The sequence below is a fragment of the Nomascus leucogenys genome, chromosome 11 (genome assembly GCF_006542625.1).
Source record: "Nomascus leucogenys isolate Asia chromosome 11, Asia_NLE_v1, whole genome shotgun sequence".
NCBI classification, from domain to species: domain Eukaryota; kingdom Metazoa; phylum Chordata; class Mammalia; order Primates; family Hylobatidae; genus Nomascus; species Nomascus leucogenys.
Genome location: NC_044391.1, coordinates 86,174,344 through 86,318,522, shown reverse-complemented (window position 1 = coordinate 86,318,522; position 144,179 = coordinate 86,174,344). Strand labels below are relative to the sequence as shown.

At 31.7% G+C, this 144,179-nt stretch overlaps 1 protein-coding gene across 1 annotated transcript; it reads left to right on the top strand.

The window, feature by feature from the left end:
• Positions 1 to 31,165: 31,165 nt before the first annotated feature.
• SI (sucrase-isomaltase) lies at positions 31,166 to 133,981 on the top strand. Its single transcript, XM_003256396.2, has 48 exons — positions 31,166 to 31,228; positions 33,640 to 33,757; positions 34,974 to 35,107; positions 40,403 to 40,520; positions 40,767 to 40,876; positions 42,091 to 42,242; positions 44,317 to 44,488; positions 46,202 to 46,301; positions 47,259 to 47,371; positions 50,597 to 50,722; positions 51,312 to 51,443; positions 51,533 to 51,652; positions 55,311 to 55,424; positions 60,778 to 60,862; positions 61,402 to 61,519; positions 63,870 to 64,041; positions 67,679 to 67,795; positions 69,758 to 69,912; positions 70,885 to 70,969; positions 71,719 to 71,775; positions 72,846 to 72,970; positions 74,404 to 74,492; positions 77,759 to 77,808; positions 78,516 to 78,686; positions 80,300 to 80,455; positions 87,406 to 87,609; positions 89,764 to 89,918; positions 91,372 to 91,540; positions 93,050 to 93,146; positions 93,242 to 93,354; positions 93,442 to 93,567; positions 95,042 to 95,170; positions 95,880 to 95,990; positions 98,159 to 98,221; positions 104,332 to 104,448; positions 105,733 to 105,820; positions 106,756 to 106,894; positions 115,115 to 115,248; positions 117,005 to 117,039; positions 117,126 to 117,242; positions 119,378 to 119,526; positions 121,378 to 121,462; positions 121,542 to 121,598; positions 122,320 to 122,444; positions 125,619 to 125,707; positions 129,790 to 129,839; positions 130,432 to 130,599; positions 133,442 to 133,981. Exons 2-48 carry the CDS (start codon positions 33,640 to 33,642, stop codon positions 133,508 to 133,510), a joined length of 5,478 nt encoding a protein of 1,825 aa, XP_003256444.1. The 5' UTR covers positions 31,166 to 31,228; the 3' UTR covers positions 133,511 to 133,981.
• Positions 133,982 to 144,179: the final 10,198 nt, after the last annotated feature.

Sequence of the window (144,179 nt, the reverse complement as noted above, 5' to 3'; positions counted from 1 at the left end):
AAATTTTGGAATTGCCACCTTCCATCATCACATGAGCCACTCTCATGGATCTCTCTCTGTATATTTTCTAGTTATTTTGTTTCTATGGAAAACTCTGAATGATACAGAATCTAAAGCCAAACAAAAACAAACAAGCAACAAACTCCTGGAACAAATCAGTGAATTTATCAAGGATACAGCATACAGGGTTAACAGACAAAAATTCAATACAAATTACAATAACTTTAAGAAATGAAATACTAAGGCACAGCTCTAAGAAAACATGTAAAACATATATTTGTATAAACTATGAAATAATAATGAAATGAAAGAAACCTAAATGCTTGGAGAGACATACTGTGTGCATGGACTGGATTTTTCATGTACTCAACTTAGTATTTATGACAAATCTCCCCAAAAGGACATAGAGATTTAGTGAAATTACAATTAACATCCCAGCAGTATTTCTGTTATTATAAACAAACTAATTCTAAAATTTTTATGAATAAGCAAAGGAACATTTCTAGTGGGAATGCTAAATGTTAAAGCCATTTTGGAAAATAGTTTGACAATTTCTTCTAAATTGAAACATACATTTACCATAAAACCCAGGAGTTCCACTCCCATATATTTATCTTAGATACATGAGAACTTAACATTAGCCCAAAAAACTTGAGCACAAATATTAATAGAAATTCTGTTTATAATTGCCAAAACCTGATTCAACAGGTGAATGGATAAACTGTGGTACATTATTTACAATGGAATATTACTTAGCAATACAAACGAATAGAGTATTGGTATACGCAGCAATTTGAATAAATCTCAAAGTTATTATATGCTGGGTAAAAGATGCTAGTTTTATTTTTTTAATTTTTTGAGACAGGGTTTCAGTGACACCCAGGCTGGAGTGTAGCAGTGCTATCACGACTGTCTGACTGCAGCCTCTACCTCCAGGACTCAGGTGATCATCCCACCTTGTCCTCCCAAAGTGTTAGGATTACAGGTGTAAGCCACCATGCCCTGCCAAAAATGGCAGTGTTAAAGGCTGCCTAGTGAATGATTTAATTTAAATGGCATTCTTGAAAATACAACACTATAAAGATTGAAAACAGGTCGTCATTGGTCAAGGTTTAGGGCTAGGGAGAGACTTAATGACAAAGGAGCAGCACAAAAGAGTTTTTTGAGGTTGATGGAATTGTTCTTATCTTCATTGCAGTTGTGGTTACAGAAATCTATACCTGTGCTAAATAAACTCAGAAAAGCATACACAAATAAAAGGCAATTTTCGTGTGTGTTAATTTTAAAAATATGAAATGTTGTAATAATGCTATCCCCTGGCACATGCAATCACCTTCTTACTCATTTCTCTACATAGCTCTTCCTGTGTTCTAACACAGTATATAATATACTTATTTAATAGGTTAATTATTGGTTGTCTATTACTTTCCCATTAGAATCTAGGCTCCAAGTATAAGGACAGACCTATTTTTGTCCTTATACTTTTTTCTTCCTACTGATTTAGACCTAGTAGCTGCAAAGGGCATTGCAAATAGCAGGATCTCAATAAAGAGCTGAATGAGTAAATGAAGTCATTTTAGAACACATTTAAAGAATGTTAAAATATTTGTATTTTAATTTAAAAAACGTATGCTTCAAAATTCATTGAAAACTGGACTTTGTGTTCAAATATTTTCATCAAATGTAATTGCAATAAAACAGATAATTTATTGGAGGAAAAGTTATTATTGTACCTTGATCCTCTTATCACAGTGAACTTTGCGTTGTAAGCCAATTTGTATTCTATCTTTCCTTCTTAGTAGGAAGTTAGTTACAAAAATTACAAATGTCTTTTCAAAATGTTATATTGTACTAAAATGCATGAACTTAAAATATTTAGTTGTAATATAGTGTACCAACAGTCATAGCAGGACAATTACGCTTTTTTCTCTTAGGCATATATAATTTTCTGAATTATAATGGTCAATATTTGTTTTTCATATACAATCAAATAAACAAGGTTGAAGACACATTACCTTATTAAAATATTTCATTCTTATAAACAATATGCTGCTAATTATAATTAAATAAGTGTAGGTAGGTTAGACTTTAGGTTTTAGGCTTAATGCAATAATTTTCTTTAGAGTTTCCATTCCTTTATTATTGAAGAACAGAAAAGGAAGTAACTTCCTTCTTCCTATCTAAAGCATGGTCCACGTTCATTACTTACTCTACAATCAGTGAAAAGTTTTGCCAAATCTGTTGGTTACTATGAGAAAGGCATTGTTTACTAACTAGCATCATACTTCACTTTTTAACAGCTTGGTGTGATACAGAAATTTCTCTCATCACAATAAGATAACTTAGAAATATTTTACTAACTAGTATGAAAACTTTGAAAACTTCACTAATAAGCTTATTTTCTTAACATTAAGCTCTCCAGCATCAGTTTGCAAACCTACCTCTGATTCTACCAGGCAATTTTGGTTATTCAGCTATAATTTATTCTTTCTAACTTTCTGGAGAGCATTTCTTAATATTTTTAAACAGATTCAGTTCTATTTAATCCTTGCCACCTAGCATCACGCTTTGTACATAGCAGCTGTTTGCCAAATGAAAGAAGAAATGCAATATATACATTCATCATTCAATAGCTTCCTTTTGCTCTCTTCCTAAAACCATGTTTTGTGATCATACTAGGTTACAGGGTAAGAATACTATACTACTACTAATAATAAAATGTTATGAAAAATAACTGCTTTTATTAACAGATTGCAATTTGTGAAGAATTGTCAAAATTTTGTTTAACTTATTATCTCTTACATGTTCATAAAAATTTTATGGTATTTTTTAAATGTCTGTTTATAACTGTGGAATAAATTAGAATTATCTGTAACAGGTTGATGCACCCAGGTGTATCCTAGATTACTTCTGATGCCCTAGCACAGTGGTTCTTCAAGTGTGGTTGAGGGATTTCTAGGGTCTCAAGAACTAATCAGGAACTCCTCAGTTCAAAACTGTTTTCATAATAATACAAAGATATTATTTGCTTTTTTGTTCTCAATTTTTCATAAGTGTATACAATGTGTAATGTAATAAATTAATAACATGAATAAATATGAGAAGCCAGCTATTGTTTAGTAAGCCAAATATTAAAGAGATTTGCCAAAATGCAAAGCAATAAAATTTTCCTCATTTTTAAATTTTTTTGAAAGCATTTTTCCAGGAAATATTTATTTTAATGTGTGATGGGCTATTACCAATGCTTTTAAATGACATAATATTTTAAATTCTCATTTTAATGTCAAATATGGTAAATATTGATTTATAATATCCACATAAATAAAACCTCTTTAGGTACTTCACTACCTTTTAAGAGCATAGTGAAGTCCTGAAAGTAAGATATTTGAGGACTGCTGATCCAGCTAATACAGGAAGCAAGCATAGGAGATCAGGGTAATACATATATAAAAAAAATACCTAACTTCTTAATATCTGTAATATAAACTTGGTCTCTGTAATCTGGAGACAACAATAGAGCCTAAACCCGGAGGATGTTGTGAAACTTTCATTAAATGATTCATGTTAAGTCTTTAACAAATGGTCTAAAACAAAGTAGGCGCTCAGTAAATATTCCTAAAAATGAACTTCCTAAAAGTTCTGGATTTCAGTTTATACTTGAATTCTCAAGTAATTTCTTGGAAATATAATCATCTATCTTGTTTGTTATAAATAAAACACTACATGTGTTAATGAAGTGGAGCACATTTAAAAATTAAGAGATATCCTACCTGAGGAGTATTCTACTTCTGCACAGAAGAGGATTTAGTGATTTCTGTCCATTTAGTTGAACTATGACACCACCACAATGCTCCAATAATTGTAATCATATTGAGTAAGATAGTAGAATTCTGCATTTTAAAGTAGTAAAAAAATGGTTTTGAATCAGAATTTGTATGCATTTGTATTTATTTCATTTCAAATATAAATTACCCCTTGAAAATATTTTATTGCTATTTAATTTTTGCAAAGAGAAGGTAGGAGCAAAATATTTTCTCAAGTAGTTGAATGCATTGACATTGGAAGATCCATATCAAATGCAAATTATTTTATTTCAATACAGTGTTAAGTTAAACTTTCTGACAATAATAAACTGATTTTTATCTGCAATTCAAAGTTATCAGATGAAAAGAATGCTGTAACAGGCGAACATGTGCCTTGTTCATACCATATCTGTATCATTTTACTTAAACCTATGGAAAATTAAAGGAAGTCTTAGATAACACATATGGTAACTTAAAGGAAGGTTTAGAATATGTATCTGTTATTTCTCATTCAGCATTATACTTTGATCTATGTTGTTTTGTGTTCTGAGTTTAGTAATATTACAGGCTTTGAAGAAATATTAACATTCCCCAAATTTCTACCTATGTAATAGAGCGTGGCTGTGGAAACACCAGAAAATCTCAGTGTTACACTTTGGTATCATTTTACCAGCTTAAAGATTTGTTTAAATGGGATTATATTGATTTTTCTGGTTAATTCAGAAAGAATCAATATCTTTATAACATCGAATCTTTTGATGTAGAAACAAAGTATAATTTTTGCATTAGAATATCATATTCACTTATTCATATTTGCTAGAATTGTGATTTTTGAGAATCTGATATCAAGGGACTCAATGATATCTATGTTACTTGGTTCTCCAGGTTCACCCTGACAACTCTACTATGAAATTAAAATTTGATTGTGCTTCCTTAATATTGCCATGGTAGCCACTTATTTTTCTCCTCTGTTTGTTTTCTAATTTTAAAAATTCCAACTTTTGTTTTAGTTGCAAGGGGTACATGTGCAGGTTTGTTACATGGGAATATTGCATAATTTTGAGGTTTAGGGAAGAGATCCCATCACACAGGTAGTGAGCATAGTACCTAATAGGTAGTTTTTTAGACCCACATCTCTCTCCCTCCTTCCCCCTTCTAGGAGACTGCAGTGTCTATTGTTCCCATGTTTATGTCTATGTGTGTTCAATATTTAGCTCCACTTTTAAGTGAGAACATGTGCTATTTGGTTTTCTGTTCCTGTGTTAATCACTCCCAGTTACGGGGCCTTCTTGAAGGCCAGAACCTAAGTCCTAGTAGGACCTTTTGTGTTTCTCCGAATCTGCCTCCAGCTTGGCAAGATTTACAAACAGGATTATCAACTATTCACTAGTTTTCCAACTCTTGAGAGTGTCTTTAATCATGGGATAAAATATATGAGAGCCCAGGACTTCCCAGAACTTTGGAAGCCTAGAAACAGATGCATTTGATCATGACACAGACGACTATCTAATGGCCTACAGTAGCCAGGAAAACAAATATTAAGTGAACACTCCATATTCCTTATCTTCACCTATTTGTTTTAGTTTTATGTTGTTTATGTTTTGTTGAGCAGTTTTAGTTTCCTTCGGCTTAGCGTTGTTTAACATAATAAAAACATAAGTATGCTATAAAATTTACACAATGTACAATATTGTCTAACATTACATTTTGTTATATTTTTTAATGTGAATAAAATATTGCATCATATATGCATTGTAAATATTTTTTATTTTTATCTAGTTTTTTATGTTATTTAACTTGTGCCTTTACACTTTTGTAAGATGTATATACTGGAATAAAAATTAGACTAGAGTATTCCAAACTCACCACACACACACACACACACACACACACACACACAAAACAAAACACAAAACATATACTCCTGGATGAGGAGGGAATATAATTCTGAGAGAGTTCTGGGCACCCCATTCTTACTAGCAGTTTCAAGTTCTCTGGAATCTGGATTTAGCACAGGTAAATTTGACAGACAAAGCGAATTGGGTCAATCTTTGAGCAAAAGTGGTTTGACAGCTGAAGAGGTGTTCCAAAGAGCAGATTGGTATTTGGATGCAGACCTAGAAAAGAAAATGGGACCAGGTGGTGAGTGGAAACAGCTGTTTTGTGATATGGAGAATAAATGGTTAAATCGTATTTTTAGGACATTTTGTGTGTGTTGAGGAAAATAATTCTCTCATTAATCTCTCAATCTTCAAAAGTTCTGAAGTTGGAATTCTCAGTGTGTGTATGTGTAATTTTGTGTGTGTTTATATATATATGATTGTGTGTATGATGATGTGAGTATGTATGTGTGTGTGTATTAAATACAACTCTATGCTGCTGCCAGCACCAAGGTAGCTTAGCTTATTCAGGTTATATAGTATATATTAAAGATATATATTTAATAAAATTTGCCACCAAAAAATACTATCATATTCATGTTTTCTTATATGTCTTTGAGAATAGTACTAAAGTTTTCTTAAGTCAGGTCCTACAAGCTACTTCACTTTATTTTGAATTTGGTTTTATAATGAAGAATCTTTTCTAAATATTTGTAGGAATTTATATTCCCATTATATTTTCTTAAATTACTATTAATATTTTATTAGCATTGTATTCAACTATCACTATTATTTTTTTTGTTTCTATATGTTTTCCTTGATTTCCTTGTATTTTTCATGTATATATTCATTTTATCTACAGTTAACATCTCAGTAGAATCTTTTCCCATGCTAATAACTTTGTTTTCTTTCTTCTATCTAAGTGCTTACATTAGCAGGCCTAATTATCAGTGTTTAACTGTGGTGATAATGTCCTGGATAATTTTTATTTTCATTTTTTGTAACAACATGTTGAAAGTCTCAAATTTCCCATGGATTTGCAATTTAGAGGGCTGGCTTTTATTACTGTTTCTTCTTTTTATTTTACTTTTAGCAGACTTATGTAGATATAACTTGCATGTAACAGATAATATATTTATTATACAATTTAATAAGTTTTGATGTATACATATACCCATGAATATATCACCACAACCAAAAAAAGAATACTCCTATCACCCCAAAACTTCCTTATATACTTCTATAATCTTTCACACTTTATCCTACCCTTCTCCTTAGCACCCTTTGCTCTAGCAAAAAATGATCTACTTTCTGTCACTAAAGATTAGTTTTCATTTTCTAGTATTTTATATAAATTGAACCATACTGTATATATTCATTTTTGTTTAATCCATGCTGTGAATGTATTGGGAAGGAAAAATTCTGTTCTCTCTATTCATTTTTAAGTTCTTCACTGGGGGCCCTGTAAATTTGATTAAGAAAGGGCAGATTGACAGGAGAAAAACAAAAAAAATATTAACATGCATTATGGTAGCATTAAAAGATAAGTAATTGAAAGGATTGGCTGGAACTTGGCCTTACATACTAACTTAACAAAAGAATGGTAAGTTTTTAGAGAAAAGGAAGTTTATGATTTCAAGGGCAATAAACTGTGGGATGGTAAATAGTAATATATGGGGAGATGGAATGGAAACTAATTAGATTATCTGTTAAATTCCATACGGCACTGACTTTCTGCTGTATGGCCATAGAACTTCCCTGAGATAAGATATTTATGGCAGTCCTCATTTTTCAGAAGTTTCTAATTTTAGTCAGATAAGAGAAGCTCTGAGAAAACTGTTTTCTGTATCTGCTGATTCTCATTTGCTTCCAGCTTAAAATAATTGTTATGCCAACATGGCATATTTTAGCATGGTGTATTTTGATCCTTACAAGTCAATTCAGAGTTCATTCAGTTTTTTCTTCTTTTTTCATTAAGATGTATTCCATTGTATGGATATAACACAGTGTGTTATCAATTCACTTGTTGATGGATATTTAGGTTGTTTCTAGTATTTAGCCACTACAAACAAAACTGGTACAAACATTTATTTACAAGTATTTATAGAGATCTGTGCTTTCATTTCCTTTGGGTAAATATCTAGGAGTAGAATGGCTTGGTAAAACGGTACTTGTATGTTTAAATTTTAAAAAAATTCTAAACTATTTCCCCAAGTGATTGTACAGAGTTCAATTCTTCCACGTCCTTACTATCACCAGTTATGGTGAGTTTTTTTTCATTTTACACATTCTAAAAGGTTTGTGTTAGTATCTTATGGTAGCTTTAATTTGCAGCTTTTTAATGACCACTGATGTCAAGCATCTTTTCATGTGCTTATTTGCTGTAGTAAATCTTGGAAAAATAATTTCAGTATCAGGGGAAATGGAGAGGAGTCAGCTTACAAGATCAGAGAGACCAGTTATGAGCCTGTAAGAATGCAGGTAGGAACTGATGCATATCTGGGCGAAACAAAAAGGATAAAAGGGCTTTAGTGCAAAAAGCAGAATAGATACAGAAGATATTATCAAATTTTATTACACTTTCTGTCTGAAGTACACAATTCTTATTTGGATCATTTTATATAAAATGTATTTATGAAATCACAATTTCATGTGATTAATAAATTTCGTTATAGTACCTTTCAGGCTGGCGTGAGCTTAGAAACTCACTCACTTTAAGTATAGCTCTTCTAATGGTTATGGAATCCCTAATTTTATTGTCACATATTATACCTTTCATATTGCCCATAAAATTATCGCCAGATACATTTTTAATTGCTTATATGTGGATACTTGAATTCTTTCTGATTCTCTCACTCAACCCACTTAAAAACATTGTTTAAAAGGAATTGATGTTATTCATAAATGGCTTGATGAATCCAACAAAGATACTTTTCTGACATCAAATTATCACAAATTATTTTAATATTCTCAAAATAATATATTCCAGATTTTTTCCTCATTAAATCAGTTTGAACAAAGAATCACTGAAATGCTCCTAAACAGTTAAAAAATTTTAAGCTGGATCAATATGCAAAGTCAATAGTATTTGATTCATAGACTCAGTTTTAGTTCTTTCTTTGAAAGAAGAAATATTTACTCATTTTGATAGCTCCATCTCTTTATCTTTCTACAATGAGAAATTAGCATTTTTTTCTATAATTTTGAAGTAATCTGAGGTACAGCTAATCCAGAACATGAGATTTAATCCCATACTATAGAAGCCAGACACTCTTGTGTATCTTCAGCTATCTTGAGATTTATTCTTCCACTGTACTATTTTAGTGAGAAAGTTATTTTATTTACCAAAGAAGATAATCCCCTACAAAAGGAATAAAGTACTGTCTGTCATATAATATTACGTATAATATTATTTTACCATTTGTCAAAAAGAACAATACTTTATTCATTTTTCAGTCCCAATGTAGTTTATGGGTCTCAGTAATTTTCACAAACTTCTAATTTAGAACATTATGAGTCCGCATAGTTATCTTAAAAACTCATGTGACTCATCTATGTGTTTTTGTTTTTACCCTTTATTTCTATCATTTAAATATGCACTTTGTAAACTTTAAGTTCAGTGAGACTTGTCCTTGCAATCACTCTTTTTATCTTCTCATTTTCTTCTTCATTAATAGCTTTTGATTTCTATGTAAAAATTATGTTTATGAGAAATTCCCAATAATATTGAATCATATTCTCTGAAATATCCTACATGGAATCAATGAGTTAATGACATAAAAGACTATATAGTCATTCATTAATCTTACTCCTCTTGTAAGATGATAATTACAGCTGATCAAAATCAGATGCTTGCTTTTCAAGCAAAGTAAGAATGTTTTCAGAAGAAAGTTGTAGTAGGTAATTGAATACAATTTCAGTCAATTAATTATCTGCAATTGGAGAGCAATAGAGAGCTTCATACTTTAAATATGAAGAATATTATCCCTTAAGGATTTGGGGGAGAGATAGATAATTATTTGAATATTTCATTGGTTTAAATAATTTGATGGGAGCATCATTTAATTAGATAAGAAGACACATCTAAATATATTGTCTATTTTTCTTCATTTTCTTTCCTTTCTTTCTCCTTCCTTTTGTTTGTTTTGCTTTTTCTCTTTTGTCCTACCTTTTTATTTTTTCTCATTTAGCAAGACTGAAACAGAAAATTGTTTTAATTTTCAGGAATGAAATAAAACTACTGAATAATAGTTCAAAATCAAGTGAGGTATAACAAATAGTAGACCATTATTCCTTCTATTATGTACATGGAGTCGCAGACTTCTCAAAATATCATTATCGTACCAATAAAGCAGAATGAAAAAGTTGTTTTCGTAGGCTGACAAAATTAACATAAAAAGACATTTTCAAAAATTTTTTGATTTTAGATTTTGTTTTCCTTTATATCTAAAGAAAAAGTTCAGTTGAATTTTCACATTAAACACTTTCAAATTTGCACGTTTATGAATGTGATAGTCCTGTTGAATAAGAATTTCATCAATTTAAAAATGTTTATATAATGATCTCGGTTATTGAGGAGTAGCACAGATACTAAGCTACACACACACATGGCCCATGCTCACATATAGATCCTAACTGATTAAAAATTAGGTAAATAAACAACTAGATTGTAATTGCGGATACAACCAAATAAACTGATCATTATTTCACAGTGTCATAATTGTTAGCATGCTGTTATCTTACATTTTAATTATTATATTTCTTCAACTTCAACTTAATTATGGAATGTTAGGAAATACAATTCTTATCAGTAGACTCAGTTTTAAAGTTGCATGATTTTAGCATTCTTCCTTTAATTGCTTATGAAGTACAGGCACTTTAGAACCACAAAGATAATTAGGTCACATTAGTCTATAGTTCTTCTCAAATAAAACTGTGATGCAGCTCCAGAGACAAACTTTTAAATTTCTGTCTATATTCCAAGGTTAAGGAAAATAAGCTTTATATCAAAATTTTTTTTTAAATAAACACCTTGACTAACAAGTAGAAGTGGAAAAAATGAAGTAAGGCAGGGGATTAAGAAGCAGACTGAAGGGACATGGCAATAATGTGAAATGAGCTGTTTATGGAACTGCTAATCCCCCTGAACTGCTGATTGATACAGGTGTATAGAATTTCTTATTTGTAAGCTTCCTCCTCAATGGAGGTATATTTGTGTTCACTGATGCTGCTTTGAGTTTCTGATGAACTGGGAGGTTAAAAGCTAAACCTTTTCATGCCCCTTCATCTGGATTGTGGCTTAATTGCTCTAAGTGAGCTATTAGACACCATGGTTGCCGAGGTGACTGGAGGCCGTCACTGGAAATTGCCAAGGACAGAATGTTCTGTTTAACTACATGTTGTGTAAAGGACTGTTTCTCTATGTGGATATCACTAATTTAAAATAAATACATATTGTTACATGATAAACAAATTGCGTGACATTTTAAAATTCTAAGGAGACTCAGAAATTGGAGTGTGTTCTGAACATCATTATGTGAACTGAATAATTTTTCATTCTGCAGTATTTTGAGGAGATGTTCTAGTAATTCTTTGTTTCCTTCATTGTTTATGTTCAGGAGATATGGATGCTCACTGAGATCATAAACCTAATTTTTGCATGGCTTTTTTTTTTTTAACCAGGGACCAGACTTCATCTCTTAGTATCAACAAAACATTCAGAAAATGGGTAGAAACAAAAGGATGCTAGGTAGTGCCAGACACAGCTATGACAATGCCCTGAGAATGATCTTCTTAGGAGTCTATCAGCACTGCTGGACCCACAACTTCGCTGCTTCCCAGTGAATTATCTCTGGCAGTTAATGTTGCTGCTGAGAGCAAGGAAAAAGACTCTATGCTCCCTTTTATCATGAGAGACAGTTCTTGTTTCCCATGTCTGGGATCTTTCCATTAATAGGAAAGATTTTTGAGATTTTATAACTATGATTTTCATTTAGCCAATCTCTATTGAAGATAAAAGAGAATATCTTGAACAAACTTCAGTGTTTTCTGAGCTTGATGCTTCACTACAATAACGACATTAACTAGTAATAATATACAAGAGGCATTATACAAAATTTAAAACTAATCAAAGATGTCCTTTTTAACACTTTAAATATTTTGTCTTATCTTTTCTTATGGTGACATTTGGCAGTCAGCCTTTTGATTTTATGTTTTATTACTTTGTGTTTATTGTCTATGATTCAGTGGGTTTTAATTGTGTCTATAAATAACCTAGAATATATTCCAATATAGACAATGATTTTATTATTCCCTCAGAATGGTGTTGCTTTATTTATCATCAAATAGAATAGTTTCAAGGGTCAGGCATGGTGGCTCATACCTGTAATCCTAGCACTTTGGGAGACAGAAGCGGGTGGACTGTTTGCGGTCAGGAGTTTGAGACCAGCCTGGCCAACATGGAGAAACCTCATCTCTAGTAAAAATACAAATATTAGCTGGGTGTGGTGGCGGGCACCTGTAATCCCAGCTACTCGGGAGGGTGAGGAGAATCACTTGCACCCGGGAGGCAGAGGTTGCAGTGAGCTGATATCGCACCACTGCACTCCAGCCTGGGTGATAGAGCAACACTCTGTCTCAAACAGCAACAACAACAAAACAAAACAAACAACAACAGCAATAAAAAGGAATAGCTTATTTTTTACAAGACTGATTTTCTTTACTAATCTACCAACAGCCATTCATTATCTGCTTTATTTTCAGAGTTGGGTACGGTTTAAGGAAAAATAAAACATTCCATGATATATTAGGAGAAAATATGATTATAGAAAATTTTACAAATTATACATCAGAGTAGAATTAAACCAAAGTTCTGTGTAACTTTGAAATAGGCATATTATTATTCTCAATCTCATCAAACTGTCTATAAAATGGGAATTATGGGTTATACTTAACAATTTTGTTAAGATTAAAAGTTATTTAGGTAAGACATTTAGCACATAGTATTCATAGCTAAGTCCACACACATAAAACCATTAGGGAACAAAACCAAATTACCTAGTATTAAATGTATTTTTAAAATTCTATAGAAATTCTGAGAAGGGGAGAAACTTAAGAACTGAGATGATCAGATCTGGCATGAATTCGCCTATCTAATAAAAGATGTTAGATAGCTATTGAGGATGGTTACTTTAGAGATAGTGGCACCAAAAAGGTCTTGAAACATTTTAGGAGCAAGTTGAGAAAAAGAATACTGAATTTGGTTTCAGAACTGTCGACTTTGAAACATAGAAGCACATTCAAGTAAAAATGTGTGGCATTTTGTTAAGCATATTGTAGTTTAGGTAAGAAGATGATACTAGACAAAAAAGTACAATAGAAAGTTTGGGACATAGTAGTTTTGATAAGAAGAAAAATTAGAAAAACAAATTTAGTAGTTTTCAGCATGCATACAACAATTAAAGAAAAAATTCTCTGAGGGGTAGGATTTTAAGAAAATACAGAGGTCTAAAGTAATTTTAAATTCAATAAACCGTGTTATTTTTGCTGTTCTTTTAAGACATGCTCAATATTCCCTTCATAATTATGATAAAAGACTCCACTTTTAAAAGGCAAATGTTGTTTCCATGAAATCCTATCTGAAAAACACAAATATAAATCTAATTTCATTTTAGCTAATATACTGGTAAAAAGAAATGCTTCATTTATGAATCAGCTGGCTACATCTTTCCTAATGGAATTTTTCTTTCCCAAATACTTTATCCATTTGGTATAACCAATCCTTGAGAAGCAGTAAAGTATCTTTATTTTCTGGTAATGTACACTTTCTAAAAATATCCTGGGTGAAGTAAAAAAATATAAAGTAAAAAACAAAAGTAAAGATAAATTGTAGATAAAAGAAAATGTAATGTTTTTCATCACCTTAAGTTATAACTGAAAATATATTTATAGGCCGGGTGCGGTGGCTCATGCCTGTAATCCTAGCACTTTGGGAGGCAGAGGCGGGCGGATCACGAGGTCAGGAGATCGAGACCATCCTGGTTAACACGGTGAAACCCCGTCTCTACTAAAAATATAAAAAATTAACCGCGCTTGGTGGCGGGCGCCTGTAGTCCCAGCTACTCAGGAGACTGAGGCAGGAGAATGGCGTGAACCCAGGAGGCGGAACAAGCTGAGATCACACCACTGCACTCCATCCTGGGCGACAGAGTGTGACTCCATCTCAAAAATAAAAAAAAAGAAAGACAAGAAAAAGAAAATATATTTATAAATTTTTTATTGCCAGTTCATGACAGAAAGTTTTATCTGATGCAAATGATTTCATTTTCTTACAGATTATTAATCGGCAATCGATTATGATTAGAGATAGTCATATCAGATGCTTTCTCTTTAAGACAAGTTATGCATTCAAGATGTAAATATTATAAGGATCGATATAATCAAATGCTTTATTCACTAGTAATTTTTGCTCTAAAATTGCACAAATAATTTTACGTTTATGCTGTACACCTAAATATATTTTAAACCACCTAAAAGCTAGGATGGACTTATCATTTATTATTATTATTTTAGTTATACCATGGCTCTTAATATCTTTAACTACTTTCAAGTGTAATCCAAATTCTCAATATTACTTTTTCTGATATTGAAGATACTTGTCTTAATATGTTATTTTAATAATTTTCCTCATCTCATAAACTTAATATATACATTCTCATAAATTTCTTTTCTAGTATTCTTTTTTCTGTTTTTCAAAAATACCTTTTTTAAGGAAAGAGAAAATAAGACTAAAAGGGTAATGGATAATATTTACATTTATATCTCAAGTACTTGCGCACATGCATGCGCGCGCGCACACACACACACACACACACTGAACCTCCTTGGGTATACAGTTGAATTGTTGCTACTCAAATTTATTCATCTTTCACTTTGGAGACCAGAGAGCAACAAACACAATGTAGTCCTGATAGTGAATAATACAGTTAGTCTTCTTGATTAAACCTTTTATGTTTCCAGAGATATAAAACATATTAAATGATCCCAAATTGTATCTTTCTTTTTTAATACCATAACATGTATTTCTGGGATTTCATGCATATTTTTTTCACATTTCAAATCACTATTAGTTTACTTAAATTCATTGAGCCTTAGATTGAGGAAAATTTTTTCAGCTTTAATCACATCTAAGGATATCTTTTTTTTTTCCAAATAGTCCTAATTGGACTATCCCAATTAAATGTCCTAACTATATGAAACCTCTACTTTGTGATCACTGATATTAAAACTTGCGCTTTATTTTCCATTTTAAAAGTATGAGAAAAATTCAAGAAAATATTCAAATATAGTAGTTTCACAAGGATTACTCCACAGTTGTTAGGTAGCATTGAGTTGCTCAATTTGTAATTGCTTAGAATATTTTTTCATCTGCTGATGTCTAGAAGTCTAGATTGGAATATGAAGGTAGTTTGTGGTGCCAGTATACAGGAGAACGTGTAGGAGAATAAAAAATTGAAAACGGGAAGGTTAAGCATTCTACTCTCTATACTTGGATTAAGCAAGATAAGCAGAAATTTAATTATAAAATGCCATGGTTTTGACCATAAAATTGATTATACTGAACTACCTCCCTGAATAGACCCTTTATTAGTCTGTCCTCACACTGCTAACAGAGACATACCCTGAGACACAGTAATTTATAAAGGTAAGAGGTTTAATGGCTCACAGTTCCACATGGCTGGGGAGGCAGCACAATCATGGCAGAAGGCAAATGAGGAGCATAGTCATGTCTTATGTGGTGACAGAAAGAGAGCTTGTGCAGGGGAAATTCCATTTATCAAACCATCAGATCTCATGAGACTTATTCACTACCATGAGAACAGTATGGTAGAAACCACCTCCATGATTCAATTATCTCCACCAGGCCCTGACCTTGATACATGGGCATTATCATAATTCAATGTGGGGTTTGGGTGGGGACACAGCCAACCATATCTGAGCCATTTTTGTTTGGGCCTATATTGAGAGGACAAATGGATGAAACTTACTACCTTAGACACTGTAACAAGGTGAGGTGATATCCTTTACTTTCCTGTACCCTATACACCAAGACCCAGGAGATAAATATATTAACACTCTCAGTATAAGAAACTGATGTGAGCTTTGTGGACAACTGGTTTGATTTTATTTATGAACACTGGAAATTACGTAACTACGTCTGACTCATTTGGCAGAGACTACTAGAGAGCATAAAACAAAATTTGTTATGATCTGTTTGAATATTGAGGAAATTACATCATCAATATTTGTGTTATCATCAATTCTGGTTTCTTCTAATCATATTTCATGTTTTCTATCATCTTTCTTCTTTTCTCTCTCTCCTGCTTTTCTCATACACTCATTTCAAATGTTAATCTATTTTATGATGTTGTTTATATTTAAGCAAACTATAAGTTCTTTTTTGTTATTCACTGAAGTAATCATATGTAAACAAGAAGGATTACTTGCTAACACATTGAGTGATGTTTGGAACACTGAAAGAGTGTTATTAAGATGGTTGGCAAATATACACAAATATTTATAAAACAGGAAAAGGGAGATAAGAGGAGTCTAATGTACCATCATGGGGTTTCAGAGATAAAATTGCTGTTAGCTAGGGTAAATCAAGTGGGGTGGAGGAGTTAAAAAAAGTCTTCATTATAGTGAGGGCATTAGACTTGATCTTTAAGGAGTTCAGACTTTAAATATCAGTGCTGTGCTGTATGAAATATAATTCCTGTAAATCTATTGAAGTTTCAAGTGAAATTACTTCTAAAATTTTAAATTTACATTTCTTATAATAGCAGCCTGTCCAAATATTTTAAGCTAAGTAAGAGAAATAAATTTCCCCTCACTGATTTGATAGGGTAACCTTCCTAACATCAGCAGATTTTAGGAAGGTTTGTTTTGTTCAGGTTTACTAAGTAACTCTGTCTAACATTTACCACCTTACATGTGTCAGGCATGTCATTCACTATGAGAAATGAAAACATGATAAAAAATTAAAGACATAAAAAATCATATAGTGAATTACAGGCTATTTCATGTTTATTATCTTAAAGAAATACTTCAATTACAATAACTTAAGTGAATAAAATATGAACTTATAGAAAAAAAAAACAAACACAGGCAAAACTTCAAACACAAAACCCCGTGATCTTATTCTGTTACAATTATTGTGCAAGTATAAAATAAGGAGAAAATAAGAAGCATCCGTTTTTTCTTACTTATTCGTACAGAGCATCAGATCTCAGAAATTAAGAGGATAAAGTATCAAAATAAAAAAATCAATGCAAAAATCCATAACCATCTGCAAAAGCAAAGACTTTCATTCTGGAAAGCACTGTGACTACCTGTGATAATCAGACCCAATCTTATTTGATCTTAAAGCACTTTACTTTTTAAAATACGTTATCAAATGTGTTATATTTAAATACATTATCAAATGTATCAAAAGACAAGAAAACATAATCTCAGATAGGAAGAACTGAATTTGTGGTTTAAACTCAATGAACTATTTACACAAAGATAAAATTTAAATAAACATACAATATTTATGTTGATTTATTTTTAGTATTAGAAATGAGGATGTAATAAACATACATATACATGTGTCTTTATGGTAGGATGATTTATAATCCTTTGGGTATATACCCAGTAATGAGATTGCTGGGTCAAATTGAAGCACTATTCACAATAGCAAAGACTTGGAACCAACCCAAATGTTCAACAATGATAGACTGGATAAAGAAAATGTGGCACATATACACCATAAAATACTATGCAGCCATAAAAAAGGATGAGTTCATGTCCTTTGCAGGGACATGGATGAAGCTGGAAACCATCATTCTCAGCAAACTAACACAAGAATAGAAAACCAAACACCACTTGTTCTCACTCATAAGTGGGAGTTGAACAATGAGAACACATGGACACAGGGAGGGGAGCATGACACACCAGGGCCTGTTGGGGGGTAAGGGGCTAGGGGAGGGATAGCATTAGTAGAAATACCTAATGTAGGTGACAGGTTGATGGGTTCAGCAAACCACCATGGCACGTGTATACCTATGTAACAAAATGGCACATTCTGCACGAATACCCCAGAACTTAAAGTATAAATAAAAGGGATCCCAGAAAAGAAAAAAAAAAGAAATGAGGATGCAAGCTCTTTTGGTTTCTGACAAATTCCTTCGTACTTATTAAAGGCTGTAACCAAAAACAAAATAAAATGAAAATAACATAAACAAAGCACAGTGAGAGGTGGAAAGAATTGGATTTGAGATGTTTATGTACTAAGTCTTTGGGATATTAGAGTTAAATATTACTGTATTTTATCCACTCTTTGTCTCACTGTCTTCTGCACTTAATTGTGTAAAGCAAAGTATTGTCATTTTTGCTATTTATCCTTTGTGCCTAAAACAATGTCTGATAAAAAGTTGCTAAATATTGATGAATAAATACATTTAAAGTACAAAATCTATCTCATAGCAATTAGCTTTCAGAACTGAAGGTCTCTTGAAAATCATAATGTATTTGTGACAAAAATTGCACTTACTCTATAAAGTATTTGAAAACTAAAAAAAAAATTTGATTTTCTTTCTCACTTCAATTTACTTAATTAAATATTTATTCTAATTTAGAGAAATAAGGGATGCATTTAAGATATAGTTGCCGGTTTTGAGGGGCTTTGTGGTGCCATTAATATGACAAATATGTGACAAATTGTAAAGAAAGAAAAGTGTGATTTAAAAAAGAATTTCTAGAAGTTGCCTCTCTACTTATTTTATGACTCTTTATAAAATCAGACTCCAGGGCTGAAATCAAGGTGCTTCTGTTTTATCTTGAAGCAAAACTGATCTACCAAAATATTTTAACTGCATTGATAGTGGTATTATTAACCTACTCTATTTACCTGAACTGAATTACCTGCCTAGTATTTATTTGGCTTTTCCTTTTTTTAACAGAAAATATTTAACTTATGGTTAACCTTTTTTACGTTTTACATTTTAGGTACCTTTCACCCCACAATAAATGGTAGTTGCCCAGGAAAAAGCAAAGCTATGTAAATTTACATCCATAAAATTGAATATATATATATATATAAAATAAAGCAATAATTTTGATTTTGAATAACTTTCATTTATGTGGAAAATTAAAAATTAATGTTTTTTTCATAGTCTTATTAAATATTTTTTCAGTATCTCTATGCATAATTTAATTAACTTATGCGGTTTTACTTTAAATTGTGATGATCAATTTACTTAATCAAACACTTGGTAAATTTGTTACTACTACTCTAGTTGCTCAGATGTGAATGCAGTCTTTAATGAGTCTAAACCATATTGATGAAAAAAAAATTCCACTCAGAATTTAGTGAATTCAAATTTCTTCTCTTTTACATTATATTGGATGATGACGTCTGATCTTACGTTCTAAATAAGCTACTAGACTATAATATCTATGAAAAAATAATTTATAGATAAATATATAGCTGAAAAGAAGCCCCCATGATCAGATTATTTCACTGATAAATTCTAACAAACATTTAAGAAAGAAATAATGCCAATGCTTTATAAATACTGAAGAGGAGGAAGATTATAGAAGAGGAGGAAACACTTCCTTGTTTATTGTATGAGGTCGGCTTTACACAGATATCAAACCAGACTACGTAATTAGAGACCAGTATCCTCATGAACAGAGACACATGAAAGCCCAAGAAAATACTAGAAAATAAAACCAACCATATGTATTATAATAATACATACGAACCACGTATAATAATACATATAATTATGATAAATATATAATAATACATGTAATACATATGATCATGTAGAATTTATTCTATAAATGCAAGACTTTTTCTAACATTATAAACTAATCAAGGAAATTCACCAGTTTAACAGAAAGAAAAGCAATTTGATCATCTTAATACAAGCTGAAAAGCTTTAAGTAAAAATTAGCATCCATTTAGGCAAACAAGAAAGGTAACTTTTTCAACCTGATCAAGAGTATCTACAAAGAAAAACCCTATAAATAACATTATTTAAAATAGTGAATGATTGTAGGATTCCTCTGTGATCAGGAACAAGGCAAAAATGATTAGTCACATCACCCCTATTTAACATTGTTTTTGAGGTCTCAGTGCAATGAAACAAGGAAAAGAAATAAAAGACGCAAGCATTTTTAAAGAAGAAATAAAACTTACTCTATAAGCAGACAACGTGGTCATTGTTGTAAAAGTCTCAATGATATCAACAATGGTTCAAGAACTCCGTGAGTTTAGCAAAATTGCAAGATACAAGATCAACATACAAAAATCATTCATATTTCTATAATTAACGCTTAAAATTTAATACAAGAAATTTTTTACACTAGCACCATAAAGCATAGAAACATTAAGGTGTAACTTTAAAAAAAATATAAACAAGATCTGCATGCTGAAAACTTCTAAATGAAGAAATCAGAGAGCCTAAATATATGGGAAGCTATGCCATGTTGATGGATTGAAAGACTCAATACCGTTATGATGTAATATCTCGAAACTGATATATAAATTCAAGGCTATCACAAGTAAAGTCTCAGCAGAAATTTTTGGTAGAAATGTCCAAACTGATTCTAAAATGTGTATATATATATATATATATAGAATTCAAATAAGTAAAGCAATTTTGAAAAAGAACAAAGCTAGAGGATGAACTCTACAAGTTTTCAAGAATTACTCTAAAACAGTAAATAGTGTAGTATTTGAGAAATGCTAGACATAGATCTTTGGAACAGAATAGAGTCTAGAAGTGGACCCACACTTATATAGACAATATATTTTAAATATAGGTGTGAAAGTTATTCAATCGAGAAAGAATAGATTGGTTTCTAATGAATGGCACTGGAAAAACTGTACATCCATATGCAAAAAATAAATCTTCCCAGATTTTACACAGTTAATAAAAATTAAGTCGCCATGGGTTAGTCAAAGACTTTGTAAATATGACACTGAGGCAATGAACCAACAACTACAAAAAAAGTTAAACTTTAAAAAATTAAGAAAATTAAAACTATGTTACATGAAGTGAAAATTTCACATGGTCTTTGCAAATTAAATATATAATAAATATACAAAATTTTATATAATTATGTATACATTATATAATCACATTATATATTTTATATAAGCTGTATAATCACATTGATAGTATATATAATCAAAATATAGTCAGCTATGTAAATCTGTTTTAAATGCATAAATTTATTTATATAACTACATACATGAGTATATTAGTTACATATATATTTTAAATTATATAACTGATTACATATAACACATATGATTATTATAATTATTACATATATTCTGTATTATACAATAACATTACATTGAATGTATATGTCACATATGTAATTATGTATACTTATATGTACGTTTTTCTTTGTGGCCTCATTATAAGTGTACATCAGTGGTTGAAAAGTTCCTTTCATTTAAGTTTAAAATTTTTACATATAAAACAATATATATGTATATTTTTGTAAACAACACAATTTTGTTTCTCACAGTTCTAGAGGCTGGAAGTTAGAGATCACGGTGGCAGCACGGTCAGGCTCTGGTGAGGACTGTCTTCTGAGTTGCAGACCGCAGACTTCAGATTGTATGCTCACTGGCAGAGACGGTGGTGGGAGGGTTCTCTCTATCTCTCTCTCTTTTTTTTTTTAAATAAACGCAGTAATTCTAATTATAAAGGCTCTACCCTCAGGTCCTAATTAACTCCCATCTCCTAATACCATTACATTGAAGGTTAAAATTCCTCAATCTCTGTGTTTGTCTCTGTCTCTCTCTCTTGTTTCTCTCCGTGCCTCTCTGTTGTATTTTTCAAACTGAGGACGTGAGCTCCAATGTTATAAGGTGCCCTGTGTAGATGCTTACATGCCAGAGAACGGAGAGAGTGCCTAGGCCAACAGACAGGGAGGAACTCAGGCAGAGAGTAATTCAGTCCACACTGAATCCTGGAATACCCACATGAACTGAAGCTCGTCCAATCCAGGTTCATTTGAGACCACAGTCCCAGCCTCATCAGAGACCCTGAGGAAAGGCACCCAGCTAAGCGGTGCTCAGATTCCGGTCCATACAAATTGTGAAATATTAAGTAATTGTTTAAAATGCTAAGCTTTGGGGTGATGTTGTCAAAGAAGAGCAGATCGCTAACCTCATCTCCCAGGGCCCAGGATCCTTCCTCTCTCTGCTCCTGCTCCCCACCCTCAGAATCTCTACAGCCACACTGGCCCCTTATTCACTTCTGGCAGATTCACTTCCAGTTGTGAGTGTCTGCAACAGGGGTGGCTTCTCTTTGACACTGTTTCCAGAATTGTATAGGGTTGGCTCTCTAAAGTCATTCTGGTCATAACATAAATGTCACCTCAGTGAGGCATTTGGGTCGTGACTTCTTAACCCTCTCTCCCAACATCTTTATTTTTACTTATAAACCAATAGTTTAATCTCTCCTGTTTCTATTTAATATTTGCTCTCTCGTTAGTTTTATATCTTTATCACCTCCTTCTGAATTCTAGAAGGACATCTCTGTTTTTCTTTTGTATCTCCTGATTTAAATTTGCCAGTATGAAAACTAAAGACAGCCATAACAGTATTCTTCAAAGAACATGAATATACCAATTTAATTAAAAAAAAAAAGAAAAGGCCGTAAAAAGTTAAAACCAAGACAGCAAATTTGGGAGGTAAAAAAGCTCATTTGAATGTGGGTCAAAGGTCTCATTTCTAAGTTGATGGTCAAAAATATTGTTTTTAGCTTGATAATGTTAGCTAAAATTTAATTCTCAAAACAATATTGATATTATAGTAAATAGCAATACAACCTGAATCCCAATCATAGTTAAAGTTTAGTTCTTAGTATTCATGTATAGGAATATTTGTCCATTTTCTTAATATATTTTTCTAAATAATTCAGTCAAAAATTGGTAGACCATGTTAAAAAGTTTAAAAAACCATTTAAAATGTTTATATTCAGTTCAGGTTTTAAATTCTGAATTTTAATGCTACCAGCAATTTGACCCATGTTGTTTTATTTTTTAAATGTATTTATTATTTATTTATTTATTTATTTATTTATTTATTGAGACAGAGTCTTCATTCTGTTGCCCAGGCTGGAGTGCGGTGGCACAATCTCGGCTCACTGCAACCTCCGCCTCCCAGGTTCAAGCAGTTCTCCTGCCTCAGCCTCCTGAGTACCTGGGACTACAGGAGTACACCACCACGCCTAGCTAATTTTTGTGTTTTTAGTAGAGACGGGGTTTCACCATATTAGCCAGGCTGGTCTCCAACTCCTTACCTCGTGATCCGTCCTCCTCGGCCTCCTAAAGTGCTGGGATTCCAGGTGTGAGCCACCACATCTGGCCTATTTATTTATTTTTTGAGATGGAGTTTTGCTCTTGTCACCCAGGCTGGAGGGCAGTGGCATGATCTGGGCTCACTGCAACCTTAGCCTCCTGAGTTCAATGGATTCTTCTGCCTCAGCTTCCAGAGTAGCTGGGATTACAGGCATGTGCCACCACGCCCAACTAATTTTTGTATTTTTAGTAGAGACAAGGTTTTGCCATATTCTCCAGGGGAGTCTTGAACTCCTGACCTCAGGTGATCCACCTTCCTCAGCCTTCCAAAGTGCTGGGATTGCAGGTGTGAGCCACTGTTCCTGGCCCTTTATTTTTTATTTTAATTTTACATGCATATGAGTTTTTTATTGTCTTAAGTAAAAATAGTTTGCATGAAGAATTGTAATTCTTACATATATACATAAATAAGCATGGATTAGCATTTATCCTGTAGTATACCTTCTGGCATTAAAACTTCATAGAATGTACGTATCTCATTGCATCACCAAAAATTTGCCTCAGTACATTTTAATCAGCTAATGTGCCATCACTATTTTGTTTACTGAATAAGGTAAATAAAGGAGGATACTATACCATCCATGTTTTTATGGGCACACATTATTTAGCATGGTTGGATAATTAATATAAATCTGATAGTAAAATTAAACTGGGATGTCTTTTGTAGGACAGTGGAGCCTGAGGTAAATAGTATAATACTTACGCCTGGAAATGGTTACATTTTTGCCTTTGCTAGGCCTTTATAGTGGAATGTTGTGTCAATCTAGTTAGGAGCTAAACTGGGTTTGGATATTGTTGTTGCTATGAGTACCCTAATTGAACTATAAGGTTCAAATATCTATGGAATCCCCTTAAGATTGAAGCAGGGGTGGTTGTAAGGATGGTTGGCTTGCAGAGTGTGTTTTTCTCGATATCTGCTGACCCTTGGCTTTAGGTCATATATTTTCCTCTGTGCCTCAGAGAATATCTCTTTCCATGCTCTTGACCATTCCCTTAACAGTAGACTACTGTTCCCTGTTTCTCAATGCTCTTTATCTGGTTTGATAGGGGTGTCATTCTCTGTTCTAGTTTGGCCTCCATTATAGCAGGTGCTGTGACCCTGGGTCTCAAGTGCGTGGCGGGGAGACCCTCCTAGTGGTCCAGGTCCAAAACATGTTTCTACCCATTCTCCAAGACAGTTTTTTGGTTTTGTTTTTTTTTTGTGTGTATTTGTTTGTTTTTTTCTATTTCATTCCCCTAGCTTCAGGTCTTCACCTGTGTCCTAAGGACACCAGATTTGTTACCTTTTCCCAGCATCCTAAGGCCTTTGCTCTGTGGGGGAGCACGTGGGATATTGTACTTTTCTTGCCACAGCAGTCATATATTTCCACTGAAACTGTCTCATAAGGGAGGGATTCACAAAACTCTCCAGCCAGTCTGCAGTTCTATGCATGAGAACTTGTGAGTGGGTGCAAATTCCCCTGTGCCTTTGGCTGCCGGAGTTTCCACACTCTCATGATTGCCCACACTCAGCTTTAGCAATTCATTACAGATTCAGTGGCATTCTCCTTACTCGCTTGCATGGCATTAATGCCCATCTGCTTCAAGAACACAAGAGCTAATATCCTGTAACTCTTTGAGTTCTTCTGGATTTATTTAGATTTTGAGTTAATAGTTTTACTGTAACTCCAACTGCCAAATAGGTTCAAGAAAAGTTGTATTTTGAAGAGTATTCAAATAAATGTGGTGGCCTTATGACCTTTCCAGCTTTCTAAATTCTGTGCAGAAGGCAGAATCTAGACATTTTGAAGCATAAATAAACTACTTTTTGAAAAATCCTCTTGCCAAATTAACCTAACAAAAAAGTAGAAAGTCCTAACAATTCTGTATTTGTGAAAGATGCTGACATATTATTCTCATTAAAGCATGTCTTGATGTGGTGTTTTCAGTTTTGTGCCAGCAACCTAGTTCCTATCCAAAGCACAGCATTAGATGTTTCTAGGATCTTTTGTTGGGTAAGAGTGAAACAATTCATTAGGTTCATGTATTATGGGTGACATGTAACATGGATTTTTTTCTCAATTATGATTTGTTTTTTTTTGAGATGGAGTCTCGCTTTGTTGCCCCAGGCTGGAGTGCAGTGGTACAATCTCAGCTCACTGCAACCTCTGCTTCCTGGGTTCAAGCAATTCTCCTGCCTCAGCCTCCCAAGTAGCTGGGATTACAGGTATGCACCACCATGCCCTGCTAATTTCTGTACTTTTAGTAGAGACATGGTTTCACCATGTTGACTCGGCTGGTCTCGAACTCCTGAACTCAAGTGATCCTCCCACCTCGGCCTCCTAATGTGCTGGGATTACAGGGGTGAATCACCAAGCCTGGCCAGGATTTCTTTTAATATAATTTGAGTACTACAGGGTAAACCTAAAATGAACCCCAATTATTAGTCTGATGTCATAATGTAGCAATAGAACTTTGAATATTCTGGAGAAAATAATTACAATGCTAGTATTGTAACATTTGTCTTATATATTCTGACAACATCAAAGAAGATTTTTAACAACATAAAATGTCTTCATTATGGCTTATTCTCTCATTTTAATTGAACAGTTTTCCAATTTTTTCATAAAGAGTTTAATAAATTGAAACTTTTGCACCCACTAGAAGTGCACACACTGTTTATGAGGCAGTGATTGTCGAAAGGGAATATTATTCTTTCATTTATTCTCCCTAACACAGATAATGGCATTACATAACATACTGATAGGTTAGAATGGTCATAAAAATCTCACCATGTGGTAAATGTGAATATTAGAGCTGAATAGCATTTTTTGATTATGTTGGTGGCCATTGGCTTAGAAAACATTTGAGTCAAATGAGCAATTGAACTCATATTTTGTGCCCAAAAACTTATGTTTCTAGAAATAATTGATTATATGGATGAATACAAAAAGGAGTTTTGGAAGATGATTGCTGTAATCTTGATTGAAGAGTTAGAAAGGTCCACGTCTTGGAGATGCTTATTCATAGAGACTGCTTCATTACTTTCAAAAAATTTATACTTGAATTGATTTCAAATGTACTCTTAGTAACTGCTAGTTAATTAACAAATATTATTCCAATTAGGGTTTATGTGTGAAGAAAAGAGAAAGTAAATGTTTAACCCCTGTTTCATCAATAACTTACTATCATTGTTAAAACCTTCATTAAATTAAAATTAGTTTTTAAAAATTAAAAATCAGTTTGAGAGAGTCTGGTGAACACCCAGGTCTATGAAGATTTACCAATTAACTTTAATAGTATAGCAATAACCTTAGAGAAATTTGAAGAAAAAACAAGTTTCTAAGCTGGTTTTAGGATTCTCAATTTATTTGCCAAAGAAATATGGCCATAAGTTTCTGTCAAATATTTAATTAAAAGTAGGTAAGCCTCACAGTGCTCTAAGGAGAGCGGATTAATTTTAGAGTTGCCTCACTTTATTTTTACTTATGTTTACTGTTATTTGTGAAACCTCTATTTCAGGAATGTATAAGTTAATAACCATTACAGAGAAATCATGTCCTGTTTAAATTTCTTGTCCCTAGTCTTTTTAGAATAGCTGTTTCCAATATGTGAACAAATATTTCATATTCCAAAAGTGATATTTTCTGTAATAAATTTCCTAGAATAAAATATGGAAGTAGGAAAAAGAAAATTATTAACAAGTTGAATATTTTAGGACTGGAATATTTCAGGAAAGAAATGTATTTTCAATTATATTTATAATATTTATAGTGATAATTATAAATATTCTCAGACATTCATTTTTATTAGTTGTTAATTTTTGTGTATTTCATAGCATGGATAATATTATACAGAAAAATTTTTTTTGCATATCAAATGACTGAAATTTACTAGGTAGCAATTTGTTTTGTCAATTTGCTTCAGTGAAGATTAAAGAACGGTTTTTAAATATAACTCGAAGGAAGTTCTCCAAGAACTTATATTTGAAATGAACCAGCTCTTCTCCATCTATCTTAGTCTGTCTGGGTTTCTGTAACAAAATACCATAAACTTGATGGTTTGTAAACAATAGAAATTTAATTCCCGCAATTATGGGTATTGAGAAATCCAAGATCAATATGCTGCCAGATTTGATGTCTGGTAAGGACCCATTTCCTTGGTTTATAGATGGTGTGTTCATGTTGTGACTTCACAAGGTGGAAGGGGCATAGGTTCTTTTTGGGGCCTTTTTATAGAAAAGCACTATTTTCATTCAGAAGAGCTCCATCTCAATGACCTAATCACCTCCCCAAAGCCCCAATTCCTAATAGCATCATCTTTAGGGTTGGAATTTCAGCATATGAATTTGGAGGGGAGGTAAACCTTCAGACCATAGCACCATCCAAGTCCACAGTTCACATTTCAAAAATGCAGATTTGACAACACAAATAAAACTTTTGTCATCAAACAGCAAAGCATGAGTGAAACTCCTTTTCATTTTACAATTATCTATAATGATATTATAATCCTTTTAAGGTTTTTGGTTTTTATTATTTCTTCTTAGTCTTACATGTTTATGCAGTGTATCTACGCAAATAGATTCCTGATTCATAAAAATACCTGGCAAGTTACAAAATGGAAGGCCAAAGAAGGCAATAGATAATGGACATAATCCAACTAAGAACCTCTAGATCCATAGTAGAGGTACTTAACATTTTATTGTTAGAATTCATAATTCAATGGCCAATATCTTGTCATATGTTATTAGATGAGTGTGAAACAAGCTAGTCTAATGAAAAGATTCAATGTTCACTGGGTAAAAGAAGATAGATTATTTCTTTTTCATTTACTATTCAGACGAAGGTGAACGATCTAGGGTAGACAGGTAGCTATGTTCCACAAAGTTGTCATGGAATCTTATGAGCCTTCTAACTTTTTACTCCACTATCTCCTAGGAAATACATGGTCAAAGCTGACTTACAGAAATACGTATGTGTTTGGTTCATAGAATGAAGTAAAGGATGAGGGAGAGAAAGCTGTTTCTTCTTTTAAAAAAATGTACTATGGAAGTCACATGCATGAAATCAGGTTTCATCCCATTGACTAGAATTTATATGCATACACAAAATTAGCAGCATGAAGGGTTTTATAGCACACTCTGGACAGCCACATACCCGATTACATTTAGGTGGTTCTATCACTAAAAGAAAGAAAAGAGAGAAAATGAAAAATTAGCTCTGTTAATGGTCAGATTAAAATAAACCATGTTTTTATCAAGGCCATATTGTAGCTGCAAAAATTGACTTTTCAGTATGTTGCTGTTTTATTACCAATGATATATCCCTAGCATGATTTTGTTCCTCCAATGTCCTGAACAAAGATTATGATACCTGGCAACTATGTTACTGAATTGCTCTTACTTCTGGACATTATTCGATTCAAAGCTAGCCTTCCTTTCCCTAGCCTCTATAGCCATACAACACAAGTCTAAATCCTATAATAAGCCTCTTCCAACTTCCTGTTACTAAGACACCCTGCTCTTCCTTGTTTGACCACATTTGTGTTCTGGATAGACTTTGACTGGTGAGCTTTGATAAGGGAGAATTGATATGGATATACAAATGGCAGTCACTGCTATATTCTACTCCATATAAAACATGCTGAAAAGCATTTTGAATTAAGTAAAGGCAAGGAAAGCATTGTCCTGGCTCTCTCTGCACTTCCAGTCTCACATGACCAATTGAAGCAATTATGGATAGCTTTAATATGATACCAGCTAAGACAGCACTATACTACAAGCGTGAAACACATTGTTATGAAGGGAAAAGCAGGGGAGATGAAATGGCAAATATGAAAGGTATAGGGTTTCAAATATAAGGTTAAGAAATTTGGTTCTCCACTAGGCATTAAGTATCATTGGACTACTGCACTGGGAATATAATGAGTTGAATTATTTTATGATGAGAGGTGGGTGGATTTATTTTAGAGAAAAGAGAAAAGTTGAATAACTGGAGTTTGGGAGACCAGTTAGGAAACAATTACAGTAATGTAATTGTTATACCAGTAGCAGTAAGTAAATAGAATTACGTATGAAACATTGAGGAAGAGCACTTGCAGAATTAAGTGTCAATGTATAACGCTTAACAAAAAGGAATTAAAAGTCTTGAGCTCACATTGCTTGGGGAGATGTAGAGATATCAATTGAGATAGAGCTAGATAAAGAATGGTCTTGATGGAACTGATAAAGAGTTCTACTTTAGACTGTTGAAGATATCTGGAAATGTGGGTATGAAGCTTCTAAGAATTGTTACATCTACAGATATATCTATAAAGTGATCTGTGCTATTTATTAGCAAATGTGTGCTATTATTTATTTATCTATGCATCTGTGTGTAAGACTGGAATACCAGCACTTGTATATGTCCTATTTTCTGGAAGCTCTTCATGTAGCTCTCCATCTTTTGGTCTTTCTGATGGTTCTGGTGTCTTGCCCCTGACTTTGTCTTCTCCTTCTTCTTCTAAAATCTTTTGTATCCAATATTTTTTATGACCCAGGCAGGAACCTTGGCTTCCCTTTTTATATTTGTGTTCTATTGCACCTGCTTCTGTCTTCTAGGAGAAAGAACTCAAACAAATTCAACACCTCCTGGAGCCTTCTCCCATTCCTTCTTCTCTTGTCATGTGGCTGTTTTCTTTCTAGTTTTTTCACAAGCCTCTAAAAGAAGCAGAACATTTTTTATTATTTAATATTTTGAAGTATCTCTGCATTATCACTGTGAAAATTCGAGTTTTGTCTTCTTGTTGCATCCTCGTGGCAAGTAACATATGAAACTAGTATATTAAACCATGTAACTTTTAACCTAAAGTGCATATTTGACGTCCATGATTTAACTACTTTAGACGTCCATGATTTAACTACCATATGTTTGAAATTCTGACATGCACGTTTCAGAGACAAAGTACATAATACTCCATAAAGAGAGTAGTTGAACATTAATCTGTTCTAATCACACTAGGTGTCAATCACCAGTTATGATTCACTTTTGGTGTTCACAGCTTATCCTGCCTACTGACTATCCAACTCAATTTGGGGATCATTTTGCTTATGCATAATTTTTTAAAATTTTCTTTTTAGACTCATATTTAGTTTGCTTCAAAAACTAATTGCTCTACTTTATGCAAACGCATTATTTTAATATATATTTTGTTGAAATGGTAGTGTCCAGATGGTATGCAAGGCTTAGACTCTGACAATTTCAGAGCCAAATTGGGGTCAATAATAATTAAGCAATATTAGCTCATATAATTGTCTTAGTGATTTTATAGGTAGTATTTTGCCCACAATTTCTCAGGTAAGCATAGTACAGCCAGCATTTATATCCAAATTTATTATATCAAATCCATTGCTTTTAAACATTATGCTAGCTTAAACCAGTAGTGTAATTAATTGTATACATTTTACTACATGAAATGAGAAGTTTTACAATATGATTTTTTATAATTCAATGAGTGCTATCTATGGTAAATAAATAGATAAAAATGTTGATTTCATCTCTAAATTAGTGATCTGTACACGTCTACTTTATGTTTTATACTTAAGGATTTGGTCTCTTTTTCAACCTTAAGATCGAAGACAAGATACAGGGAATAATTTTTATTTAATCATTGCTTTTTATGAAATATTATCTTCTAATTGTTATATCCTGAAAATTTTTTACAGATTCTGTCTTTCAAATATGTTTCTACTTTCCAGTGAGGATCTAAATTGCACACGAGACAAAATAGTTATTATAACAAAATCCAAATATAAAATAAATATAATTTTGAAAAGAGAAAAAAACAGAAAGAACTACTTTTATGTTCTTAAGATATTAATAGTTCACAGCTTTGAGAAATCAAAGACTATCTGACAGTACAATTACTAATTAACTTAGATTCCCAGAGAGAAACATTTATGTAAACTACTTTCAGGGTTAAGGCTTTTAACAATTGCATGTTGAGCAGAAGATTATTAAATACTGATAGGCTGGTGAGGGTGCAATAAAACTTTATGAGTAGGTCAATATATACCTAAGCAACTTTCCTTGATCGTTATTTTGGCAGCCTTATCCAAGTCTGGTACAACATAGCAAACAGAACAGGCTATGAAATAAGGTAAGTCTATGGCTCATATGTTTTTTGTTATTTTTATGTTTTCAACTAATTATATTTTTTCTTAATTTGTGTTAGCAGTATTCCCGTCTATCTGCACTGGGTTTAAACAGCAATATCATATATTTTAAGTTGTCATTTAAAATATGTAGTACCTTGTATTAAACAGGAAAAAATATTTCTAATTTTTTTTAATACAGGATTTTTTTTGGCCCAACTCTTCATTATAACTTTTGTAAGACTTAGGTGGAATCATAGCAAGTTTTGTTTAATGACTCTATATGAAAGAAAATAAGTATTGATTAAGATTTTGAAAAATAGATGAATACTCTAATAAAATATGCTTAAATATATTTTAAGAAAATCTATATAGAATAGAATGCTACATTTATAAAACATTACTGTTTCTTAGCTGACCTTTTAAAGATCATTCATCAAGTTGTTATACAATAAAGTATTATTCATCTTCATAATAAATATGCAGAGAAAGGGTATCAATATATATTTTCCAAGAAGAGTTGCTTAAAATTACTGTAATCCAAAATTACAGGGATCATATTTTTTATCACGGTAATTTTAAGCAATTGTTTTAAATTTTATTTTAATTTTTCTAGACAAAGGAGAGTTTGTTTCATGGCAAAAATGCATTTTTTAAGACTTCCCTTATCAAAAAGGAAAGCACAGTTCTCATTATTGACTTCTTGGTAGCAAAGTAGGTTATCACTTCAAATGAGATTTACACTTATTTAAAGTTGAATACTAAATGTAACTTTGTCATTTCTCAACATAACATCACGCAACTGGGCTTCATTTTTCGAACAGCTTTGTATGTTACCTGTTGCTCTGTTTAGATTACATTCATTTTGTTTGAAGATTGCTGATGCAATAAACAGCTTACGTATCTGTAACAGAAAATTATATACTAAGAATAAATCCTAATCTGCAGATATTCATTTATAAGCTATACTAAAAAATTAAGTTTTTACTTACTTAATATTAGTCTCTGACTACTTTTATAATTTTTGCTAACAAGAATGTAACGATCTAATTGAGGAAATTGACATATACATAAATAATTGCAATGGACATTTAATATGCTGTGGTAAACGAAGAAAGGCTAGATTAACTGTGCCTCAGAGTAGTAAGGAACTCACCATGGCATTTGAATTGAGCAGAATTTAGAATTCACCTAGAAGAGTGGAAGGGGAGGGATTGAAACTGAACAGCAGGTACGAAGGCAATGCGTTATCTAAAAATTATGCTGTGGTGCTGGGGAGAAAATGGAGGCATAATTCTAAAAATACTTTGAAGATAAAGTCAAATGGATTTATTGAATGATTGAATGTTGTAAAACATATGCAAGAAGGGAAAAAAGGTGATTAGGTTGGGACAACTTGGTACGTGAGTTGACATAGTTACAGAACAGGGACCATTGTGATACCAAAAAAAAAAAAAAAAAAAAAAAAGATTTTAAACCCAGTAATTCATTAAAGCATTTACTGTAGAAATTCTAAGTTCTACTTTGGTATATGTCTTTGAATTAAGATTTATACTAAAATCATAGAATACAGATAATCCATGGAAACTTGAGAACTAAGAAAAATGAGATATATGTGGTCAAAATTAAACAAATATGCTTTCAGATAATTATTGGAGATGTGTTCTTTCCAGTGTACATTTGGGTATCTTCTATATGCTACCTCAAAAGTATAATGTCATCTAATAATAAATATGTATTTTTGATATGAGAGTTTTGTATCTCATTTGCTGCTGTTTGATGGAGGAGCTTGGTGAAAATTCAAAAGATTTTTAAACAGAGTAGCAACTCCCAAATATATACTATTCTATCAAATATATGTATTTGTGTTCTTTTTGACAATATTGTTGTGGAAAGCAGTGTTGGAATTAGGGAGATGAGAGTTCAAGAAAAAAACTGAAGTTTTAACTTTGAAATATAACTTATTCTCTCTTAAGCTTAAAGTTCCTAATTAGTAAAATGTGAATAACTATTTCCTTCATAGAACTGTTGTGAGAATTGAGAAACAGTGCAAGTAGAAGCCTTTGCCTTGCAAAATGCTCTAAATGAGAAGGCAAGACACACCTACTTGAAGATATTTTTTTCCATCTGTATTTTCATGTTAGTGTACTACTACTGTAATGTGCATCAGTAATTCATTCCTTTTACTTTAAATTGCATGTGTTGCTTACATTTTATATCAGTATAAGTTTCAGGTTACTAAGTATATGCTTAATATATTATTAAGTGCTTAATTTAGGATATTATGTAAGTGCTGTCTGCAACTCTGCATTGTACCTAGTAAAAAAAAGAATGTATGTAATTTCACGAGAATTGTTGGTGGTTTATTATATTTATATATTTTACATTTTAAATATATATTCTTTTCTGTTTTTAGATGGCAAGAAAGAAATTTAGTGGATTAGAAATCTCTCTGATTTTCCTCTTTGTCATAGTTGCTATAATAGCTATCGCCTTAGTTGTTGTTTTAGCAACTAAGACACCTGCCGTTGATGGTAAGTAGTACATTAAAAGCATGTCTACGTTATCGTGAAGTTAGGAGGAAGTTACTCCACAATAGTTATAGGTTTTAAAAAATAATCTGTGTAAGATGAAACACTCATAGAAAAATCCAGGGTAAGTTACACAATTACTTCAACTTTTTCTATGCATTATATTCCATTTATTTCAATGATGAGCTATTGTAATTAAGGAATCCATGTGCTTTGACATTAATTGCCTTCCCTAGCTACTTGACAAAGAGCAAAGAGGCAAAGGGATCAAATCGTTAATGTAAGGTGGAATAATCGCCTACTGGCGTGAGCATCATCTCATTAGTGTGAAAACCTGGGTTTTTGCTCCAGCCTTCACACACTTGCAAAGGAAATAAGGATTTTAGCAAATATTCTTTGTTCTGGTTAGATTTTATTTTATGGAGAGAGAGAGGTTGTATGAGAAAGGCAGGTAGAGGAAAGTTGAAAAAAGACTTGGATAGTTTAATTATCTTTTTCTGAATATTTTAATTCTAATTTAGAGTTGGTACATATGGAATGCTGAATCTCTTTCTTCATTATTCTCTCTTGAGCAAATCAGCATTGCAAAGGATGCTACACATTATCTTCTATAGTTAGCATTTCCTATTCCTATTAATCTTTTGTTTTACCTACTTCCAGAAACTGAGAGCTTACTGTATTATGAAGCAATATATTTTAATGATATCTCATTGCTGGAATGTTATTTATATGGAGTTGGTATACACCATTCTTTGCTATTCTAGCTTTCTCTACTTTACCTATCAAATTATTTGCTTGCAAGTATTTAATTTCACCTACTTTCCTCTTCTCTAATTTCTTCTCACCTTCTCAATAAGTTTTTCATAACTCATATTGCTCCATCTTTTTTCTTCAGCTATAAAATACAAATTGTAAATACAGTATGAATGTATATTTTGTTACCTTTTGAATCTACACCAAGTCCTTTTGTAAATATATTTTGTATTTCTAAAGAAACAGTGAATAGGATTCTACACTGTCAATTTTAAAAGTATGATTGGATCTTTTCCTTTTGATGACTAGTGCTTGAATTTGTGGGTCTTTTTAAATGCAACATTTATTTGAAAATTTTCATTTGATATGAATTCATGCATTCTTTCAAACGTACTTATTACTTGAAAAATCTGAGAAAATTAATTTAATGTCATGTTTTATTTTATTGAGTTTTTTCCTCCCCCAGAAATTAGTGATTCTACTTCAACTCCAGCTACTACTGGTGTGACTACAAATCCTGATTCAGGAAAATGTCCAAATGTGTTAAATGATCCTGTCAATGTGAGAATAAACTGCATTCCAGAACAATTCCCAACAGAGGTCTGCAGCAAAAGTCTTTAATATTTTTAATGAATATATACATTATTATATTAAGATAATTGCTGAATATTGGATCAATCTTATTTAATAAAGATCTAGGCATAAATTAGGCTGCATTTATCATTTTATTATAGCTCCCTATTAAAAATGATAGATAACAGAAGTTACTGAGCTTGCTTTCCTTTATCTCTGCTCAATTTAAATCAACAAGTTAATATTCATCCATATTTAACAAGTTATCATTAATTTTATAAATCTTCATGAAATTCTGTCATCTCAAATCTACTTCTTGAAGAAAGTATACCTTTGATAATATAGAACATTTAAGAGAGAGTATGTATGTTCCACTAGAGTATTTGTAATGATAGCATTAAGAAGTAACTGTGGAAAATAAAATGATACTCATTTTATGAAAATTATCAATTGTTTTTAATTTAGCAGTTAGAAGTGAGGAAGAGAAAATGGAGAAAATTAGGAGTAACCAATTGGATTCATGTAACCCAAGTTCACTCTTCCTTTTTTTTTCCCACAAACCTGTGCGGTAATAAAGGTCAATGTGTGTGGGTGTATATGTACAGTCCTTCATGGGTATCCTCGGGGAATTGGTTTCAGGACTTCTGAGGATACCAACATCTGCAGATGTTGAAATCTCTTATATAAAATGGCAGTATTTGCATATAACTTATGCACATTTTCCTGTATACTTTAAATCATCTGTAGAGTATTTATAACTCTGATACCATGTAAATGCTATACAAATAATTGTTGTAATGTATTGTTTTTTATTTACATTATTTTTATTACCATGTTGATATTTTTTGTTCCTTGAAATATTTTTGATCCACAGTTTGCTGTATCCACAGATGCAGAGGGCTGACTCTATATATTGACGTTTTGCAAATATTTGTATTTGCAAATATGATATGCAATTACAAATTTCACCTTCTCCACTCCACCTTACCACACACAAATTAACTGAATAAACTATAAAATTTATTTTGTCCCTATTCTGTCTTCCCTACATCACAGTAAGCATATAATTTTCTAATTAATTTGAAAAAAATTTGAAAGAGATGAGATTTTCCTTTGAGTAACATTACAAATAATAGGTCCTATAGCTTACCTACTGATAGAAGAGCTAAATAACATAGTATTTACTGAGATACACTGAGGAAAGTGGCCAGACATTCTCTTTACTTAATCTTCTTAGGCTGAGCTTGCAGTGGGCCGAGATCATGTCACTGTACTCCAGCCTGGGTGACAGAGCGAGACTCCATCTCGAAAGAGAGAGAGAGAGAGGGAAAGAGAAAGAGAGAGAGAGAGAAAGAGAGAGAGAAATGATTGAAGCTGAACATTGAATTCTATTAGGAACAATATGGGTTTTGAAGATCTTATAGGGAAACAACATTTGAAAGTCAGTGGTTTACAGTTTTCTTGCCTAATATTAGTCTTTAGTGTCAACCTAAACTGTTAGATTGCTGAAGAATGTTTTCAGTGTGAAATAAACTATATTTGTGAAGTAAGCAAGTTAAACTTCAGCCAATATATTTATGCTTGTTATTTATAAAAAGACAACTTACAGTTTTAAAAGTTTAACTTAGTATATCTCAAATGAATTTGAGTGTTTTCTTGACATTTTTAACTAGGAAAAGTGCAACTTAACAAAATGATTTTAAAGAGATTATCATTTAAATGGTATCTTATTCATAAAGTTTTGGATTTATATGGAAGCTTAGACTGTTTTTCAAGGCTAAATTAATATTCCAGTGTCACTTTGCTAGTTTACAGGCAAAACTGGAATTGGAACAGTGGTATGCAAATTTCAATGTGAGCTCATGTTTCACAAACTCGGTAGTCACTGTTCTTTAACTAGCATGTCATAATTTTCTAAGTAGATGAATTTTCAAGGTAGCATTTTTCTGTTATAGGAAATGGATTTAAAAAATAAATAATAAAGGAATGAAAAATGAAATCTACCTGAAATTAGAAAACGGGCCTAAATATTTGCCTTTTTCTGCTTTAGGAGATGTTGCAATTTTCAAATATGATTTTTATTCAAACTGTCACTCAGGGTTTTATTTTGTTGTTGTTTTTATTTATAGTTATGCATCTTTAATAATACTTTTCATTAAATACCTTAAAGATTCTTTAAAATACTTCAAATGTTAATTTTCCACCATCTTAATGGATCAACTAAAGCAATTATTTATCGTCTTAAATATATACACTTACTCTTTTAAATACGAGAAGCATTCCATCTGACTACATATTATTTGTTCCAAATGCAGTGGTAGAGATTGAAGTTGGTTAAAGTCATGGTTTTCTAAAAATTTCCTTAATTAAAAAAAAGATTTATCTTAGGTTTTCATATACATGAGGATAGATCATGATTGTTAAATATTGGAAAATTGGTTATATTAAGCTTACTGTATAAATTATTGTATACTAGAAATGGCATGTTTATTGTATATTAGAAAGGGCATGTTTACTTATTGCACAATGATGACAAAATACAGAATAATCAAATGGTTACCTAGGAAACAGCCATAATTCCATGCAAAGTGCATTAGCTCAGGCTGCCATAACAAAATTCCACAGAATGGGTAGCTTAAACAATATCAATTATTCTCTCACAGTCTTGGAGGCTAGACGTCCAAGATCAAGGTGTCATCAAGGTTGGTTTCTAATGAGACCTCTCTTTCTCGCTTGTAGACAGCTGCCTTCTCATTTTGTCCTCACATAGTATTTCTTCTTCGTGCACAGAGAGAAAGAGATCTTTGCTGTCTTTTCCTCTTCTTATAAGGACAGCAGTCCTAATGAATTAGGGCCCCACCCTTATATCCTTATTTAAACTTAATTAACCCCTGAAAGGACCTATCTCCAAAAACCTTCACATTGGGGGTTAGAGCTTCAACATATGAATTTTGGGGGCATAATACAGTGAATATACATATCTATATATTGAATACACATTATATATTATTACATATGAAATTATTACATTTAATATATATAATCACTTCTAATTGTATATACATATATGATAAAATATGTTAAAATATGATATATTTATTATACTTTTATTTGCTAGAGTTTGTGTCAAATGAAGGCAAAAGGAAAACAATTAGATGAGAAATTAAAAATAATGAGGAAAATGCCTAAAACCCTGAAAAATAGGAAGAACAACTAAACATAAATAACAAGCATCAAAATCTTCACAAGATAAACTAAAATTACTAATATTTTGAAAGCAACAACAGGGATATACATTTTTAATTAATATATTGGTGTGTATATGTAGTAGGTTAAATAATGTTTTCCAAAAATTCGTGTCTACTTGGAGTCGCAGAATATGACCTCATCTGGGAATATAGTTTTCCAGAAGCAATTAGTTAAGATGTAGTCGTAGTGAATTAAGTTGGGCCCTGTGTCGAATGACTAATGTCCTTATAAGAGGAAGGAACCACACACAGAGACAGACAGGGAAGAAAGCCATGTGAAATGGAAGCAGAAATTGGAAAAATGCACCTATAAGCCAAGGAACGCCAAGGATTGCCAGGAACCACTAGAAGCTAGAGAGAGACAAGGGAGAATTATTTTGTGAAGCCTTTGGAGGCAGCATGGCTCTGCTGACACCTTGAGTTAGGACTTATAACCTTCAGTACGGTGAGAGAGTAAATTTCTGTTGCTTTAAGTCACCTTTTCCATGGTTGTTATGAAAGACATAGGAAACTAATATGGCATATTTTCAGGAAATTAACGTTAAGCCTATTTTACTATATATTTTTTAATTATTTAAATTGTGATTATAGTGTGCTTATTTCTTTCATTTTATTTTTTAAACTTAGCACCTTTATGTGTTTATAGAAGTATTTATATAAATGTATTTAGACTTTTATGTACAAATCTTTCATAGAGACTGCTGTAAATAATATTTTTTTGTAGAATTGTCTCTTTGTATTGCTAGGAGTATTTCTATAGTTTAGATAACTGGAGATAAAATTGCCAGATCAAAAGTTGCACACACTTTAGGCTCTAATAGTTTATTAGATCCAATTGTACCCCAGTTTGCAATGTATATGTGTGTATGTGTGTTTGGGTATAAATATATAAATGTATACCCAAACACACACACATATATATATATATGGTGTTTAGAGATATTTTGTATATATAATAAATAAATATATTATATACAATTATATATGTATATAATCCTATATGTATATTTATTATACATAAAAATAAAGATATGTGCATTTTTTATATAATATATATTTTATATATAATATATACTTTAATATATAAATAAATATATAAAATATGTTTTATATATAATAAATATACATATATCACATATGTGGTACTTATCTATTTAAATATTATATAAAATATATAAATATATAGTACATATACTATATATATTATCTACTTGTGCGTGTGTATCTGATACCATTTTAATTTGAGGATAAAATAGGAGAAAGGTTAGTGCACACTTTCAGCTGATTAAAATGGAGGCTTTTAAAAACTTATTTTCATGGAAAGTAAACAAAGGGGAAAATCCTACAGTTTTTTAAATTATGAAAATGTGTCACACTATTACATTTACATAGATTTATAATTATACTGCTGTTCATGCATAGCATCACTATTTTGCTAAACTATTTATAAATAAACATTTATAATTTTTCTTTCACTTCACATAGTATTTCCATATGGTTAATAAAATTACTGAGAATTCAGTATTTTGCTTTATTAATTGAATGCAATTGCAGCAACTACTTGTGATACCTGGCACATAAACTAGTAAAAATCGTTTAAATAATTAAATATTGAACTAGTAAGTAGGTAGAATTAAATCCCTTACACATTTTAAGTGGGTTTAAATTCAGGGCCATATTTTCATCCTCCTACTCTAAGTTTCAGCTTGATACATAATTAGTATAAAATAAATATTTCAGTTCTTCCATGTCAATACCATGACAACAGAATAAATTACAATTATTTAGAGATCAGGTTCCTTTAAAATACATGAGCTTACAAAAATTTGTATAGATACGTGATTTTAATAATCACATCTCAGGTCATAAATTTCTGACACAGTGTAATTAATTCAATTTATTAAATACTTGTATTTCTTCCAGGTAAAAGAAACAAAAGAGCAAATGCTATTTTGGCATATTATACATTTGAAAAAATTAGATTATTTAAAAATATTCATTCACTGGAAAAATAAAGACTGGGACATCTCATAATAGTACTAATGACATAATTCCTTTAAAAATATTTTATCAGGGAATTTGTGCACAGAGAGGCTGCTGCTGGAGCCCATGGAATGACTCTCTTATTCCTTGGTGCTTCTTCGTTGATAATCATGGTTATAATGTTCAAGGAATAACAACAACAAGTATTGGTAAGAAGTCCTCTGTCATAATGATTCAATATGATATATTCTAACTGGAGCGAAAACGTGGAAAAATACCTTAAATAGAATCAAATAAGAAATATGTTCCTGAGAATGTTCAAATTCCTTATTTTTGCATGATTGTAACAAATTTAAAAAGTACTCATTTGTGGTAAATACAATAACATAAATATATTTAATAATTGTTAACATTATAAATCAAGTCACTCATGGCAGCTTTTTTTATTCTTTAAGGAGTTGAAGCCAGATTAAACAGGATACCTTCACCTACACTATTTGGAAATGACATCAACAGTGTTCTCTTCACAACTCAAAATCAGACACCCAATCGTTTCCGGTTCAAGGTTCGGTTTTTAAGGTTTCCGAAGATTTAATACCAAAAGACATTTGATGGGCTGGGCGCGATGGCTCACGCCTGTAATCCCAGCACTTTGGGAAGCCGAAGTGGTCGGATCACGAGGTCAGGAGATGGAGACCATCCTGGCTAACAGGGTGAAACTCCGTCTCTATTAAAAATACGAAAAATTAGCCAGGCGTGGTGGCGGGCGCCTGTAATCCCAACTACTCGGGAGGCTGAGGCAGGAGAATGGCAAGAACCTGGGAGTTGGGGCTTTCAGTGAGACATTTGATGAACACACTTTTCATCCTACAAATACATTTTCTCTCTTGAGAAATATTTATTCCAAGGCAAAGGATTAATTACACTACACTTCTCTCAGATTGTTTATGCAAATATAACATACGAATAATAATAGTGTGCTCTGCACTTATTTTTGGAGGCTTTAAATAATATCGTTCATGTAAAATATTTAGCTCAATGCCTTGAAGAAAATAAACATTCTCAAGAAACATTTGAAAATTTTTATTATTTAAACTACAGGCTACGATAGAAGATTAATGTAAAATTTAATTTGAGAAAAGTGTTAGTATTGTATACATGCAACATAATACTTTCACTGATTATAAACTTCATTCGTGATTTTAAAAACTATGATTCTTCTTTTTTTTTAGCATGTAGTTTACTAGTATAAATATTTTGGATTTGGAAGTAAAAACAGCACCAAATTCTTTGTATATCACCTTTTTACCAATAATTTCACTGGAACTAAATTTTTCTTTTTCCCAGTGATTCAGCTTTATTTCAGTGCTTCTTTTTAGTTTCTCCAAAATTTTTTAAACAAAATTTCTTATCTTTATGGATAAGATTCTTATCTTTATATAGTTATATAAGGACCCAAACACTGAAAAGCATTGAGATTGATTAAATTCACAGAAGTCTAATATTCCGTAATCAATATTTGGTAATACTGTCATTTTTATATCAGCCAATAAGTATCTGTACTTAATTTTATACATAATACTTCATAACCAACTAATTCTATGCATTTCTTTAAAATTTATACACTTTATCTGTGCATAGCCATTCAAAAATGTTAAAATTAAGGTTATGAATTGATTAATACTCTTCTGTGAAACTAATCACCACGTTATTTTTTATTTGGAACTTGCATTTAATAGTTTAGAATCAAGTAATGCTACCTTGCTTAAATCTTCACAGATTACTGATCCAAATAATAGAAGATATGAAGTTCCTCATCAGTATGTAAAAGAGTTTACTGGACCCACAGTTTCTGATACATTGTATGATGTGACGGTTACCCAAAACCCATTTAGCATCCAAGTTATTAGGAAAAGCAATGGTAAAACTTTGTAAGTATATTATTTTACAATTATATAAGTTTATTCTATTATTATAGAATTGGAAAGTCTTAATTTCATGACATTTTCAGTAGAAATAAATTTCCTCCCAAAAGAGGGTAGGTGGATAGGTTTATAAAAATTATGGTGATAAAGGAGTTTGGTTTCTTGTGGCTGAAATATACTGGAACATAAATTAGAATCTACAAATAAAGGTTGAACAAAGATGAAGGTGGAGAGCTTCATTAATGCAACGCTAGCCTTCCATATATTTGTACATACCTAGAATAGCTCTTGTGTCTTTCCCCTTCATATTTATCGTATTTTGTTGACAATTTGTAGAATCAGACAGTTACTATTCAAAGACCAAAGAGGAGTTATTTCCCATATTAATATTAAAATAATTTATATATATGTAGAATCCAATATAGACTGAACACCTTCATTATGATTGTATGAGGGGTGCAGGTGCAAGAGATTTGGTAATTTCCTATGAATGGTTTCAAGATAAATGCTCTTGTATCCCCAAGAATTGTTAATAAAGCAATTGTCAAGATTAAATCTCAGCAATTACTCTTATTAAATGTATTTTAGTACTTTTGTTAATGACTTTGTGTTAAATCATAAAAATATTAAGTGCCATGTGAAATAAGCCAGGCACAAAAAGACAAATACTGTATGATCTCCCTTATATGTTGAATCTAAAACATGTTGAAATCATAGAAGCAGAAAGTAGAACTATGGTTTCCAGAGGCTGGGAGTGGAGGAGAATGGGGGAGATGTTGGTCAAAGGATTATACAGAAACAACATGTTTTTGAGACCAATCAACATGATGACTATAGTTAATAATAAAATAATAATTTAATGTATATCGCAAAAGTACTAAGAGACTACTATAAATTCTACACGTTTGTGGTAAAAAGTGTGTGATGTGGTGGATATGTTAATTAGTTTTATCATCAAATAATGTACATCAAAACATCATATTGTATCCAATTAATACAGACCTCCCTCAGTATCCATGGGAGACTGCTTTCAGGATAACCCCTGCTCCCCCGCTGAGTATACCAAAATCCATGGAAGGTCAAGTTCTTTATATAAAAGTGTGTAGTATTTGCATATAAACTATGCACATCCTCTTATATACTTAATTTTTAGATTACTTATAATAATGAATACAATGTAAATTATGTGTAAAGAGTTGTTATACTATATTGTTTAGTGCAGAATGACAAGAAAAATAAGTCTTTATATGTTCAGTATAGATGCACCATTCTTTTCTTTCCCCTCAAATAGTTTCCATCCCTGGTCGGTTGAATCCATGAATTCAGAACTCACAGATATGGAAGGCTGACTGTATATACAATGACTGATTGTCAATAAAAATAAAAGCATACAAATCATAAACATCATTTAGCATTTCTTGTAGTACATATTTCATCTGCATAAAGCGTAAAACTTTTTGGGGGAAAAATGCTTTCAAACTTAATTTTTAAGTGTGGAAGCCAGTAAAATACTGTATTTTAAAATCTAGTACCTAGAGCAAGCAGAATTGGGTTTGAAACTTGGCTCTCCTGCCTACCAGTTTGTGACCCCTAAAAACATCAATTAATTATCCCAGTTTGTGTCATCTTTGAAATGTGATTGATAATGGTAATTATGCTTTGAACTTGTGATGAAAAGTAAAGGAAGAAATGGATATGAAAGATATTGGCAAAAATTGTGTTGATGCAGTGAACAAATTTCTTTTATGGAGTAATTTGTGTGTTTCTAAGAAGTGACCAAAGCTAACCACTGGCATGTTTAAAATGAAATATTCTGGATGACGTTAACATATTCTGGTAGAACATTTTATATATATATACATGTATATATATATATGTATATACATGTATATATATGTATATATGTATATATGTATATATGTATATATGTATATATGTGTATATGTGTATATGTGTATATATGTGTATATGTATATACGTATACATATGTATATATGTATATATGTATATATATGTGTGTATATGTGTATATATATATGTATATATATTAGATTATTTCTTTATTTCTTTTATGGTGCAGGTTTGACACCAGCATTGGTCCCTTAGTGTACTCTGACCAGTACTTACAGATCTCAACCCGTCTTCCAAGTGATTATATTTATGGTATTGGAGAACAGGTTCATAAGAGATTTCGTCATGATTTATCCTGGAAAACATGGCCAATTTTTACTCGAGACCAACTTCCTGGTGATGTAAGAAATTATTTTTCTTGTTATAAATAAAATCATTATATTGCAGCAGATGATAATCTTAGCATATTTGAAAACAGCATTTATTGTAACTGGTCAACTACACTGTTTGAATGTCACTGATACCAATACAGAAGCTTGTTTAGCTTGGGAGGGACAACAGATAGGTTCTAAATTGACTCAGTGACTAACAGATTTTGTTAAGGTTTTCACAGGATTTCCAGTTTATAAATGTTTTATTTTGACTTTCATGATAGCATTTTATTATTCCTTTTTCACTCACCTTGTACTTATATCCATCAATGGCTAGCCATTGCACTAGAATAATTCCAAACACTGTTTTACATGCTTCATATAATACAATGTCTGCCTAGCTACCAGATATTATCTCATGCATCTCTGGCCTTCTTACTGTTCTATAATATATGTTGTCATTTTCCATAACTTCAAATCTTTGCACAGTTTGTTTTTTTGGTAAGTACTGAAACTTAATGTTCTTTACCACTCATATATCATTCAGCACTCGACGAAAATTTTATCTCATAAGAACTTCTCCCAAACTCTCCCATAAGGACTTAGTCTTTATCTTTATACTTGACTTAGTATAATAATCCTATTAGTGTATTATTCCTGTATATGTTTGTTTCTATGTTTGTTGCTCAAAAATGTGAGATTTTTGAGACCAAACATCATACCTTTAAAAAATATTTTTGATTCATGATTGATTTGGGTCAAATGTTTGTCAGTTATTGCTTTTTAAATGGCAATGCTATTTCTATATCAAAAATAAACCAGTGAGTAGTTGTTTTAAAGAGTTTCATTTGGTACAGAATTATTAATAAATTTTACTAATCTCTGTTCGCATCATCACTATCTATAATCAACACCAGAGTGAGACTGTCAGAGCTAATTTCCATACATCCTTTCCTTTAAAAGTCCATATCCAATTAGTCAGGAAGTCTTTTTCCTTTCATCATATCAGTGTATTTCCAGTTTGTCTCTATCATGTCAGCTCCTCATCAGCTCTCAAGAAACAGGCTACTAAATTTTTATGAGGGTACATATCATTTTGGAAGCTCCTGCAGTACCTTGGGCATACATGGGCCTGATTGATAAACATGCCATTACCTTATCATGACTAAGTTATTATTTTTACTTATTTTTATTTTTTATTTTATTGATTTATTTTTGAGATGGAGTCTCGCTCTGTCACCTAGGCTGGAGTGCAGTGATGCTATCTCAACTCACTGCGACCTCCGCCTCTTGGGTTCAAGCGATTCTTCTGCCTGAGCCTCCTGAGTAGCTGGGATTACAGGTGTGTGTCACCACCCCCAGCTAATTTTTTGTATTTTTAGTAGAGACAGAGTTTCATCGTGTTAGCCAGGATGGTTTCGATCTCCTGATCTCGTGATCCACCCACCTGGGCATAAGTTATTAAAATTAATGTAATTAAAATAAACAGGACAGTTAAGTAATTTATTAATAGTATAATATATGTTATATAATTTATACATTACTATATTAATAATGTTAAAAAGTTTGAAGTTTTTTGTTTTACCTATAATGTTTCATTGGTACATATAGTGAAGATAATTAGTGTGGAAACAGGAGAAGTAAATTATAGCAACAAATTAATTCATGAAGAGCATATAAAATATACAATCTTTTTGTTTTAAATATATTTGAAAATCATATTTTCAAATTCTTGCCTTATAGAATAATAATAATTTATATGGCCATCAAACATTCTTTATGTGTATTGAAGATACATCTGGAAAGTCATTCGGTGTTTTTTTAATGAATAGCAATGCAATGGGTAAGAATAATTTATTTGATAATATATTTATAGATTTCACTCGAAATGTTTTAACTGCTCTTTATTTCAGTCATGCATATTGTGTGTGAGAGTAAACTCTTATTATAGTTAATATTAACATGTGAAATTATTATAAGAAGATTTTGAAATTAAAGACAAAATCAATTTTTGCATGCCAGTGCATCTATTTTGGGGAGAGTATGCTATGTTGTGGCGTTCAGGCACTCTATTTTCCTTTCAAAGGAATATTGAAACACATCCATGCCAATGGGCCTTTTCATTCCCACAATCTCATTTGTCGAGATAAGTAAACATGCCACTACAAATGAAAACAAAAAAGATGTCTATGGAAATAGAAAAAGGAGTATTTTTTTAGTTTATCATAATTCATATAATGTAGTATTTTATTTTTTAATATTATGAGTGTAATATCTAATAGGTGAATTGGTGATAACAAAAAATTAAAGAAATTAATCACATTTCAGCCAGGATCAGTTTATTACATGGTTATCCAGTCAGTTACTGTGTCTTACATTTAGAAAAGTTAAATTAAAACTTTTGACACTTTGTCTTTTAGAAATTAATATGTGATAATATGATCTTTCAGATAATCTTCAATTTAAATGACTAATTAAAAATGAAGTTTTAGAGAAAAATCTTTTGGTCGTCAGAGAACTAATCCTTTGCAACTAACCGTTTGCAGCGCCATATCCAGGGGAGCTTTTGCCACCATCTGTGAAAGAAAATAGCTGGGATATTTTATTATAAGCCTCAGACATGTTGGCGTTTTACTTTTTTCCCATGTTATTCCTGCATTCAATATTTCATTATTTCTTAATTATTTAAAAATATTGTAAAATAATGTAGCTGATACAAATTAATTTAAATGGACTTTGCAATTAATTGCTATAATCCCTTTCACTATTTACATATAAGTTTACCAATTTTATTTTGCAGAGATTTTTATCCAGCCTACTCCAATAGTAACATATAGAGTTACCGGTGGCATTCTGGATTTCTACATCTTTCTAGGAGATACGCCAGAACAAGTAGTTCAACAGTATCAACAGGTGTGTTTCAGGTGTATTTTATAAAATTTTTTCTGCATACTTTTATTTCATCTAACATGACCACATATTTAGATGACTTTATTTTACATAGTAGGGGCCTCTTAGCTAAATGTTTTCGGAAATCTTATCATATTTAAGATGATTTTTCCCCCTATACAATGAACTCTACATATACTCAAGTGTCTATGTTTCTGAATTCAAAATTTCTTACTTCTAGGCAGCTGAGTTCAAGAATTGGATTTCACTGAGATGTTGAATATTAAATATTTACTTATTCATGACTTTATCTGATGGAATAAAGCAAAAGGAACTATCTTATTTAACACTGAGGATAGGCAATAAATGTGTAGGTCATATATCCTTTTGGTCAAAATCCTAGAGGTAACTGAGTTGTGAGAAGACCAATGAATCTAGCTAAAAATTCATAGCAGGTAAACTCCAGGAAAATTGGCTCTTATCCTGGGGACTTCAGAAAGTTGAGTTTGAAACCTAGCCGGAAACTTTACATCTCAAGTTACTATCTAAGCAACTCTTATTTACATATTAAGTAACATCTTGTATACCTGAGCCCAATATGGGCTTTAGAGAGGTGGGGAACCCAGGACCTACACTGAAGATGATTCTAAAACTTTCATGTAATTTATCTCTTCTAACAGTTGATATATATGATTCCTGGTGCTATAATGGAAAAGAAAATTATTTTCATTGGTATAAAAATTTAAGATTATGCCTATTTTAAAAATCTTATTTTCTTGATATACCTTTTGACATAAAATTCCCATTTGCAAAAATGATCTCAAAAGAGAATTGATTACTATAAAAAAAATTTAAATTAGGATCTAAAAAGCTGAAATGAGAGCAGCTAAGGTTTTTTGCAGTTTAATCATTTACAATGTCTAATCATTCCCAAATTTATGTTTATAAATGTAAAATTTAGAAAAGAAGCACACAAAATTTACAGTATCTGTAACATAAAATCATAATTACAGTTCTAGGCTGGCCTACATATAGACTCTGTGTGTGGTTATCACATGAACAAGAGAGAGAAACAATACTCTTTGACATTCCAATTGTCAAACGTCAGTTGGCATAGCTATTTCCCACATGTTAAGTAAAGTCAGCAGAATGTCAAACTATTTCAAAAACAATATTGTTACATATATGTTGATTCTTCACATATATATGAGTAAAAATTTATGTTAACATATATGTTGATTCTTCACACATATATGAGAAGAAATTTCGATCACATGTCTAAATTTTTAATTCTATGGAACATATGGTGTTTAGGAGTATAGTTTAAAACATACTAATTCTTGAGAGCTTTATTTGATATCAGGTTTATTTGATATCAAGTTTGAAATAAGTTTAGTATTTCATTTGAATATAAAACAATAACCCAACATGAGTAATTGATTTCTTTTTGATTGCTACCTAGTAGCTTTTTACATATACATCATGGAGAAATCATGGATCCAATATATATATATAAAATATATATATATTATATATAATATATATAATATATATATAATATATATAAAATATATATATAATATATACAAAGTATATATTATATATAATATAAAATATATATAATATATATTATATATAAAATATATAATATATAAAATATATATAATATATTATATATAATATATAATATATATAATATATATAAAATATATATAATACATATAAAATATATATAATATATATAAAAATATATATATATAATATATATAAAAATATATATAATATACATATAAAATATATATAATATATATTATATATATAATATATTATATATAAAATATATATAATATATAATATATATGATATATATAAAATGTATATAATATATATATAAAATATATATAATTATAAATAGAATATATATTATATATATAAAATATATAGAATATATATAGAATATATAATGTATATAAAATATATATAATATATATAGAATATATAATATATATAGAATATATAATATATATAAAATATATAATATATATAAAACATATATTATATATAAAATATATATTATATATAAAATATATATTATATATAAAATATATATATTATATATAAAATATATATATAATATATATAAAAGCCTAAAGCAAAGAAAATTTATTATGTCAAGTATGATTATGCATCATATATAACCTAATACTCAGTTTTTAGTGAAAAAAAAAACACCAGTTACATCCAAATTTCCATGTGCAAAATTATATCATCTGTTGTAATGTGACACTGATATTCTCTTGCACTGAGATTGCTTGGGCCATTACAGAAATAGGAAGAGATGGCGATCCATTTGTCCCCAGGAGGAAGAAATGAAGCTAAGGCACTGCATGTGAATAAGAAAGAGCCTATGCGATAACTGGGTGGGAGCATTGCAGAACATATATTTTATTAACATTTTTGCAAACCAGGAGATAGATAACTGCCAAAATGTAAGGAAACAGAAATTCTGTACTTTTAACATCTTTTCTGTTTTACTTTTTTTATTTTTTTTTATTTTTAAGACGGAGTCTTGCTCTGTCGCCCAGGCTGGAGTGCAGTGGCGCGATCTGGGCTCACTGCAAGCTCCGCCTCCCGAGTTCACGCCATTCTCCTGCCTCAGCCTCCGGAGTAGCTGGGACTACAGGCGCCCGCCACAGCGCCCGCCGCAGCGCCATGCTAATTTTTTTGTTTTTTTGTATTTTTAGTAGAGACGGGGTTTCACCGTGGTCGCGATCTCCTGACCTCGTGATCCACCCACCTCGGTCTCCCAAAGTGCTGGGATTACAGGCGTGAGCCACCGCGCCCGGCCTGTTTTTCTTGTATGGTGACTTGTAATAGAAAATAGGAGTGTGGTGGAAAATTTTCCCTTTTACTATTTATTTGTTGCTTTTCTTATATTATTTAACTTTCTACAATAGACAAAACATATCTTGGCAAATGCTACTTTCTGATATGCTGCACTTTCTAATTTTTAAACACAAACTAAAACATGAAGTACAAGACATAAACTTGTTAAAAATTTCATAACACATTCAAATAGAATAGGAAATTGTTTCGAATCCAGGTAACACTAAATGTTTGTTTAAATTATATAAACTTAAATGAATTTTAGATATATAAGAAAATAAGAGGCACACTAACCTTGGTTATTAATGCTAAATATATTTATTTCTATTCAAACTAATTATATGCTCGCTCATTTGCTTTAAGCTTGTTGGACTACCAGCAATGCCAGCATATTGGAGTCTTGGATTCCAACTAAGTCGCTGGAATTATAAGTCACTAGATGTAGTGAAAGAAGTGGTAAAGAGAAACCGGGAAGCTGGCATACCATTTGTAAGTAGAATGAAGGGTTCGTGGGAATATATATCAAGCTAAATATTGTCACATAATAATAACTGTAGGAAATTGTCAGGAATATCTACTGTATACATTATATAATATAATTACGAGGCTGCCTTTTAATTGTAAAGTATATTTTATCTCACATGTAATGCCCTTGCCTCCTGAAATTACAAATGTATGCTTTTGAAGAATCAATTGTTAGTTATACTAGAACAAAATACATATTCCACTGTAAACAAAATCATATTTAGTTTTTAAAATAGACTTTAATTTTAGAATCTATATATTTAAAAAAATTTTTCTGAATGTATAAGTTTTTGATTTTTGTACATTGAAATCCACGTATATAAAAACAATGCATTCTAGTCATTATCACTGACAAATATGAATAATCACTTAATGCTTTTGTACTTAATAATTAGAAAAACCATTTTACAAACAATACAGTTGCTTCTTTAGTGAAATGGAAAGGATGGACGTTCATTTATTTTTTAAGGGTTGTGTTTATAATGTAAAAGATTGACCTGATTAGAGAGCTCTTTCAGTACTATGTATTGAAATACAATCTTCTGACTTTCAGGATACACAGGTCACTGATATTGACTACATGGAAGACAAGAAAGACTTTACTTATGATGAAGTTGCATTTAATGGACTCCCTCAATTTGTGCAAGATTTGCATAACAATGGACAGAAATATGTCATCATCTTGGTAATAATCAATTATACATTAAGACATTTTTAGTGTTTACACATGTGTAAGTTAATAGATTTTGCATAGTTTCTTCTTTCTATTATTAGGACCCTGCAATTTCCATAGGTCAACGTGCCAATGGAACAACATATGCAACCTATGAGAGGGGAAACGCACAACATGTGTGGATAAATGAGTCAGATGGAAGTACACCAATTATTGGAGAGGTAAAATATGATATTTATTAAAATTGTGCTGCTCAAATTTTCTTCTCTGAAACAATAAAGTTTCTGTGGATGTGCGTGTGTGTGTGTGTATATGTCTGCTTGGAAGTCTGAATTTTATATTTTAATTCTGGAGAAAAATATTAGACAAAGAAAATATTCCAAGAATTTATAAAACAGTTCTTATAAGAAGTCATGCAAAACGTAAAGATATATCAGATAAGTTTCTTCATGGTTTGATCTTAGTAGATTGTATGTATTTAGGAATTTATGCATTTCTTCTGGGTTTTCCAATTCATTGGCATATAGCTGCTCATAATAGCCTCTAAAAATTATTTGCATTTCTATGTTATCTGTTGTAATGTCTCCTTTTCAATCACTGATTTTATTTATTTGGGCCTTGCTTTTATTCTTAGTCTAGCTAAAGGTTAGTTGATTTTGTTTATATTTTCAAAAAACCAACCTTGCATTTCGTTGCTGTTTTGTACGTTTTTTTTTCAATTTCATGTATTTCTTCTCTGATCATTTTTTCTTTTCTTCTACCAATTTAGGGTTTGGTTTGTTCTTGCTTTTCTAGTTCTTTAAGACGTATGACTAGGTTGTTTATTTAAAGTTTTTCAACTTTTTTGATGTAGGTACTTACTGCTATAATTTTTCCCTTTAGCACTGCTTTCATTTTATCCCATAGATTTTGGTATGTTGTGTTTCCATTATCATTTGTTTTAAAAACATTTGTACAATTTTTTCCTAAATTTATTCATTGAGCCAACGGTCATTCAGGAGCATATTGTTTAATTTTCATATTTTCATATAGCTTTCAAAGTTATTCTTGTTGTTTATTTCTAATTTTATTCCATTGTGGTGGAAGAAAATACTTGATATGATTTCAGTTTTTTAAAAAATATATTTTAAGACTTGTTTTTTGGCCTGACATTGGTCTACCCTTGAGAATAATTCATGTGCTGAAGAGGAGAATGTCTGTAGTCATTGGATACGATATTCTGTAAAAATTTATGAGGTCCACTTAGTTTATAATAAAGATTAAAGACAATGTTTCTTTGCTGATTTTCTGTCTGTCTGTATGATCTGTACAATGCTGTACAAAGAATTCTCTTTAGCATATCTTGTAGGACTTGTCTGATGTTGATGAAATCCCTCAGCTTTTTTGCTTGAGAAAGGCTATATTTCTTTTCCATGTTTGAAGGATATTTTCACTGGATATACTCTACTAAGATAAAAGTTTTTTTTTCTTTTTTTTTTTTCTGTATAGCATTTTAATTATGTCATGCCACTCTCTCCTGGCCTGTAAAGTTACACTGAAAAGTCTGCTGTCAGATATATTGGAGCTCCTTTGTATGTTATTTGTCTCCTTTATCCTGCTGCTTTTTTCATTCTTTCTTTATCCTTGACCTTTGGGAATTTAATTATTAAATGTCTTGAGGTAGTCTCTTTTGGGTTAAATCTGCTTGGTGTTCTATATGTTTCTTGTACTTCAATATTGATATATTTCTCTAAGTTTGGGATGTTTCCTGTCATTTTCCCTTTCAATATACTTTCTATCTCTCTCTTTCTCTACTTCCTCTTTAAGGCCAATAACTCAGATTTGCACTTTTGAGACTATTTGCTACATCTTGTAGCCATGCTTCATTGTTTTTTATTCCTTTTTTCTTTTGTCTCTGTGTATTTTCAAATAGCTTGTCTTCGCGCTCACTAATTCTTTCTTCTGCTTGATCAATTCTACTATCAAAAGACTCTCATGCATTCTTCCGTATGTCCGTTGCAGTTTTCAGTTCGAGTTTCTGCTTGATTCTTTTAAATTATTTCAATCTTTTCATTAAATTTATCTGATAGAACCCTGAACTCCTCCATGTTATCCTGGATTTCACTGAATTTCCCCAAAACAGCTATTTCAAATTTTCTGTCTGAAAGTTCGCATATCTCTATCACTCCAGGATTGGTCTCTGGTAACTTACTTAGTTCGTTTTGTGAGTTCATTTTTTCCTGGATGGTCTTGATGCTTGTGGATGTTTGTCAATGTCTGAGCATTGAAGAGTTAGGTATTTATTGTAGTCTTCACAGTCTAGGCTTGTTTTTGCCCATCCTTATTGATAGGCTTTCCAGGTATTCTAAGGGACTTGGGTTCTGTGATCTAAGTCTTTGTTAACTGCAGCTGTATCTGCTTTAGGAGGCACCTCAAGCCCAGTAGTGCCATGGCTCTTGCAGACTCATAGCCTTTGGCTAGGGCTGTTCCAAAATGCTCCATCTATGGGTGTAGGCTGATTTCTGCCCCTTTGTACTTTCTGCTGTGGCAGGCCAACACTGAGTTCCAATGCAAAGGACCACAATCACTTTGCTCTCCCTTCCAAAGTGCACAGATTCTCTCTCCATGCACCATGGGCACTGTTGGGAAATGTGAGAGGGGTGGTATATGCAATCCAAGACTCTCTTTCCTACCCTCTTCAATGATTCTTCCCTTGATATGATGCTAAAATCAGGTACTGTGATCACTCACCTGAATTTGGTTCTTAGGAAGGTGCTTTTTTTGTGTGTAGGTAGTTGTTCAATTTGATGCTTCTGCAGGGGGGAATGGTCACTGGAGGCTTCTTTTCAGCCATTTCGCTCTGTCTCTCTGCCATAAGCTTCATTCTTACCACATTCATCCAACTTAAAGTTTCTGGTGAAAGTCTTTTAAATAATTATGAACTCCTTTTGTAATAAAAAAAGAAAGCCCACACAGTTTCCTACCCATAATTAATATTTCACAGAATACATGTTAACATCAGCTTTGTTCCTTATGGACAGATCAGACAGCCAATTTGAAATATTTGGATACAAAACAATATAATTTAGCTCAATTTATCTGAAATTAAATTCTCCTTGCCTAATGTGATTATTGTAAGTAATAAGTCAAATAATGTAAAATAATTTCAAGAAGCCTAAATCAGAAGAAGACAGCATAACACACATAGTGTTTAACAGCATGGACTCAGCTGTAAGACTGTTTGGGTTTAAATTGCTGCTGTACCTGTTATTAGTGGTTTGACTTTGAACAACTTACTTAACTTCTCTGGGCATCACTTCTGTAATCTGCAAAATGACTTTAATTACAGTACCTACCTCATCTGTTAAGTGGTGATAAAAATAGTACCTGCTTTCAAAAATTCTAATGAAGATTATATGTTAGTAATTATGAAAGTACTTGAAATAGTGCCCAGTATGTATCATATTCATGTTTATTCATACAAATAAACATAAAAGACATTTTTTTAAATTGCTTGGAGGCATAAACCTTTGGAAATAAGCTAATGTGCTTTCTTTTATGGGATATAAAATATATTATATAGAGTATTTATTGTGTATTTATTAAGCTATCCTACAAGGATGCTCAAAAACAAATTTACAGTCAAAATAGCAGCCTTATGCCATGTTCTGATAATTTTTCTCTTCCTAAATGCTTCATGATTTCACCTTTTTTTACTGCTCTTCTTTAAATGCATTTTAAATAGTCATGATATTCTTGTAAATTTATATATGAGTCACATACACCTAAAGAAACATAATAACTTTAATTTTTTTACTATTCTTAACTTCATTAATTTGAAATTCCATGTATTTATTTTTCTATTTTTTATGTATATATGTGAATGATCTATTCTTCCAGGTATGGCCAGGATTAACAGTATACCCTGATTTCACTAATCCAAACTGCATTGATTGGTGGGCAAATGAATGCAGTATTTTCCATCAAGAAGTGCAATATGATGGACTTTGGATTGTAAGTAGCTATTTTAAACCAATGATTTTGGTCAAAGACCATAAAATTATTTATCTGTAAAAATTACTAAGTCAACAAAATATATTTTTTTCTGATGTATTCAACATAAAATTTAAAGCTACTATAATGTTTTTTCCTAGAATGTATAAATATACCCATCATGTGCATAAGTAAGAAAAAAAAACAAAACAAAAAATGCCAATCAAGGTTTTTCTTTTTTGGCAATACACTTTATAGAATAAATTTTATTTCCATATCCAAGGTTTTGTTCATTTATGACTAATCATTTACCTGAAAATTAGTTAATAAGATTTGGTGATAAGCCTATTGCAGTGCAATTAGCAAAACATTTATTAAAGTTTATCACAGTCAAGCAACAGCAGCAATATGATCTGAATAAGCCCCTGTCCTTTAGAGACTTCTCTTTAGTAAGCTATGGAAAAGAACAAATAAAAATTGGCAATAGGTTAAGTATTACTGTATCTCAAAAAAGCAACAAACAGAATCCTAGTTTGCTCATAAACTTATTAAAGAAAAATACAGTCGTGCGTGGTGGCTCGTGCATGTAATCCCAGCACTTTGGGAGCTGAGATGAGCCAATCATTTGAGGTCAGGAGTTCGAGACCAGCCTGACCAACATGGTGAAACCCCGTCTCTGCTAAAAATACAAAAATTAGCCAGGCTTGGTGGCACATGCCTGTAATCCCATCTACACTGGAGACTGAGGCAGAAGAATTGCTTGAACCTGGGAGGTGGAGGTTGCAGTGAGCCAAGATGGTGCCACTGCATTCTAGCCTGGGCAACAAGGGTGAAACTCTGTCTCAAAAAAGAAAAAAAAAATACAAGTGTTTAAGAGTTTCTTTAAATGAAGTTGTGTATCTGTAGTTATTGATGGCCTGCTGCTGGGGATGGAAACTAAATTACAACTGCATAGAATTTGGAAAAAATACATAATGGACACACTAGGGATGACTGTATTTTCTTTGGTTTTTAGGTCCACACCATCTCTATTTTCCTTAAGTGCTCATTATTGATTCAATCATTATTCTAATTATTCACTTATTTATTAACTCAATCAACCATTTAGTTAGTAAATATTTATTTTGCACCATATATCTATCAGATATGTTGTTGGGAATACAAAGATGGAAAAATTATGTTTTCTGCTGACAGCATGGATTTGCGTAAAGGATTAGCATAATCTTCAGAATTCTTATGATGACAGTAACAAAATGAAGATAAAAAGACTTCCATTATTTAACATAAAATCAGTGATATCACACCACTAATAACTAGCAATTGGTAGAAATAAAAAAAATTTACTGTGATCTTGAGCTTTATTTTAAATTCTAGTTCTTATATTATTTAACCTATACTGAAACTTTCTTTAGTCTTTTATTTTTTTCCTAGTTAGGAGCCACTTTGATTACGGCAAGGTTACAAGTATAAATAATACTGTAGGAATAGTGAGACAGAGCCTGATTGTGTTATAAAAAGACAGAATATTGCATTTCTTGCATTCATTGAAAACTGAAATTCCTAATTCACCTCCAAAGTGTGGGATAGAAGGTTATTTGAGAAAGGCAGAGTATTTCCAACACTGCCACAGAAGCATTGTAACTAAGCCTTAAACAAACAAACAAAAAACACAACAGAAAAAGCAGTATAATTTCAAAGATCAGTGAACATCAGTGAACTAATGCATATCATGGATAAACAGTGGATATTCTACTTTTAGCTATTACTTAAATACTTGCCATATCACACTGCTAAGTGGTTTATCTAATTATTTCACTTTCTTCAGATTATTGTTTCTGATCCAGCTAAAACAAGTTGTTATTCAACTGATAAACTTTTATATTTATGTCAAGTATAAAAATAGTTTTATAATTTACTAGATTTATAATTTAATTTCCATGCTAATATTTGTGAATTTTAGGTTTAAATATTAAAATCACTTTGGGAAATGATGTGAGCTTAATTGTCATTGAAGTATAGTTTTTGTGTATAAAATATAATAAATTTGAATTCTCTTTTTTACATCATTTATGAAATAATTCCCTAATAGTTGAGAAACAAAAGCCTACTGTACTTAGTATAATTAAAACCAAAGCTATGATTTCAAAACAAAAGTGTTAGTCAATATGTTAAAAATTAAAATGCCATTTCCATTTTTGAATACATATACATATTTTGATATCATTTTGTTATTTTAGTTCTATTCTTAAAAATCTAATAAGTGAAATTGTTCAATGAAAAAACTGAATAATTTAATATATAGTATTTGGAAACATAAATTTTATTAAGAAGATATGTCCCAATAAGTTTACATATCCAAATAACTAGAAGCTTAGTTGGTTATATTCTTTCTACATTTCATGGGAATCTTATAAAAATGAAATTCTTTTATAAATTCTTTTAAAAACAGGACTGTATTTATTTAGATTTAGTTTAAATGTGAGTATAAAATGCCGTCAGATCACTATCACAATTTTTAAGGAATTTTAAAGAAGCTTGAGGTACATTCTCAGAAATAAAGTTGACGATTTTTTTTTTTTTTTTTTTTGAGACTTGTCTTGCTCTGTCACCCAGGCTGTAGTGCAGTGGCGCTCTCTTGGCTCAGTGCAACCTCCGCCACCCAGGTTCAAAAGATTCTCCCTGCCTCAGCCTCCCGAGGAGTTGGGATTACAGGTGCACTTCACCACGCCCAGCTAAGTTTTGTATTTTTAGTAGAGACGGGGTTTTGCATTGTTGGCCAGGCTGGTCTGGAACTCCTGGACTCAAGTGATCCACCCGTCTCGGCCTCAAAAAATAGTTTGTAATAGACTTAAGATGATTTGAATGATACCTACATATCTTTAGATGTTCTTATTACTATCAATCCACTGAGGCTTTTGCCTCATGACTACAATGTTCCAAATCTACTAGTTGGAATATTAAAAATCTTAATTTAATGCACTGGTATATGATATTAAATAACTGTAGTTTCACTTAAATCATTTGGATAAGTTAGAGAATTAAAATGCTTTTATAATTTTCAAAATGCCACTTAAAAAACACTACAATAGATAAATTCTTTTAAAATATGGGTAGTAAGTTTAATTTAATACAATCTTGATATATAGACATACTTTAGACATATTTAAAGAAGGTTACTAAAATATTAAATGTCATGTTTTATGTAAAATATGGTTAAAATTATGAAAAAAATTTTTGCCTCAGTAGGTTAATAATTTATATTCTTGGTTCAAAAAACTATTTTCCCTTTTATTGTGAGCTGGAAAAATAATCACATTCCGATTCAATCATGTTAAAATAGTCATACAATAAAACTTTTAAATATTTTTAAAATTATTTTCAGTAAAACCAATTAATTTTTTTCTAAAAATGTGTTCATCCTTAAATTACATAATAATGTTTACTTTCAGTGATGAAAGATTTTGTGAAATTTATGGCAAATTTACACATATTTAACTCAAATAGAAATGATATTAATATCATAGTTGAGTGTTTTGCCCTTGCAATTCCTCAACTATATTATATACTTGGATGTTAAAATTGTTTAGAAAAAGACGCTTTTAAAATTTAAAATAATGCAGCTCACTATTCCCAAATTATACATTTCAGTAGCAGTTTTTTAAAAATTTAATGTTATTGGTGGAATCATGAAGAAAAACATAGTTTACCTACACTTATTTGCTGTATAACTATGGTATACCATTATTAATTTCTACTGGACACAGGAAACGAAATTGAATATGACATTCCAGACAATTTCAAAAAAATAACTCAATGTAGCTTTAGATATTTTTGTACTTTGGAATAACTATATTAATTTCTCTCATTTATGCTTACTCTGAAAACATTTGGGAAGTGGAAATATATACTGATTAAATGTGTCATGATAACAAATCTATTCTTTTTACCCTTGAGCACCATTAATTTATCATTTCAATTCCATGTATCAAATTTCCTTAGCTTCTTTTTATATCCATAGTTAGAAACTTTTATGAGAATGTTTTGAGAATAATAGAGATGAATAATCATATTGAGTGTTCTTGGGTCAGAGGAACTCAGTATTTAGGGAAGCTTTTGCAAACTAAATAAGTATGTCTAGTTATAGTTATAATTTTATGAAACAAATGACTACAATACAAATGACTCACCATTACATGTTTTTTAAAAGTTATTGTATTAGTGTCTTTAAGTGAGACCATCAGTCTCAGATCTTTTCTAACCTGTTGATAAATATTATCTATTTGGGAAGTCTCAGAAAGCAGTATGAAAGTTAGGTTTAATGATTGCAAAGTTAATATAGCATTGTTAAGGTTAAAGGGAGGATTGAAAGCTGAAATAAGAGGGGAAGGATTCAAGAAGGTGAAAAGCAGTGAGTCTTAAAATATGGGCATGATGTGGATGGGGAAAAGGAAATGTAATTAAGAAAATCTACTTTTTCTGAGGGAAATAAAAGTAACACAGACAAGGATGTGACTAAATGTGATGCCTTTATGTGAAAGGAGACTGTTATAGAGATGTGAAAAATGAGGCTTATGGAAGTCCTCGACACAGTTTGCAGAGAAGAAAGACGGAATGCATATTTCTTGAGTATATGTGCTGTGATATATGATTTTATAAAATTTAATCTTTTTTAGTGCAAAGACTTAACTGGGTTATGGTTATATAGCTAGTAGGTAGTGGGACGAGATTGGGGCCTATGTTAAAATGGCTATAAAATCCATGAAAGTAATATCCCACCACTATTTCTTCAAGAGCAGTTTAGGTCTTGGTTCTCAGAGTGTGATCGTGCTTACCTGGGGTTCTCTGAATGTTTCAGAGATTCTGTGAAGCCATAACTATTTTAATTAAAATACTAAAGGCTATTTGCCTTTTTAAAACTTTCATTCTTTTATGAGTGTATAGGAGCTGTTGGTAGGCAAATTTTGCTGCTAGCAATGTGCTTAGCACATCATAGAAACTAGATAAAGATTAAATGAAACAAAATATGTTGAATCAATGAATATGCAAGGAATGTGTATATTAATGGACTCATAATGAGAAGACTAACAGCTATTTAGAAATGACTTAAGACTTATAATTAATGTAATATATATATAATCAAAACTAGATACATGAACTACATTTTGATTGTTTAAAATCTCTTTATCCCATCTAAGATACTTATCTGATATAGACATTCTGTTTATTTTTAGGTTGGTAGCTTATATTTATCTTCTAGGAATTAGCGAGCATTATGGTTATCTTATATAAAACATTTTCCAACAACTAGAGAGTTTCTGCTAATAGGATTTATAATTATGTAAAATCTGCTATTCTTCATTTTGTATCCATTCAGGACATGAATGAAGTTTCCAGCTTTATTCAAGGTTCAACAAAAGGATGTAATGTCAACAAATTGAATTATCCACCTTTTACTCCTGGTAAAATTTATTTGGTTATCTATTTACTGTTTTAATTGAGAATAATTTTCTAGTTGACTGGTAATTTCTAACATATATTTCTAAATTACAATTTTTGGTATAGTTTTAAAACCATAAAATCAATTTGTTTATTTTTTCTTCAGCCAAATATTTTCTGCCTAGGATTATATTTAAATAGACTAATCTAGTATAAGGCTTTAAAATTGGTCCATAAATATATGATGTACAATATAGTTGGGTACAGGTATATTTCTATATTGTTAAAGGTTATTTTTAAAATTAAATTATTTGTTATTGAAGTTAGGAAACAGAGTATTTACCAGTGTAAATATAAATGTAATAGTTAATCCAAGTTTAGCAGGAGTGAAAGATGAGGACCTAAGTAGGTTTAATTGAATTGTCCTTTTTCATTATTTTTGACCAAATATGGAATTTTGTAGCAGAAAAGAAAAGGGATATAACATTTATAATGGAAAATATATATTATAACGTTTATAATGGAAAAATATAAGAAATGTTTCTTATGTATTTTCTCAAAGATATTCTTGACAAACTCATGTATTCCAAAACAATTTGCATGGATGCTGTGCAGAACTGGGGGAAAGAGTATGATGTTCATAGCCTCTATGGGTACAGCATGGCTATAGCCACAGAGCAGTAAGTGCAATTTCATTCAAAGACTTCTTTCATATTTATTGCTTAAAATGTTTTTGATAATTTATCAATGTATTAATAGTTAGGAAATAGCAAAGTTAAAAAAAGAAAGATAACATTTTATGCCAGCTAAAAAGTTATGGCATTCAAATATCAGTTCTGTTACTAATATTCATGAATTTGGGACTCATTTATTAAGAATGACATGGTAGGCTGGGTGCAGTGGCTCACACATGTAACCCCAGCACATTGGGAGGCCGAGGCAGGCAGAACACCTGAAGTCAGGAGTTTGAGACCAGCCTGGCCAACATGGTGAAACCCAGTCTCTATTAAAAATACAAATCTATCTGGGCGAGGGGGCAGGCACCTGTAATCCCAGTTACTTGGGAGGCTGAGGCAGAAGAATAGTTTGAACCCAGGAGGCAGATGTTGCAGTGAGCCGAGATTGTGCCACTGCACTCCAGCCTGGGCGACAGAGCTAGACTCAGTCTCCAGAAAAAAAAAGAATGATTTTCTCTCTCTCTCTCTCTCTCTCTCTCTATATATATATATATATATAAAAATGTGTGTATATGTATATTTATATACATATGTATATATATTTATATATGTATAATATATATTATATGTATATATATTTATATACATATTATATATATTTATATGTATAATATATATTATATATATTTATATATAATATATATTATATGTATATATGTATAATATATATTATACGTATATATGTATAATATATATTATACGTATATATATTTGAGACCCTTTTTATATATATAAATATATACATAAATGTATGTGTATATATATATTTAACTGAGACCCTTTTTTTAACTCCTAGATTTAAATTATCATTAAAAATTTAACCATTTCTGAATATAACTGTGTTTTCAGCTTGCATCTCACAATTGGCCTGGGAAAATATTGCCCCAAGAACAGATCTCTATTTTTCAAAAAGAAATATTTTAATTAAAATGTAGTTTTCTAATTAATATCCTTCTAAGTAATTTTCTAATATGTTTTTATAAAATGTGATATAAAGCAAAAGAAGAAAACAATCATATGTTCATTATCTGCTATTTTTCAAGCATTGTTAATGGTCCCGTGATATAATAGTCAATAAACCAAATATTGTTCTCAATATACTTATGATTTTCTCATAATTAAACAGTTGTGATTGTTTATTCAAATTTGTATTTTTCTGGTCCTAAATCATACTGATACCAGAACTCTTAACCACTGTCTTCATGGTGTTAGTTTAATTTACTTTGTAAACTCAATAGAGTATTACATGTAACAGTGTTTAAGTTAATATATCTTAGGAAAGAAAAAACAGGCTATGTTTCAATGTAATAAAGATTATAACATGGAAAAGCACCTGAGAATATAGTTACACATTTACTAATTGTTTCCAATTATGAAAATGTTATCAATAATAGTTGAGTAACATGAGTGATGCTTGTAGTTGTGGACAGTGGTTAACTTCTAGAAACTAAAAAATAAATAAATAAGTTCTCTTAAATACGTAAGTTTTAGCCCAACCTTGCCTGTTAATATTTGAAAATGTAGAAATGAATATATAATTGGAGTCACCATGCTACAAAAAGTGTATTGAGTTCAAGTTCAGGTATAATATTTTCTATTTATAATGGAATTCAATTACTTTAAATAGTATATTTCAAAACCAAGTGTTGAGTGGATACCAAATGCACATGTTTATTTAATTTGGTAAAGGATGATTGGAGTCATTCAAAATTTAGTGATTTCTAAAAATTCCCTTTCACTGTATTTTACCAGAATATATTTAAGTAAGTAAATATTAACAGCGAAATACAAAATTGATATAAAATTTTGACATAATTATTATAAATATTATGGCATGGTGTATTAGTCCATTTTCATGCTACTGATAAGATATACCTGAGACTGGGCAAGTTACAAAAGAAGAAGGTTTACTGGATTTACAGTTCGAAATGGCTGAGGGGGCCTCACGATCATGGTGGAAAACAAGGAGGTGCAAGTAACATCCTAGGTGGATGGCAGCAGGCAAAGAGAGAGCTTGTGCAGGGAAACCCCCATTTCTTTAAAACCAACAGATTTCATGAGACTCATTAACTGTCACAAGAAAAGGAAAGACCCGCCCCCATAATTCAATCACCTCCCATCGGGTGTCTCCCACAACATGTGGGAATTGTGGAAGTTACAATTCAAGATGAGATTTGGGTGGGGACACAGCCAAACTATATCACATGGCTTTGGAATTACGAAATTTTAGAATTTAAATACCAACTTTATTTTTAAAAATAAATTTTATTTATTAATTTGGTTGTATTTTTAGAGCTGTAGAAAAAGTTTTTCCTAATAAGAGAAGCTTCATTCTTACCCGCTCAACATTTGCTGGATCTGGAAGACATGCTGCACATTGGTTAGGAGACAATACTGCTTCATGGGAACAAATGGAATGGTCTATAACTGGAATGCTGGAGTTTGGTTTGTTTGGAATACCTTTGGTAAGACAGTTTCATACAGTGTTACTCATAAAAGCAACAATTACATTAATTTTTAATGTAATCTTATGAATTTTAGTAAAATGATCAAAAGGCACGTTACAGAAATAATTCAGTTTTTTTATTTTTATGGAATTTATGAGGAAAATAAGAATACAGATGGTATCTATAATTTTCAAACCATTAAAGTGGGAATGTAGAACTAATAAAATTCAATGAAATCAAGATAATTGAGGAAAACAAATAAAAACAGCAAAGAAAAGCTTATATAAAATATATAAAGAAAAAATAGGATGGTGAAGAAAAGTTCAAATATATTGGTTATAAAAATAAATGTCAGAAGTCTAAGTCTATTTAAAATACTAGATTATCAGTTTAGTTTTAAAAGATAATATTTTGTTTAGAATATAAACCGTAAGAACAGAAAAAAAATGTTTAAAATTTCAAAAGTGGAGAAAATGTGTACTAGGAATTGTAAACATGAAATATCTGAGAAGTCTAACTCTATCAAACAAAAAAGTAGTATTCCAAGGTTGATATTCAAGACTAAAGAGAGATACTACATAAAAAAAAATGTAGAAGGTATTATAAAACTGTAGTGATTTGTTTTCTTTCATATACACAATAAAACAAACACCAAAAACCCGATCAATAAAAGTAACATCCCCCCACACACACAATCTTGTGTTTGAAAATTGAAAAACAGTCTGGACAAGGTGGCTTACTCCTGTAATCCCAGCACTTTGGGAAGCTGAGGTAGGTGGATCACTTGAGGTCAGGAGTTTGAGACCAGCCTGGCCAACATGATAAAACCCTGTCTCTACCAAAAATACAAAAAGCCAGGCATGATGGCAGGCACCTGTAGTCCCAGCTACTCGGGAAGCTGAGGCAGGAGAATCGTTTGAACCTGGGAGGTGGAGGTTGCACAGAGCCAAGATTGGTACTCACTTTTTTGAGAACCTATCTCAAAAAAAAAAAAAAAAAATTGAAAAACATATTATCAAATTAATTCATGAGTCAAAAGATAAACTGAATAGAATTGAAAAAAAAGCCTTAGAATTAACTGTTAACAATTTTACTTATTAAATATTGTGAAATTTCAGCTGTTAGTATTTAAAGAAAAACTTACTGATTTAAATACTTAGAAAGAAATGCTGAACAGTGAGCGAAGTGCATGAATTTAAAAGGTGGAAAAAGAAAAACAATAAACCTAAAGAAAAATATAAGTAATTAAAATAAGAGAAAAATTAATGCAATGTAAGCAAATCTCTAGAGGAAAAATTTTAAAATACAAAGGTGGCTCTTCAAAATTTTTAATAAAATAAACCAATTTATAGCATATTTGTTAGAAAAAGAAGGAAAAACAAGCAATATTCAAATGCATTTTGGTATAAGATGTCACTTATTATAGCAACTAATTAATAAACCATAACCGACAGTCAAAACTAAATGTAGGACTTTTTGAGAAAATATAAGTGATAGCTAAGTAAATTAAAGATATGTCCTGTTCAATAATAAGAAGGCTCAATATATTAAGAATAGGCATTCTCTACAAAATGTTACCAAAATTTTATGGAATTCCAATTTAAACAATAAAAGGGATTTTGGGAAACATAAAAGGTGACTCTAAATTTCATATGGAAGACAATACATTCTAAAGAAGTAGAGAAAAAGAATGAGGATTAGTTCTAACCAGATAAAGCTATGGTTATTAACACAATGATACTGGACTGTGGATATACAAATAGATTAACATAGCAATGTAAGACACAGGCCCATGCATATATAATTTGTTAAATGACAGCACCGAAGGAAAATATCAACTATTTATTTATGGACTATTGACTCAGTATTTAAGAAACAATATAAAATGTGTCAATTTCTCACACCGTGCACAATAAACAGTCTCAGATAGATTAAGGGACCTATGTGTGTCAAATAAACTTTATCCATTTCAGAAGAAAATATAAAATGGTAAATTTATGACATCAGGTTAGAGAAATAATTTCTTAAGCAGAATACAAGGAGAACAAATCTTAAGGGAAACATATGTAAATTTGACTACAACAAAATGAAAACTTCTGTTCATCAAAAGACCATTTGAAAAGTTAAAAATTAAAAGCAACTCACCAGGAAATATTATTTTCAACTCACATAATCTATAAATGATATTCAATTTGAAGTGCCTACCTTAAATCTATAAAAATTAAGAACAATAGAAAAGTAAGTAAAAGATATAAACAGGCAATTCCATAGAAAGAGTAATCTATAGGGACCCAATAAAAATATGAAAAAGTTCTCAACTTCCCTGTAATCAGAGAAATGCAAGTAAAAACTGTCGTAAGATATATTTTATGAAGAAAGGTGATAAAAATTTGTCTGAAAATATCAAGAATTTGCAAGAAAATGAATAAGGGGAAACTTCATGTGCTATTATAGTGCTTGCAAATGGTTACAAACAGTTCTGATTATACAATGCACATTACAAATAAACCAGAAAAATAATCCTATGTATGTACACCATTGAATAAAAATACATTTTTTACATATTCACAAGGATATCTGTACAGTGTGAGTACCTCCTATCCAAAATGTGTGGGACCAGAAGAGTTTCAGATTTCAGGTATTTTCAGATATTTTAATATTTACATGTTTGTAATGAAATGACTTAAATGAGCAAGTTTATGTTTCATATACGCCTTACACACATAGTTTGAAGGTAATTTTATATAATTTTGTTCAGGAAACAGTTTTTACTACAACCTGTCACTTAAGGTCAGGTATGGAACTTTCCACTTCTGGCATTATGTTGGCTCTCAAAACGTTTTGGATTTTGAAGCATTTCAAATTTGGGTTTTTGGATTAGGGATGCTCAGCCTATATATAAATTTCACGGAAGAATTTTTATAGTCATGGGTTCCCATACATTGGAAAACTAGAGCGATATTAATATAATTGAATCTCACACAAAAAGGAAATTACGTTATAATGCATACAACATGTCATTTATACAGTTAAGAAAACATGCAAAACAATGCTATGTATTGTTTATAGATACATATATACTTACACAGAAAAAATAAAGAAATGTTTGTAAATGGTAAACACTAAATTCAGGATAGTATTTTCTGGAGGGTCCTTAAATAAGGATAATGCAGTCTTATATGGGTACACATTGGGCAAAGCTCAATTTTATTTGGAATAATTAATTTCAAAGCTCAACATGAACACATGGTCACAGTTTGTTATTTTATTCCTACAGTTACATATTATATTATAAATAAGAAAAATCAAACCAAAGAAGTTTAGTTTGGGATTAAGAAGCAACGTATTTTCATACAATAATTTCATCTTTTACAATGAATTAATGAGAACATCAAAATAAAAAATGAGTAAAATGTAAATACAAAAAGATAAGAAAATGCATAAAGGGACAGTGAAGGAAAGAACCTGTAAAATAATGCAACTAGAGACAAAGATGGAGCAAAAATGGAAAATGAATTGGCTTAAGGAAGCGTATATAAAAGGAGTAAAACAAATTGTATATAACGCACATTAATCAGTTGAGGCATACAGTGTGATGCTCTAGGCAAATTTGAGAATCTTAGCATTATAAATAGAAAATATATTTGTTATTTAGGTTGGAGCAGATATCTGTGGATTTGTGGCTGAAACCACGGAAGAACTTTGCAGAAGATGGATGCAACTTGGGGCATTTTATCCATTTTCCAGAAACCATAATTCTGACGGATATGAAGTAAGTGCCTCTTGTTCTCCATGTTGTGAAATAAAACACAATCATAATTTTTATTAATGTTCTTAAATTAAATCTACAGAGTATATGGTCTGAAAGATTGTAGCATAATTTATAAAGCATTGTTAGAAGTCCCTCTCTCAAGTCCTATACACATTTTGTATATTTTTACATTTTTTAAAAAACTGTCAAATAAGGAAATCATGAAATGAAATGTGTTCACAGCACAAATATTTTAGTTGAGACTAATGCATACACTGTACAAGTATATTAATTTACCAGTATTTTAAAGTAGAGCCAAAGCTTTTAGAGTATGAATTATTGGATTCTAACAATGTAAGTTCCAGGTAACTTTTATACAAAGAAAAGTTATAATATACTGTCATGGATTTTGAGTTTTTGTTTAGTTCATGTAAAACAAAAATTTAAAGATACGCACAAAACAATTAGAGTCAAGCGTCTTTCAATAATAAATAGAACTGGCATAGAGACAAAAACAAAACTAACACTTTTAAAACACAGTTTTGGACTGGTAGAAGCAGAAGTGCAAGACAATACAAAGCTAGTCTACCAGCCCTGGGAACTCAGCATACTGTGGGCTCACGATCATAGGCATGTTTTTCAGAGAGAATAGTAAAATTCAGTTAAACCATTAAGTCAATTAAGTATCTGTTGGTTAAGAAACCATTCAATGCTCACACACTGATTGCATACAGGGCTTATATTGTTTTTGAGAAGAGGGACAACTACTGAGCTCAGCCTGGAAGGAGGCATAATCGAAAATAATTAAGGTACCAATTGGAGATTAGTTTCTTCCTAATACACCGAAATGATACTTTCAGGAAATGTGTGTCCATGGGAGATTTTGATAGAAATTACACAACACTCTACGTTCATTTGTATTCTCCAAAATGCTGATGATAAGACAGAAATAAATTTTGAAATTTATTGGTGAAATAATGTGAATGATAAAGGGAGTGGGCATGAGAAAATGAGGAGAGCCTGCAGACCACTGATCAGGTCTGAACTTGATGAAGATGAAGGGAAGGAAGGTGGTTTGGTAGGGAGAATCCCGAATTGCAGCCTAGTTCTAACCAAGTTTCAGTCAAGTGAGTGGGGAGTCCTTCAGGGAAAGTTGACCATTGATCTTTCTCGAATCTCCCAGGAATGAGCCTGCATGGTGTTCTTACTATGCTCATTCAAAGCTGGGAGCAGCACTGGGAAACATAGTTTTCAGTGCAACTTAATAGTGGATTCAGGGAGACAGTTGTTGAGGTCTTCAGTTAATATTGTTACCCAAAGCAAGAGGTCTAAACAGGCTTGTCCATATCAGTGTTACTTGGTTGAAGGAGCCACTTATCTCACCCGAGCTCAGTAGAGAGGCTGCACTTCAAATTGTAAATCTACAGGCTGTCCAGGTAACTCTGTTCCCTGTGTTCCTGAGCCAGCAACCTACCTGTGATAATTCTAATAGCAATGGCATAAAACAGTAAGTCCTTAGGCAAGCCCATTTCAAGCCTCTGCTTTAATGTGTCACATATAATAACATCATATTGGCCAGAGTAGTTTGCATGACTGAATGCCACGTCAAAGCGTGGGTAGGTATGCTCTACCTTCACTGGTAGGGATTACAATATTCCATGATAAAGGCTGTGGGTGCAAGGAAGCATGAAACATTGATTTACAAGATAAAAATTCTATTTTGTTAAAAAAAATTATTTTTTCTGTGGCAACACTTTAAATATGTTGAAATGTCCACTTCAAAATTAAGTTTAATTAAAACATGTAACAAAACCTAGAAATAGTCATTCAGACACTTTGATGATGAAATAGGAATAATTTTAGTTTCTCATAAACAAGCTGAAATTTATGTAGTTTGCTTTAAAAAGCAGATTAAAGTGCTTCTACTTTAATTTTCACTCTTATTTTAGCTTTCTTATTTTAATTTCTCTTTCTATCTCACAGCATCAGGATCCTGCATTTTTTGGGCAGAATTCCCTTTTGGTTAATTCATCAAGGCACTATTTAACTATTCGTTACACCTTATTACCTTTCCTCTACACTCTGTTTTATAAAGCCCATGTGTTTGGAGAAACAGTAGCAAGACCAGTTCTTCATGAGTGAGTACTATGTACAATAATTTAATAACACCTTTTGAATTATGTTCAAACTTATACAGAAAAGATTAATGGAGATAAATCAAGATATCAATTAAATTTCTGTTGCTTGTTTTTACATTTGTATAAATGATTTGAAGAGCTATATAATGATGCCAGTAAATATATTTAATTGGACAATGTTTAGATAGAAATGAGAGAATTAAATAGAACTTACAAGGAAAAGATATATAAAATATGTTAGGATATTTTATCAGTAAAGAGATTAAGCATAGAATTATTAAAAATACATCAACTAAATATTCAAACAATAAACTAAATATAGATCAAGAGTAGAGTATAATACTTACAAAAAAGGAAAATTGTGCTTACCTTTGCATATATCTTTGACCAGATCAGGGCCTTTCTGTGATGACTTAAAGATCCTTTTAAATTCAGGTAAAAACTAGAGTTTACCACGAAAAAGCTTTAAGTGAAGAAAGTAGAATATGAAAGATTTCCTATACTTTATGAACCTATCTTATAGGAGAAAATAATTAAACAGAAGAGTTTTTGTATAAATAAAAAGTAACCTTGTCATCTATGATAGATTTTTTCTGAGTATGGGATAAACTAATTTTCTTTCTCTCTTTTCTTCCTTCCTTCTTCCCTTCCCTACCCACTTGCTACTTTCCTTCCCTCTGTTCCCATCCCTTCCTCCTATCCTCCCTCCCCTCCTTCTTTCCTTCATTTCTTCCTTTTCCTTTCTCCCTCTTCTACTCCCCCCTTCTTCCTTCTTCCCTTCCTCCCTTCCTTCTTGAGTGCCAGATGAACAATAGAGGATGTAAGAACTATGGATTCAAAATGTCATCTGAAACAAGCACAATTCAAGATAATAACAATTCCCAGGAAAAAACTGAAAGGATAAACTGAACCAGTAATTTGGATAAACTAAATTTTTCATTATTATACTTTAAACATTGTCATTGTTCTTAGGTTTTATGAGGATACAAACAGCTGGATTGAGGACACTGAGTTTTTGTGGGGCCCCGCATTACTGATTACTCCTGTTCTAAAACAGGTATGCTCTATAGGTTTAATAACTTTGTTGTTTAAACTTTGTATAACTAAATCGACCCTACATTACAAAACATCTGAATAATAGATGTTACTCAGTGGACTGTTTCAAGCTGATAAATATGAAGTTGGAATTCTACGATGTGAAACAAATTTCAAAAAGTTATAGAAATATTAAGTAGATGTATGCTTACCAAATATGTAATATCTAACTGGGGACAAGAAAATTATATGAAGTTATTGCTCTGAAAAAAAACTGTATTATCAAATCAAAATCAAATCATAATAACAAAGAGCTCTCATTTAAGTAGACATATACACTGACATTTTGCTCAATTGTAAATAAAGAGGAACTGGAAAACTCGCTGATCAGATGAAAATGTTGGAGAAACACTGGAGTGAGTTGGTAATTATTACCTATTTTTAAAAGGTGTGTGTGTCCATTGAGGTATACAGAAATAAACATATTCACATTCAAAATGACCATGTGGTTTATAACAATATACATATATGAATACATTATTTTAATTGCTATCTAAATTATTTTTTATTTACCTCTTTGTTTTTGTAAGTTTTACAATATGATATTATCTAAAGCTAATAAAATAGCCCTTTGATTATTATCTATAGGAAATATTGGAGCGCAACAACATAAAGTTCTTTTCCCTTGACTATGAAAACCCAACTTAATATTTGATAAGATCCTCTCTGTTAAAAATTGAAATTAAAAAATACATATTATCTTTATTTTAGGGAGCAGATACTGTGAGTGCCTACATCCCTGATGCTATTTGGTATGATTATGAATCTGTAAGTAACCTTAACATACTAATGGACTCACAAGTATTATATTTTCAAACATTTCTACATAGAAACTTAATTCCATAGAAACTTAACTACATAGCATACATATTTTTAGAATTTCTGTTATTACTAAAAAAAAATTTCAAACTTTAAAAATGTGTTAAAATTTGTGTAAGTATACCCTCTGTTGCACATGAGCTAGACTCTAATATGAAGTTATATTATTTAGCATAAAAATATATTATTTATTTTTAAATTTTGGAAATAAAAGGTTAGCAGTAATTTAGGAAGGAGTGGCAACTTATTTTAATGCTTTTCCCTATTTTACATATTTATCTTATTGCCAGAAGACTTGAGTGCTGAGCTAATCTTATATATTTGTTTTTATATGGTATATTCAAATATTTGAAAAAGGCTTTTATTTCAACCTTGAAAAGGCAAAATAACAGCACTCAAATACACCATCCATTTTTTCAATTGAACAAGACCTTTTGAGCAATATTTATTTTATTTTGTTTTGTTTTATTTTATTTTATTTTATTTTGTTTTTTGTATTTTTTTTTTAGTAGAGATGGAGTTTCACCATGTTGGCCAGGATGGTCTCGATGTCCTGACCTTGTGATCTGCCCACCTCAGCCTCCCAAAGTGCTGGAATTACAGGCATGAGCCACTGCGCCCGGCCCACAATATTTATTTTAAATGATATTATTTTGCATATCACTTATATTGGCTAAGCATACCCTTTATTTTTACAGAAATAATGATTTTAAGAAAATCCTTACTAAAGGCATAGTTAACTTTAAACCAAAACAAGGAATATAAAAGCTCATTAAAGTGCTGTTAATTATTGTAGGAAGAAAATGAATCTCTTTTTGTTGATTTTTTTTATTTTTGAGAAAGTGAACTTATATTTCCTCTGCTTTATTCAGCATACTGAAAAAAAATTATCCTAAAGTTGGAAAAAAATATATTCGTGTTCATTTGGATGACATAAATTGCTCATAATAAAAATTGCTTCCATGCATACCTTTTAATTCTTGTGATATTAAGAATGTTTTTAATCTTCCAATTATTAGGGTGCAAAAAGGCCATGGAGGAAACAACGTGTTGATATGTATCTTCCAGCAGACAAAATAGGATTACATCTTAGAGGAGGTTATATCATCCCCATTCAAGAACCAGATGTAACAACAACAGCAAGGTAGAATGAAAAATCATTAATTGAAATCTAAAATAAAATTCAAATTTTAATATTCCATATTTGCATTAAGAATTAGAGATAATATTTAGTTTTTTCACTGGACGATATTTGACATACAGAGGTAATACTGAACTATAACCATCGTAGTTATAAAAAGAATGAAATTATTTATATTATTATAAATATCTTGATTTTCAAAATTTCTAATTTACTTAGAAGTTAACTTCCTGTATCAAAAATTTACTCACATTAGCATAATTAAAGATAATATTTGATTCTTAATAACTATACAAAATGTGAATATTTGTTATATAATTGAGTAAAGTATTTGTTAATTTTTACATATTTGAATTTCCATACATAAATAAATCCCAATGTATTTCTTTCTGCTAAAATGTTTTAAGTTCATAAATGAACTGTATATTTCATGTTAGATAAAGAGCGAGAGAGAAACTAAATTGCTCACTAAGTGTAAATCTCAGAAATGTTTTCTAAAAATAAAAGAAACTTGAAAATGCTGGTGCTCCATTTCACATATTCATTCTGAGTACAAAGAGCACAGAAAGTGCCGTATTGAATTCACATACTTTTCCCTATTCTGCCACAACCCAATAGGAAGTTACTCTTTATTCCTTACCCTACTGTATTTTCTTCATAACATTAAGAATATCTGAAATTATATTATTTATTCTTTTCTTGTATGTAGTATGTTAGCGATATGCATTAGTAATTAGTAATTTAACTGTTTTGGCATTCTAGAATGGACTAGTATCATAATGTAACTGATTCATGAGTATGTTCTCAAAAAATTGTTATACACGAGAGCTGTAATGATCAACAGCAACAAACATTTTGGTAAATGCATACTGGAAGGAATACATCCTATACAGTCCAGGAGATGCCTGGTAAAATGTAACTAAAAAAAAAAAAAAACATATTTCTTGACTACATCTCATTTCTCCTGTTATAATCATTTCATCTATAAGATTCTTACAGATTCCACTAAATATTTTTTTAATTTTAATCATATTTTTTATTTTCTTGCTCATAAGATGTAGACTTAATACATTGAGATTTAGGGTTATACAGGTTGAGTTGAGCCTTAATGAGACACATTTAATTTTTCTTGTTTGAATTAAAATATTACATTATTTCAACTTTGCAAGTATCTCAGCCTTCAAAAAATCCATTATTGCATTTATTACATTTATTCTTTTGACTCATTTTCTACATGTATAAATTATTTCAGTATTCACATAAGAACATTGATATCAGTAAATTATTAATACATATAAATACAAATTTATTGATTTCAATGTCCTTACTGAATTCAGGGCCCATAAAACAAACAGGTGGAAGTGGACTTATTTATAGGATATTGTATTATTATGGATTTATTTTTAATCATATATGCACCTAATTTTTCTTAACAGCCGTAAGAATCCTCTAGGACTTATAGTCGCATTAGGTGAAAACAACACAGCTGAAGGAGACTTTTTCTGGGATGATGGAGAAACTAAAGGTAAGTCTGAAAGCGATATGCTTTGAATGTTCATTTTGATAATGGGAAGTTTTGGCTTTATTGATATAGGTTGTATCATTTTTAAAATACCACAATTTTTTATTTTTAATTCCTAATGTGTTTTATCTGTTGCAGGCTTTTAGGCTACTTTAAAACTTTTAACATTGTTATTTGCTTTATCTATATTTAACTAAAATATCCAGTTTTGTGCTTTTGTTTGTTGTAAGTCTTTGGCAAGACTTTTTAATCTAACTTTATCTTTTAGATTAAAATAGTCAATACATTCTCAGATATACAAATTGCATTATATTTTCAACTGTTTTAAAGTAAGGTAGTGATTATAACTAAAATTTTGTTACTGTAAACAGAAACTAAAACAAACATTTAAATATTTAGTTATTTAATGTCAAATTATTTGAGGTAAGAATGTCATCGTATCAATTGTTTACAATTTATTTTCCTTATTATCTTTAATTGAATTTCTTGAGTTCCAAACTTGGGAATTCAGTATACCAAACAAAATGTTTAAAAGTAATTTTATGCTATGGTATTTCTTATGCCATAGTAAGTTTGTCTATTTGTATTTAACTATTCACTTACAATTTTCCTTATACATTTTTAGAAACTTTTTAGGAAAATCTCGTTTCTTCTAATAGAGGGCTGTTAGGTATGTGTTTTATATATGAGTATAAAAAATTATGGTTTATCTTCTATTTTAATTAACTACTTATCAGGTATATTAAGGAATATGCTTGTACAAATTTTAAAGAGTTACAGATAAATATAGGAAGGACAACAAGAAGAAAAAGACTATCCTAAATGCCTTTAAATGTATATGAAACATGTGAATATTTATTTATTTATTTTTTAAAATGTGTATATTTAAAAATTACCACAAGATTCTATAATTCTCTCCTAAGACTTAAATTCACCCTCAGTTAACATTCATTTAAATAAATTACATTTATTTATGGCATTATACCAATGTATTAGCAATCAAACTCATTCTAAGGAAAGATCTATTCTGTGGGTGATTTTCTCAAAGCAAGCTATGAATTACTTGTATCATTAACAGCTATTAATTATAAATATTCTGTCTTTTAATTATTATTATTCTTTACCGGTAGTCCTTCCCTTGATAAATGTAGTCTTTCATACCATTTACCTCACTTTTAAATTTATATCTCCAAACCAGTCTTCTATGTACTTCTCTATTTGTTTGTCTAATAAAAATCTAAAACATAATCTGCCAAGATAGAACTTGGATCTTACCACCATATATCTGCTCCATCTATGGTGTTCCCTTTCTCAGTTAATGGTAACTTCATTGCTACAGATGCCAGCACCTTGGAATGGGCTATTCTCTCTCACAGCCTAAGGATTTCATTGGTTCTACTTTGATCTGCAGCCTCTCATCAGTTCCCCCACTGTCACCACCATCTTTCATGTTAATTTAGAGCAATAACTTCCTAACTGGCCTGTAGCTCTTTTTAACCCCTTTTTAAATTTTATTACAATCCAGCAGGTAGAGTAATCATTTTAAAAGGTGATTCCAGTAATTGCATCTCTTCTCAAAACCTTCTAATGATCCTCCATTTTACTCAGTTAGGAGACAGAGTTTTATTGAGACCTAGAGAGCTTATTATTTGTGCTTTAACATGTGCACACGTGCATGCGCGCACACACATACACGCACGCACACACACACAAACACATTATCCTGTATTGCTTTTTATTTCTCATTCAATTTTAGCACACCAATCTTCTTGCTCTTTCTTAAATACCCTGGGGTGTAAGCACACTAGGGTGAGCTCTCCTGTGAGATTAGATTCCAAACCTATTCTCTGGCTTAGGTAGTAAGCCAAAACTTACTACATAGAAGTTTTGTAAAAGTGGATTTCAGCTGAACTTACATTATTTGTAGTCATCAATCAAACAATGTTGTTGAGATAACACCTCCATCGACAGCATGTGTGGTGCAATTATAAGATTATTCTTATTATTCAAATTATATAAACATTCCAACAACATACTGTCTACTGCTAAAGATGCATATGAATAGCTTACTTTCTTTTTTTTTTTTTTTTTTTTTTTTTTGAGACGGAGTCTCGCTCTGTCACCCAGGCTGGAGTGCAGTGGCACTATTTCTGCTCATTGCAAGCTCCTCCTCCTGGGTTCACGCCATTCTCCTGCCTCATCCTCCTGAGTAGCTGGGACTACAGGCGCCCGCCACCACGCCCAGCTAATTTTTTCTGTTTTTAGTAGAGACGGGGTTTCACCATGTTGGCCAGGATGGTCTCGATCTCCTGACTTCGTGATCTGCCCGCCTCGGCCTCCCAAAGTGCTGGGATTACAGGCGTGAGCCACCGCACCCGGCCGCTTACTTTCATATAAGTAGTTAAGTATATGAATAATATAATTCAATCAATTATCTAATATGATACCTATGTAGCTATGTGCATTTAAAAAGTAAAAGAAAACCAGAATTCTGATTAATGGATTTGTAAGCAAACATGGAGACAGTAAAGTGATCTTCAGTTCAGGTTCTGAATATAATTTTGTTTCCTAGGACTAAAATTTTAAGCAAATTAATGTTATGGAAAGTATATTATATGAATCCTAGGATTCCCTTTATATTTTAACACTGTTTATGACAAACCATTTCAGTGCTTATATTCAGTTTTTCTTTTAAAGAGATATGTTGAATAAAAGTTGCATTACCTATATGGTACAGAATCATTGTATTCACCCATTTTCCTCATTAAAGTTTATCTAAATTACAGATTAAAGTTTATTTCAATCTTCAACATGTCTCCAGATTTATTTTTTTCCTTGAATACAAAAATAATAGAAAAAAATAAGCAAAAAGATGCAAAATATATTATACTATGCTATGTATTCCGAAGAAAAATTTACTGTTATGAGGTTTACGAGGGAGAGAATATCATTCAAAATAATACATTTTCAATTATATATTATTTACTGTAAGTTTTGCTTTCTCTTAATTTCCAGAAAAATCTTGGTAGTCTTTGAAAAAGTAAACAAGGCAAATATGTATTCATTACCTCTACTTGCTGTGAAAATAAAATACCATTATTATATTATTTAGAGACAATTAAAAAATTTAAAAATAAAATCTGTTTGGGATGCTTCATTAATAAACAGAATCTAATTTGTTCAAATTTCGTAAGTGTTATATAAGTGTAAAACCAGAGCAAAGAATTTAACATTACATTTTGTACTGATCACGGTATTTTTTATTTCAGATACCATACAAAATGACAACTACATATTATATACGTTTTCAGTTTCTAATGTAAGCACTCTCTTTGTACATATAGTTAAATGTATAATTTGTTCATGCCTAGGTTATTCTTTTATGATGAATTTTTTGGAAAAGGTGTTTACATTGCCTACAGATTTTAAGGGAATATAATGAAATAAATTGTTCAATTACATTGTTATATTTAAATTGTTAAATTCTAAACAAATTGTTACCTTAAAATTTTATAAAGTTTGAGGCCATGTAATTGATGCAAAGAAACCTTTTGACTTCTTGACATGTTATGTTTGTTTTTAGGCAACATGCCCTAGGAAAACAATTTCAACATATTTGAAAATGTTTTAATGAATTAGTCACAGTAATAATTGGTGTGGATTTTGGTTTATTAAATTTTGATTAGTTAATAGGAATGATTTTTTCATAGATATTGGGTTTTTTCATACGTTCTTTTTTAGCAAAGCTAAATTATTCTTCATCAATGTTAGGGTTAGAATAAGAATGAGTATATATGTGTTGCTTATGAATAATTAAGGTTATCTCTGAAAATAAAATTTTCTGGCATATACATAAAAATGAAAATAGTTATTAATGAGTATATTTCTATGTGATACTTGGATGAGGAGAGCTGGTGGGGATAGAGATATAGATGATGACTTTTTTTGCTATTTCATATCAGTATTGTTATTTCAGGTTTGTATCTGATAACCTAATACATAATATCTTACACTATTTTTTCCTAGAACAAATTAGATATTGTGTGCACACATTCATCATATCAGGAAGGAACTACCTTAGCATTTCAGACTGTAAAAATCCTTGGGTTGACAGACACTGTTACAGAAGTTAGAGTGGCGGAAAATAATCAACCAATGAGCGCTCATTCCAATTTCACTTACGATGCTTCTAACCAGGTAATTACAATCTTTTAAAATATTTTAGCTATCATATAATCTCACATTTAACATTATATAACCATTCAGGCACTTATCCTATTTCTCCTCACAATGTGTCTTCCTTTCTTCCCTTCCTTGCTTCCTTCCTCCCTTCATTTTTTTCTTCACTTTTTCTGAACAATATTCCAATTTATGTCAATCCAATTTGTATTTAGATATCAATATGAAGGGAATTCCTTGCTATTTCTCTCTATACATTTCATTTTCTCATGCATTCTAATTATATAGGCCTTTCTAATATTTTCCATAAAAATTCTTCAAATCTGAACTCTAACCTACCTATTGCACACAAAAGAAAATCCCAAATGTTTTAGCTGCTTTAGACTCTTCAACATATTGATTTAGTTCATTTCTTTAGTCTTTCTCCTGTTTCTTTTTTAGTGAGGTCTCATTGTCCTCAAAATATATCTTGTACTTTTCTGACTTTAATTTTGTGTTTACACTTGCCTTCTCCTGTAGAAAGCCTTCCTTATGTTGTGATTTTTGTCTCTTTTTACAGTTGTAGTATAAAGGGGAAAAGAATAACAAAATTGGATGCACTGTTATTGGATGCACAGATTCCAGCTCTGCTATCTCTGCTTCTAAACACACTAAATAAATCTCTCATTATTTTAGCTTTCTCATTTGCAAAATGTAATATTTCAATCATAATGTTGCTTTGGGTAGTAGATTGATGTATTAAAATGAGACTGTAATATTTAAAAACAAGAAAGCAATTATTTTTGTCATTTACCTTTTCTCCATTTATATAATACTAAATTATTAGTAATATTACCATAAATAATTTCTAAATTATTTAAGATATAGAACATTGTCTTATAATATTTTTGTCCAACTCATAGATCTCTGGCCCAGGGCTTTTCAACTATTAATTTTCAGAAAATATGTACTGGTCAATTATTTTTTATTTAATAGGCATATTATGATTTATATTTCCTAGCACTATAAGAATAAATTTATATAAATTAAGTAATACAAGCTTATTTGAACTTTATGACTCTAATAGAGATTAAAAGAGAGAATAACAAAAAATAATTGTATTGGTTATGTATGCAATATAAAGGTCTATCTGTGGCTATTTGTATGTCCACTTTATGCTTATAAATATATGTATTATATATATAATCTTCATAATTCTGCTGTGCATAGATTGATCTTTATATGAATTTTCATTCCTTAAAGTAAAGTTTTGCAACTATGTTTGGTGGGTATCGAAAGGTAAGCTATGCAGATGAAAATCTAGGTGTGGGATAAATCTTGCTCACATTATTCCCAAGGTATATAAGCAATAATCAAACATAATTTTGACATCCCAATTATAGACACAATTCTATGTGTGTGACATGTGTACATATATGTATGTATATACATAAATACACACATATATATTGCATATATATTTTCTGGTTTTCAAGTATTTTATCAAAATTATTAATGATTTAATTTGAAGAATTGCCATCGTTGCCACTTTTTGTGAAATGTAAAATATTTTTTTAAATCATCCAATGATCAGATACAGTGTTTAATGTTTTTGTTTGTTTGTGTTTTTTTTTTTTTTTTTGTCTTCAAAGGTTCTCCTAATTGCAGATCTCAGCCTTAATCTTGGAAGAAACTTTAGTGTTGAATGGAATCAAATTTTCTCGGAAAATGAAACATTTAATTGTTATCCAGATGCAGATTTGGCGACTGAACAAAAATGCATACAACGTGGCTGTGTATGGCGAACGGTAATAATAATTTTAATTATTACTCATGATATGGTTTTCACATAAGCATTTTGATGCAAATTTACATATTATAATTTTAAATCTGCAGCATATAAACTAAATTCAAGTAGATAATCATTTGGAATTTGAAGTTAGCATCTCTGACAGGCAATTCACTTTTATCTTAATTAGTTATCCAAAGACATATCTTAGTAAATGCCAGGCTGAATTGATGTGTAAATTGCTTTCCAGGCACTTTGGATAGTGTAACTTTACTTAATAAAATAATACTCTGTCTGAGAGTTACACTCTACTTGGTGTTGACTGTAGCTGATTTGCTCATTTGGGTAAGATATGCCAGTAGTGGACACTATTTTGAAAGCATTGTCTCAAGTTATTAAGACATATGATGTTGAGTAATGGGCTACTTCTCTTCCACTAAAGATGATAATCTCTGGCCAGTTATTTTGGCTTTCATTTTGACAAAATGATGATGGCTGAGGATGGCAGGTGTTCTTACCAATGTCACAGGAAAGACATTGTAAAACATTCCCTCTTGCTATGCCTGTTTTTCAAATTCTGGGCTTTTCGTTACATCATTGAGTTTTGTCAACAAATATGTTTATTTAATATAACCAAATAATTAAATGCATTTGTTATATCATTGAGGCAAGTCAAGACATATTTGTCAGCAATTTCCCAGAGACATTTACATTTGTATAAAGAGATGCATAGAATCTCTGCCTCCAGAGAAATTATCTCAATTTCTCTCCATTAATTGTTAAAGCAACATAATCTGTATCACTAGTGAAGAATAGGGAAGAATATAAGAACAGAAAAAGTGAGAAGATTCTAAAATCAATACAAGTCAGATAGTGAGGTTCACTTCTCTAAACCTTCTCTTTAAGTTGCCTCTTTTCAGCCAAATCCACATCCATTCCCCTTTGCATTCAAAGTATGCTAACTTTATCAAAACAAATATAAAGGACAGGTGGGAACAATTCATTTTACTAAAGAATAAATATCTTCTAAACATGAAAACGTGAAATTTTATCTTTCCTATTAAATACTTTCAGTGTTTTATATATAATTATGTATATATAACATTATATATAATGCTAATGTTACATATCTACATACATATATATATATATATATATGTATATGTATACACCACAGTTTTTTTATCCACTCATTGATTGGTGAACATTTGGTTTGGTTCCACATTTTTGCAATTGCAATTGTGCTGCTATAAACATGCACGTGCAACTATCTTTTTTGTATAATTACTTATTTTCCTCTGGGTAGATACCCAGTAGTGGGATTGCTGGATCAAATAGTAGTTCTGCTTTTAATTCTTTAAGGAATCTCCACACTGTTTTCCATAGTGGTTGTACTAGTTTACATTCCCATCATCAGTGTAGAAGTGTCCCCTTTTCACTGAATCCACGCCAACATCTATTTTTTTTTTAATTTTTTGATTATGGCCATTCTTGAAGGAGTAAGGTGGTATCACACTGTTGTTTTAATTTACATTTACCTGGTCATTAGTGACGCTGATCATTTTTTCATATGTTTGTTGGCCATTTGTTCATCTTTTCTTTTGAGATTTGTCTATTCATGCCTTTAGTCCACTTTTTGAAGGGATTGTTTGTTTTTTCCTGCTAAATTATTTGAGTTTGTTGTAGATTCTGGATATTTGTTCTTTGTCAGATGTATAGATGGTGAAGATTTTCTCCCACTCTGTGGGTTGTCTGTTTACTCTGCTGACTGTTCCTTTTGCACTGCAAAAGCTCTTGGTTTAATTAAGTCCCAGATGTTTGTCTTTGTTTTTATTGGATTTGCGGTTTTTTTTTTTTTGGTCATCAAATCCTTGCCTGAGCCAATTTCTAGAATGCTATCTTCTAGAATTTTTGTATTTTCTGGTCTTAGATTTAAGTCCTTAATCCATCTTGAGTTGAATTTTGTATAAGGTGAGAGATGAGAATCTAGTTTTATACTCCTGCATGTGGCTTGCCAATAATCGTAGCACCATTTGTTGAATAGGATGTCCTTTCCCCACTTCATGTTTTTGTCTGCTTTATCGAAGATCAGGTGGCTTTAAGTATCAAGGTTTAATTCTGGGTTCTCTATTCTGTTCCATTGGTCTATGTGATTATTTTTATACAGTACCACGCTATTTTGGTGACTATGGCTTTATAGTATAGTTTGAAATTAAGTAATATGATGTCTCCAGATTTGTTCTTTTTGCTTATTCTCACTTTTGCTATGCATGGTCTTTTTTGGTTTCATATGAATTTTAGGATTGTTTTTTCCAGTTTGGTGAAGAATAATGATGGTGTTTTGATGAGAATTGCATTGAATCTGTATATTGTTTTGGCAGTATGGTCATTTTCACAATATTCTTTCTATCCCTCCATGAGCATGGGATGTGTTTCCATCTGTGTCATCTATGATTTCTTTCAGTAGTGTTTGCAGTTTTCCTTGTAGAGGTCTTTCACATCCTTGGTTAGGTATACTCCTAAGTATTTTAGTTTATTTTATTTTCTGCAGTTATTGTAAAAGAGGTTGAGATTTTGATTTGATTCTCAGCTTGCTTGTTTTTGGTTTAAAAAAGAGCTACTGATTTCTGTACATTAATTTTGTATCGACAAACTTGCTGAACTATTTTATCAGTTCTAGGAGCTTTTTGGAGGAGTCTTTAGGGTCTTCTAGGTAAACAATCATATCATCAGCAAAGAGCAACAGTTTGACTTCCCCTTTACTGATTTGGATGCCATTTCTTTCTTTCTCTTGTCTGATTGCTCTGGCTAGGACTTCCAGTACTATGTTGAAAATAAGTGAGAATGGCCATCTTTGTCTTGTTCCAGTTCTCAGAGAGAATGCTTTCAACTTTTCCCCATTCAGTATTATGTTGGCTGTGGGTTTGTCATAGATGGTTTTTATTACATTGAAGTATGTCCCTTGTTTGCCGATTTTGCTGAATGCTGGATGTTTAAAATGTTTTTCTGTGTCTATTGAGATGATCCCATGATTTTTGTTTTTAATTCTGTTTATGTGGTGTATCACATTTATTGACTTGCATATGTGAAACCATCCCTGTATGCCTAGTATGAAACCCACTTGGTCATGTTGGGCTATCTTTTTGATATGTTGTTGAATTTGGTTAGCCAGGATTTTGTTAAGGATTCTTGCATCTATGTTCCTCAGGGATATTGGTCTGTAGTTTTCGTTGTCCTTTCCTGGTTTTGGTATTAGGGTGATACTGGCTTCATAGAACAATTTAGAGGGGATTCCCTCTTTCTCTTTCTTGTGGAATAATGTCAATAGATTGGTATCAATTATTCTTTGAATGTCTGGTAAAATTCTGCTATGAATCCATGTGGTCCTGGACATTTTTTTTGTTGGTAATTTTTATTACTATTTTAATCTCACTTCTTGTTATTGATCTGCTCAGGTTATCTAATTCTTCCTGATTTAAGGTTGTGTCATTCCAGGAATTTATCCATCTCTTCTAGGTCGTCTAATTTATGTGTGTAAAGGTGTTCATAGTAGCCTTGAATGATCTTTTGTATTTCTGTGGTGTCAGTTGTAGTATCTTGCATTTCATTTCTAATTGAGCTTTTTTGGGATTTCTCCTTTTCTTGATCAGTCTTGCTAATGATCTATCAATTTTATTTATATTTTTAAAGAACTAGATTTTTGTTTCAGTTGTCTTTTGTATTTTTTTGTTTCAATTTCATTTAGTTATGCTCCGATCTTTGTTATTTCCTTTCTTCTTCTGAGTTTTGGTTTGGTTTGTTCTTGTTTCTCTAGTTCCTTGAAGTGTGACCTTATATTGTCTATGTGTGCTCTTTCAGACTTTCTGGTGTAGGCATTTAGGGCTATGAACTTTCTTCTTAGTACTGTGTATGTTGTATCCCCGAGGTTTTGATAGGCTGTGTCACTATTGTCATTCAGTTAGAAGACTTTTTAAATTTTCATCTTGATTTTATTTTTGACCCAATGATCATTCAGGAGCATATTATTTAATTTGCATGTATTTGCATGGTTTTGAAGGTTCCTTTCAGAGTTGATTTCCAGTTTTATTTTACTGTGGTCTCAGAGAGTGCTTGATATAATTTCAAATTTCTTAAATTTATTGTGCCCTATCATACAGTCTATCTTGGAGAAAGTTCCATGTTCTGATGAATAGAATGTATCTTCTGTGGTTGTTAGGTAGAATGTTCTGTAAATATCTGTTAAGTCCATTTTTTCTGGGGTATGGTTTAAATCCATTTTTACCTTGTTGACTTTCCAGCTTGATGATCTGTCTAGTACTATCAGTGGAGTATTGAAGTCCTCCACTATTACTGTGTTGCTGACTGTCTCAATTCTTAGGTCTATTAGTAATTGTTTTATAAATTTGGGACCTCCAGTGTTAGGTGCATATATATTTAGGATTGTGATATTTTCCTGTTGGACAAGGCCTTTTATCATTCTATAATGTCCATCTTTGCCTTTTTTAACTGCTGTTGCTTTAAAATTTGTTTTGTCTGATATAAAAATAGCTACTCCTGCTGGCTTTCAGTGTTCATTTGCATGGAATGTTTTTTTCTACCCCTTTATCTTGAGTTTATGTGAGTCCTTATGTGTTAGGTGAGTCTCTTGGAGGCAGCAGATAGTTGATTGGTGAACAGTTATCCATTCTGTAATTCTGTGTCCTTAAAGTGGAGCATTTTAGGCCATTTACTTTCAATGTCAGTATTGAGATGTAAGGTACCATTCCATTTATTGTGCTATTTGTTTCCTGTATACCTTGTTTTTTTTATTATGTTTTATAGGTCCTGTGAGATTTATGCTTTAAAGAGGTTCTGTTTTGATGTATTTCTAGGATTTGTTTCAAGATTTAGAGCTCCTTTTAGCAGTTGCTGTAGGACTGATTCTGGTAGTGGACAATTCTCTCAGCATTTGTTTGTCTGAAAAAGGTTATATCTTTCCTTCATTTATGAACCTTAGTTTCTCTGGATACAAAAGTCTTGGCTGATAATTGTTTTGTTTAAGGAGGCTGAAGATAGAGCCCCAATCCCTTCTAGCTTGTAGGGTTTCTGCTGAGAAATCTGCTGTTTTCTTTTATAGGTTACCTGGTGCTTTTGCCTCACAGCTCTTAAGATTTTTTCCTTCGTCTTAACTTTAGATAACCTGACAACAATGTGTCTAGGCAATGATCATTTTGCGATGAATATCCCAGGTGTTCTTTGAGCTCTCTTGTATTTGGATGTCTAGGTCTCTAGCAAGGCCAGGGAAGTTTTCCTTGATTATTCCCTCAAATATGTTTTCCAAATTTTTAGATTTCCCTTCTTCCTCAGGAACAGTAGCTATTCTTAGGTTTGGTCATTTAACATAATCCCAGACTTCTTGCAGGCTGTGTTCATATTGTCTTCTTCTTTTATCTTTGTCTTTATTGGATTCAGTTAATTTAAAAACCTCATCTTCAAGCTCTGAAGTTCTTTCCTCTGCCTGTATGATTCTATTGCTGAGACTTTCATTTCTGTGTTTAAGGCCATGTGGTAGGATGATATCATCAATGAAGTAAGCTTGAATAGATGAGAAGTGTTCAAAGACTAAACCCTGGGCGATTACAAACTTTAGCCAAGGAGGAAATGACAAAGGAGGCTTAGAAAGAACAGCTCAAGTATTGGGTTGGAAATAACATGCTGGGTCCTGGAAGCCAATTGAGCAAAGCATTTAGAATGGAAGAAATGATCAACTGTGCAAATTGTTTGTCAGTAAGATAAGGACTGGAAACTGACATGTGGATTTGGCAACATGGATGTCTTTGGTAAATTTGACATGCAAACATTAGATTTAGTACTAGGGATGAAAGCCTGGTTAGAGTGAGTTCAAGAGAAAATCAAGGGACAAATTAGAGATAGTGAGTATGATGAACACTTCTATGTTTTGTTGTAAAGAAAGCAGAAAAAATAGAACAGTAGTCAGAGAAGTTACTGAGGTAACATTTACTTTAAAAAAATGAGAGAAATAAAATCAGTTTATGCTGTTAAAAATAACATAATGAATGAAATATTATTGATGCAAGACAGAGGGTGGAGATTTGAGGGAGAAATATTTTTATAGGTAAGGAGGCCTGGGATAGGGTACACAGATGAAATTTTTCACTTTAGATAGAAGCCAGACAGTACACCCTCAAGAAGATGAGTCAAACAGAGTATCTCAATTTAGTCAGCTTAGGCCCCTTTCTTTTAAAGAGCTTTTATGAGGACTTACACAACTTCTTTAAAAGGAAATTGGAAATGTAAATAAATATAATATTTCTCTGCAAAATATAATAATTTAATAAACAAGGAAGATAGGGAGAATGGATTGTGGTAAGGCAACCAGCCATCATTGCCACAGTTTATAATTCTTTTTCTTAGGTTTTATCTCTCACTTCTATGTTAAACCAATCAATTCTGATTCTTGGCCAGGGTTCCTATTTCAAATCCAGGTCAGGATGTAATTGACCAGTATAAGAACAAGTTAAAAAGAGAAGGATTGAGAGTTTCATTATAAGTAAAAGGACTCTAGAACTTGCCCTTCAGAGGCATGTTATAATGCCATTTTATACACAATAATCAACAATCAATATGAAGAGTAAGAACAAACATGGAATCAAAATTTATTAGTAATAGACTTGCTTTTGCAGACAACACAATTTAATGCTATTTTTTGAGTTAAAAAATGTATGACATTTGATCCTTCTGCTCTACTGTTCTTTCTCTAGAGTGTAAATGTAAATATTTTGTATAAAATTTTAGTACATGGGATCCTAAATCGCATAAAATATATTTTGTGTTATGACTGTTATTTCATTTTTGTATTAATGAAACTTGTAAATCATACAATGTGTGACTAAACATCAGTATAATTTTAAAGAGTGAAATATTACGAGGCTTGTAATTTCTGGCAATGAACGTGAATTGTGTTTTCAGGGTTCTCTATCCAAAGCACCTGAGTGTTACTTTCCCAGACAAGATAACTCTTATTCAGTCAACTCAGCTCGCTATTCATCAATGGGTATAACAGCTGACCTCCAACTAAATACTGCAAATGCCAGAATAAAGTTACCTTCTGACCCCATCTCAACTCTTCGCGTGGAGGTGAAATATCACAAAAATGATATGTTGCAGTTTAAGGTATGCTTGATATAAACTACCCAAAGGCTTAACTCATCTCTTGAAACGAGATTTTGAATAATCCTGTGATTGATATTTAATGTAATATTAAAGGTTATTAACATATTTGATAATATTTTGATTCTATAAAAATATTTTTTCCTACACAACTCATAGCTAGGTGCCCAATAAATGAAACTGCTCATTCTTGCTAACTTTGTGATAAATACAAAGATGATTTTAAAAATAAATTTAAATTCTTGCAAAACACATAAGTCATTTATTATCAAACTATGCTAATAGTGTCATTAAAATAAACAAAATTGGATGCCTACTGTTTCTATTATTAGTTGTGGTCTTAATTTTCAGGCCAATGCAATAAGACATACCAAAGCAATAATTTCATTCAACTTTTAGAGATAGCTTTTTTTTTAACTTAAGAATCCAAAGGAATCCATTAAGAATAGTATTAGAAATTTAAAATATCAACAAAATAACTAGATGTAAAATTATATTTCCAAGGATATTTTCTTGTACATTATTGCTCACTATTTAGAAGCAGAAATAACAACAAATCTCATTAGCAAACTCAAATGAAAAAATCAAATAATAAATCATCAAAAACTATAGGAATAAGTGGACTATCTATAAGGAGAAAAACTATTAAAAATGTTCATATTAAGTGTTTTAAAATTATAAATAAGTGTAAACGATATTTTAAATGTTAATTCACTTTAGCTCAGTTGCTGCTTTTAAAGTATTTTCATATAAATCTTAGTGAAATATCTTTTGAGACTTCATAAAATAACTTTTAAGTTTGTCTGAAAAAATAAACACCTTGCAATTGTTAAAATTCAGCAAGGGGTAAAGAATAAAAATTCATATAATTAAAACAGTGTGGAACTGGAGATAGCATTGCCTGATTGTTTATTGAAACAAGATGGCACAAAAGCATGAAAGATTGTTTGTGTGTGTGTGTGTGTGATGGCACAAAAGCATAGACGATTGTGTGTGTGTGTGTGTGTGTGTGTGATGGCACAAAAGCATAGAAGATGTGTGTGTGTGAAGAAAGGTTCACAAATTAATAATGAAGAGGTAGGTTATTTAATAACTTATATAGAAAAGTGTCTGTTTTTAATCATATGATAAAATAAAATTTAGAATGAGTTCCATGTGAAAACTAAACATAAGCCTAAAACAAATTTAGCTGCATATTTATTTTGTATCTGGCTAGCAAAGGGCTTTCAAGCCACAGATAAAAAGGCATAAGTGACATAGGTAAAAATCTACACATTTTCTAACATAAAAATAAAATATGTTTTCACATCAAAAAACACTATAAACAATTAGAAGACAAAAGTGGGTAAATATCTGATAAAGATGTGACGTAGGGAAAGCAATTTCAACTCACGTAATCAAGAAAAAATATCAAGACCTCTCATAAGAAGACATTTAACAGAAGAAACTAAAATATCAACATAATTACACTCATTAAAAATTCCAGGATCAAAATGCAATTTAAAGTACAGTGGAACATAAATGCTGAATAATAATGTAGAAAAAGATGAAACCTCATAAGTAAGAAATGAAATGATTAACAACGAAAAATAAATGCTTTTAATTTAACATAAATTAGCATTAGAGTACACATTTTGGTGAGAATATTAATCAGTAAACAAATTCTGGAAAGCAGTTTGTCAATAGTTATCAAAGACCCTAAAACGGTAAGTATACTCAGACCCTAGTGGTATTTAAGAAATGTGCTGAAGAAATAAAATCATAAATAAACATAAATTAGCATTAGGGTTTATTGTATAATCATATGTATGACAAAAAATATTGAAACAACTTCTGTTTTTAACCATGAAATAATTTTGGTATACCTATACAATAGAATATTTAGCTCTAAAATTTTTGTTTTGATTTCCTATTATATAGAAAACAAATCACAATACATTTTTTAAAGGTTCAAAAATGTAGTACTCAGTTTGGACCCATTATAAATGTGTATGTGGAATTCTATATTGATACGGTTATATGGACCATGAATGTAGAATTAGAAATTATATGGATAAAAATTCTAAATATTCTTGTTTGAGCCATTATTTAAATTAGTTCATGATATGTACATGCTATGTCAGCAGAGTAAACTTTTTTCCTACTTATCTTCAATAGATTTATGATCCCCAAAACAAGAGATATGAAGTACCAGTACCGTTAAACATTCCAACCACCCCAATAAGTACTTATGAAGACAGACTTTATGATGTTGAAATCAAGGAAAATCCTTTTGGCATCCAGATTCGACGGAGAAGCAGTGGAAGAGTCATGTAAGTAATTGAATTATTTGATATAAAGGATATTTTAATTTTAGCTTAGGAAGGGAAAAGTAAAATGATTAACAGCCTTCACTGTCCTAGAGTAGCATCACACAAAAAAAATTAAGTCGTGCTAAATAACTTTGCCCATTTTAATATTTCTAGCTAAACATAGTCCATGGGACCATTTTAAAGGATTGGCCCACAATTTTATCTACACTTTGGAGGTGTTCAATTTCACTATTAGCATCAGACTCTTCTTCTAATCAAGTTGAGAACCAAAGCCAAAACCTCTTTTAAAGAGCATGATGAGTGTTGGCAAAAATAAGTATTCGGAAACAAGTGAAGTAAATGTTTTATTAAAACTGTTGAAATCGTTTATTGGTGCTTGAATCTGATAGAATTAATAATTTATCTGCCAGGTATTAGTGAAAATAAGTTACAACACGTAAGTCCAGATATATTTTTATGTTACAGTGAATACATTTAATTTTAAAATTGTAGTCTTTATTTTATTCAAAAGATCTATAAACTATAATATATTAAAATATAATTTTATGTAATTTAAGTTTGCCATGCCATTCCTTAGATGATGTTATCAGGATGTTTTCTGGTATTGTCAAGATATGTACAAATAATACCTAAAACTATATCTGGATTATTTTAATAATTTTGTTGTTATGACAATATTTTTGTTCAAAAACATGGGAAGCTAAGTCATTTTATAAAAATATCCTGGTGCAAGGGCATTATTTATTGTCATTTAACAAGCATTATTCTCGATTAGTTTTCCAAAATAATAAATATAAAAAGTTAAAATATGCCCAGATTACTTGTAATACTTATGCTTCCTCTCCTTGCCAATGTTACTTTCCTTCCTCTTTATGTTCTTCTTGCAAATGAGTTGAATAATAATATGTTTCTTGTAACACATTTCTTCATACACAGCTATTTTTATGAACATAAAATAAAGGAAGAAAAATACAATTGGGAGTAGTAATTGGAGAGAGTTCAACATCTGAATATCCGTTAAACTTAAAATTCATTATAGTATTGATTTATATTTATTCCATATGTAGAAAAAAATGTATTGTGATTATCTCAAGGGAGCAGGAAAATTGAGAACTTTTAATTTCTAGGTCACACATTACTAAGTCATTTATGATTTCATATTAATTTTATTTTTAAAAGGAATACTTGTCTAAAGAAAAACATGTACAATCATATTATTTATTTTATGATTCTCCTGTAAGTATATGAAACATATTTTACATATTCCTTAACTTAGCTAAAAGAAAAAATGTATTAGATTAATCATCTATTTCCATTTGGTACCTGGGTATAATTAGGAATATAGAAAAAAATATTGATTTTTAGATAATCTAAGAAAGAATTACCATTATTATTTGTGATACTACTTTGCATATATTTTGACAGACATAGCTTTATTTTCTTTTGTTTTCAGCTGGGATTCTTGGCTGCCTGGATTTGCTTTTAATGACCAGTTCATTCAAATATCGACTCGCCTGCCATCAGAATATATATATGGTTTTGGGGAAGTGGAACATACAGCATTTAAGCGAGATCTGAACTGGAATACTTGGGGAATGTTTACAAGAGACCAACCCCCTGGTGTAGGTACCAACATGTGACCACTCCATGAGGCAACTAAGACCATGAGTAGAATCCAAGCCACTTCTTTATAGGCCTGTGCTTTAGGATTGAAGTAATGACAAAGGCATTAGCTAGAGATCTCCAGAGCAGCTATAGCAATTTTCTGAGAAACAAATCCAAAAAGTCACCATAAATTACAGGTGGAAGTAGAGGAGTGGATGGATAACAATTTGCTTGACTACTGTGAGAAGCCAGGCTTTGACTCATTACTTTAACTGTTTCAAATGCATACAAAGAATATGCTGATTCTGTATTCCCTGTCAAGTTTACCTTTACTCCAGCTTTTAGAAAATAACTGCCTAAAATTTTCCTTGATTGTTTTTTACTTCTCAGGTACTGATTTGATCTTTTTTCCCTTTATAACCCACAGTTGCAGTTGTGTAATTTTATGTGGCCAAACTGCTAATTACATCTTTACAATGTGTTTTTATATACTCGTGACACTTTTTCCAAAGATTTGCCTTGTTAATGCAACACATTTTATGAATATTTAATGTACTGTACAACAAATAATGTTATCTATAATATTCCAAACATATCATAAAAATATATTTTAATAAAAATTATTCTATTTGTATTTTTCACATGTGATGTGTACTTAAAAGGATATACTCAGTACCATACTATAAGTCTGTGAACTGTTGTAAGCATTTTTTATTGTTAGGTGCTCAAACAGCTTGCATTTATATCATAATACTCCAAACTTAGGTTATTGAAGGCTGTTTTCTATTAACACTAACTTGAAAGAATACGTTTTACCAAAACTGATTTCTTAAAATCCCTTCAGCATTTGTACAGATATTATTAGACTAATATGCTTTTGATTCTTGATATCTAAAATTACTTTCACTAGTAATTTTGTATATTACTAGAAATAAATTACTATAAAATCTATTTCACTGGTAATTTTATATATATTAAGAATCAAAAGTGTATAATCTAATAAAATCTGACTATGATTACAGTATGAAACAATGAATTAAATATTTTATAAATATAAAACTTTAAATGTTTTATAAATATAAAATATATAAACAAGATATTTTCTGGACAGTTTAATTGTATTCATCACCTTTATCATTTCTAGGACATTTTACTATGGAAAAAATACCAATTTATAGATAAGTTAAACATATAACCTTTGGAAATAAACCAAACTACTCTATTGGCAATAGTATTCTATATCATTTAATGTGCAAGCATTTGTAATTGTTACATATTGTATATTAATTTCTATTAATATAAAAATATTATAGAAACATATTTGTAAACTACACGAAAGCAGGAAAAATTTAAACAATTATTTTCCAGGGGGACACATTTATTTTAACTGAAGCATAGTTTAAGGTTGGGAAACAGGGAAATTTAAATATCAAGTCTCGATTATATAATAAATTTTAAAATAACATTGATTAAATTCACATGCTATTGTTACTTAAAATATATTGTGTTTAATTTTCATGTTTCAGTACAAACTTAATTCCTATGGATTTCATCCCTATTACATGGCTCTGGAAGAGGAGGGCAATGCTCATGGTGTTTTCTTACTCAACAGCAATGCAATGGGTAAAACAATCATTTGCTGTATGTCTCTTATTTATGTGACTTTTTCATAAACTAGTATACATAAATAAAAATGGAATCTTATTTTGGATTTCCAGATGTTACATTCCAGCCAACTCCTGCTCTAACTTACCGTACAGTTGGAGGAATCTTGGATTTTTATATGTTTTTGGGCCCAACTCCAGAAGTTGCAACAAAGCAATACCATGAAGTATGATTGCATATTTTTTTTAAAAAAATTAAAAATTTTTATAGCATAAAGTAATCCTCTAGTTCACACATGAATTTTTTTTTCAAGGTAATTGGCCATCCAGTCATGCCAGCTTATTGGGCTTTGGGATTCCAATTATGTCGTTATGGATATGCAAATACTTCAGAGGTTCAGGAATTATATGACGCTATGGTAGCTGCTAAAATCCCCTATGTATGTATATCAATTTTAAAACAATGTTAAATATGGAATATGTAAAAGTAGAATGAAATAATTAAACATGTGTACTTTAAAATTAATTTAAGCAGCTGGTAATAATGCTTAGTTTTTTTTTACTAGCACCTATGTATTGGATATGAGATTTATATACAGTGTCTTTGTCAGACTGATAAAGGAGAGGAAGAAATACCATTCCTTTTCCTTTTCCCTCCCTAATTCTATCATGCTGTGTTGTGCTAAACAAGTCACTGTGCACTTGATTTCCCCTCACAAACTCCGGGTTGTACAGGCAGTCACTATGTTCTCTTCATGTTAAAGTACACAGAAATATGTATCGTCAATAAGATAAGAAATCTGTATCATCAACCAGAGAACAAGTTGGAGGTGGAACTAATTTTTTTTTTTGCCCTGGAATAGATAATAGTTGTAATATATAATACAGATTCACTCAATATTCAGGAAGCTAAATATTCCAAAGTATCCAGAAATTATCAATCTCTGAATTTCCTCATTTTTGAGCAAAATTAAGGGATCCTAGGGATGCTGCTGATAACACCTAAACATTAAAATATAGAAGGCTTGATGTATAACAGTTTATTCTAAGAAAAATCAGAAAAACCTCATTATAAGACATTGGTATTTATAGTAGGGTCCAATATAGGGTTCCTGAATAACTAGTATAGGAAATTAATTATATATGTTGACAATACAGAAACATGCAAGTGGAAATTTATTTTTAAAAGGAGATATACATTATTGACCATACTTTCTATAACACATAGAAGAAGAAATTGAGATAATGTCAAATAATAGAAAATAATTAACAAATTTTGTATTTAGGCTTAAATTGAATATTCCATGATATAATTCAAATATTTGTTGGTTTAAACATATTTGCAATTACCTATCTTAAAGCAATTCTTGCTTATATAAGCAGGGCTGTTATCCTAAAAATGACTTTGATGGATATTACAAGAACAAGATTATAGTAATTGATGTAATTGGTAATACTCCTTTTGCCAATATTAGAATTATTTGAAATTATCCAATATTTGCTGTATAGTTCCCAGAAACAGCAACATCTCTTTCTGTATATACTGTACAAAAGTCCTATTTGTCATTTAACCTAATTTCATAGTATCATAAATCCTATTGCTCAGTGTCTTTCTGTTTCCTTTGAGGATCACATAATATATACCAATTTAGAACAGTTTTTACCTCTAAATCAAAATGACTAACTGAACTGTTGACAAAACAGAACATTTACAGAAAGTTGTTCTTAGAATACTTTACATCTTTACATGCTACTTTTATTCCTTGAACACTAAACCACTTAATTCTTTTTAGGATCTAGTGAGGAGGAACTCAAATTTTCATATGGCTGTTACTTTTATAAGTATGATAAAATATGATACACTTACTATTTTGTATTTTTTGCCCTACTGTGATGATTTTTTGTATATTTCAGGATGTTCAGTACACAGACATTGACTACATGGAAAGGCAGCTAGACTTTACAATTGGTGAAGCATTCCAGGACCTTCCTCAGTTTGTTGACAAAATAAGAGGAGAAGGAATGAGATACATTATTATCCTGGTCAGTACTTGGAGTTTATCTGAGTCTTATTTCTTGTTTCCATTAATTCACCTAAAATAAGGGGGGGGGGAATGTTTCAAAATAGAAAGTATATAATTTTGGGTAATACAAATCTAAAACTCTCTTCCTTTAGCAGTTCATTTTATTTGCATGGGTTGTGATCAGCTACGTTTGTATTTAGGTATATCCCTAGAGATTTAAAACCAAAGCTGAGTTAAAGGCAAGCTGTTTTCTAGTTATCATCCAAGCTACAAATTGGCCTCTATTTATGGGAGTTATCAAAATGTAATGGTAGATTTTCTATTTTTATACAATTATTAGTTCATTCTCTGGGATTGCTTCTGATGTTTTTCATATTTAAAAATTTGCCTTCAGATTGGTGATTCAGTGAGGATAATTTTTTATCACTATCTTATAGGAAGTAAGCTAGGTAGCCAGATATCTCACCATAGAAATAAAAACAAAATAAAAACCTCTACTAATCTTGCTTGAAATGATAGCTGATGCATTTCTAAGAGTCCTTAGAATTTCCTTCTAAGAAATTTGGAGGGTAATATAGCTAGAACACTGATGTTTATATCATTTGTCATTTCATGTGAGAGCACATTATTATGATAATGTAGTAATGAAAACTTATGCTTCATAATCACTGTCCAAGTAGTTATGCTTTTTTCCTGTGTACCTTGTTTATATTTCATTTTAATTTTAGGATCCAGCAATTTCAGGAAATGAAACAAAGACTTACCCTGCATTTGAAAGAGGACAGCAGAATGATGTCTTTGTCAAATGGCCAAACACCAATGACATTTGTTGGGCAAAGGTACTAAATCGATAGTTTGAAATAGAATAAATACAAAAATTATATTTCAATGAAAGTTTCCTGGCATTTGTTGGGCAAAGGTACTAAATCGATATCTTGAAATAGAATAAATACAAAAATTATATTTCAATGAAAGTTTCCATTTAATTAGTAAAAGTTAAAAATGTTCAGGAGAGCTATACAGAAATGTAATGATTTAATAACTAATAAAATAATGTATAGTCTTTGGTTCAATCCAAATTATTAGACACAAAGAAAGAATTCATATAAGTCACATGTCCAAATATGATTTGTTTCATCTTTAAGATATATTTTAGTATATTTATTGGTACCACTTGTAATTTATTATAAAACTACCATTAGTAAGATGGCTATTCATTATTCTGTACTGCAAGTTATTTAAATGTTCACTTCTCTTAAAAACATATTGTTAATAGTAGCAACAACATGTTTTGACAGCTATCCTTACAATTAAAACTTAGATCATGAAGTATAATTCACTGTATTTTATATAAGCAAGTATATTCAGACCTGATATATTAATATATTACAAAAATATTTTGATTTGGCTTTTATATAAAGCAATCAAGAAAAAAAATCTCAAAGTAAAAACTAGAATGAGCAATGATAAAACCCTCAAAAAAATCTATGATGAGGGCCGGGCGCGGTGGCTCACGCCTGTAATCCCAGCACTTTGGGAGGCCAATGCGGGCGGATCATGAGGTCAGGAGATTGAGACCATCCTGGCTAACGCGGTGAAACCCCATGTCTACTAAAAATACAAAAAAATTAGACGGGCGTGGTGGCGGGCGCCTGTGGTCCCAGCTACTCGGGAGGCTGAGGCAGGAGAATGGAGTGAACCCTGGAAGCGGAGCTTGCAGTGAGCCGAGATCAAGCCACTGAACTCCAGCTTGGGGGACAGAACGAGACTCCATCTCAAAAAAACAAAAAAATAAAAAAATAAAAAAATCTATGATGAGAGACACAATTAAATGAAATGTGAGAGGCTTTTTGAATCTTGGGCCAAAATTAAGACATTAGTGATTAAATCTGCGAAATGCAAACATGTTCAATAAATGTTGATTGTATTGTATCAACATTAATTTCCTGGTTTTGATAAGTTCACTATTGTTATATAGCATGTTAACATTAGAGAAAGCTGAGTGAAGAATATAGACAGGGCTGGGCACAGTGGCACATGCATGTAATGCTTGCAGTTTGAATGGCTGAGGTAGGAGGACTGCTTGAGCCCAGGAGGTCGAGATCACCCTGAGCGACATAGGGAGATTTTGTATCTACAAAAAATTTAAAAATTAGCTAGGCATGGTGGTGCATGCCTGTAGCCCCAGCTACTTGAGAGGCATATTAATCCACAAGGTTTTTCTTTTTAACTTCCTACTTTCTCCTCATTCTGTATTTCTACACATTTTGTCAGATTTCTACCATTTCTCCCCTTCCTTTAGAGCACTATTCTCTACCATCAGCTAATCCCTTGTAAATAATTCCTTTTTAATGGATTATTTATATTTTTATATATGACTTTCTAACTTCTACAATATAGATCCAAATTTCCAGAGCTTTCAGCAAACTGAATTTCATCTCTGTTTTGTGTGTTTCTGGTCAAAGTAGAAGGAAAAAAAATGTTGGTAGGCAATGAGGTCAGGCTGGGAATAGTGGTGGGATGAAGGGAGAGGAGGATTTAGAACTAATTCTGAAAATCATTGGGATGTTTGACTCAGCATGACATTATTCAGTCAGATCTTTTCTTCCTTTCAAACAAAAAGATTTATTGTTTTTAGTTTTTAACCCTGGAGTAATTCTAGAAATAGTTCTAACATACTATATTAAATTAAATTTAACTTATATTTTTCATATTAGTTTTTGACCAGAACCTTTTGGTTATATGTATTATTTTCAACATCACTAACTACCATAAAGGTTGACAATGCTATTTTGTATTTGCCATATTACAGAGTAGACTAACATGGAAAATGGGAATAGTTTGCAAATGATATGTGTGTCAATAATAATGATATTTGAAGGGATTACAGATCTGAAGACTTTGAGTTAATAATATGCCTCTAATACTCCATTACACTTCATTTACATAGCAATCATATCATGCTGACTATGTTTTGATCAGCTTTTCCTCGTCTTGTCTCTTGTAGGTTTGGCCAGATTTGCCCAACATAACAATAGATAAAACTCTAACTGAAGATGAAGCTGTTAATGTAAGTTTTACATGGGCTAACTATACAATGAAAAGAAATTCAAAACTTAGACTTGATTATTTTAATCAGTAACTAAATTTGAATGCTTTTCTTTAAAAATAGATGACCATTTTAAGTTATCTATATCAGACCATATTTAGATCAAATTTACCTAATTTTCGTAAATAACAAAGTATCAGTTAGCCTATTAAGCAATTTTATATTTTGCTTTATTTAGTCCAAGCAATCATTCTTTTATTTAAAAAATTATGGTCTGGCACGGTGGCTCATGCCTGTAATCCCAGCACTTTGGGAGGCAAAGCTGGGTGGATCACGAGCTCAGGAGATTGAGACCATCCTGGCTAACACGGTGAAACTCCATCTCTACTAAAAATACAAAGAAATTAACCAGGCGTAGTGGTGGGAGCCTGTAGTCCCAGCTACTCGGAAGGCTGAGGTAGGAGAATGGTGTTAACCCAGGAGGTGGAGCTTGCAGTGAGCCTAGATCGTGCCTCTGCACTCCAGCCTGGGCGACAGAGCGAGACTCCATCTCAAACAAAACAAAACAAAACAAAACAACAACAACAAAAAAAAATTATTACAGTAATAACATTTAACATTAGATCTACCATCTTAATAAATGTTTATTCATATAATAAATCATTGTAAACTATAGGGACAATGTTGTGCTGCAGATCGCTAGAATTTATTTACCTTGCATAATTGAGATTTTGTGCCTATTTCTTAGCAAGCCCTTATTTTCTTCCACTTACAGTCCTGGGCAACTACCATTCTACCCTATGCTTTTATGAGTTTAACTGTTTTAGATACTTCATGTAAGTTGAATCAAATGACATTCGTCTTTCTGTTACTGGTTTATTTCACTCAGTATAGCATCCTAAACATTCATTCATGAAAGCAAAAGGAATGAATGAGATATTAAATGCAAATGATAACCAGAAGGGAACAGGAGTGGCTATAGTTATATCAGAGAAAATAAAATTTAAGTCAACGACTGTCACAAAAAGACAAAAGAAGTCATTATATAATGACAAAAGGGCCAATTCATTAAGAAGATACAATGATTATAAATATTTGCTCCCAACATGAAAGCACCTAAATATTTAAAGCAAACATTAACAGAACTGAAATGAGAAGCAGCAGTGCAATAATATTTGAAGACTTTGTTGCCACACTTTCAATAATAAATGGAACAACCAGAGAGCAAGTCAACAAAGAAACAGCAGTTTTTAACAACACTGTAGGCCAGATGGACTTAACAGACATAAGTAGAACTTCCCACCCAAAAGCAGCCATATATACATTCTTCTCAAGTGCCCATAGAACATTTTCTAAGAGCAATCACGTGTTAAGTCACAAGACAAGTCTTAAAAAGTGTGAGAAGATAGAAAACACACCGTTTATCTTTTCCAGCCACAATGTAATTAAACTAGAAATCAGAAAAAGAGGGGAAATAAGTAAATTCACAAATACATGGAAATTAAACAACACACTTTTGAACAGCCAGTGGAACAATGAAAAGATCAAAAGAGAATTAGAAAATTTCTTTAGACAAACAAAAATAAAAATACAACATAGCAAAACTTCTGGGATGCAGCAAAAGCAGTACTAAGAGAGAAGTGTATAACAAGAAACACCCATATTAAAAATAATAAAAATCTCAAATAAATAACCTAACATTACCTCTCAATGAATGAGGAAAAGAATAAACTTAAAGTTAGTAGAGGGAAGAAAATAAAGATTAGAGGAGTAAAAATTAAAAGAAAAATACAAAATAAATGGAAAATATCAACAAAACTAAGAGTTGGTGATCCTTCTTTTAGCCAGATGAATTTATAATCATTAAATTATACAAGTTTAGGGAAGTGTGAAAAGTTTGGGAGCTTAAAACTTACCAAAACTACTTCTAAAACGGAGTCAAATAATTGAACCTACTGAACTATGTCATTGAGGAAAAAAGTGTTATTTCAACTTGAGTTCTGCCCACTATTCTTGAGAAATACTGTGTACCATTAGAGAGAAAAGCATGGATTTTTATATAGGTGTTGGAGGACAGTGTCAATTTATGTAGAATGGCTTATGCAGAATCCCTTGGGATTCTCTTCCACAAAAGGTGTCAACAGTGTTGGATTACATGTACCTGATTGATTTTCTGGATATAATCAATGATTTTATTTAAGGGATAGAAGCAGCCACGTAGTAGAATAAGTTAAACTAAAAAACGAATTATGTAAAGAGCAGAAAAGTGAAAATTAATAAAAAAGATCTGGCGCTACCATTTGTTATTAATTATCATGCGGGAGATTCTTGCATAGAAAATATTCAATATAATCCCACCAAGCCTTCTGTCCTTATGAGTAAAATGTAATTAATGGGTAAGATGATAAAATTAAGTCCCTTTCTTAATCCAGTCTATCGTTGTTGGACATTTGGGTTGGTTCCAACTCTTTGCTATTGTGAATAGTGCCGCAATAAATATACGTGTGCATGTGTCTTTATAGCAGCATGATTTATAGTCCTTTGGGTATATACCCAGTTAAGAAAATGTGGCACATATACACCATGGAATACTATGCAGCCATAAAAAATGATGAGTTCGTGTCCTTTGTAGGGACATGGATGAAACTAGAAACCATCATTCTCAGTAAACTATCACAAGGACCAAAAACCAAACACCGCATGTTCTCACTCATAGGTGGGAATTGAACAATGAGAACTCATGGACACAGGAAGGGGAGCATCACATTCCAGGGACTGTTGTGGGGTGGGGGGAGGGGGGAGGGACAGCATTAGGAGATATACCTAAGGCTAAATGACGAGTTAATGGGTGCAGGAAATCAACATGGCACATGGATACATATGTAACAAACCTGCACATTGTGCACATGTACCCTAAAACCTAAAGTATAATAATAAAAATAAATAAATAAATAAATAAATAAAATATTAATCATTTAGGTAAAAAAAAAAAAAAATTAAGTCCCTTTCTACTCTTAGAGACATTCATCATAGGCCAGTCGCGGTGGCTCATGCCTGTAATCCCAGCACTTTGGGAGGCCGAGGCGTGTGGATCACCTGAGGTCAGGAGTTTGAGACAAGCCTGACCAACATGGTGAAACCCCGTCTCTACTAAAAATACAAAAAATTAGCCGGGCGTGGTGGCGGGCATCTGTAATCCCACCTACTCTGGAGGCTGAGGCAGGAGAATCCACTGAGCCTGGGAGACAGAGGTTGCAGTGAGCCAAGGTCGTGCCATTGCACTCCACCCTGGGCAACAAGAGCAAAACTCTATCTTTTTTTTTTTTTTTTTTTTTTTTTTTATACTTTAGGGTTTTAGGGTACATGTGCACAATGTGCAGGTTTGTTACATATGTATCCATGTGCCATGTTGATTTCCTGCACCCATTAACTCGTCATTTAGCATTAGGTGTATCTCCTAATGCTGTCCCTCCCCCCTCCCCCCACCCCACAACAGTCCCCGGAGTGTGATGTTCCCCTTCCTGTGTCCATGAGTTCTCATTGTTCAATTCCCACCTATGAGTGAGAACATGCGGTGTTTGGTTTTTTGTCCTTGCGATAGTTTACTGAGAATGATGTTTTCCAGTTTCATCCATGTCCCTACAAAGGACACGAACTCATCATTTTTTATGGCTGCATAGTATTCCATGGTGTATATGTGCCACATTTTCTTAATCCAGTCTATCGTTGTTGGACATTTGGGTTGGTTCCAACTCTTTGCTATTGTGAATAGTGCCGCAATAAACATACGTGTGCATGTGTCTTTATAGCAGCATGATTTATAGTCCTTTGGGTATATACCCAGTAATGGGATGGCTGGGTCAAATGGTATTTCTAGTTCGAGATCCCTGAGGAATCGCCACACTGACTTCCACAATGGTTGAACTAGTTTACAATCCCACCAACAGTGTAAAAGTGTTCCTATTTCTCCACATCCTCTCCAGCACCTGTTGTTTCCTGATTTTTTAATGATGGCCATTCTAACTGGTGTGAGATGGTATCTCACTGTGGTTTTGATTTGCATTTCTCTGATGGCCAGTGATGATGAGCATTTCTTCATGTGTTTTCTGGCTGCATAAATGTCTTCTTTTGAGAAGTGTCTGTTCATGTCCTCTGCCCACTTTTTGATGGGGTTGTTTGTTTTTTTCTTGAAAATTTGTTTGAGTTCGTTATAGATTCTGGATATTAGCCCTTTGTCAGATGAGTAGGTTGCAAAAATTTTCTCCCATTCTGTAGGTTGCCTGTTCATTCTGATGATAGTTTCTTTTGCTGTGCAGAAGCTCTTTAGTTTAATGAGATCCCATTTGTCGATTTTGGCTGGCCAGAGCAATCAGGCAGGAGAAGGAAATAAAAGGTATTCAATTAGGAAAAGAGGAAGTCAAATTGTCCCTGTTTGCAGATGACATGATTGTATATCTAGAAAACCCCATTGTCTCAGCCCAAAATCTCCTTAAGCTGATTAGCAACTTCAGCGAAGTCTCAGGATACAAAATTAATGTACAAAAATCACAAGCATTCTTGTACACCAATAACAGACAAACAGAGAGCCAAATCATGAGTGAACTCCCATTCACAATTGCTTCAAAGAGAATAAAATACCTAGGAATCCAACTTACAAGGGATGTGAAGGACCTCTTCAAGGAGAACTACAAACCACTGCTCAATGAAATAAAAGAGGATACAAACAAATGGAAGAACATTCCATGCTCATGGGTTGGAAGAATCAATATCGTGAAAATGGCCATACTGCCCAAGGTAATTTATAGATTCAATGCCATCCCCATCAAGCTACCAATGACTTTCTTCACAGAATTGGAAAAAACTACTTTAAAGTTCATATGGAACCAAAAAAGAGCCCGCATCGCCAAGTCAATCCTAAGCCAAAAGAACAAAGCTGGAGGCATCACGCTACCTGACTTTAAACTATACTACAAGGCTACAGTAACCAAAACAGCATGGTACTGGTACCACAACAGAGACATAGATCAATGGAACAGAACAGAGCCCTCAGAAATGATGCCGCATAGCTACAACTATCTGATCTTTGACAAACCTGACAAAAATAAGAAATGGGGAAAGGATTCCCTATTTAATAAATGGTGCTGGGAAAACTGGCTAGCCATATGTAGAAAGCTGCAACTGGATCCCTTCCTTACACCTTATACAAAAATTAATTCAAGATGGATTAAAGACTTATATGTTAGACCTAAAACCATTAAAATCCTACAAGAAAACCTAGGCAATACCATTCAGGACATAGGCGTGGGCAAGACTTATCTAAAACACCAAAAAATGCAACAAAACAAAACTCATCTTAAAAAAAAAAAAAAAATCCATCATACGTATTTTGTAAATCTCTGTATTCCCTACTCTCTGCATTTTCTTTATGTCCTCCGATATCCTGTTCATGGAGAAGACTGTTAAGGCAGTTACAACAGAATCTTAACGTGTGCCAAAAAAGCATCCAGGTTGTCATGTCATTTTTTTGAGACATACCCAATTAACTTAGCTGCAGGTCAATCTTTTGCTAATGCACAGTTACTCTGACACTGGAACTTTTGTTTCGACTGGCAAGTAGGGAATATTCTTAGTAGAGATTGGAATAAAACACCTCTTCTCTGCTGGGATGGGAAGGGTTAGAGGTGAGAGACAAAAAAAAGAAGCAGTTGATTAGGGTGGTGAGATGGTTCTGGGAATTGAGAAAGCTATATAAAAACAGGCTTTATACTATGGCCCTTTGCTCTTTCATTGTGCTTCACAAAGGTAAACCTGAAGTATGGGCTCTGCAGTAACAGAGAAAAAAAGCTTCCCCATTACTCTAGGAAGCACTAAAAATAATGCTTTTGTGGGTTCTGAACTGTTCTTTTATAATTCACATAGGATTCCAAGATGGCTCTATTATCTCCACCGACGTCCCTCTTTATTAAAGTGTTGAGGAAGAAACCACACACATTTATGTAATTAAGGTTGATGTCAATTTCCTTCATTATCAGTCATACATGACTTGTGAATCTGTCAGATACATTCAGATTTGTATGTATATAATCTCTCTTAAGACTTTCCACATGTGAGCCTAAATTTTGGTTTTACAGGCTTCCAGAGCTCATGTAGCTTTCCCAGATTTCTTCAGGACTTCCACAGCAGAGTGGTGGGCCAGAGAAATTGTGGACTTTTACAATGAAAAGATGAAGTTTGATGGTTTGTGGATTGTAAGTAAGCTTTGAACAATCTATGTTTTAAGCTATTTATTGTGCAGTGATTGTGCAAAATTAGTACTTGGCTCAAATAATGTCAACAAAATATTTTATTTGAAAGCTAGTCCACTTTTTTCTCCCACAGAACTTTCTTATGCAAACGACTGCTAAAGTTAAGTTTTAAAAATAAAATTTATGTGTATGGATGCTATTTCCTGGACTTTTTCAACTTGCAAAATTCAAAAAGCAAAATATTCTATATATTAATAAATCCTTGTAAATATTTATTTCACTTTTATTTAATATAGGAATAAGTCTCAGGCTTAAATAACCATTAGTCCTTTGTGTGAAAAATAAAAATTTCTTAAATTTGGTGACATTGCCTTTTAAAGTTTCTTTTTTGATGTAACCTTAAAATGTTAGTAATAAGATTTTTAATAATATATTTTTTGAGATAGCATAAAAATAATTTACTTTGCTACAAGTAAATGCTTAATACAGAAAATTTTATGTAATATATTTCAATTTCCGGAGGTAAAATTTTTTACTTTGTTGACTTTTCCAGTGTAAAGCATTAATTTACTTATTTTTTAAATTGAAGAAAGCTTTATACAGTTGTCACTGTATGGAAACTTTGTAGATATAAGATTGTATAAAGCATATATTTTGTTAAAAAATTCATGGAACATCTATGTTTATTAGATGTATCAATTGATATGCTATAAGGGATTCTCTTAAGTATATTCCAGAGAATGACATCTGGATCCAGAGAAAATTATCTTTTTCAGGTGGAGGCAATCCATTTTAAATGGTAGCTGACTTATTTATTTAGATCATGATTCTTTTAAATATGACTACTGAGATTCTGAGATATGTACTCAATAGAGATACTTCTTGAAATTATCTGCATTTGTAAACTATTAATATATCTTGTACTTTTACCAATAAAAGCAATTGATATCAGGCTCAGGGCAGGAGTAGAGGGGAAGGAGATGATAGGGCACATATTATTATAATGCAATGTCTTAAAGACATGAAAATAAACAATTTTTATGGGTATAATGCGTAATACAGAGAAAATAGAACATTTTATTTTTCAAAAGGAAACTGATTGAAAAAAGCAAACAATGAGATAAACTAATATCATTGAGATGTTTCACAATTTTGTTTGTTTAGAATAGTGAGTATATATAACATTGTTCAAATATGTTAACCTACTTACTTTTTGAACTAGCTCTTTTCAGAATATACATTGTAAATTTATTTTTTGTTTACCTTTTTCTGTCATCTTTTTTTAAGGATATGAATGAGCCATCAAGTTTTGTAAATGGAACAACTACTAATCAATGCAGAAATCAGACACTAAATTATCCACCTTATTTCCCAGGTACAATATTGTTGGTATGCCTTTGATATTATCATGTTATTATTATATATTAATAGGTATATAATATGAACTGATATATATCAGTTAGCTATATATAGAATATATATATATAATCAGTTTGATATATATAGAATGTAGGGAATAGGATTCACATACCCAATTTTCACTACCCACCCACACACTGGACCACACCTTGACCCATTACCAATATTATTTAACACTATTTTGAGAAAAAAATCAAGGAATATATTTTATCTACATAAACACAATTCTAAATTTGTTTGAAGTTGTTATTTTGGTTTGCTTAATAATTTTCCCAGATTCAAAAAATATTAAATACTCTTTAAGAGAAAAAATAAAATTATTTTGAAAGGAAGTTTTTATAAGTGTTTCTTTACTAAGGATAAGGGAAAGAATACTAACACTTCTCTGTTTACCTTTGACATAGAAGGAAATGAAGATGAATGTGATGTTTCATATTCATCATCATTCTCTTATGCAGACAGAAAATGTCACAAACTATTAGCATATAAAGTGATGGCAAAACTCTGGAAAAAAATCTTAAACTGAGAAAATGTGGATCAAAAGGCAGTGTTATAACATTTGCCTAGCCCTTAAACTCTGGGCTTTATGATACCAAGTGAATTTTTAATAAAACTCTAATCATTGTTTTCCATTTATATGCACTAGAAAAAGTAGACATTGAGGAGTGTACTTATTTTTCAGGTTTTTGTTAATTCATGTAATCCAGTTGCAATTTCAGGCCATTTTAAGTTGATAATTAACCCACACAAAGTATACAAATGGTTAAAATATACATAGGTTTTATAAAACACTGATTAATTTATTTGTCAAGGAATACATAATTATGAGTTACACGTTTCATTGTAGGGCACTATATAATATATTAATATATTTTCATTGATTCTTTCCAGAACTCACAAAAAGAACCGATGGATTACATTTCAGAACAATTTGCATGGAAGCTGAGCAGATTCTTAGTGATGGAACATCAGTTTTGCATTACGATGTTCACAATCTCTATGGATGGTCACAAATGAAACCTACTCATGAGTAAGCAATGTTCTGAATTATCCTCTCTGACTCTTTGATTCTTTGGATCTTACATTTATTGCTATCATTTTAACAGTCCTGACAATCTTCTCTTGCGTCTCTTTACTTCCCAATTGTTCTCTGTAACTTCTTCCTTCATAGCATTTAGAAAAAATGTGTGTCTTTCTATCTAATTTATCTAAATATCTTTATTGTTATTATTCTAATTTTTATACTATTCCAAAATAAATCCTAGACCATTTTTATTTTGTTTCTATTTGCCTAGTATAGTGCCTGGACAATTGTAGGTGCTCAATAAATAATATTGGATTAATATTAATAAATGAATTAATAACATATAATTTGATAACATTAAGACATAAAGCATCAAACGTTTGGCTAAATCTGTTATTTAAATTCATTGTCAAGCCAGGCACAGTGGCTCACGCCTGTAATCCCAGCACTTTGGGAGGCTGAGGGGGGCGGATCACTTGAGACCAGGAGTTCAAGATCAGCCTGGCCAAAATGGCGAAACCCCATCTCTACTAAAAATACAAAAAATTAGCCAGGAGTGGTGGTGCAGAGCTGTGGTCCCAGCTACTCGAGAGGCTGAGGCACAATAATCGCTTGGACCTGAGCGGCAGAGGTTGCAGTGAGCCAAGATTGTGCCATTGCACTCCAGCCTAGCAACAGAGCGAGACTCTGTTTCGAAATAAAAATAAAAACATAAAATAAATAAATTCATTGTTAGTAAATTAGAGCACTTTTAATGAACTTCTCAAATATTAATGATCTTACTAATTATCTGCATTTTTAACAAACTTTTATGTAAGGCCAATGATGATGGAATACAGACCATTCACTGAAAATCAATTCTTTATTAGCACTTTCCAATACAAGTTTTGCAATGATTGAAATCTTCTGGCCAGGCACAGTAGCTTATACTTGTAATCTCAACTCTTTGACATGCTGAGATGGGAGGATCACTTGGGCCCAGGAGGTTGAGGTTGCAGTGAGCTGTGCTCCTACCACTGCATTCCAGCCTGGGCAACAAAATAAGAACCTGTCTGAAAAAATAAATAAATACATAGAAATTGTCTATAATTCTGGGTGCCAATGTGGTACTCACCAGCCATATATGGCCATGGAACAATGTGTCTGGTGTGACTCAAGAGTAGAATTTTAAAGTTATTTGATTTTAAGTAAGTAATATACAATAATTAAATATGAAATAATAGATAATTAGTGGCTACCATATTAGACACTGCAGTTGTAGATCCCTGGCTTTTGACTACACATTATAATCACTTGGAGATTTTCTTTTTAGGTTTTAGATTTTTTTTAAGTGTCATGTGCACATAGTAGGTGGGTATATATATTGGGTAAGTGAGATACTTTGATACAAGCATGCAATACACAGTAATCACGTCATAGAAAACAGAAGTATTTATCCCCTCAAGATTTATCCTTTGTGTTACAAACAAGACAATTACACTTTTAGGTTTTTTTTTAAAGTATACAATTAAACTCTTATTGACTATTGTTGACTATCATCCTGTTGTGTTATCAAATAGTATATATTATTCATTCTTTCTAACTATATATATATAGCACCCATTAACCATCCCTGCTGTATTAGTCTATTTTCACTCTTCCATAAAGATACTACCTGAGACTGGGTAATTTAAAGATGTTTATTTAAAGACTGGGCAATTTAAAGAGGTTGAATTGACTCACAGTTCTGCATGGCTGGAGTGTCCTCAGGAAACGTACAATCATGGCAGAATGTGAAGGGGAAGCAAGGTGCATCTTACATGACTTTAGGAGACAGAGATAGTGATGGGAGAACTGCCATACTTTAAAACCATCAGCTCTCATGAGAACTAACTCACTATTACAAGAACAGTATAGGGGAAACCACCCCCATGATGCAATCACCTCCCACCGGGTCGCTCCCTTGACAGGTGGGGATTGCAATCCCTGATGAGATTTGGGTGGGATCACAAAGCCAAACCATAACACTTGCTTTCCTCTCACCCCCACACAACCCTTCCTAGCTTCTGGTAACCATCCTTCTCCTGTCTATATACATGAATTCAATGTTTTGCTTTTTTAAAATTTTTAGCACCCACAGTAAGTGAGAACATATGAAGGTTGTCTCTCTGTGTCTTAATTCATTTAACATTTAATGACTTCCAGTTTCCTACATGTCATTGCAAATGACAGGATTTTATTCTTTTTTATAGCTGCATAGGACTCCGTTGTATATATGTACCATATTTACTTTATCTAATCATCTGTTGATGGACACTAAAGTTGCTTCCAAACTTGGCTATTGTGAACAGTGCTGTAATAAATATGGGAAGGCAGATACCATTTTGATATATCTTTCTTTTTGGATGCATATTCAGCAGCAGGACTGCTGGATCATATAGTAGCTCTGGTTTTGGTTTTTGGGGAAACTTCAAACTGCTCTTCATAGTGGTTGTATGAATTTACATTCTTACCAACAGTGAAAGAGCATTCCCTTTTCTCCACAGCTTCAACAGCATTTGTTACTGGCTTCTTTTGGATAAAAGCCATTTTAACTAGGGTGAGATGATATCTCATTGTAGTTGTGATTTGCGTGTCTCTGATGATCAGTGATGTTGAGCACATTTTCATACGCCCGATTGCCATTTCTATGTCTTCTTTTCAGAAATGCCTATTCAAATACTTTGCCCATTTTTAAATCAGATTATTAGAAGTTTTTCCTATAGAGTTGTTTGAGCTCCTTATATATTCTGGTCATTAATCCCTTGTCAAATGATTATTTTGCAAATATTTTCTCCCATTCTGTGGTTGGTCTTTTCACTTTGTTGACTGTTTCATCGAGTCTTGATTTTTAATCTGTTCAGACACTCTGTGTCTTTTGATTGGAGTGTTTAATCCAATTATATTCAATTTCATTACTGATAAGTAAGGACTTACTCCCACCATTTGTTATTTGTTTTCTGGTTGTTTAATGGTCTTCTCATTCCTCTTTCATTTCATCTTATTTCCCTTTTCTCTGGTGTTATTTGATTTCTTGCTTTTTATATTTTGTATATCTGTTGTATGTTTTTTCATTTGCAATTACCAGAAGGCTTGTGATTTTTAAATAAATTATTATTTAATTGGTCTCTTTTATAGCCTAAGCATCTGACTATTTAAACATTTTCCAGGCAGTTCTAATGACCATACAGGGTTGAAAACCTCTGTTCTAACAAATAACTGAAGTTGATAAAAGAATAAAAAGCATTTTGAAGTAAAGAGTATGGATAAAATTTCTCACTTAGTAAAACCTACTTATCTTATTTCGAGCAATTAACTCTTAATCAACTGAGAATAGATGAATGTATGACCAAAAACTCACTTGTTCACCAAATCCAAAAATAAAACACTAAGTAATTTTAAGAGTGAACAAACTGGCATTGAACAATGCCTTTTCACTGGGGCAAATGTTACTTTTGATTAACCCTTCTGGAACACAATATTGGGGCATAATTATCGACAGCTAAATTTACTTTAACTAAAACTGTAGACATTAAAAAGAACAAAAATATTGAAAATTGGCTGATGATCTTATTGGCAAAAATTATGTGCTTTGAGTTGAAATTATGTAGCTTAACAAAAATTGAAAAAAAAATTCCTCTTCACGGAAGACAGGAAATAAGTATACTTCTGAAGCACATTACAAAGTCAAACATGATTCTTGACACATTGTGGATGTTTAGTAAATTTAAATAAATTCATCATTATCCTGTTATAATCACAGGTATCAAAGTTGTTTTGATAAGTTCAAGGTAGATACAGGCAAATTTCCAAATAGTCCATATGCAGAGATATTTAAGCATATGTAAGGTCCATTTCCACTTTTAAGTAAAATTATGAGGAGGAAGTCAGCACAATCTTCCATGGAATATCTTTGAAAATGAAATCAATATGCATATACTTATTAGTGCTAATTTTGCTCTCGTTCATAAAACTTTTCAGTGCAAGTTTCAACGACATTACTTAAATTGAGTAGATTAATTGGATTAAGTATTAAGTAGCCTAATCTATACAGTCTTAGATTTTTCATATGTTTCAGATACTTTCTTAATATTTTAATTTTTTCAGTTACAAAAAATTGTTGAACTCAGAAAATTTTAGAGATTAAATAATTAATTACATGTATAAAGACCTTGACAAATGTAAAAGAACACTATAAATAAGGTACGTGTTACATTTAAGCAAATTATGAAGAGTAAAGTCTTTCTGTTTATCATTGAGGAAAACTGAACAAATTATAAACACACGTTTTTTTCTCAAGTTATACAGACCGTAGCATTTTGTTTTTTAATGACTTATTTTCTGTCTTACAAACTGCCACATATTTGACATTTAGCTGTTTCTTGCTACTGTGCTCTTTCACTTAACATGAAACAAACAAGAAACCCAACAAAAGAATAGCTTGCATGGATTCAGAAATGGGATTTTATCATGTTGAGAAATTGCAGATAGTTTTACACAAAGCATCATGGACACCAATGGAAAATAAAAAAAGCTTCATTTAGAAATCCCGCACAAAAAGTTTTGAGTCTTCAGTTGCTCTCATCTCTTGTAATTTAAAATTCAATGTTGTACTGAAATAAAGCCTATTCTTCAAATGCAGAAAGAAATACATTTAAAAATCTACTTCAGATTATGGGTTCAAATTTCACACAAATATTCAAGGATTATGAAACTACACATATATTATATTTTCATTTTTACCAAAAGCTTTAAAGATGTTAGGGATTAGTACATATTATTCATTAGAGAGGACTTAGAAAATTAAACATCTTTGACTCCCTCTGAATGCTTAGGTTGTGTTTTAATATATAATTTTTAAATAGGTGCCCAAGAGTTTTGTAATCATAGAATAGAATGGAAAAAGTCAATAGTTATACATTATTTTTGCAGATATTTTTATAAACTGGGATAATTTGCAACTTGGAAAATTATATTTAATGTAACTTTCTGGAAAAATAAGAGTGCCTTTTTGAAGTGGGGGCATTGTAAACTATAGGAAGTGGTCTCTTGTATTTTTTTTTAAATAAACAAAAACTAGTCTATGAAAAAACAAACACAGTATACCTCACCTCATTCACTAATTTAGAAGTTACTTAAGCTATAGCTGTAACTTTCTATTAATCAGCTGTTCGTCTCCAGACCAGATAGTAAATGCATGTCTTCCAGACATGAGATTCTGAATGATATAGATGAATAGAACATTGATACAGTTGTTATATCAAAATATAAAATTTGAGATATGAATCTATAAAACTCTTTCCATGATATAGTATTTCACATCGTCTTCTTGCTGAAGGAAATTTCAAATTTCATTAATTTTTTATATACTAAAACATAATTAAAATATTTTACCCTACAAAATACTTGTTATCCAATTTCAAAATTAAAACAGATATTACATTTTCTGATCTAATGGTGACTATTTGAAATGTGAATTGGGAAAATTTATATTTCTAATAAATACTAAATATATAATACTAAATATATTGCCTTCAAAAATAATTCAATAAAATATCTTTGATTTTTCAAAGAGTTGTTTTCATAAAATTGAGGATAACAATTCTGTAATAACTTTCTTTTCTCTACTATACACCAGTCTATATTCTAAAATAATTTAACACCATCCAATCATGAGAACATCATCCAATCATGAGATAGAAGTGTTTGGAAAATGTTTATAAATTGATTTCATCAGTAATTAAAGACATTAGTCACATTAATTAATTTAACATTTTCTTTTAGAAACTGTGACTAAAATAAAGATATTAATTTATTGTAGGAAGATTAAAAATGTTTTAAATTTTTAAATTTAGTATTCTCTTCACAGATTTCATTTTTGTAATATACATGTAGAGTTTCTGGTTTTACTTCTATAAAAAACTTTTTTATAATGATTGAAGACATATTCTAATTTTTAAAATACATTTCAAGAAAATGCTCATGTAGGCAATAATAAACACACAACAAAAATATCTCTTTCCTATAAGCTGAACTCTCCAATGTCAAGTGGTAACAAAGAACAAACTCTTCTGGCTTAAAGGTGTCTCTCAAGAATAACTTAAACTAAGTTAATTGTGACTGTACAATTTGTAAGATTGAAACACTGTTGGAAATAATTAGAATATATTTACCATGTTTGAACTTTATATCTTTAGTGTCATCAAATAAATATTCTGTGTGAGGGTTTACAAAAGAGATTCCTCTTATATAAGAGGTTAGAATTCCCTTAAGAGAAAATTATTATGAAAATACTTCATTTATTTTATAGTTTTATTTTAATTTACAATTAGCAATAGTAAATATGGAGTACATTGTGATGTTTTCATACATTATACAGTGTGAAATGATCAAATAAGGCTAATTAGCTTATTTATCTCCTCAGATGTTTATCATTTATTTGTAGTGAGAAGATTTAAAATTCTTTCTTTTAGCTATTCTGAAATATACAATATATTATCTATGGTCATCTTGCTAAATTTATTCTTCCTATCTAACTGTAACTTTGTACCCATTGTGTGAAACTATGTAGAATCTTTATCAACCTGATGAGCATATATTCAGCTATTAGTTTAAAGCATCAGTAAAGAATTTTTTCAAGTGTAAAATATATAATAGAGAAAAAAAATCCTCCAGAAACATAATTTTCTTGCATGTGAACACATGAAGAATTTTTGACAACCCTGTCCTTGCAAATAATTTTTATATTAAACTAAACTAATTTTGTTTGCAAATGAACTAAACTCAAAAAATACATTTTCATATAGATTTATAGAATTATCACCAATTATTACTCTTCATATTTATGTATTTATTTCTTATTAAATTTCACAAAATATATGTAACATATATTTAAAAGATTAATATTCCTAAATGGCCCTTTTATATTTGTTATGAAAAAATAAAGCAGTGAAGATCATTTTCTTTTATTGGTTTTTTAAAAGAGTGACAATTTAGAAGTAGAAAATTTTAAGTTAACTAACACAATATTGCCTTTATTAGCAAGCGATGGTTCAATATATTATGTCTGTTTAATACATTTTTAGTTTCCTGTACTTTTGACTTGAGACATTTGTTAATTCTGAACTTTCTTGAGCTGCTATTACATGCCAAGCATTGCATTAGATATAAGGGATGCAAGGAAGATTAAAGTATAGCGCTTCATTTTAGGAATCTCAAGGTGTCATGGAAGGAGCTTTATATACATACAAACACTAGGATCCAGCTGTAACAAGGAAATGATTTAATACTGTTGATAATGTGTTAGTGCCCAGTAAAGTCTGCCTAATTATGTATTTGTGGTATCTTCTTCTAAGATAGTTCTGCAGCTCTTATTCATATTCAAATTATTTGAGTAATATAAAAATAAAATTTTTATTTCCAACTAATATTAGAGTAAAATGTTATTAATACTCTTATAATGTAATCTGTGTTCAGTCAGAGAGAAAGACAGAGGGAAAAGAAAGGGAGATAGAGGAAAATAGATGAAGATGATATAAAAATAAATTTTTTTTTCTAAAACTAGAACATATTTTAACATGCATGTCATTAAATTCATTCTCCAAAGACTGAGAAGGGAAATAAATCATATGATTTCATTTACACAACCCATTCTGTTGAGGTCTTACTTCCAATAGATTCTACACTTGAAATGGAGCAATTCTTTTTAGTTTTAAGACCCAAGAATACTTTGCTCTCTTCAAATTAAACCTTTAAAGCAAAGAGTATGATAGTAGGCATTGTCTGCACAGTAATATGTACATTAAGTGTTGATATGTTATAGTTGAGAGGCGTTGGGGCAATGAATAGTTAGAGTATAAGCCTTTATTAAAAATACATTAAAGTAAAATAAAAAGCTCAATGTGATGAATTTGTTGATTTCATTCAATTAATAGTTGATTTAACTTGTATTCATTGAAGGAATATATAAAGGCCTCTTAATATCTGCATGTCACTCTGGTAAATGTTGAAAGGGAAAATGATGTCCTTTATGCTTCTGAGGATTTTATAATTTAATGAGAGAAGACAAACTTATCAAGAGCCAGTTGTAATAAGAGACAATATAAGCACCACAAATCACTAATTTTTTTTACAAAAGTATTCATAAGTAGATATATTTGGAGAAAATATCTCATGTAAAAACTCAAAAATGCTTCTCTACTATATTAGTGCATTGCAGAAGACAACCGGAAAAAGAGGGATTGTAATTTCTCGTTCCACGTATCCTACTAGTGGACGATGGGGAGGACACTGGCTTGGAGACAACTATGCACGATGGGACAACATGGACAAATCGATCATTGGTAAGTGAAAGTCACCATCTTTATTATTATTTTTTGTTTTCTATTAGATACTCACTTTTGCTGGTGCTAGGTCATAAAATTTATAAGTCCTCAGAATTTTGTTCTTCACATCACACTTTATGACATATAGCATCAGAAAAAGACAGTGGGCCAGGAAGCTGGATTGAGGCTGCTGTGTAGAAACTAATCATCTGCAACTAGTTTATTTTGAGGAAATAGTGTCATTGTTATTGGCCTGAGTTTCCTTGCTGAAAAGAGCAGGAGCTGGCAAAGATAACATCTAGAGCTAATAAAGAGAAATGAATAGAAATTCTAGATTTCATGGCTATTATTAAAAAGTCAAAAAATAACAGATGCTTTCAAGATTGTTGAGAAAAGTTGACACATATACTGTTGTTGATAGTGTAAATTAATTAAACCATTGTGAAAAGCAGTATGATGATTCCTCAAAGAGCTAAAAACAGAATGACCGTTCAACCCAAAAATCCCATTAGTGGTTATATACCCAGAGGAATAGAAATTATCCTACCATGAAGACATGCACAAGAAGGTTCATTACAACACTATTCACAAAAGACACTCTTCGCCAAAGACATGGAATTCACCAATTCACTATTCACCAAAGACATGGAATCAGCCTAAATGCCCATGAATGGTAGACTGAATAAAGAAAATGTGGTACATATACACCAAGGAATATATACAGCCATAAAAAATGAGATCATGGCCTTTGAAGGGACATGGATAGAGCTGGAGGCCATTATCTTAAGCAAACTAACAGAGGAACAGAAAACAAAATACCACATGTTCTCACCTATAACTGGGAGCTAAACACTGTGTACACATAGACACAAAGAAAGGAACAACAGACACCAGGGCCTATATGAAGTTGTAGTGTGGGAGGAGGGTGAGGATTGAGTAACAACCTGTCAAGTACTATGCTTATTATCTGGGTGACAAAATAATCTGTACACAAAACCCCTGTGACAAGCAAGTTACCTAAATAATACACCTGCAAATGTACTTCTGAAACTGAAATTTAAAAGATCCTAGATTCTAGGGAATGTAAATCACTGATAGATGCTAAAAAAAAAGAAACATTTAGAACCAAATTTGGAAAGAAATTTGTGACAATAGTTGAATAAGTGCTAAATAAGACATTATCATTTTAATAGGGCAATACTTTTGTGCTCTATGTTTAGTCTTAAAATTTGTTCACCATGGATAAATAAATTCAAGGAAGACAATTAATTCTTAGAAATATTCCTTTAAAATAAAAGCTCAGAAATCACATTCATTCTATTTTATAGAATTGATTACTCCTTAGAGGATTTGTTTAATAAGAATGATTCAAGTTGTTTCAAATGATAGTCTGAAACAAATTGAACCTATAGTTCAATGAGACCTATAGTTAAATAACTACAGAAATAGTATCTTTATTTTCAAAAATGAAACTGTGGACACCACTTTCTTCTCACACTATAATGTGTTTATAATATATTTGTTCTCTGAATATGTTACCTTGCAAGTGTCAAGGAAGCTTGTAGTATCTTAGTTTTGTAAATATCATAAATGCTACAAAGTCAAAATGTTTGAGCATTATGAGAAGCATTATGAGATAATTATATTAATAATCTGAAAAATGTTTCATGTTTGGAGGTTATTAAAAACAGAACATCTTCATAAATAGAAATAAAAGCAATATTAAAATACATGAAATAATAACTTACTAAGATATTTTTTCTAACTTTTTCAGGTATGATGGAATTTAGTCTCTTTGGAATATCATATGTAAGTAGTTTTATTCCTTTTATCTTCATAATTTATAAATATTCATAAACTATTCAAATTTAACTAAATATAGCAATATATTTTAGACTGGAGCAGACATCTGTGGTTTTTTCAACAACTCAGAATATCATCTCTGTACCCGCTGGATGCAACTTGGAGCATTTTATCCATACTCAAGGAATCACAACATTGCAAATACTAGGGTATGTAATTACTACATTTACTTTCAATACTTTCTTACTTGGGCTACGCTTCATTATACTTTAGTGTAGATGGCTTGGGTAGCTGGCATATTTATTGATGTTATATATAATTTTGGAGTAGTGAGGAAATTGTCTGGAGGAACTTTTTTTGAGTAACTGGGGAGATATTACTAAAAATTATGCAAGAGTATGAACAGTTAGAGCCAATATCTAAATAAGCACTAAATTTCATGATGCTGACTTCCAGTGAAGAAATACAGAAAAATGATAAATTAGCAAAATGCACATGATGGAAAGGTTGAAGACAGAGCTGGTCTTTTAAAGATGTATTCTGCCTATAGTAAGTAAATGGCAGAGCTGTTTATGTGCTGTGAAATCTATATGGCCCCCCTACTGGAAACTTGGGTAGAAATAGAGAGTAGGATTTATTTTAGAAAATGCTGAAATACAAGGATTGTAGGCAGAATGGAACCGTGTTTTGAAAGAATTTGAAAGTTGGACAATAGAGACATAACTTGATGAAACAGTAATATCTCAACAGGAAAATTTGCTGTCAATAATGCAATTTAGAAAGCTGTAATATTGGGAAAGTAGAGCATGAATCAATGAAAGCTTGGACAGAGATTCATTATTGAGAATATACTATTTCATATTTATGAAGTCCTTGCTCAAATGATTAATATATTCTAAAAAAGGATATAAATAATAGACCATTGTATATGTAATAGGTCAGATACAAATAAATGTCTATAAGGGAAAATAGATTAAGCTAAAGTGATGGAGTTTTATAGAGATTCTGCTTTAGGAAAAGTGCTCAGAAAGGTATTAAATGAAGGAATACTAGAGCAGAGATGGGTGTGGGGAACAGTAACCAATATAAATGTATGGAGAATTCCACATGGGAGCAACAAAGTAAAATACCCAATGATTGTAATGTGGTTGGAGTTTTTAAGGAAAATTCAAATGCAGAAGGAGGGAAAAACTGAGGAAGTATTTCTAAAGAAAAATCTAGAGGATAGAAAGCTCTACTTAAGTTTAAATATGAGTTGGTACAAATGAACTATTGAAATGTTTTACTCAAATTGTATGGTTTAGAATTAGATGCTTGTGTATCAACATGTTAAAACTAAAATCATATTAATGAGGTCAATAAGCAACAGATATGATCTTTGCCTTTTTTCTTCTTATTTAAGTTTGGAAATACCAGCAATAGGGTTACATACAGCTTAACAGTTCTTGGACCATTTTTACTTTCAAGATTTCCTGTATTCTAATACTGCATATAACAGCTGTGACACTAAATTTTCATTCAAACTTTCTTACTCCTAAAATACAGAAAAATTGGAATCATCATCGATATGAAACAACTATAAAGGGCCCCAGTCATGCTGATGTCAACGAAAAACATTTAAATGTTACCTCGAGCTTTGTGGTAGCCTTGCTTATTTCCCTGGTGCAAATCAAAATATAAAATAGTAATAATTTTTCTTGCCTATTATTTTTTAACTAATATATGCAAGAACTTTTTTGCAGACTTTAAATCTTCCACTCTAAATTTTAGACTAAAAATTTTAGTCTGTTGAGCTGGAGTGTGCATTCCAGAGAACACTCAGGCACATTATTTCCTGTCATTCAACTTTATGCCTTCTCTTCTATCTGTACTATGTACTCTTTAGTATTCTTTAGTATTCTTTAGTACCATAATCTGTTCATTTCTCCTGAGGACCCACAATGTGCATGGTCACCGTCATTTGCTCTGCTTGTCTGTGTTTATTTCAATCTACTTTGGATAGCCTATCATTTCATTTATCTCCTATACTTATCATTCTAACACTGACTATCACCTAATTGAAAATATATTTGTCATCCATTAAAATGTGAACTTTTCTTTGGGTATGTTCACTTAAACTAAATCAAGCCATGGATTTAATTTGAATTTCTCTTATTAAAACATTGTGTACCTTTTCTCTTTATCATGTGATAGAAATATTATTGTGTAAGATTTTGGGAAGAAAGTACATGGCACATGAAAATCAGTATCATTTCTTACTTTTTAGTTCTTCAAATATGAATATGAATATTATGACTTAAACAAGGACCAAAGCTTATAACTATGTTATTTTGCTTTGTTTCAGAGACAAGATCCCGCTTCCTGGAATGAAACTTTTGCTGAAATGTCAAGGAATATTCTAAATATTAGATACACCTTATTGCCCTATTTCTACACACAACTGCATGAAATTCATGCTCATGGTGGCACTGTTATCCGACCCCTTTTGCATGAGTAAGTACAAAGTTTGTTTTCTCTTATCACAGAGAGATACTTTTCACTTAATTTACCCAATGATCTCTTATAGTGCAATATAAAATATTTTAGATTGGCAATTTTTCCATTGTTATATTAGCATACATTTTTTATTAATAAAGCATTTACACAAATATGTCCATTAATAAATAGACTAGCATAAGCCATTAAAGAATGAACCCCATTAATTAGTTATTAAAAAGTAATGATTCTATTTCAGAATAATTACTGTATACTAGGTATTGTTCTACATGCTTTGTATGTGTGCTTACATTGAGTATTCTCAACATTTCTAGGGAGATAAGTCATGCCCCTCATGATTTAATTAATCAAGGTTTACTGCTGTTATGTAAATCTACTATATACAGATGTCTTACTGGAGACTATTCCACCTTTTCCTTGATGTATCCCAATAAGATACACAGGAACAGTTTCAACATTATCCTTATAAATTTGTTTCGGATTCACCTCTTAAAGAAAGCTCAAACTTATATATGACCAAATCTTAAAATTTCTATTTCATGGAGCTTATTTGCAAAAATTTTCACCCATTTTATTAAGTTGAATACAACCAAATTTTTATTGTAGATATTACAAAAAGCAAAGCATGCAATCAAACATAAAAACAAAAAATCCCTGAATAATCACAGTATATTTAGCTTTTTGAGCACCCTATATTACCAGAGTAATTGAATGAGATTATTTGTTAGATTTCACTATTGATAAGCCCATTTAAAAGAGGCAAATATTTACCCAAATTAAAACAATACCCAAAGTAAATTTACCAAAATAAGAAGTAAATTGGTATGCCTTCTCTTTTGATGATAGGATAAGCAATCCAGTTTTCCTAAAACAACAACAAAAGATTCTTTCTGGATTCAAATTATGTTCTGGTTGCTTTATTAATTTATCATCTACCATAATCCCTTCTTTGTTTCTGATAACATTTTATTGATCTCCTTTTTATTTACAGACTTCACCCCTTTCTGTTATTCCTATTTGCTTCCCAGGATAATGGAGTATCAGCTCTGGGCTGAATTACTAGTCAGAAATATTATTATTAACTATATAGACTGTTGTTCTGTTGAGAATACCTGGGTTTCTACTTTCGTGAGTTTATGGAGGAGTAAGCCCATCTTTCCAATTCATCATTAATCTTAGCTTTTAATAAGGCAAAACAAAACCACAACAAAAGAACAAACAAATTTTAAGAATCAGCTTTTCTTTTTCATTTCAATTGGAGAAGAAATGTGAACATTTAGTAGTGGCTCTTAAACCATTAAAAAACAAACAAACAAAAAAAACTTTGTTTTGCCTAGCCATTTATACCTCAAATTCAGAAATCCATTAACATGTTACAGAGCCTTTAGGAACATGTAAATCTACTATTTAGAGAGTTTATTAAGTAAGATAAGCAAACTCTTTTTAAAATTAATGAATTAAAATTCTTACAGTATGTCTCACAATTTTCTTCCAGTGTTTTTAATATGTTTTTTAACTTGTTGATCGTATACTAGGCAAAGTTAATATTTGTACCTCTATTAGTTCCCTTCCAAAGTAATTGCTCATTTAGTTGATGTTACATGTCCATAACAATTCTCTGTTTTCTCAGGAAATTTAGTCATAGTCTAGATTTACTCATAAGGTATTATACTGCTGAGCATTGTACTATTACATTCCAACTAATATATTTTTTAATTTTTTTACGGTTTTGTTTTTATTTTAATCCACAAAAGTCTATACTACAAAATGTGATTTGAATAATGATTTTATGGTATTCAGAAGAAAGTTATTTGTTTTAATTTAATTATTTGTGATCATTTTGTCAAGGTTCTTTGATGAAAAACCAACCTGGGATATATTCAAGCAGTTCTTATGGGGTCCAGCATTTATGGTTACCCCAGTACTAGAACCTGTAAGTCCTACCACATATTTTTGTTTACAAAATTTTCTTTGGTTTATATACAACTAATGGCTATTTATTTACATTCCAGTATGTTCAAACTGTAAATGCCTATGTCCCCAATGCTCGCTGGTTTGACTACCATACAGTAAGTATTTAAGGAATTCTGGGGAATTGACTAAACAGAAATGGGTAATTGGCCCTAGCCTTTTCATTAATGGTATGTTGGATTTACTTTCCACTTAAAAAGAGTGGAAAGTAACATATTTCTAGTAAATTATACCTGAATTGAATTAATTCACAGTGAAAGAGAGTTAATTTCTTCTGCTACAGTTTGTTATGTAGTCATTGATTTATTTTAGCAAATAAACATGGTAATTACACATTGCACACAAAAAGATAATTGTCTTTTATTGGATATGTAAAATGATCATTAAAGGTAGTGCAGTCCTTCCAAGAATAATATACATGGCAAGTCAAGCAGAGCTTTTGTGAGCTTTCAAAAATCCACACACTTTAGGCATGTGAGCACCACAAAAACAATGCTATAAATGATTTTCAAAGCTATCATAAAGACTTATATTTAACCAGATTCTAAAGATATGCTTTTTTAAAAATAAATTGCACTGTGTGTATTTAAGGTATACAACATCATGTTATGAGATATATATATATATATATATATATATATATATGTAGTAAAATGGTTACTATAGTGAAACAAATTAAGATTTTCTGAATAAATGTTAATTTTTTAATTTAAAAGTGTATCATTTGATTTTTTAAAATGTATATCCTCAAGTACCAATGTTGCTGATGATTCCACTTCTTGCTCTACCTGTTCTTCTTTCCATCCCTTTCATTTCCAGGGCATAGATATTGGTGTCAGAGGACAATTTCAAACATTTAGTGCTCCTTATGATACAATAAACCTACATGTCCGTGGTGGTCACATCCTACCATGTCAAGAGCCAGCTCAAAACACATTTTACAGGTAAATGAACTGTTTACAAAGCTCAGGTTAAATTTTGAGATACATCATGCTATCATTGTTAAGAAATAGAAAGGGTTTGAAATTTTAACCCATCGCCAAGCTAGTACATTAGCCTGCCTCAGTACCATGAATGCCAGGTCAGAGACAAAACTGTTTGTGGTTTATGGCATAGCAAGAAACAGGAACTTTATCTTAGCATCAGGTTTTCTTTTCCACCAAGTCCCATGGGGATGACATGGAGCAACCCAGGCAGACGTTGCACACGTAAGAGGTCTGTGTCACAAATAAGGAACCCCAAGTTTAGGAAAACCCTGTCTTTAATAAGACTACAAACAAATCTATCCATTATTTGCTTCAAAAAAAGATATTATCTTTTTCATATTGGATAGTAAAAATAAATATTAGGAATTTTTTTTAAAAAACCCTGCCGTCCAATGCTATTCATTTTTTTTTTTTTTTTACTATACTTTAAGTTTTAGGGTACATGTGCACAACGTGCAGGTTAGTTACATATGTATACATGTGCCATGTTGGTGTACCGCACCCATTAACTCGTCATTTAGCATCAGGTATATCTCCTAATGCTATCCCTCCCCCCTCCCCCACCCCACAACAGGCACCAGTGTGTGATGTTCCCCTTCCTGTGTCCAGGTGTTCTCATTGTTCAATTCCGACCTATGAGTGAGAACATGCGGTGTTTGGCTTTTTGTCCTTGTGATAGTTTGCTGAGAATGATGGTTTCCAGCTTCATCCATGTCCCTACAAAGGACATGAACTCAATTCATTTTTAAAACATCCCTGAAAAGACAGCTCAGAAGACAGGCTGTCAATGCCTCTCCCTATGACGTATAAAAATGCAAGAGACCCATGGAAAACTGTCTTCCAACAGGATATTCCCTCTTAAAGTAAGAAAGCTTCCCAGATAAAAATATAAATGAAAACTTTATGATCTCTGTCTATAATATGCAGAAGTAATGACAAATTAATGTCTTATATTTTGAATGGCTGCCTCAACAAGATTTTTACCCTACTTTTCTGCTTCTGACGTGTGGAAGATCTAGTATTATGAAGATCACTTTATGAAAACATGAAATATTTATGAACCTGTTTTTCAAAGACTTATTTTTTAGAGCAGTTTTATACAGCAAAATTGAGTAGGTCCAGAGATTTCCCATTTACCCCCTGCTCTCCCACACATGCATAGCCTTTCTCATTTTCAACACCCCCCATAAGAGTAGCACATTTGTTACAATCATTGAACCTACACTAACACTTATCACCCAAAGACCACAGTTTACATTAGGGTTCACTGTTGATGTTGTAGATTCTCTGGGCTTAAACAAATGTATGATGACCCGCATCCACCACTGGTGTCATTTAGAATTGTTTTACTGCCCTAAACATCCTTTGTGTGCCACCTATTCATCGCTCTTTCCACCCGTGGCAACCACTGATATTTTACTATCTCTATAATATTGTATTTTCCAGAATGTCATATAGTTGGAATCATACAGTATGTAACATTTAATTTAACATTTTTTACTTAGTTATATGCATTTAAGATTCCTCCATGAGATACCTGGGTTGTATCTCATTTCTTTCTTTATTTTATTTTATGTTATTTTATTTTATTTTATTATTATACTTTAGGTTTTAGGGTACATGTGCACAATGTGCAGGTTTGTTACATATGTATCCATGCGCCATGTTGGTTTGCTGCACCCATTAACTCGTCATTTCGCATTAGGTATATCTCCTAATGCTGTCCCTCTCCCCTCCGCCCACCCCACAACAGTCCCCGGAGTGTGATGTTCCCCTTCCTGTGTCCATGAGTTCTCATTGTTCAATTCCCACCTATGAGTGAGAACACGCAGTGTTTGGTTTTTTGTCCTTGCGATAGTTTACTGAGAATGATGTTTTCCAGTTTCATCCACGTCCCTACAAAGGACATGAAAGAGTTGTAAAACTTTTTCTAATCACAAGTCTTAGTATATGTTGGGAAATTGCAGGTTAAGTCATATTTTTGATGTCTCTAAATTATATTTAAACCCCAGTGACTGTGAACTGAAATTCATATACATATTCATGGTAAGGTATGTTAATATATTTCACTGGAAAATATCTAATTACTGTGGAGATTTGAACTCTAGAGATTCTGGAAATTTTAGGAGACTTCCATGGCTATACATTCTTCAACATTTGTGATTAGAAAAGGCAGACAGCTAAAACAATTGGTCTGGTAAATTATTTCAAACAATATGAGGCTGCCAAATCAAGTTGCTTCTCAAAGATTGCTGGAGATTTAACATGGAAGCAAGCATTTAGTTCACAAATAGCCCTATGCAGGAACATGATTGAAAGGTATTCTCTATTACAAAGATAGAACTTAGAACTTGGAGGCTACTTTATACATTCTTATTAATTATAACCAGTGATAACTCCGTGATTTATGTATGGAAATGTGAGGAAGGCTTAAGTCACAAAAGATTTAAAAATGCTATTAAAATTGTTTCATGTTTAATGGTTAATGACAGGATTATCCAAGAGAAGCATGAGTAAATATATGAATAAAATTAATGTGGTTTTAATTACTTTCAATGAGGCCACTTCTGATTTGTTACATTACATGAAATCTTGAGATCAAAAGACATGCATGATATTTCCTATTAAATATGAAGAATTTTTTTTTTTTTTTATGGAGTCTTGCTCTGTCACCAGGCTGGAGTGCAGTGGCGCAATCTTGGCTCACTGGAACCTCCACCTCCCGGGTTCAAGCAGTTGCCCTGCCTCAGCCTCCCAAGTGGTTGGGACTACAGGTATCTGCCACCACGCCTGGCTAATTTTTGGTACTTTAGTAGAGATGGAGTTTCACCATGTTGGGTAGGATGGTCTCAAACTCCTGACCTCATGATCCACCCGCCTTGGGCCTCCCAAAGTGCTGGGATTACAGGTGTGAGCCACCACGCCCGGCCTAAATATGAAGAATTTTATTGTTTTATATCATTCCTGTTAACTAATTTAGAAAAATGGAAATGCTTTAATTTTCTTAGTCTAAGTCAGTTTGCACACTCCTTAATGCTTGGGTTCCTGTAGATCCTTATGTGGATGTCATATCATAACTAGACATATGCTATTCTACAGACATGGGTAAAATTATATCTTTCTTTCTTATAGTCGACAAAAATACATGAAGCTTATTGTTGCTGCAGATGATAATCAGATGGCACAGGGTTCTCTGTTTTGGGATGATGGAGAGAGTATAGGTGAGTGCTCGATTTAGTAGATAAATTTAATTGATGACATATTCTATCACATTACTTTTATGTTATCTATTATTGTTCTTTGGAAGCTGAGTACAAAGCTATTAATATTATTCAAGGCTAAAAGATTTTACTAAATTCACTGAATCAACTTAAATAGATAAACAATGTCAAAAACATTTAAAGACTTCTCTTATCCTAAATATAGTCAATGCCTATGGTAAGTGTCTAGGTAAGAAATTTGTGTGGGCAGAATTATGTATCTATTATCTTTGTACTTCCAGAAGCTAGCACAGTGCTATTCACATAATAGACACTTGGCATATATATAAAGTTAACTTAGCTGAATAACCACATTTTTATATGTGCAAAATATTGATGCTATAGGGACAAAAAGGGGTAATACTTTTCCTCATTTATCATAAGGGTCACAGCCAACACCTCTATAACAAAACACAAGTTAACAAGAGAAAAGCATAACAAACATGTGTAATCATAGTTTTATGTAAAACAGGAACCTTCAGAATAAAGGCCCAAAGATACAGAGAATGCTGTCAGGCTTTATTCCTAGGTTCAATGAAACAGGAATTGCCATGTAGAAATGTGATTGGACAAAAAGGGTATAAGCTAATGGAAATAGATTGAGTGAGGATATCTAGCAAGGCCTGTCCAGATTCTTGTTGGCCTATTAATTGTAGCATTTCTTCCTCTCAGGTACGGGGTAAGACCCCTCTGGAAGGAGGTTGTTAACTTCTTCATGGCCAGCTGTTACACAGAAAAGCAGGAAAAGAGAGTAACATTTCTAGGCTTTATAGCTAGCTTTTGGGGAAAAGGGTTCTAGTTTCTGTGACTCGCCTTTGGGAAAAGGAATTCTAGTTTCTATAACTAGAGAATAAGGAGCAAGAGACAGGAGGGCAGGAGGTCAGAGAGAAACTTTGCTTCCAGTGTTGCTTCTGGGACCTTTATTTTGAGAAATCACTTTTTGAGCCCCCAAAATGTACAAGTGGTGCCTCTACAACAAGGAGGTAGTCCAGAAACCAATCTCAAGTAAATTTGGTTTCTATGTTTTTATATCTACCCTTTTTGCTTGTTTGCTTGTTTTCATTATTAGTTTTTAGCATTTTTTTTTACATGAGGAGATACATTTTAATTTAGATCTAGGCTTATTCCATTCACAACTGTTCCTCAAGACCATACTGAACTTCTAAACTAGCCATGTGAAGTCCATTAACAATTGTTATCAGAAACACCTGGGACAGCTTGCTAAGAATGCAGATTATAGGACTCATTCAAGTTTCATTAATTTTAGGAGAAACTCAGAAATCTCCCATAGGATATTTTTATACTGTATGTAAACACTGATAGAGGATAGGTTTACTAACTACCATTTAATAGTGTCAGTACTACTAGATGAGCGTTCTCAACGTTTTCTTGACACAAACTTTAATCATAAAAACTGACATCTGTGTGAAGTTGACAGTTCTCCGCAATTTAAATAACTTTTCCGAAGATAATAGTTTTTTCATTAATAGCAAAGACATGCATCTTTTATCTTTAAGGTACATCATAGTTAATATTCTGCAACCATAAGAGATAATCCATTAGTAAATAAGTGTAATAAAGTTGATATAAGAATTATATGCTAGAGAGCAAGACTCTTGGGAAAAATAAATCCCTCTTTTTAACATTTTGTGACTTAGAAAATGAAGATATCAACACAAGTTAGTCCTTTGCTTTTAGAGCTCTGACCTTCATTACCGCAATGACTGAGGGTCTATGAAGTTTTCAGCCTTTCCCTTTGTGTCCAGCAGGAAATTTACCTACAATTTCCCAGGGGTGTAGAGTTTAAGTATGCAACTTGGGATCTTTGAATCTCATAATTAACAAATTAAGTTAATTCATTTCATCAGTTAGGTAGACAAAGCTTCTCTTAGAATTTTCTCCAGCTCCTCCTATCCAACTACAGCATCGATGAAAACATTTGGTGTGGACTTTACCCTATGCAAGTTTCATGGCAGACTTTTTGTAATCACTGGAAAGTGCCTGAGCGTAATCCAAATATTTCTCTATGATCTCCTCATGCAAGTATAAAAAATTGTTTTTTGCCAATTGGATCTACTTATTTTGTTATGTTTCACAATATCAGTATATTTGGTATAATTTAGTATAGATATTGTTAAATAGTCCCTTGAAATTTCCTGAGTTAACAGCAAAAACCATATATAGCAAAAACTTATTCTCTGGATTTGTTAGATCAGAATCTCCAAAGAGGTTTTCTCTCACAGCAAACACAACAATCTAGTTGATGGGCATCCAATCTGAAATGATGTCTTTCTTTTAAATATGTTCAAATTTTGTGATATATTATAATGTGGTAACAAATTATCTTGAAATAATTAAAGGTAAATCAAAATGAACTTCTCCTAAAACTTGTTAACATTAAGTAAATTTTAACCATTCTTGATTAATAAAGTTATAGCTCAGTAAAATGTTAATTTTTCTACTTATCTTAATGAAATAGTTATATATGTGTCCTTGACCAAGATCATATGTGAGATCTTTCTTCCTCTTATTAAAAACAACAAAGCTACCCATATCTTCATAACAGCTGTCACTTTTGCTTTTTTAACTCAGAATTCTATACTTAAAAGATTGTTCATGAAAACTTAAGTTGTAATTGTATATTTGAAAATAAGAACTAAAATGGTTAAGGAATACTGACACTAATATGTCTTGTAATACATATTAAATTAGCCATACATATTAGTAAACACAAAAAAGTCTTAGGCAGAATATCCATTTTAGTATAGGTAAAATCAATAGCAAATTAATTTTAGTGGGTTAATGAATACAGCCCTGATATGTATAAGTAGAGAAGGGAATAAAAATATATTGCTTTTTCAATGTTACCCCAATACTTCTTTTATTTGTCTCTACTTTGCTCTTTCTATCTTATGTATGCTTATTTGTTTTTTTACGTAAAAACACAATGTTAGAAGTCAAGGAAAACTGGGCTTGATTCCAGACCTTGACAGTAATAAGCTTTTTTGTTTTTTTACTTTTGGCAATTTGTTTAACTGCTTTAAAACTCACTTTACTCTTCTATACAGTGGGAATAATAATAAAATATCTTTTAGAGTAAAGTGATAAAGTATTTAGAATTTGGCAAATAGTAAGCACTTAACGAGTTTTACCTCTAGGATGATCATTAAAATGGGTTTTAAATATGGCAAGATTATACTTTAAACTGGTGATGGTGGCTCATGACTGTAATCTCAGTTCTTTGGAAGGCTAAGGCAGAAGGATCATTTGAGTCTAGGAGTTCAAGACAAACCTGGGAAACATAGGGAGAACTTGCCTATACAAAAATAAAAAAATTAAAAAGCCAGGCATGGTAGCGCATGACCTCAGTCCCAGCCACTCAGGAGGCTGAGGTGGGAGGATTGCTTGAGCCCAGGAGGTCCAGGCTGTACTGAACCATGATTGTGTCACCGCACTTCAGCCAGGACAATAGAGCCAGACTTTGTCTCAAAAAAATAAAAACTAAAAAATAATGATTATACCTTAAAGAGGTGGCTATAAACCTATATTTTGCCAGTTTAATTTTAGTTGACCTGTAACAATCTCTAACTATTGAATTTGTTTTTTCAAATGACACTAGAATGTGTTGCTACCATGTTCTTTTTTCCTTTATATTATTTTGTCAGTCACTAAGGTGGCAAGTAAGTGTCGATTGCTATCATCACTGAATTCTGTTTATTCTTGCACTACTTGTGCACTTCTTGCCACCTTCCCAGTGTTGTGTGTGAAAATGATTTTCAACCTGTTACTGCTTTATCATTACCCCTACACACACATACGCCACCTAGCTTGTCCTCTTAGGACCTTACCTGGTGACTCATCCTTCATTTCCAAGGCTCCTTGAATTGTATCTGAATTAGTTAAATAGGCTTAGAGAAAAAATAGGTACATCTTGGTACTATTTGCTACTTTTTATACTGGGAAAGAAAAGCAAAGTATACAGGTATTTACTATGGTTCTTCTTTGGAAATAAAAATATATCACATTTTTTTCTCTGTCTACAGACACCTATGAAAGAGACCTATATTTATCTGTACAATTTAATTTAAACCAGGTATGTAAGATTATTTATATGCAATTCTGTTAAGAAATATTTGAAGTTCACAGCTGGGTGGGGTGGCTCATGCCTGTAATCCTAGTTCATTGGGAGGCTGACATAGGAGGATTGCTTGAGGCCAGGGGGTTCAAGACCTGTCTGGACAACATAATGGGACCCCATCTCTATAAAAACATTAGCCAGGTATGGTGGCATGCAACTGTAGTCCCAGCTACATAAGAGGCTGAGGCTAGAGGGTTGCTGGAATCTAGGAGTTCGAGATGGCAGTGAGCCATGACTGCACCATTGCACTCCAGCCTGGCAGTAACGGATTCGCCTCCCCTTCTCTTGCATATTTGATGACTGAATCCAAACTTTGTGAGCCTGGGTGGCAGAGGGAGACCCTGTCTCAATAAATAGATACATAGGAAAAAAGGAAGAATATTTGAAGTTTTATTCATGTTTATTATGTAAAATACCTTATATCAAATACACAAATAAACAATTTATTATACTATGAAATACATTTTTGGTTAACAGACATATTTTTAAAGACTTAATTGCTTTTGCAAATAAAGTGTTTATGTTATTCCTTTTTCTTTATTTATAGACCACCTTAACAAGCACTATATTGAAAAGAGGTTACGTAAATAAAAGTGAAACGAGGCTTGGGTACATTCATGTATGGGGGAAAGGAAATACTACTGTCAATGCAGTTACTCTAACGTATAACGGAAATAAAAATTCGCTTCCTTTTGATGAAGACATTACCAAGATGGTAAGTAATGTAAGAAAATATTTTTCAAAAGCGTACGTATTTAAAACATCTACATGGACTTCTTATATCCCTCATCCGTAAGAAACATAATTATGAGTCAATTATGACATTCTTCATATATTCCTTTTCATTAGGCCTCCATATTTATTTCCTTATTATTATCCTTAATAAACTGTCATACGAATCAATCTAATGACATCTATTTTATTCTTATTATGATACAATCAAAGCAAAATTAAATTAAAACTTTAAATAACTGTTATCCCCATATGATAAAGTGCCTCAGAAAATACTTTTTAAAAATAAGATATCTGCATTTACACATTGACTATGTCTTGAAAATGTATTTGAAAATTCTTGCAAACTTAATAAAACTGTCAGCACCCATTAATACAGGAGTGTGATACATATGATACAGATACTACACGAGGAGTCAGGACTCTTGTGTTAAAGCATCATTGCTGCCAGTATTTAGCTCTTTACTTTGAACAAAAAATTTTAGGCCTATTATTCTATCCAGTTGAATAAAAAAAATGCAAGTAAATGATCAATCTCTTAAGCTCCTTCCAGTTCTAAATTCTGTGAATTTATGGCTTGCAAAGGTGAATTTCAAACACATGTTCTAGAAAACGGCTAACTGTTTTAGGTGATCATTTTAAGTTTAAGCCTACTTATGCACTACTAAAACTGTGTAAATTTGTGTGCACCCACCCTTAATTGTTTAAACTTGGATGAAAACAAAGAGCCTTTAATCAGTCACTTTAGATGAACTTAAATTCTAAAATTGTCAGTTGTTTGACTAACTTGAACCTAAAGAAACTATATATATATATATATATATATATATATATATATATATATATCCATCCATCTTGGACACAGTCCTAGGTGCTTGTAGGTGTCAGAGAATGTCAGAGTTAAACAGCACCTGAAAGTCTGTTCCATCTTTTTGAAACTTAACACCCATCCTACTGCTACTGCTGTTTTGTTGACAAGTGGGGTTTCCCTTTAATATGGAACTACGTTTTCCCTACTCCTTTTGCACTACAACTTGCTATTTTTCTTAAAACTATATCAAGGATGGGAAATATAAAATATAATTTCCCAACTTTGACATATTTAATGTCCTTCCTCGCTAAAATAAAAGTTAATATCTTAGTGCCTTACACTCATATTTTTATTTTTAAAATTTGACTGGTTTATAAAATTCCAGAATACCTGATTTAGTTCAGTAGTCTTATGTAGCTGACAAAGAAATTAGGTCCCCAAAGAAGGAAATTAATTCCCCAGAATAACTACTCAATAGTTATCAATCACAATTAGAAATCATTTTTTTTGCACAGTTCAGTGTTCAATCAGATAAAGAAAAGATGGTTTGGCTTAAATAATATCTTGTCTTTTATTTGCTATTACGATGGTGAAAATTAAGCTCACAACTTTTATGGTAAAAATAAAGTAAATAAACAATGCCAAATAAGATATTTTAATATTTGGGTGTGTTTTTTCAAGGTCGTTTTTATCAAATATGTGGCATAAAAACAAACCATTAAAAACCATTTTTTTCTATTCTCTTTAAAAACATTCACAAAGAATTTTAAGTGTTGAGAACAATTATTTGACAGTGTTTCATTACCTCAGTGATAAAGAAATATACATTTACTTTAACTAACAACTCTGGGCAGTTCCTTCTAAGTGCATTTAAGTAAACTCAATATTTATGAGCAATTAGTTTTCCAAGCCTTCATAGACACATAGGAAAGGAAGAGAAGATGGTCAATTTCTTTCTCCACCCTCCTTGTCCTTTAATATATGCAAGAGATTATTTAATTGCTCTAGCAATATAATTGTAAAAACATTTTTCTAGTAACAATTATGTCCAGCTAACTTTTGTAAAAAGTATTAAAATCTATGTGGTGTATTTTTGCTTTCTACATTTAAGTTAAAAAAATAGTTTAGGTTTTGTTATAAGATGGATCGGTTTTAAACCTGTCTAACGAATACTCAATTATTTAACTATTACTTTTTAAATTAATTTATCAAATGTGGTAAATCAATCCAAATGTGCTGTGCTTTAAGGAAGATTAAATTTTACAAAGCCCTTATGAAAGGGCCTGGTATGTGGTAGGCAGTAAAGGATTCACCTCCCCTTCTCTTGCGTATTTGATGACTGAATCCAAACTTTCTGAGCTAAAGCACAGAAAATCTTGTCAGTTCATTGGACAAAAAGCAGCAATGGTAAAGTCTCCTGAAATCCTCATATCATAAAACTACGACAGAAGATCATTTGACTACAGCAACTTAATAATCTCCATGACAGAGATAATAATCTCTCTAGAGTCTACTTCAGATTATCTCCAGTGAAATAAAGTAACACATGCAAAATTGAATCATTGGCAACAAATGAAGCATCATAAAATCTTTTTTGATTGAGGTAAAATAACACTTTTAAATCTAAACTTTGGCTGAAAATGACTGGATAATACTTGACAAAGGGATGCATTGAGATTCATGCAGTGCAGTTATAAATAACTCCATATTTCGAAATTATGTGAAAAGAGTAAAGTCATAGAAATCAATAACATTGGCTGAGGGTTTTGGGTTTTTCAGTATCTTTTGACAGCAACTTCATCTTTCTGAGATTTATTTTAACCTTAGGTAAAATGGATAGGTTGGGTGAAATTGTTGCTGAAATGGTTGCCAACTTTCTGAGAGTAAAAATTTCTCAAGATATAAAAGAAAATAAAGGTATATACTATTTATTAGAAAACTTTTTTGAAATAGCATTCATTAAAATAAGAAAAATGTTCCGATTAAACAGCTAATTATCATTTTACTTTTTTAGATATTACGTATTAATCTGACCACGCACAGTGTTACTCTAGAAGAACCAATAGAAATCAACTGGTCATGAAGATCACCATCAATTTTAGTTGTCAATGGGAAAAAACACCAGGATTTAAGTTTCACAGCACTTACAACTTTCCCTCTTCACTTGGTTCTTGTACTCTACAAAGTATAGCTTTCATAACATTGAAAAGCTATTTCATGGCGTACATCAATGATAATGCTAATTTTATTATAGTAATGTGACTTGGATTCAATTTTAAGGCATATTTAACAAAATTTGAATAGCCTTATTTATCCTCGTTAAGTATCAGCTACAATTGTAAACTAGTTACTAAACATGTATGTAAATAGCTAAGATATAATTTAAACATGTGATTTTTAAATTAAATAAAATTTTTATGTAATTATAAATTATATACTATATTTTTCTCAACGTCTAGCAGATTTAAGATATGTAACAACAATTATCTCAAGATTTAATTATTTCTTAGTATGTACATTTAATTAGAAAAAGAGAATAAAAAATGTAAGTGTATAAAATGTGCATTTTGTCTTTATTTTCCTAATGGAAATTGTCTTAGCTTGCACTGCTATAACAATTTATCTTAGACTGGGTGGCTTAAACAACAAACATTTATTTATTACAGTTCTGAAAGCTGGGATGCCTGATATCAAGGCATTAGCAGATCCAGTGCTGATGGTGGCAGTCTTTATGGCTTACAGACAATTATCTTTGTGTATCCTCATATGGCAGAGAGACAGGAAGCAAACTCTCTCATGTCTCTTTTTATAAGAGCACTAAGGTGCAGGATACAAAATCAACATGCAAAATTTAGTAGAATATCTATATGCCAATAGTGAACTATCTGAAAAAAGAAAACAATCCCATTTACAATAGTCACACACACACACATAAAAATCACACCACCACCACCAACAAAAAACCTCTGGGAATAAGTTTGCTCAAGCAGGAGAAAATATGTATAAGACACACTAGAAAATATTGATGAAAAAATTGAGGAAGCACAAATAAGTGGAAAGATATCCCATGCTTATAAATTGAATACAAAAATAAGTTAAAATATTCATACTACCCAAAGTGATCTACAGATTTGATGCAATCTCTATCAAAATACCAGTAACTTTCTTCACAGAAATAGATAAAGCATTCCTAAAATTTGTATTGAACCACAATTGACCCACAATAACCAAAGCAATCTTGTGCAAAAAGAATAAAGCTAGAGGCATTACACTACCTGACTTCAAAATATACTACAACGCTGTAGTAACCAAAAGAGCATGGTACCGACATTAAAAAAAATACACACAGACCAATGGACCAGAATAGAGTCTGGAACTAAATTTGTGCATTTAGAGCCAACTGATTTTTGGCAAAGGTGCCAAGAACACACATAGAGGAAAAGACAGTCTCTTCAGTAAATAGTGGTGGGAGCACTGGCTATCCACAGGCAGAAGAATAAAACCAGATTCATATCTCTCAGGATACATAAAAATGAACTCAAAATAATTAAACACTTAAAAGAGTTAAACTATGAAACCACTTGAAGGAAACATAGGAAAAACACTTTATGACATTGGTCTGAGTAAGAAATTTTGGATAGAACCTTCAAAGCACAGCCAACAGGAGCAAAAAGAGACAAATATAATTATATCAAACTAAAAATTATCTTTATAGCAGAGAAAGCAATCAGTAAACTGAAAAGATATTCCCCCAAATGAGGGAAAATATTTGCAAACTATGCATCTGACAATAGGTCCACATTCAAAATATACAAGGAATTCCAACAATTCAATACCAAAACAACGAATAATCCAATTTACAAATGAGCAAAAGGCCTGAATACACATTTCTTAAAATAATACATACAAATGGCCAGCAGATATATCACAAAATGTCCAACATTACTAATCATCAGGAAAATGCAAATGAAAACCACAAGGAGATACCATCTCACCTGAGTTAGAATGCCTGTTATAAAAAAGACAAAAAATAACTAATCCTGGCAAGGAAACAGAATAAAGGGACATTTTACATTGTTGGTGGGAATATAAATTAGTATAGCAGTTATGGAAAATAGTATGGAAGGTCCTTAAAAAACTAAAAGTAGAACTACAAAATAATTCGGCAATTTCACTACTGGTTGTCCAAAAAAATTGAAATCAGTGTGTCGAAAAGATATCTGTACCCCTTTGTTTATGGCATCACTATTCGAAATAGCCAAGAGAATGAATCAACCTATATGGCCATAATGGATGAATGGATAAGAAAAGATGGTATATATATGCAACTGAATATGATTCAGCTATGAAAAAGAATGAAATCCTGTCATTTGTGAAAACATGAATGAACCTGGAGGACATAATGTTAAGTAAAATAAACTAGGCAGAGAAAGACAAATACTCGATAATCTCACTTATTAAGAGAATACAAAAAAAAAGCTTATCTCATAAAAATGAAGAGTACCATAGTGGGTATCAGAGGCTAGGAATGAGAGAAATGAAGGGGGTATGAAGGGAGATAGTTCAACAGGTACAAACTTACAGTTGGATAGGAAGAATAAGTTCTAGTGTGCTATCAGGTAGTAGAGTGAATATAGCCAATAATAATCAACTGCATGTTTCAAGGTTGCTAGAAAGGAAGATCTTGAAAGTTACCACCACAAAGAAATAAAAGTTTGAGGTGATGAACATGCTAACTATCCTGATTGGATCACTATACAATGTATATATGTATTGAAATATCTGTCTGTACTCCATAAACATGTACAATTATTATGTGTGAATTATAAACACAATTTTAAATATCAATTGACCATAAATTAAGGGGTCTATTTAATAACTCTTAATTCTATTCAATGGAAGAGTATGTCCACATTTATGATAGTACCACATTATTTTGATTACTCTGGCATTGTGGTTAAGTTTTGAAATCAGCAAGTACAAGTCCTCCAATTCTGGTCTTTTTCAAAACAGTTTTGCCTATTCTGTGTCTCTTAATTTTTTATGAATTTGAGAATCAACTTGTAAAATTCTATAAAAATAGTAGGTGGGATTTGATAGAATATGTGTTGATATTTAGCTCAGTAGCGGGAGTACTGCCATCTTAACAATATTAGGCATTCCCGTCCACAAATGTAAGATGGATTTCAACTTACTTAAAAGTGTTAAACTTCTTTCAACAATGTTTTGTAGTTTTCAGTATATAAATCTTCAATTTATTTTTGTTAATTTTAGTCTAAGATATTTTATTCACTTTAATTCTGCTGTAAAATAAATTTTTAATTTCATTTTCAGATTATGTACTGCTAGTGTATATGAATACAATTGATTTTTGTATATTATTAGTTAACAACAGTTTTCTTGGAAGCAATAGAGTTTTCTACAAAAAAGATTATGACATAGGCAAATAGAGATAATTTTACTTCATTTCAATATTGATAGAAGTGGTAAGAACATATATCATTGCCTTATTCCTCCTGTGAAGGGAAAAATATTCAGACTTTCATTATTAAGTATGATAATTATTAGCATTTGTTTTGTTTTGTAGATGCCCTTTATCAGGTTGACAAATTTCCCTTCTTTTCCTAATTTATTGAGTATTTTTCCATAAAAGTTTAAGAGATTTTTCTCAAGTGCATTTTCTGTATCTGCTCAGATTATCATATGGTTCCTGTTCTTTATTCTATTAACATGGTGTACTACATTGGTTGTTTATTGGAGGCTAAACAATCGTATTCCTGGGAGAAACCCAAATTAGTCATGGTTTATAACAGAATATCTAAAACTATGTAATTTATAAAGAAAATAAATTTACTTCTTCCATTTGTGGAGGCAGACAACTCCAAGATCAATGAGCGGCATATTGTTAAGAGTCTTCTTTCTGGTGGGGACTCTGAAGTTTTGAGGTAGCACAGAGCATCACGTGGGAAGAGGACTAAGCATGCTAGCTCCTGTCTCTCTTCTGCTTATCAAGCCACAAGTCTCACACCCATGATTACCCATTAATCCATTACTCGATAAATAGGTTAATCTATTCTGAGAGCTCTGCCTTCATGATCAAATCACCTCTTAAAGGTCCTACTTCAATACTGCTATATCGGGAATTAAATTGCAACGTGAGTTTGCAATGGAAAAATACACAAATGATAGCAGATTTGGTATTATTTGTTCAAATGTTTGGTAGAACTCACCAATGAAACCATCTAGGCCTGAGCTTTTTTTTGAGGGTAACATTTTTATTACTATCTTACTTCTTACTTGTTACAGCTTATAGGTCTGTTGTGGTTTGGCTGTGTACCCACCCAAATCTCATCTTGACTTGTAGTTCCCACAATCCTGATGTGTCATGGGATGGACCCAGTGAGAGGTAATTGAATCATGGGAGCAGTTACTTCCATGCTGCTGCTACATGATAGTGAGTGAGTTCTCATGAGATTTGATGGTTTTATAAGGGGCTTGTCCCCCTTTTTCTTGGCATTTCTTTCTGCCACCATGTGAAGAAGGATGTGTTTGCATCCCCTTTCACCAGGACTGTAAGTTTCCTGAGGCCTCCCAAGCCATGCTGAACTGCGACTCAATTAAATTTCTTTCCTTTGTAAATTACCCAATCTCAGTTATGTCTGTAATAGCAGCATGAGAATGTACTAATACGGGGTCTACTCCGATTTTCTTTTTCTTTTTGTGTCAGCTTTTGTCACTTTTGTCTTTCTAGAAAATTATCCGTTTCATCTAGGTTATCGAGAGGTTGGCAAATAGTGGAGAAATAGTTGTTCTTAGTATTTCCTTTTAATTATTTTCTTGCTATAATGTCAGTAGTTATGCCCCCTTTTTCCTTCTTGAGTTTAGTAATTTTGTTACAGGTAGTTAGGCATGAGAGGGCAGGAAAGAGCTCCCTCCCAACCCACTAGAATGTCAGGTGATGGTTCGGCAATTATGAAATTACCTCTCTAAAAATAATTTGGCAGTGCCAGGGAGAGGCAATTTCCTGATGGTCCACACCTGTTAACATCAAAATGTTAATTGAATGCAGATCTCAGGAAGAAGCAACTTCCTGGGCACGCCTGTTAAGAGACAAGAATAGTAAAGTATGATCTTCTGGTGGCACACTTCACCAGAAAAGGGAAGAAAGCCTCAGATGGGGATTTATATAACTCCCTAAACATGATGCACATGCTCAGTTCCAAAGGGTAAGGAAGGCTTTGCTCAATTCCAAAGCATGCGGAAAGCCCATCCTGAGGAAAGAATCATGGGAAAGAGGCGAGCTCATAAAAGTCCTAGGATCACAGTGAAACAGGGCACTTGGCCTTCTCTCTTTAACATTCACGTGCCAACTTGGGTCTCTTCCAAACACACCTTTCTTTCTTTTCTGTTCTAAGGCCTTTTAAAATAAACTTCTATTTCTGCTCTGGAACTTTCCTCAGTCTCTTTTTCTGCTTTATGCCCCTCACTTGAATTATTTCTTCTGCGGAGGCAAGACTGAAGTTACAGATTTGAAAGGATAGGCTGCCAATAACTTGAAGTAACTCATATATCTTCCACTGGTACCAATTTGAGTCTTCTCTATTTCTTTCTTGGTCAATCTAGCTATAGATTCGTTAACTTTTTGAAATTTCAAAGAAGCAGCTTTTTAATTTTTTCAAAACATTTTTCTCCATTTTTACTCTTTATTCCTCTTACATTCCACTCTTTATTATCTCTTTATTTTGGTATGCTTTGAGGTTAGCTTTTCTCTCCTTTTTTAACATAATAAGATGGAATGTTAGATAATTTATTTAAAGTATTTCTTCTTTTCTTAAAAATAATATAGATATTTACAGGTATCAATTTCCTTCTACTCATAGCTGTAATAGACTCCCATAAGCATAATTCTATATTTTGCCTTTATTCTCATTCAACGTATTTTCTTTTTTTAACTTTTATTTTAGGTTCAGTGGTACATGTGCAGGTTTGTTATATAGGTAACCTCATGTCATGGGGGTTTGTTGAATAGATTATTTCATCATCCAGATATTAAGCTTAGTACCCAATAGTTATTTTTTATCATTCTCTCATCTCCTCCCTCCTTCCACCCTCCACCCTCCACCCTCAAGATGGCCTCAGTGTCTGTCATTCCCTTATTTGTATTCATGAGTTCTCATCATTTAGCTCCCACTTATAAGTGAGAACACCTGGTGGTAGATTTTCTGTTCCTGCATTAGTTTGCTAAGTATAATAGCCTCTAGCTCCATCCATGTTCCTGCAAAAGACATAATCTCATTCATAAAAAATTGAATCAAACTGAATTACAGACATAAATCTAATACCTGAAATAATAAAACTACTAAAAGAAAAAATTGGGGAAATTCCCTAGGACTTTGGGCATAGATTTCTTGAGCAATATCCCACAATCACAGGCAAAGTAAAAAATAGACAAATGGGACCACGTCAGGTTAGAAAGATTCTGCACAGCAAACAATCAACAAAGAGATAATTCATAGAATGGGACAAAATATTTGCACACTATCCATTTGACAAGGGATTAATAACAAGGTTGTATAAGAATCTCAAACAATAGGAAAAAATCTAATAATCTGATGAAAATGAGCAAAAGACCTGAATAGACATTTCTCAGAAGGCGTACAAATGGCAAACAGGCATATGAAAGTGTATTCAACATCACTGATCATCAAAGCAATGCAAATCCAAACTACAATGAGATATCATCTCATCCCAGTAAGACAGAAAATAACAAATGTTGGTGAAGTTGTGAAAAAAGGGAAACCTTCTTACACTATTCATGTAAAAGTAAATTAGTACAGCCAGTATGGAGAACAATATAAAGTTTCTTCAAAAAACTAAAAATAGAACTCTCGTATAATTCAACAATCCTACTGCTAGGTATATACCCAAAAGAAAACAAATCAAAGACATATCTGCATTCCCATGTTTATTGCAGCACTATTCACAGTAGCCAAGATTTGGAAGCAAGCCATATGTCCATCAACAGATAAATAAATACAGAACACGTGGTATATATACATAATGGAGTATTACTTAGCCATAAAAAAATGAGATCCTATCATTTGAAACAACACGGATGGAATTGAATAACATTATATTAAGTGAAATACACCAGGCACAGAAGGACAATCTTCACATATTTTCACTTATTTGGGGAGCTGAAAATTAAAATGATTGAACTTCTGGAAGTCTAGTGAGAAACCATGGTTACCAAGACTGGGAAGGGTGGTAGGCGGGTGGTCAAGGGGAAGTGAGGATAGTTAATGAGTAAAAATAAATAGTTAGAAAAAATAGATAATATCTACTATTTGATAGCACAACAGAATGACTGTCAATAATAATTTATTATATATTTGAAAATAACTAATAGAGTATAATTTGATTGTTTATAACACAAATGATAAATGCTTCAGGTGATGAATACACCATTTATCCTGGATGTGGTTATTTCACATTGCATACCTGTATCAAAATATCTCAAGAACCCCATAAACATATCCATATATTACATACCCATTAAAATTACCAAGTAAATAATTTTTAAAAATGTGTTTAGAACCCAGTCTCTACTAAAAATACAAAAATTAGTCAGGCATGGTGTCAGGTGCCTGTAATTCCAGCTACTCAGGAGGCTGAGGCTGGAGAATCGCTTGAACCCAGGAGATGGAGGTTGCAGTGATCTGAGATCGTGCCATTGCACTCCAGCCTGGCGGACAATAGCAAAACTCCGTCTCAAAAAAAAAAAAAAAAAGGATGTGTTTAGGGGAAGGAAATAATACTACAGCCACTTTGGATACGAGTTTGCAAGTCTTAAAAATTAAGTGTTCACTTGCTATCTGACCTAGCTATCTCACTTCCATATATTTATCCAACTTAAACAAAAGCATGTGTTCACAGGAAAAAATTTATGTGTAAAATCTTATAGTGGCTTTATTCCTAATTGCCAAAACCTAAAACCCACCCAAATATCTCTCAACTACGTGATCCATAAATAAGCCATTATGTGCCACATTTTCTTTATCCAGTCTAACATTGATGGACATTTGGGTTGGTTCCAAGTCTTTGCTATTGTGAATACTGCCACAATAAATATATGTGTGCATGTGTCTTTATAGTAGAATGATTTATAATCTTTGGGTATATACTCAGTAGTGGGATTGGTGGGTCAAATGGTATTTCTGGTTCTAGATCCTTGAGGAATCGCCACACTGTCTTCCACAATGGTTGAACTAATTTACACTCCCACCAACAGTGTACAAGCGTTCCTATTTCTCCACATCCTCTCCAGCATCTGTTGTTTCCTGACGTTATAATGATTGTCATTCTAACTGGTGTGAGATGGTATCTCATTGCGGTTTCGATTTGTATTTCTCTAATTATCAGTGACGATGAGCTTTTTTTCATACTTTTGCTGGCTCCATAAATGTCTTCTTTTGAAAAGTGACTGTTCATGTCATTTGCCCAGTTTTTGATGTTTTTTTTCTTATAAATTTGTTTAAGCTCCTTGTAGATTCTGGATATTAGCCCTTTGTCAGATGGATAGATTGCAAAATTTTTCTCCCATTCTGTAGGTTGCCTGTTCACTCTGATGATAGTTTCTTTTGCTGTGCAGAAGCTCTTTAGTTTAATTAAATCTCATTTGTCAATAAAAAAGAATGAGCTCATGTCCTTTTCAGGGACATGGATGAAGCTGGAAACCATCATTCTCAGCAAGCTAACACAGGAACAGAAAACCAAACACCATATGTTCTCACTCGTAAGTGGGAGTTGAACAATGAGAACACATGGGCACGGGAGGGGAACGTCACATACCGGGGCCTGGAGGGATGTTGGGGGGAAGGGGAGCAATAGCATTAGGAGAAATACCTAATGTAGATGATGAGTTGATGGGTGCAGCAAACCACCATGGCACATTTATACCTATTTAACAAACCTGCACTTTCTGCACATGTATCCCAGAACTTAAAGTATAATAATAATAATAATAATAATAATAATAAAAGATGCTCTAATGAAGCAACTATTTAAAATTTTAAAAAATAGACAATTATACACCCATAAATGAAATGAACTACTGATACCTGTAAAATCCTGTATGAAATTCAAATGGCTTGCACTAAGTGCAGGAAGCCAAATTCAAACACCAAAAACTTTATGATTTCCTTTTTGAAAACTTTATATAATAGCAAAACCTATAGAGGCAGAAGCTAGACCAGGGTTATCAGGGGAATGGAGTGTGGTAAGTGGTTTACTACAAAAGGCCACAGAAAAGCATTTTCAGATAATGGAACTGTTTTATATCTTTAATTTGGTGACAGTTACACAGCTGTATGAGTTTCTCAAAACTTGCAGAACTGCACACCTAAAGTGTAAATTTTACCATAAAAGAGGTCATACACAAAAGCAAACATACAATATGATGCCAAGTATATAAAGATAAAAAAACAGGCAAGACCAACTAATTGTGATAGAAGCCATGATTGACAGCCTTCATGGAGGTAGTAACTGGAGAGACACAGAGGTGCTTTCTGAGTGTTGGTAACATTTTTCTTGATTACATTATTAGTTTTAAAGATGGATTCATTGTACCTGGAACTTAAAATAAAAGTTGAAATAAATAAATAAATAGTGACAAAAATCAAGACAGCAAGCAAGCAAGAAAGACGGATTCTTTTTGCAAAAATTTCTTTAGCTCTACATGTAGTTTACTATTTGCATGCATTTTTATATGTACATTTTAATAAAAAGTTACTAAAATTGAGGGATTTATAAGATGAGTTAAATAGAAACATGTTTGGTGGTTTATATTTAGTTCCTGTATATTCTTTCTTGAAGGAGTCTTTGTCTTATTATGTGAAACAAAAGTTAATACATAAGCATAACACGCTCCATCACCTTAAATTTTATATCTAGGACAAAGATTATCTTAACAGAAATAACTGTAGAATAGATGTAAATATACTTGTTTCTGAAACCATATGACAATATACAATAAAATCCTGATAGACGTTCTTTTTATAAGTCATTTTATTCCAAATTAGTTTGACATTTTCCAAGATTCAGCCAATAGTTTTCTGCTGGTCTCTTGCTTCATGTTCTCTCTTGATGATATTATTAATTCTTTTGGTTTCAAGTATCCTCCTAATGAGAACGACTATCACATAAGCAATCCCCATACTTTTTTAATCCTCAATTTCAAACCCATGTTTTAATCTGCCTATGAGGTAAGGTATGCTTTTTAATTCTTAAAATGTATTATTATATGACAATATAGTCACATGGCTCAAACATTAAAAAAAATAAGTAGTGAAATTATTCTCTCAGACACCTGGCACTAAGTATTCATTTGTCCTACAAGCAATGTATCATCTTTTTATATATACCACTGTGGATATTTCATACATATTCAAAAAAACTTATTTACATGTTCTTTTCTACCATAACCCCCTTTAAGTTACACAAATGGTCAGACTGGCATGTGCTTTAGTCTTCTGAAACTCAGTCAATCAGAAATTGAACATGTAACATCTATAAGTAATAAAATTAAGATCAGAGAATGTTTGCAGGTCACTGAGTACATTTATTCTCACCTTTCCTCCAAGACAGTTCCTCCTCCTTTCTTCCATTGCATAGTCAAAATTCTATAGACAGATGCTTGGAATTTTTATTTATTCATGTATTATTATTATTAATTATTTTTATTATTTTAGAGA

Excerpts from the sequence above, each read along its gene's own strand:
- SI (XM_003256396.2), top strand. The coding sequence starts at position 33,640 with ATGGCAAGAAAGAAATTTAGTGGATTAGAAATCTCTCTGATTTTCCTC. Across the intron at positions 42,243-44,316 it reads AAAAGCAATGGTAAAACTTT|GTTTGACACCAGCATTGGTC; the intron begins GTAAGTATATTA and ends TTTATGGTGCAG. Across the intron at positions 69,913-70,884 it reads GCAAGACCAGTTCTTCATGA|GTTTTATGAGGATACAAACA; the intron begins GTGAGTACTATG and ends CATTGTTCTTAG.